At 34.9% G+C, this 144,179-nt stretch overlaps 1 protein-coding gene across 1 annotated transcript; it reads left to right on the forward strand.

The window, feature by feature from the left end:
- The first annotated feature begins 11,232 nt into the window (after positions 1-11,232).
- Positions 11,233-82,052, forward strand: LOC150096012 (uncharacterized). The gene is made up of 6 exons (XM_090409422.1): positions 11,233-12,068; positions 37,775-37,921; positions 53,995-54,094; positions 58,083-58,143; positions 63,767-63,789; positions 81,940-82,052. The coding sequence occupies exons 1-6, from the start codon at positions 11,633-11,635 to the stop codon at positions 81,983-81,985; spliced, it is 813 nt and encodes a 270-aa protein (XP_090265548.1). The 5' UTR covers positions 11,233-11,632; the 3' UTR covers positions 81,986-82,052.
- The last annotated feature ends 62,127 nt before the right edge of the window (positions 82,053-144,179 follow it).

Here is a 144,179-nt window from a genome sequence, read left to right on the forward strand (position 1 = left end):
TTTTTTTATTGTTACAATCATTTGTAAAGGGGCCTGTGTAGCTCAGCGGATGTGGTGTTTTTCCTTGGAGGTGGTGAAAGGTTAGAATGGGGTGCCATAGGTTGTTTTAGGTTTCATCAGTGAATGAGCTTAAGGAGAGGTATGGGCATTGTGTGAATTGCAGGCTTTTTAAACAACGCACCTGGACGTTTTGCCCATATCTTTTGTATCCATAATTTCATTCCTGTTTCGTCCATCCAGCCTTTACCTTGAAAGCGGATATTAACGCCACCAGGAATTTCATCTCTCGGAAACTTTTTTTCTCTTGAAGATTAACATGGGAGGTTGTTTTGTTCCGTCCGCGCAACAAGCTAAAACTACAGTGTAGTGAGTTTTTTCGTGACCTGTTGTTTTGATCACTATTGATTTGGTGTCTTTTGAATCTACTGTCCGATTTGAAGGAACATCAAAAGTTAGATTTTAACGGTATATATTAGAACACAGAATAATAAGTAAATAATTATTTATTAACTTATTGCTGATATTTCGCATCTTCAGAGCACAAAATAACAGTTTGTTACAATACGCGAGACTATAACAGCATGGTGTAATCAACGGACTAGTTAAACAAAATTGTAGCAGCAACACAAAGACTAGACTCCTGATTTTGGCGCCCTCTATCTGAAAAAAAATTGCAGCTATCACATAAGACTAGAATCCTAAACAGAGAAAAAAACCGGTACTAGTTATTTCTTAAGATGACTGTCTCCCAGATTTTAGGCAAATTTATACAGCCATATTTGTTCAGATTTGGAGTGTGCTTCAGGGCTTCTGTTGCTTCTAACAAAAATCTGTCAGACTTGAAAGAGCTTCTGTGCAGTACTTTTGTATTCTTCCAGTTGATCTTGTGTGTAGGGGTAATCAGAGCATGGTCTGCTAGGCCCGACTGGCCATTGTGATAATGCCGGATGTATCTTTTATGTTCACTGATGCGGATGTTCACAGTTCTTCCTCTTTGACCGTAGTAGGCTTGATTACATGAGCAGGGTATTTCGTAAACTCCTGGATGTGATAAAGGGGAATGCTGTCCTTGGGTGAGCGGATAAGGGTTGCTAATTTGCCACATGGTCTGAATGTGGTGCGTAGTTCATGTTTATTGAGAATTCTAGAAATCTTTTCGGATGTGCCTTTAATGTATGAGATGGTGACTGTTTTGTTGTAGTTCTCTGTGGTGGATAGTGGGAGGGATATCTTAGGAGCGTTTAGTATTTTGTTTATCTTATGGAGATTATAGCCATTGGCCAAGAAGGTGTGGCATAAGTGAGACAGTTCAGCAGGAAGACCTTGTCATTGGAACAGATTGCTCTCGCTCTGTGGGTTAGCGTTTATAAAATGCCATACTGTTGAGAAGGGTGATGGTGTGATTGTTTTTGTAAATATCTCCCTGTATGTGTGAGTTTTATAAAAACTGAAAATGATAAGGAACCATCTGGAAGACGTGTGATAAGTGTATCCAGGAAGGGCAGACAGTTAATAGCTTCCAGTTCCATTGCAAAGTAGATTTTTGGATGTTGGCTATTTAAATGCGCTAAGAATGTTTTCAATGTCACTGGGCCATGTGGCCAAATAGCAAGCACATCGTAAACATAGCGTAGCCAAAGTGTTGGTCTGAGAGACAGTCATCTTAAGAAAAAACTAGTGCTGGTGTTTTATTTTCTCGGTTTAGGACTCTAGTCTTATGTGATAGCTGCATTTTTTTTAACTAGTCCCTTGATTACACCATGTTGTTATAGTTTCGCGTATTGTGACAAACTGTGTTTTTGTGCTCTGGAGATGCTGGTTATAACACCAGCAAAATATCATCAATAAGTTAATAAATAATTATTTAGTTATTATTCTGTGTTCTAATATATACCGTTATAAAATAAACAACATGTACGACGAACACATAAGTCTGTCCACACATCAATAGTTAGAGGCACTACATCCATGTTCGAAATTTGATTAAGCTCAAAGTTAAATTTCTTTCTCGCTGATATGACAAATCTATGGAATTCTATAATTTTAGCTTCTTAGTCAGCAGGCATTTTTGGGGCTGCAGTGGTTTTTTGTACGCATGCATAACCCATGTCTTTTCATAAATTTAAAGCACCAATACGATGATTCGGTAAAATCTAAAATTCCATTAGCAGTTGCCCATCGTTTTCGCTTCAAAAATTATCATTTTCGTAGAAACAGATATTCCCATGTTTCGATGATTTGTTACCCAATTTGTCATTTGTACTTCTAATTCTGGCCATTTTTCTAAGTGCGAACGGAATGTTTTCCTATGTTTACATAGCAGTTTTAATTGTTCCTTGTTTTCGCCACTAACGAACCATTTTTTCTGTTGGTGGTGGACCAAAATGTCTTTCTGCTGCTCTGTTTCCATATTGTTTCGCATAATTTATCACATTTAATTTATAACTCACGTTATATGAAAGTCTTTTTTGTTTTTCACTCATTTTTTCTAATTTTAAGATAAAAATTTTAACCACTTATAAAAAATAATTCAAATGAACCATACAAAAGCACATATGTTTACACACTAATGACGCTCTAAATCGGTGATTCACCTACATGCAGCAAGATAACTTAGGTGCCTACCTTCAGTGGCGTACTTACTAATTTTATTAACATATTTGCCAGTAATTGAACTTCACTATCAGCTTCGGTAGAGTGTAAAGATTCATATTTTAATGTTACCTTCGGACCATAAGACGCACCCCAATTTTAAGTCGAATTTTCTATGTAAAAAGGTGCGTCTTATGGTCCGAAAAATACTGTAGCTATCTCTTGATTTGTTGTTACTGTATCTGTTTGTTCATCATATAACTCTAGCAACTGATAAAAATAATCAGAATCAGCTAACTTTTTTTATTCTCGTATAGGAAATAGGCGAGGCCGTTTTAGCCTATCTAACTTTTGAAGACTGAGGGAGAAGTTTCAGTCTCTACCGGTAGCCAATCAGAGTTATCTGGCCCCAAACTATCACTAATTATACATGGCGTCGGTGAAGTGAAGCGACTGACAAGTGCAGCCATCTCATGGTCTCTAATCCTAACACTATGTTCACAGTCTGATTATAGTGTGTGTTCTATGCAGTGGTGAGCTATAATGGGCTCGCCCGAACCCTTTGTTAACTTTTTCTCAAATTTACGAGCCCCTTGTTCTTCTTGTTTACTTTTTCATTTAAAAAAAAAGAACATAATATTTTAAAATATATTAAGCGACAAACTCATACGGTAACCTAACAAAGTGATTTGATTAAATAAAATATTATAGTTACTGTTACCACCATTTTACAAATAAGTATGCATTTTTGGTAATCGCATATAAATTAATAGGACTATAAAATAATGCCACTTGATTGGTACCGTTGATTATCACTTGAAGTATAAAAACAAAAGAGAAATATAACGTGCTTCAATATTATTGTGTTCAGATAATATTTATTTATTCTTTATAGATTGTTTGGCATAAAAACTTCTATCTCAAACAAAAGAAATGTATTTTGTTTATAAAAAATGCGGGCTATTTCATATCTGCGATTATAAAAGATTTTATTCTTATTATATTTTGATAGTTAAATAATGTTTTTCTTATGTAAGATAAATTAACACAGATGATTGTGTGCAAATATTTCATGTTTAGATCATGAAATATTTGTTTAAAAATGAGAGCTTTTACAGGTTGATTGTCCCCTCATACTTTTTGGTTGGCATTTGTACGCAGCTGTATTAATAAACGTTTTTGTGTGAAATACGGTTTTTTTTTTTTTTTTTTGCTCGACGATGCGAGCCCTTTGTTAAAATTTCCATAGCTCACCATTGGTTCTATGGTCGATTTTCTTGAGTTTACCGGACGAAAAAGGCCGCTTGCCAATGCCAGAGATCAATAATTCGGGAACTGGTCGAAAAAATGCTTAGTAAAAGTTCCTCTAGTCGGAGTCTATAATCGAACCTATGATGCTATCTCTTCGGGCAATTTAGCACCGCGGAAGGCACATGGCACTCTTTCAACTCAAGTTGAGTAAATATTTTGCTACAGAAACTGTAATTCTTTTGGTCCATGTCTTGGTTCTGATATCAAATATGATGGGAATTTCTTATTTCCAAACCATTCCATACACATTATAAAACTGTATGTTTCTAGTGTTGATTTGTAAAAATATGTCATAACTTCCCTGTTTTTTTTTCTGCAGTCCGTTTATTGCCTTTGATTCCTTCCAATTACTTTTTCAGCTTACTGCTCAGGTTGCACAACAAGGAGAAATGGGTTCTGTATACCATTTATCCTTTTCTCCTGATGCCTATGATCACAAACATCTGAAGCAGTCCTTGATCAGCAGGACGTCGATTGATATCTCCTATGGATTTCTTCTTTCTTTTAACCATTTATTATTATTATTATTATTATTATTATTATTATTATTATTATTATTATTATTATTATTATTATTATTATTATTATTATACAAGTATCTCCATGTGGTCAGAAGGCTCATCATGGGAAGCGCATTATTCACATGCCAACTGTCATTCACACAATACCCATACCTCTCCTTAAGCTCATTCACTGAAGAAACCTAAAACCACCTATGGCAACCCGTTCTAACCTTTCATCACCCTCCAAGCAAAAAATCTAGATACTAACATCCTGACTAACCACACTCTTATACACACTGAACAGAAGTTTTGTCAGGTGTGTGTGGAACGCTACCTATGAGAATAGAATGACGATCTGTAAGTTAAAAAAATTAGTTGGGAGGCGAAATAGAGGAGACATGATAGAAGCATTTAAGTAATTAATGGGATTTTATAGGAGTGACTCTTAAGACTTTTTTCTTCGGTGCACAACTTCTCTTAGTAACCCTTTGTTCTCCGCCGTTCTTCCCATGTAACTGAAGAAAAAAAAAGTAATAAGCGTCAATCCTATAAAACCCCATTAATTGCTTAAATACTTCTATCATGTCTCCTCTATTTCGCCTCTCAACTCTTTTTTAACTTACAGATCGTCAATCTACACTTAGGTAGCATTCTACACACCTGACACAATCTTTATAGCTCGCCTCTGGATCCTCACCACAAATTCGATCGTCAGCAAAGTTATGGATATGATTTGCAGTGATTCATAGTAGGTGATTGTATAAAAGAAAGAAGGTACCTGATAGAACAGGGCCCTGAGGTGTATTCCTACTCTGGTGTCAAAGCTCGAAGAGAAGGTGCGTCCAGCATGATCTGCAATGATCTATTAGAAAGAAGCTACCTACCAAGTTACAGAGAGTGATAGGTAGACCGACGAAGGGCAGTTTGCAAATCAGGCCTTGATACCAAACACGATAGAAAGTCCTGGAATTATCATGGGCTACAACACACGCTTCTCTGAACCTTTCCCTAGGCCTTGTTCAGTGCTTGGTGATGGTGATGTAGGTAGTAAAGTAGTTAACCATTGATAACTTTCTTCTTTATTCTGGAGAGGATTGTGATGATGAAATTTGGTTGATAGCTGGAGAGTTGGCTTTTCTCAACTTTTTGGAATGGTTAGGATATAGGCCAGCTTTCAGGAGATGGGATAGGGGCCATCTGAGTACTGAAGACCGAAGAAACGAATGTTTTACGTCAGTAAAACATTCAAACATCAGTACACCGTGCCCATTCTTTATGTTATTGAGACGAACTATTACTGAAAGAATTACAACATATTAATTCCACCTTTTCATCTAGTGTTTTAAAGATTCTTTCATTAATAAAGCTTTTAACAGTTATGGTATCTCGACCTCTTTACATATAGAGAAATAACTCTCATTCCTGTCCCTTATATGCATGGTATTAGTGAACGCATAGCAAAAGTTTTAAAACTAAACGTTTTGAATATTTTTCTTGCCTTTCGCTCCCATTAGACAAATCCTCATCTTTCTCACTTTTCCCAAGGACAAGCTTACACCTCTCATGTATTCAGGTGCCTTCCAGAATCTTTGCTGTTATGGATTATCTTATTTCAGGCAAACAGGAAGATCTGCTTTTATTCGGCTAGATAAACACAAGTCTTATATTAAATACCAGGAGAGCCTGAATACTCTGAACATGCACAGCCTGCTGTCAACACTAAACATATAGTTCATTGGAACAACGCAAATGTTCTTCATAAAAGTCGTTTCTTCGTAGAACGGCTTTATAAAGAAATGTGTGAAACTTTACTTCACCATCCTAACCTAAACGGATCCTATTGTTTACTCCTGCCTCTTTGCGGGAGATAGTACTTTTTTAAATAGGCTAATCTGTCCTAAATTTATATTGTTTAAAAATGTATATAATTTAAAAAATGTTGCGAAATTTACTGACCTTTTTAATTATCTTACATTAGCTACTTGGGTGGCACTTTTTAGAATTGTCTGTTAATATTTAATTGCTGTTTTGTGATCTTGTACTGACGATGCCTATTTTATTTGGTCAAAAATTCAATGCTAATAAAGTATTTTACGTGACTTGTCCTCTGGTGTTACATTTATTTTCAATATAACAACTCACAGTATTTTATTATTGAAACAGAAATGTAGTGGAGATTGAACTGCCCACTCAGTCTCCAAAAAGTTACATAGGGCTAAATGGCCTCGCCTACTCCCGTATACGGGAATAAAATGGCGTTAGCTGATTTTTTAAAAGAAAAAAAAAAAAAGAGCCTGTGTAGCTCAGCGGATGTGGCGTTTGCACACCGCCGCGCTTGGCCGCACGAAGGAAGACTTGGTTTTGAGTCTAGTCGGCGACTAGAGGAAATTTTTCTAAGCCTTTTTTCGACCGGTTCCCGAGTTAGTCGATCTCTGGCACGGGCAAGCAGGTTTTTCCTCCCGGAAACTCGGGTTTTTCGTCCTGTAAACTCAAGAAAATCGACCGTAGAACCCACATTATTTTAGACATTAAATATATTGTGTTAGGGTTAGGGACCACGAGATGGCGGCACATTTGAGCCGTCTCTCTTCACTGCGTACCGCTTAATTAGTGATAGCCTTGGGCCATCTGTCTCTGATTGGGTACCAGTGGAGATTGAACTGCCCACTCAGTCTTCAAAAAGTTAGATAGGGCTAAATGGCCTCGCCTACTCCCGTATACGGGAATAAAATGGCGTAGCTGATTTTTTTTTTTTTAACAGAAATGTAATTAAACCGCGGTGATCAAAACAGCATTCCACACAGAACTTTGTCGCATAAAGTGGAGCAAATGGGGATGGATATAAATCCTTGGAGGCTGCATAAGGCAGATGTGATCGGGGGGGGGGGGTATGGAGTAGAATTTTTACATGGAGAGTGGTCGGCAGTTGAATGCATTACCTGAAAATGTAATGGCTATGACAGAGACAGTGAATGCATTCAAGTCAGAATATGATGAACTCTATTTGTGTGATGAAGGACCTCCCGCGATGAGTTATTTAACTCTATATAGGACTGATGATGATTTCGTACACGCTACAGCAAAGGATATCACTCATGCTGAAATCGCTTGCCATTGTACTTCGAATTCGCACCATAACATTCATTATACGATAAAAGTAACAACCCTTAGACCAAACAAAGAACTACTCTGAAAGCATACAAACAAGGAAATATTCATAAAAGTAGCAATCCAGTATGAATCAAATATCACCAATTATTTTCAAAAAATAACTTATCTTATTAGTCAGGAGTAAAAGATGAGGAACACTCTGATTAAATTAGTATGCTATTATTTTGAGTATGTTCTGTTAAGTTTCATCTCCATCCAGCAGGTTAGCTATTATGGATCTCCTACTATTTCTCTTTCAGGATGCTCTCTGCATCGTTCTTTAAATTTTGAACCATGTATGTCGCTGACTTCCTTTATTTCTCTTGTCTAGAATGCTTCCCTCTAATAAATCTTTTTTGAAGACTCTGATCCCTTACAATATGACCCATATATGATTTTTTTTATGTTCTTTATTAGATACAATATACTACCCATGATCTGTAAAACTTCTTCGTTTCTCTTCTTAATCTATGAGATTTTCACTCCTCTTGCATATGTGTGCACATCTCCAAAGCCTCAATCCTTTTACTCTTCCTTGTTTTCTATCCCATAGAGAAAAGTAGACCAATGGAGGGAGAGTACTCTTGTTCCCATCTACAAGGGTAAAGGGGATGCACAAGACTGTAAAAATTACAGAGGAATAAAGTTGATGTTCCACACAATGAAGATCCTAGAAAGGGTTCTTGATGGTAGATTGAGGGAGGAGGTGGAGATTGCAAAGGAACAATTTGGCTTCATGCCTGGTAGATCAACAACAGATGCTATCTTTGGGTTACGACAGATGATGGAAAAATATCGAGAGAAACAAAGGGAGCTACATCTGGTATTTATTGATCTGGAGAAAGCATACGATAGAGTGCCAAGGCAAGAAGTCTGGAGGTGTCTGAGGGAGAAGAAGGTGCCGGAGAAATATGTCAGGTTGGTGCAGGAAATGTACAGAAATGTGAAGACAAGTGTTCGGACCTGTTTGGGACAGACAGAAAGTTTTCAAGTAACAGTTGGCTTGCATCAAGGGTCAGCATTAAGTCCGTTTCTGTTTAATATTGTGATGGAGGTGGTAAAAGAGGAGGTGAGAGAAGATGCACCTTGGACAATGTTGTATGCAGATGACATCTTGCTGTGTGTAGATTCAAGAGAAGAAGCGGAAACTAAACTGGAAAGATGGAGAAAAGTACTGGAAGAGAGAGGTATGAGACTGAGCAGAAGTAAGACAGAGTATATGTGTTGCGCAGTGGGCGGTGGCCAGGAGACAGACCTGGAGCTGGAAGGAAATGTCATCAGGAAGGTGAGAGACTTTAGATACTTAGGTTCGACAGTGGAAGAAGATGGAGGAGGTGAGAAGGAAGTGGGATGCAGGATACAAGCAGGTTGGAGGAACTGGAGGGAGATGGCTGGAGTGTTATGTGATAAGAGGGTGCCGATCAATCTGAAAGGCAAAATTTATAGGACAGTAGTGAGGCCAGCTATGACATATGCTATAGAAACTGTGGCCCTGAGGAAAAATAACATTAGCAGGATGGAAGTAGCAGAGATGAGAATGCTTAGGTGGATGTGCGGTGTGACCAGAAAGGATCATCTGAGAAATGACTATGTCAGGGGAACAGTGAAAGTTACGAACTTAGGAGCGAAAATACAGGAGGCAAGGTTGAGATGGTTTGGTCATGTGATGAGGAGGGAGGACGAATATGTGGGAAGAAGGGTCATGCAGATGGATGTGCAAGGAAGGCGGAAGCGTGGGCGGCCAAAGAAGAGATGGAGGGAGCTGGTAGAAGAGGACTTGAAGATGAAGAACTTGGATGTGGTGACAGCCCAAGACAGGAAGGTGTGGAGGAGACTCATAAGAAACAGTGACCCCCACTTAAGTGGGAGAAGCTGCAGAAGAAGAAGAAGAAGAGAAAAGTAGACCAAATACAGCATTTAATCATTCCTAATCTAATTTATTTTTTATTTTTTCTCTTGATGTTATTATATTCTTCATTCTGTTAAAGGTTGATTTTGCAATTCTATTCTTTTCCTAATCTCTGTTTTACATTCTCTCCTCTGTAATTCGGTGTCCTAAATAAGTACAGCATTATAAGTTAAATGCATAACATTTAACTTCTCATATAATTTGGTTTTCTTCTTTAACTTTTAACTTTTGTGTATGTTTTCTCTGCTTAATAGCATAACATTACGGTTTTTAATTTTAATGTAATGCCATCTTCTTTTTTATTCTGTGCATTTAATTCCTCTATTAACTTCTACCAGTCTTCCTCTTTTTGCAGTAATCAATGCAGTATGATCTCCATAACGAAAATTATTCATGCTTCTTTGTCCTATTTTTACTCCTTCCAGTTCTTTCATACTCTTAAAACTTTCTTTACTATAGAAATTGAAGAAAAGAAGAGGAAGCACATATCCCTGCCTAGCACCTTTTTTCTATTTGAAAAGTTTCTGACACTTCACTGTTGATTTTTATTTTTATTTTTTAGTTTGTTTCCAGTATATCTAGAATATCAGTCTCATGTCATTCATGTCTATTATTTTCTATATGAATGCTTCTAATAATTTTTATGGTGAATATTATCAAATGCTTTATTGTAATCTATAAAACAGAGATAAACATTTGTCTGCATTTCCTGGTTTCTCTCTAGAATCATTCTGATATTGAAGACATTCTGTGTTGTTCCTCTGTTTTGTTATAAATTCACTCTTGGTCATTCTTTATTTCGCTTGTTGTTTTTGATTTTATTCTTTCCAATATAATTCTTAATAATAATTTTATTGTACGACTCATTAGGCTATTTGGTCTGTAATCTTTACATTCTCAGATTAATCTTTACAATCTCAGCCTTTTTTGGGATGTTTACAAAGATTGAATTCCATATAGTTCATTAGAAACATGCCCACTTTCATAAATATGGTTAAACAGCTTCCTTAACTCTTCTATTCCACTTTCTTCAAGGGCCCTTCAGCATTTCTGTATGAATGTCTTCTTGACCCCATGTCTTTCCTATCTTCATTTGCTCTATAGCCCTTAATATTTCTTATGTAGTACTGAAGGACCATCTTAAAGTCTGTTAAACTATGGGATTATTTCTCTCTCCTTATGTCTGAAAAGATCTGAAATACATGCAAGCCATCTCTTCTTAACTTCTGTTTCAAATAACTACACTATTTACTATCATCACTCTTGATTGAAAAGTTGCATGGAACATTCATTTTTTTGTATTCATTTCTTTTATTTTTTAGCATTCTTCTCGAGTTTCTTGTTTGACTTTTAGATCTTCTGTTTCCTTGCATTTATTATTAAGCCATGTTTCTTCGGTCCGCTGAATTCTTTTCTTATTATATTGTTTAATGATTTATATTATGGTTTATTTTTGCTTCTCTTCTTTTGCTGAACAGATTTAATATTTTTTCATTCTCCCAGTTTTCTTCTATTTTAAGGCTTCTTGTCATACAGTCATAGGGAGCATTTTTAACAGTCTCAAAACTTTTCCATTTTTTTTTATCTTCACTTTTATCAGTTTCCATATTATTTTGGGTATACGCAATACAGTTTTATTTATTATATAAATTTATTATGCATTTCTATTTATTTATTATGATATTCTGCTTTGGTTACTAGAGGGCATTGAAGTGTGTTGTTATCCATATGTTTGTGACAATCGGGCACATAATGAGGTGAGAAAAATCAATAACTGGGTTACGGAAGTGTTTGTTTTCGGATAGAAGAGGATCTACATGGTAAAATGATTTGCTTTCAAATGTATGGTAATGATAAAGTGTTTGGTCTAAAGCAGATAAAAAGAGATGTTTGTGTTTTGTATGATAGCCTAACATTGCATTGAAGGATCGAAATAGGAATTGTGTTATTAGAGCTGTTGGTTCGAAATAAATAGGTCAGTGTGTATTGATGTTAAATCTGTTTCCTCTAACAATAAAAAAAAAAAAACATAATAATAACAGTGGTGCATTTATTAAATTATTCAGTAAGCGTTTGGAACTTTTGAATGGAATTTGGTTTTGTATGTAAATAACCAAAGAAGTGTGTTAAGGAGTCGTTCCATTTATGTTATGTCAGTGGAGCCAGCATGGCTTCGGACGATAATGAAGATGATGTCGTTTTCCCAACTGACCAGCCACTGCTACCAAAGGAAACGGAGCATGAGCAAGAAGATGAAAAGGAAATATCATCTCATCCTGCAAACATAGCTTCAACTACTGTATCCACCGAATGTTCGAAAAGTAAACTTCTTCCTTCTGCCACTTCGTGTAAAACCACTACGAATATGAAATTAACAAGTAGTGCTCACATTATGCCAACGTATCCTGAACATACAATGGCAAAATCACAGTCGGAGAGTCAAGTCTGCAATACAAATTCATTGCCAGTTAGTCAGACAAGCAAAGCTAGTCTTATTACATTTTCGAGCTCAGGTACTTTCTATGATCATTCAACAACAAAAGTGAAAACGAAAATGGACTTTCGAATTACACCTAAAAGAGTACCGCGCACAACAGGAAAAGGTCAGTGCTGTTTTATTTTCATTTTATGGAATTCGTTGGTAATAATGGGCTTCATCTCCTTTCTCGACATCTACAGCCCTATGATGTATTATATTTATTATAAGATCTTAACGTTTCATCCACTTTTTTTTTTTTTTTTAGTATAAGGAATGTACATTTTTTAGTGCATTTCTTTGCTTATATTACTATAAAATACGTCTTAAAAATGAACGATGCACACAAAATTGATTTAGTTGATGCATTTAGAAAATGGGAAGCTTTCGCTGCTCTCTCAAGCAAAAGCTTCAAATTCGGATGTAATTTATTAATTTTAAATCGAATGTTTTTTTTTTGTTGTTTTTGTTTTTGTTTTTGTCAAAGTTGGAGGCCACAATTGTTTGGTGCTCGGTGATCATGTTTCTGGCAGTACTGGCTATTTCATATTTGTGGCCCTCTTTATTTCCTCAGGGGTAGTGTTTAAAATCTCAAGTTATCTTTTGGGGACTGCAGAGCAGAGGTAGCATTTCGTTCTTGGTTGTTTCTGTCTTTCTGTATTTTTTTTTTTTTTTCCATATTTGCGGCTTCTCTCTCTCACTCTCCTTTTCCTGTAGGGGTATGCTTCTTGTATGTTAGTCTTACTGACTTGAAGAGGTCAGGTTAGCTTTTGAGGACTGCATGCCAGAGGTGTTTGGTACCGCGTTTGTTGGCTCTTAGTATCAACGTTATTTGATAACTTTTTGGTATCGACTTTGTTTCTGAAAGGCAATATATTTTGATTTCACTGCATTTTAAATGTGAAGGCTGCTTTAAAGAGCCACATCAGAAGTGTTTAGTAGTATAGTTTTGGTTCTTGGTAATAGTGTCTGTGGTCTTTTTTTTTTTTTTTTGATGGGTGTTTAGTATTTTTATGTGTCATTTTTCTTTTGTTGTGGTTGTAACTTCCTGTTATAAATTATGTGCAAGTGATAGTTTTCAATGTTATTCTTTTTACATATGTGAATAACCCAAAATTGCTATGCTCCATTCTCCAAATTCATTTTTCTGGCACTTATCAGTGTTGTAACCATTGCTGGTATTATCGCATTGGCAGATATTTTTCTGTTGTCAGTGTTGTTAATTTTTTCACTTTTTCTCTCTTCACATTTGTGTTGGGACTATTGCTAATGGTGTCATTAGCATTTCTTTATCTGGACCTTTTCCCATTTTTCTTTGGCAGTATTATTATTATTATTATTATTATTATTATTATTATGGGCAATTCCAGGGAGTCATTAGACTCATCGAGGGAGACCCCAAATCATATTCATCACAACATTCATACAGTATCTATCATACCTTGCCTTAAACTCATTCACTGTCACAGCATCCACCACAGACTCTGGCAGCCCATTCCACTCATTCACTACTCTAAAAGTAAGGAACCCAGCTCTAACACCTTTACTAACCACACTTTTGCCCAGTTTCCATGGATGTCCCCTAGTCCTCCCACAACCAGCCCTTTTCTCAAAAATATCTTCTGAATTAATTTTATAGAAACCCTTAAGTAATTTGAATGTCTCAATCATGTCTCCCCTCCTCTGCCTATCAACCAATTTTTGCAACCCACAAATCCTCAACCTGTTCTCATAAGGTTCATTCCACAGACCTGCTATCATCCTGGTCACTTGCCTCTGGATCCTCTCAACCTCCTCCCCAACAAGAAGAAACCTAGGTGACCAAATCTGGGCACAGTAGTCAAGATGGGGTCTTATCAAGGCTCGATACAGAGGAACTATAACCTGCTTGTCGATGTATTCTTCAGCAACCAAGTGATTTGATGAGCTGATGTGCCCCCTAAACTTCAACTCCTTATTCACCAACACTCCTAAATCTCGTGCCTCATCAATTTCCTGGAGTACAGTTCCACCAATGTGATATACTGCTGCTAATCTTTTCACCTCAAAATGCATAACCTTACATTTTGCCGCATTAAATTGACATCCATTCTCCTTAGCCCAGACCTCCAATCTATCCAAATCTTCTTGCAAAATTTTGACATCATCTGCATTCACTATTGCCCTACCCAACTTTACATTATCTGCAAACAAATGAACTGCAGATCCTTTCCTGTATCATTAATGAAAAATTAAATAGCAGTGGTCCAAGAACAAATCCTTCTGGCACACCACTAGTCACAGGCCATCTTGTGGACTCTACTCCTGAATAAACCATTCTCTGATATCTCTCCGTCAACCACCCTCCTATCCATCTCACCAACCCTATATCCATCCCCATATGCTGCAATTTACTGATTAGAATTCCATGTGGTATCCTGTCAAAAGCCTTAGCAAGGTCCAGTAGAATCACTGTAAATCCATTACCCTTATTCAGTTCAGCCGTCACTGTGTTATAATATGTGAGCAAGTTACTGAAGCATGACCTACCCTTCACAAAATCATGCTATCCCTGATACAGTATCCGATTTTCTTCTATCCAAACTTGTATTTTCCTTTTGACTATTTTCTCCAAGACCTTGATAATGATTCCTGCTATGCTGATTGGCCAGTAATTTTCAACATCAGCCTTAGAACCACCTTTATGCAGTGGAACTATTTTCCCCTCTTTCCACCCCCTTGGGACTGACCCAGACCCGAGGCTCAAATTAAACAAAATGGTCAAGGGCACTGACAATTCTTTAGCCGTTTCACGTACGACACGAGCTGGTATACCATCCAATCCCACAGATGTATTGACATTGAGGTTCTGTAATAGACTAGTTACCTCCTTCATTCATCACAATTCCAGTATAAGCTGTTGGTTCTCCCATTCCTGCAATGTCACCACCTGGATGATATACTCTTGCAAAGTGCTCACTCAGTAATTCCACTATATCGACTGGTTCAGTTACCTCCCTACCCTCAGCATTTTTTAAGATCATTCTGCCATGAACATTTTTCCTTTTACTTGCAACATATTGAAAAAACTCTTTGGAATTCTCTTTAGCCTGCATAGCCAATTTTCTTTCGTAATCCGCTTTTGGTTTTCTTACCACCCTTGTTACCATCCTGGCCTGAACTTTATACTGTTCCTGTGCCTGCTGGTCACCTTTCTCCTGAAATTCCCTCCACAGTTGTTTCTTTTTTTGCAGCTCAAGCTTAATAGTGTTATTCATCCATTTAACCCCTACTTGATTTATTATTCGGACTCTTGGTATACAGTCAACCATTGCCTCCCTGCAAACACTTCTTAACCACCTCCCATGCACTATCAACATTCAGCCCTTGCAGTTTTACATGCATTTATATTGTAACATGTATCTTGTAATATTTTATCCTTTTCAGCACACAATAAGTATCTTGAAGTTTTGCTGTGTTAGTTGTCATTTCTTTATCAGTTATATTTGTTCTCCTTGTGTTTGCTTTATGTTATTATTTGTATATTTTGTTTATTATTATTATTGTCTGTTTTGGTTATTGTGTGTTTTGTATCATTATGTACGTGTTTATGTTGTGCATGCATGTGTATATATATATATATATGTTGTTGTTATGTTCCATTGAGTCGTTTTCGACTCCTGGTGATTCTATGAACATATGCTTTCCATTCAGATCTGTCTCTGACCATATCTTTCAGAATTTCCAGGCACATTCCAGTTGCTTTTTTTAATTCCATCCACCCATCTAATTCTTGGTCTTCCTCTTCTCCTGCTTCCATCAACTTTAGCAAGCATCATCATCTTCTTCAGACTGTTATTTGCTTGCATAATATGTCCAAAGTATGACAATATTTGCTTGATGATCATAGCTTTGAGGGAGCAATCTGGCTTTATTCTGTTTATCACTGATTTATTGGTTTGCTTTGAAGTCCATGGTATTCTTAGTAAGTGTCTCCAAATCCATAATTCAATTGCTTCTATCTTCCTTCTTTCACTCTTTCTCAGGGTCCAACTTTCACATCTATACAGTACCACAGGAAATAGCATCACTTTCACAATTCTGATTTTTGTTGCAAAGCTAATATCTTTATCTTTAAAGAACTTGCTTACATTTGTTATTGTTTTCTTTCTGAGTAATAATCTTCAGTACATTGCTCATCTTTATCAATTTTTTGATCGTAGGAGCACAAAATTGTTAACTACTTCCATTTTCTCCCCATCTACTTCAAAATCATTAAGTTCACATGTTGCCATAACTTTTGTCTTTTTGAGGTTAAGTTTAAGGGCATATTTAGCGCTTTCTTCTTTAACTTTCATAATAAGTTCCTTCAAATCTTCTTTGTATTCTGCTAGCAAGGTAGTATCATCTGCATACCTCAAATTATTAATATTTCTTTTACCAATTTTAATTCCAACTGAAGGCTCCTCCAGCCCTGCCATTCTTAAAATGTATTTGCTGTGCAAGTTAAACAGGTATGGAGATAAAATACATCCTTGTTGCATCCCTTTACCTATTATAAAATACTCAGATCTCCAAGCATTACCTATCCGAGCAAATCTTGGAGATCTGCTCGGACAGTAGCTTCTTGTTCATAATAAAGATTCCTCAAAAGGATAATGAAATGCTCTGGTACTCCAATTGTTCTTAACACATTCCACAGTTTCACATGATCTACAGAGTCAAAAGCCTTACTATTGTCAAGGAAGCAAAGGAGGACATTCTTTTGATATTCCTGTGCTTTTTCTATTATCCATCTCACATTGGTAATTCGATCTCTTGTTCCTCTGCCTTTTCAAAATCCTGACTATTCGCCTGGCATTTCTCTCTTCATGAATGGTTCCAATCTTTTCTGAATGATCTTAAGTAAGACTTTACTTGCATGAGAAATCAGTGCTATGGTTCTGTAATTTTCGCACTCTCTTGCATCGCTTTTCTTCAATAAAGGTATATAAAACAAATCGGCTAATGCCTTTTTGTATTCCCGTATAGGGTATAGACAAGGCCGTTTTAGATTTTGGAGACTGAGTGGGCAGTTCAATCTCCACTGGTACCCTCCACTTATATATATGTGTGTGTGTGTGTGTGTGTGTGTTTAAGGCTGATATTATTGTCTTTTCTGTATCACATTATCTTATTCAGTATTATTATTTATTTTTATTTTCTTTTAAAGCTTGATATTGTTTTCTTATCTATATCATTCTTTCTTATCTCAGTAGTGCAATGTCATGTGATTGATATCTCTTCCTGTGACTTGGTTTTGTTGATTTGTGAGCTATTGGAGAGTGAGCAAACCTTTGTAAAGTAATCCATGAAATTATATGAAACCATATCATGCAATGTTTGTTACACAGTGCAGTTGTATTCTTTGGCTATTGTAATTGGTTATATAACAGTAAATTTTGAAGTAAATTGTCATTCTCTAATAATTCTAAGTTTTGGAACAGACATAAGTTGCTTGATTATAAATTAAAGATACCAAGAAATTATCCAAGCAAACAAAGTTTGCACCTAAAATATAATCAGTACTAGGGCAACTCGTATATATAGAAGCCAGTGACTTCACATCACTTGCCCTGGTATCTCACAATGCAAAGCACATCTCCTTACAGGTATGTATAATGCTATGCATTATGGGAAAGGTCACTACCCAGACCGGTTTCGACCTTTGTGTAGGTGAAGTGGGCTCTAAAAATAAGACAATCCCGAAAGATCACCCAACTCAGCGTTGTTCCACTCAGTGACAGGTTCACCCCATCACCAAGAAGAACTTCTCAGCATTGGCTCTACCCAGTGGCAGACTCGCCCCACCACCAAGCAGAGCCATAATTTCAGTGGTGGCCCCACTCAGAAACGGGCAAAAACCTACCTCCAAGCAGAGCCTCCAAGAGCCAGATCTACCCCGCACCAGTTTCAACCCTCAATGGTGTCTCAACAGTGAGCCAGATCCAGACACAACAGACACAATACTAAGGTTGAAGTAATGCATAAGTCATATTTTCATATAAGAGTTGCCAAATTGGTTTAATCCTTTATCCAAGTATAAGCAAACAATGCATTTCATTATACATACCCATAAGGATATGTGCTTTGCATTATGGTATACTAGGGCAAGTGATGTGAAGTCATTGGCTTCTGTATATACGAGTTGCCCTAGTCCGGATTATATTTCAGGCGCAAATGTTGTTTGCTTTGATCTGGTTTAATTCTTTACCCAAAGTTTTCTTGTGGGGTATCTTCACAACTAGGTTACTTGTATCTAGAAACTGTTAATTTCATATCACTTGCCTCAGTATTCCACAATGTGAAACATGCTTTCTTTTGGATATATATATTTATTTAAAATATATATAAAATATATGTCCAAATATACATATTTTTCATATACTAGTAGCAAAACAGGTATGTCATCTTATTAAAAATACTCTGAATTGGAAATAGTTCTAGAAAGTTTTTCATTATTCGCTTATTATTTATTTTTTCAAAGGCATTTTAGTTTTTGTTTCAATGGATTGCCTAGTTTAATGGACTCTAGTTCAAATCCTGTCTATGTGAGGAACCATTACCGGGTATTTTCAATCAAATGATGAGCCTGTCTCATATGGAGGTGGCAGAGTTTTTTCCTCCCAATTTTTTTTTTTATATATAGCCATCATTGCTCAATTGGAAGAACAATGGAACATTGCGCCCTTCGACTGGTCAAGACCTGGGTTAGATTCTCATCATGACGAGGGGAATTCTTATATGAGCTTTTTCAGTTGAAGGTGAGTTAGCTGATCTCTTATGATGGTAGCAAGGTTTTTTCTCTCGGAAACTCTGGTTTTCATCCTGCATACAGATAAATCAGCCTTCAGAACACAATTTACAGACAAAAAATACTGTTGTTGTTAATGATAGTAGTGTCATAGTTGGAGAATTAAGTAGTAGTAGAGCGGATGAGATGTATTTAGTGAAGTAGAGTAGTGTGCCTCCCACAATGAGTCCTTGGACTCCCTGGAGGTGTCATGTAATAATAATAATAATAATTTGATAGAAAAAGTTTGACAAGTTTTCTTGTATAAAGTTGTAGCACATTCACTATTTTAAATCATAAACAGGTATGCCACAGTAAAAAAAAAAAAAAATAATAATAATAATATTATTTAAAACACAAATATTTTATGTATTGTAAAACAACAATAATAGAAATTAAAAATAATACTAAAAAAAAATAATAGAATAACTGAAAGAATACTAAAAAATAAAAAGAAATGTACGAATTGCAATAGGAATTTCCCAAGGAATATAACATACAGGCTTTTAAATAAAATGTAAACGAGTTTCTCCTTTCCCAACCCACTACCCATATATGGTACTAACATACTATAGGTTGACCAGCCAACCTCTCGTATATGGGCCCAACATAAAGAAAAAAAAAAAAAAAGAACCCTTCCAAGAATGCAGTTATGTAGTAGCTAGGATAAAAAAATAATAAAAAACTATTGGGAATATGTATATTAAAAAAATTATTTAATGCATTTGAGATAACAATTTATCTAGGGTTTCTTTAATTAAGCTAATATTTTGCATTGATCAGCAAATCATTTTCCTAGTCATAAAAAATATGCACACATGATCACATGCAAGACAGATACGTATATCTGTTTTGCATGATAGGATTATATCATTTGGTACTGAGTACCAAATGATATAATCCTGTAGATTATGCTATTCTTTAGCCAGTCTGTCCCCATTATCATTCAAAAAAAATCACTGAGCCATGCCTTAAACTTATTGCTATTCTTCCTGCACTTACCACACTCAGGCAATGCATTACATTCACTACCCACTCACCATGCCAAGAACTTACTCTACATCTCCTTGCTGTTCTCTTTATACAGTTTCTGGGAAGACTGCCTCTTGTTCTGCCTCTGTTTACATCCATTCTGTGAATTTAAATACTAACTTTTGATATGAATGCTAAATAGAGCTGTGCTAAGAAAAGTGTTTTAAATAATGTAGTGGGACTTTTTCATATACCTGTGCTTAAATTTTTTCACATTGGATGCAAGTATACTTCAGTAGTGTTTATTTGTGTTTTTGCTAATTGTTTGTTCCTAGTGTTGTGTCGTCCATCTTGTTAATTGATCCATTTATGTTGGTTAGTTGGATCTATTCTCATTTCTTTAAATTCTGTTTTTATTTTGTTAGATGCTGATTGATACTGATCCGAATATAAGGAAATTTATATTATACTGCGCCACCCTATATTCATATTAGTCTATATAATAGAGAGGAATCAATCATCAAGTAACTTTTGCAATCTCATTTTATACAGGCCGAGGTTAATATTATCATTTAAGGCTTCCCCAACGTTTGAATAAATTTATGAGCGGTGCAATGAAGAAAAATCAGGCAAACAACAAATGAATTCAATAAAATAAACATTTAATACAGGGTTATAGAACATGTACATTTAAGCATAATTTTCTAAGCAAGATAATCTAATTGAACAATATTCAAAATATCTTTGAGACACTAGTAGCCTCTCGGTTTGGTTTAAAGATTGGAGTTAAATTTACAGATCTTATTCTCCAACACTTAAATACTATTATCACAACTTGTCTCTATTCAATGAGATAATTCAATTCTTTTATACATCAACTTAGTTGAAATACTCATAACAAACTTAGAACATTAGGCATTAAACATTCAGATGTCAATTCTATATTCTTCTGAATAATTGAAAACGGTTCACACAGTTCAATGTTCAAGAATTTTACAGTAATTATTCTTAAGGTAGAATTCTCTAATTCTCTCTTAGTCAACAAACACTTAATTTAATTATGAGGCAGTTATCATTTCAAGGGGGAAACACTTTAAAGCTCCATACTTCGGCTGTTTTTAGTAGAACGCCACAGTTAATGTTAAGATATATCAGGTGGAGCTAATTCTTATTTCTTCACACTGAAATACAAAAAAAAAACTGCTCTTACCAGGTTACACCTTTTTCACATTGGATTCACTATAGGCACTCTTAAAACTGCAGTTAACTATTGCTTTGAAGTAACACTATTCAAAAGAAATCTTCACTATAATAACCGAAATATTAAACATAGAGCTTCACAAGTCATGACGCACTCGTTTTTGGTAATCTACTTATTCCTTATTTTTTTCTATGCATTAAATTCAGCTTTTCACTATTCTTCCTCAAAACAATTGGAATCCGTCGTAACTTTAGAATTCCGTAGAAATATTCTGAATTGCCTATTAATTTCCCGGTCCTTTCTTAATCTATCTATAGCATTTCCCAAATCCCCGTACTGCCACCCGTTACTTCACTCCTTGCTGTTCTGAACGCTTCTCCTCTCTTTACTTTCGTTTTCCAATTAAAATCGTTCATTCTTCCTGCCAAAGTCCGGTTCTAGCCAGTCCAGCTCATATCAACTCCTCCCTTTGAATACCATAGCTCACGCTCCACGCACACGCTATCTAAAATTAACTCCGTTTCCTTGACAACAGCCAATCAAATCTAATCAGAAGAATTACATAAAATCACTCTTACATACAGAAACAAAATAAAAAAGATATATTACAATTCATATAGGATATATTTACAAGTTACAGGGTGTTCCGGATAAATTTGACAGTTTCGTAAGGAAAAAGAAATCTTCTTTGTATCTATTAAATTTAATGAATTGACAAAAAACATTACAGGCAGAGTTAATTACAATACTATCAACAAGATTTACTCAAAATAACCACCATTAGCATCGATCACAGCTTCAATCCTGCTTCGGAACCTCGAACAAGCTGATGCTACAGTCTCCCTGGGAAGGGCCGCAAAAACTGTTTTAATTTTATCCATTAACTGGGCTTTTGTATTACTGGAAGTGCGATTGGTGTCTTTTTCAACTGCGCCCCATGCAAAATAATCCATGGGGTTAAGGTCTGGGGAATTTGGAGGCCAAACATTTGGACTGGTGAAGTCGTAGAAATTTTCAGACAACCATTTTTGACTTTTCCCAGAGGTGTGGCAAGGGGCCGAATCCTGCTGCCATACATACGGCCTACCATTGGCTACTCTTGTTATCCAGGGCTTGACTGCAGTGTTTAGCAACTCCACGTAGCCGTCTGAAGTCAACCTGAGGCCCTCTTGGAAAAAATGCGGAGGCATCACATTGCCTTCAGAGGATACACATCCGAAAACCATCACAGTTTGGGGAAATTTAGTCTGCATTACACGAGGAATGTCCTTTGTACTGTATGCAAGCCATCTGTTATTCTGCGTGTTGTGTTTTTGATCCTGGCAAAAGTTTTTCTCATCGGAAAAGAACCAGATTGTTTGTGGTTCCGCAGGATGTTTCACTTTGCTTAGAAGTTTCTTCGCGTTTATCAAACGTTTTTCACGGGCCTTTTCTGTAAGCAGCTGACCTTTGCGGCGCTTGTATGAGTAGTAGCGGAGGTCTTCATTGAGTGCAAGCTTCATAGTAGAGGATGCAACATTCATTTCACGTGACAAAGCCCGAATTCCAATGCCAGGGATCTTCAACACCTGTTCCTGCAGATTTGCGAGGAATTCTGCTGTACGAACGCAATCAGATCGTCTGCTAGGGATCTTTCTTCTTGCTACATCCTCGTAGTCACCATTGCAAGTCTCTAGTTCATGCCTGATTGTTTTTACTGTATTCAGGGAGCATTGGGCAGCAGTCGAAATATCCTTATTTTGATGGCCGGCACGAATCATCATGATACAAGTTATTCTCTTCCATGATTCAGGTGGGTTCCAGCTATCCATCCTTTCTGACATCTTGTATATGAATGAAGAAGGGTCCAACCTTTTAAATGAAGAGAAGTGTGTGTTAATACATGTAACTTACGGAAAAATATAATTAATTATAAATATGTCAAATTTATCCCGAACACCCTGTATATAAAGAATTTATACAGAATAAATAACTAAAAAATTAACAATTATTATATCAATAAAATTTTAACAGTACGTGTTTAATTTATAATTTACATAGGATCAAACTTAGCTCAGGAAATACAATGCATGTTAAAACATGAATGAAGTATTAATAAATCATAAAATTGTTCATTCACAATTTAATACTAATGTTTTTGCAGTCTGTAAATGATGTCTATAAAGAAGTGCATGTCTACAGCATAGAAAGCTTTGTCAAAACAATTGAGTTCTGCCCTGGATTTTTCCCATTGGGTGCATTACAAGAAATGTTTCATGTATGCACCAAAAATGTGAAAGATTTATGAACTGATAGTGTACGAAAAAGAAGGAAAGCATTAATATTTGTGAAAAGTCTAATGATATGTTAGGGCATTGCCAAAAATAAACAAAAATCTCATGGAAGTGTTAGCCATGCTACCAAAGGGAACAGAGTTGAAGAGCTTAGGCAAGAGTTAATGAAAAGTTAAATGAAGCATCTGGTAGATGAGATTAAACATCTAAAGAAGAGATTGGTTGATGTGAATGAGAAGAAGGAAGTTATTATTATGAAGAAAGAGTCAAAGGATAATCGTATAGCATTGTATGGGGACTCAATCATTAAAGATGTGATGACTAAATAACGTACACAAAATATACATACCTGGTGAAACATTTTAATAAATAACTGATGCTTTGAAGAGAAGGAAAGAACAGGCATCAGAATTAGTGGTGGTTGTGGGCACAAATGACGTGTGCGGGAGGGTGGAGAAAGGAATGTTGATGGAGATTTGAGGAAGTTGTTGCAGGATGTAAAGGTTAATAGCATTATTGGGTAAATTTGTTAGCATGTTGCCCAGATATGATAATAGTGAGACAAAGGGGTGTGTGTTGGTGGAGGGGGGGGGTTTAGTTTGTGAATCACTGGAGTAAATTTGAAGGGAAGTTGTAATAGTTTAAAGTTGATGGGTTACATTTGAACGAGTTTACTATTGGGCATCTAGAAAAGCTGTTATTTGCTGAGAAGGCACAGAATCAAGACTATAGTTGTAGCTAACTATCAAAGGGTATTTAGAAGCAGAATAACAGCCAAATGGGTTGTTATTCAACCAAAATCAAGACTATAGTTGTAGCTAACTATCAAAGGGTATTTAGAAGCAGAATAACAGCCAAATGGGTTGTACAGCAGAAGGAAGATGTGATTGCAGCAGGACAAGGTGATAGTGCATACAGGTGGATGAGACAAACATGGATGGCAATCGGAGTTAGGATCAGGGAAATGGGAGTGGTCAGATCAAAAAAAAGGTGTGGTATAGCAGTTAGAGTATCGGTGTCAGTAGAATGGCCTCAAAGGGATTGTTATGTTTGTATACAAATGTAAGGAGTTTTCAAAATAAGAGAGCTGAGTTTGTTATATTGATTGAATCGGTATGCCTAGAGATAATCGGCATAAGTGAAACTTGGTTGTCTGAGGATGATGTACTGTTGGGAATAAAAACCAAAGGATATGTAATTTTCCTGAAGGATAGGAAGCTAAAAAAAAGAGCAGGGGTGGGGAGTGCTGTTAATGATTACAGAGGAATTGTGTCCACAAAGTGTGGAAGCTGATAGTACATATGCAGATTTTGAATGTGTGTGATGTGAAGTTGAAATTAACAGACTGGTATATCTGATAAGATGCTCTTATAGGCCAGGGAATGTAGAGAATGCTGATTGTGGAATGTTTAGGCAAATTAGTTGAACATGTAGAAAGATGATCCTCATTGGACAGGAATATAGAATAAGAGGAGGAGATAGTGTATGGTAACAGTGAGAGTGCGTTTTTTTGAGTTTCTGAGGGATAAATATCTTAAGCAGCATGTGACCAAACCAAGTATGATGTTTTAGAGCATTGGATTTGGTTGGCAAGAGTGATCATGAAGTATTTGTTTGGAAAGTGGTGAAACCTAAAAGATTACTCCCAAAAAAAAAAAAAAAAGATATATGTGGAAAATTTAAGGTAGGTGATTATGGGAAGCTCTGTAGTGAATTAGCATCAATATGTTGAGTAGGTAAGATGTGCAAAATGTCGACATTTTGCACATCTTACCTACTCAACATATTGATGTTGAGTAGGTAAGATGTCGACAATGCATGTGAACTGATAAGGCAGTATCTGACACAAGCATTGTATAACTTCATCCAAGAGTTAAACAAGTAAATAGAGTAAGAGTGAAATCAAGCAAGCTAGCTGTGTTGGAAAATAAAATGTTATGGAAAGGGTGGGGGGGGGGTCAAGATAGTTGATGGTGATCAGATTCATGAGGATTGTAAAGTGCAGGCTAGGAAGGTTACAAGCATGGTAAAGAAAGAAAGGGATGGTATGAGAGGAGATTGACTGGTCAGGTCATAGTTAATTCAGGCATTCTTTTTCTTATCATCATCACAAGACTCCATGGAGTCAGACTGATCTAGAAGGTCCTTTTGTCATACACACAGCTCATCATACTGCACCTTAAACATACTCAAATTCTCTGCAGACTCTCATACAAGGCATTCCAATCATTCACAACTCTGCATGTAAAAAACCTGCTTCTTACTCCCCTGCTTACACCTTCCTTATACAGCTTCCAAGGATGACCTCTGGTCTCTGGTTCTCCTCTGATCTCCCACCATTTTCTGTAAAACCTCTCCAATGTTGATCCTATAACAACCCATTACTAACTGGTAGGTCTCTACGATATCACCCCTCTTCCTCCTATCCACTAGATGCTGTAAATTGCATCTTTCTCGACCTTTCCTCATTTTCAACGTTATAGAGATTAGAAACTACTTTAGTTAGTTGGAAAGGATCCAGAGGATCCTTTCCAACATCTCTTCATCCTTTTAAAAACTAGGTGACAAATCTGTGCACTGTAGTCCATGTGCGACTTAATCAAAGCCTTATACAATGGAACAAGAATCTCCTTCTGCAAGTGTCATCTGTATCATTACCAGAATTCTTTTGTGTTGTCCTCACAATTTTGACAGTGTGTCCCCTAAATTTCAGATCCTTATCCACTATCATCCCAAGATCGCTTATTTCCTCCACCTCCAACAATATATCCCCACCAAGCATAAATTCTACATCCCATCTTTGTTTCCCAAATTTTAAAATCTCATGTTTTGCAACATTTAACTTGCATCACCATTCCCATGCCCATTCACTCAATTTATTCAAGTCTTCTTGTAAGGCCACAACATCTTCTCTACTCTTTAGTGGAGAAGATGTTGCATCTGCAAACAACTGAATATCCCCATCCAAATCCTTGCCAATATCATTAACATTATCATTAACAGGTTAAACAGCAATGGCCCTAAAACAGACTCCTGAGTCACACCACTAGTGACTTTCCTCTTCCGGGATATTGCTTCCCCATACACAACTTGCTAATACCTATCAGATAGCCAGTCTCCAATCTAATACCACTAATCTAATACTAAAACCCCATCCGCTCTAGTTTGACTATCAACTTATCATGCAGTAATCTATGAAAAGTCTTTGCAAAATCTAAGTATACTACTATGTATCCCTCTCTTCTGCCCAAGAAAGCCATCACCTTATTGTAATAAGTAAGTAGATTACTAAAACTTGACTTCCTTTAGCAAATTCATGCAGTTCATCAAAGATAATACCATTGTTGTCAGCCCAATTCTGGATCCTAGTTCTCACCAACTTCTCCAACAACTTAACCACAACACCTGACACACAGATAGGCCTATAATTTGATGTTTGAGTTCTATCACCTGCTCTCCTTTGGAACTCGATTCAGTGCAAGACTCATATTAAAAAAAATGTGTCAAGGCAGATGTTAACTCCCTGCCACATTCCTTCAGAATATGTGGTGATATATTATCAAGTCTCACAGCCTTATTAACATCAAGTTTGCTCAACTCCCCATACACCTCTTGCTCACTTACAGTCAGTCTCTCCTCACCATCATCTCTGCTATATGACAAGAAGACAAAGAATAAGTATGTCAGGTTGATACTGGTGGATAGTCATGGCATCAGAGTGACTGTTAAGAAGGATATAGTGGGATTATTGAATGAGCAATTACCATTAATTGAAACCCTTAATTTACTAAATTCACAGTTTCCCCCTGATATATTTCATCTATTTAAATTCACAGCACAGGCAGGTTATTTTACGTGGAAAGGGAAAATATACAAACAATTAGATAGGACATCTATGGGACCCCCCCCCCCCTTAGCCAACTTCTACATAGAACATCTGGAAAAGCTAGCTATCAATACAGCCACTCTCAAACCTAGTCTCTGTTATGCTATGCTCTAGCTCGATGGGTGTTTACTATTTGGCCACATGGCCCAGACACATTGAATACATTTTTAGTGCTTTTAAATTGCCAGCACCCAAAAATCCACTTTACAGTGGAACTAGAAGCCAATGACTGTCTGCCCTTCCTGGACACACTAATCACATCTTCCAGAAGGTTCCTTATCATTTTCAGTTTATAGAAAACCCACACATACAGGGAGATATTTACACAAACAATCATACCATCACCCATCGAGCTAGAGCAATTTGTTCCAATGACATTGCTCTCACTGCTGAACTTTCTCACCTATGTCACACCTTCCTGACTAATGGCTATAATCCCCCATAAGATAGATAAAATACTAAATGCTCCAGAAATCCCCCCCCCACTGTCTACCACAGAAGACTACAACAAAACTGTCACCATCCCATACATTAAAGGCACATCATCACACAAACATCAACTACGCACTGTATTTAAACCTTATGTGAAATTGGCAACTCTCATCCGTTCACCTAAGGACTGATTCTCTCCTTTATCACATCCAGGAATCTATGAAGTGCCCTGTTCATGTCATCAATCCTACCATGGACAGACAGGAAGAACTGGATATGTTCCTCAGTGCAGTGGTTCACCCAGAGAGGGAGGCAGGGAGCCCTGGCCCCCACAAAGAAAAAGGGAAAAAAAAACTGGAAAATTTTCAAAAAATCTTTTCCTAATTAAAATTAATTTTTTTATTTATGTTGTGTCGTGTCTTCTATTTCTATACCACTTATGAATTAGCAATCATTGCATATGCTCAGTCATAGGGTGTATGCGATGTGTAGTGTATTCTCAAATCATCTACTCAACTTTTGCCCCCCCCAAGTTTAAATCCTGAATGCACTACTGCCTCGGTGAATGCAAAATATATATCTGGCACTTTTGCTATGCCAAGTCGCTGTAACCAAAGCATGGTCTTGCCATGCTTTGGTTACAGCCCCCCCCCCCCCCCCCACAGGATCAATTGGGGAAAAAAAAAAAAGTGCTACACATAAGCTTTTACAAGTCAGAGAGGTTGTTCCTGGATCAATAGAAGCTTTCAAACATACTCCAAACCTCAATCAGTATGGCTGTATAAATCTATCAAAGATTTGGGAGACAGTCATCCTAAGACCAAATTAATATCTGCTTTCTCTCTCTCTCTCTTTTTTTTTTTTTCAACTTAGATGGCACCTAATTAGGACTTTAGTCTTTATGTTGCACATTACAATTGTTCATTGTACATGTTGTTACAATTGCTCATATGTTCATTGTACATGTTGATTGGATATTAACAGTATAGATGAGAACATAGATTGATAAGAAAATAAATATTTTTTTACTTACTTGCTAATATTTTGCTGGGATTCTATCCAGCATCTTCAGAGCACACAAACAAAGTTTGTTACAGTGGCGAGACAACCACAATCCAGTATAACAAGGGGACTAGTATATACCGGATTGTGGTTGTCTCGCCACTGTAACAAACTTTGTTTGTGTGCTCTGAAGATGCTGGATAGAATCCCAGCAAAATATTAGCAAGTAAGTCAAAAAATATTTATTTTCTTATCAATCTATGTTCTCATCTATACTGTTAATATCCAATCAACATGTACAATGAACATATGAGCCTTTCCACACGTTATTGAATACGAGCACTTTATCAGTGGATATCATACTGGTCTACATAATGCTGTGCAATATGCAGAATAGAGGTAAGCATTAGGAGAATTAGAAGTGAAAAATTCAGAGATATTGATTGGATTAGATGTTAATGACACTGTATGAATGGATGACACATCACATATTTTTAAGGAATGTGCACAACAATTAGTTATGCCCTTGACCTGGCTTTTTAATGAAAGTCTTGGATAAGTCTCCTAAAGGAGTGGAAGGAAGGCTAAATAGCCACTCCCCAAGTATGGTTCTAGGAAGAAGTTTACAATTATAGCCCAGTCTGTATAACTGCAGTTGTATTCAAGGTGTTGGAGAGATTGGTTAGGAATAGAATACAAGATTATGCTGATAGACATAGTATTCTTTATGATGTTTAGCATGGATTTGTAAAGGATAGGTTTTGTTTTGATCATCATAAAATGACCTTATCATAAAATGAAAGCAGTTTACTTTCATTTTATGATAAGGTAACGAATGTGCTAGATAAGGGAGAATCATATACATTAATATTCTTGGACTTTGCAAAAGCATTTGATAGATTACCACATGATAAGTTGTACTATTAGATGGATTGATGACTGGCTCTCAGAACGATACCAGAAAGTTGTATATGATGGACCAGTGTCTCAAAAAAAGGAGGGCAACCAGTGACCTGCCCCAAGGTTCTGTTCTGTTCTTGTACTCCTACTGTTTAGCTTGTTTGTAAATGATACATCATGACTGGGGATTTTCAGTTATTTGTTGATAATGCAAAGTTGGGGAGAATTATGAGTAGTTGCACTGCAGATGTTAATTCCCTTCAGGAAGACTTGAATAGATTTTTGGTTTGGATAAAGGAATTAACAAATGCAATGTGTTGCATTTTGGAGTGCAGAAATATAAGGCTGTGTACTATATTAATGGCACTACACTGCAGCAAGTGGATATGGGAGTAATGGTTGACAGTAGACTAAAGTTTAGAAAGTATATTGCATGTGTTTCATGGACTCTACATCATAGTGCTACTATGATAACAAGTACACTAACATGTAGGGATGTGGATAGTTGTTCCACTGTATAAGCACTGGTCAGACTATACTTGGACTATTGTGCTTAGATTTGGTCACCTGTCTTTCATTGATATGGAAACATTGGAGAGGGTTCAGAGACGATTGATTAAGACAATATCAGTGCTTTGAATTATTTGCTATGGTTGAAGGAATGTGGATTGCACAGTTTGGTGGGTAGGAGGAAAAGAGGTGATACGATAGAGATGCTTAAGTTAGTAAGGGGATTTTATCGGATTAATCCAGAGGAGATTATTAAAAGAGTAGCATGCAAGAGGGGAAGAACCAGAGGTGATACTTGAAAGTTATGTAAGAGTGTAGTGAAGAAGGGTGTGAAGAGCAGATTTTTTACATGGTGATTTGTGGATCAATGAAACACATTACTGGAATATGTTGTTAATGCAGGGAGTTTTAAGGATTTTAAGTCAGTATGATAAATATGTTGTCTGTTGAAAGAACCTCCCACAATGAATCTGCTGACTCCATGGAGGGTCTAATAATGATAATACATTGAAGTACCATTGAATTAGGGATAGGAGGTGCTGTGCAAATTTTGTACTGCAACTCCTACATTTGCACACATGTGGCCAAAACTGTGATTATACTTAGCTGTCAGCGTTGGCTTCCCCAAGCATTCGTTGGGAGAATCTTAATGGGGAAAAAAATAGGAAAAGCACAGGATTTAGGCACATCTGACAGAGGGTGGATCGCAGGTTCCCAACGCATGAGTCACTCGATCTCCAAAATTGTCAGTGAACTTGGATTTTCTCATATGAGTTTTTTTCAAGAGTGTTCAGGGAATATGAAAATTCTGTCAAAAAAAAAAAAACAAGCACCCAGACAAACTGCAAAGGGCAAACTAGCCTTGAATGATCATGAGCTTCATTGTCTGACTCGCATTGAATGGACCAATAGGGGCCAGGCATTATCTCATATCACCTTCCCATCTGAATGAGGGCTCCAGCTGGAAGTCACTCAAGGACTGTGCAACGTTCACTTCACCGTCTTGGTTTCGGGATCCACCAACCTACAAGAGCCCCACTTCTAATGGCATGACACTGGGCTTGAATGCCTTGCCTGGGATAAAGTACATTGACATTGGACAATTGAAGATTGGTGACATGTAGCCTGGAGTGATGAATCGTGATTTAAACTACATAGCGCTGATGGGAGACTGAGGATATGGTGCCAATCCCATGAAGCCATGGATCCTGCATGTCGGGTCAGAACTGTACAATCTGGTGGTGACTCAGTGATGACTTGGGGTGTCTTCGTTGGACGGCTTTGGAACTTTTGGTATGTGTACCAGTGACTCAATGCATCCCGATATGTGGAACTCATGGCCAACCATTTATGTCCATCATGCATCCCAATTGAGATGGTGTCTACTAGCAAGACAACTGTTCATCTCACAGATCCAGGCTGGTTACTGCTTGGTTCCAGAAGCATTCTGTTGACTTTGTAATAACAAAGTGGCCACCTAGAAGCCCTGATTTAAATTCTATCTAAAATTTGTGGGATACCGCCGAACAGAGTGTTCATGCCTGTGTCCCATCACCGCCAAACTTGAGCAAATTGTGGACAGCTCTAGAGGATACATGGGTTGCCATTCCTGTGAAACATTTTTGCAAGCTTGTGGAGTCCTTGCTTCATCGTGTGGCACTGTTATCAGGGTCAGAGGGGATCCAGCACGTCACCAGTTAGCTGTCTCTAATTCAGTTGCACTTCTGTGTAATAAAAAAAAAAAAATTGTCACATAGGCAAGTATGGCTTGCAGAATCTATATAAAATGCTGTATATGCATAAATGGGATGCCAGCATATTTAGATGGCTTTCACATAACTTCCATAGTTGACATTATAATGCATACAACAGTCGAGAATACAAAAATCGACTTGTTGTATTGCTGACATGATAAATATGTATGAATGAATTATAATATATTCTTTGATGCTTTTCAAAGTATATTTATTTATCACTATTATAAAGTATTGGTATGTTCTTGGGGGGGGGGTGTAAACTCTGTTATTTTGAAGGGTTTAGTAATTATTTATAAATTCAGTTTGTTGAAAATAGGTTGTGAGATGCCCAATCGAAATTGTAGTTTCATGGATGCATTGAAACAAGAATTCCCTTTCCTAACTGAAAGTTATAATGTCAACAGTAAAGTTTTATACACTGTTTGTAGAGCAGAATTTTCTATTGAAGATGATGGTTGTTCAGATATTACACAGCACTCTGCTAAAAAAGAAGCACAAAGAAGAAGAAGAGGAAGTTGCAGCAAAAACGTGCAAGCCGTAAACTAACCTCTTTCATGAAAAAACAACATGTAAAGGAGAATGGAAATGTCTCACTGCACAAGAATTGTCAGCTTTCTTTAGTATCACTCGTAACAATTAGCTTAGATCTCTGGATTGCACATTTACCATCATATGAAACAACGACAATTACTTGCCTTTTTATGCCTTTTTATTCCCTGCAGAGAGCAGGCTAGGCAATTTTAGACTTATCTAATTGGAGACCGAGGCGAAAGTTCAATCTCCACCAGTAGCCAGTCAGATATAGCTGACCCAAGACTATCACTAATTATAAACAGTATACAATGAAGAAAAGCAGATAAATACTGCCATTTTGTGGTCCCTGACACGGTATATTATTTTCCTGGAATAACATGGGTTCTACAGTCAATTTGCTTGACTGTAGAAGCACAAAGCTTCTTTTTTATGAGATAAAAAAAAACAAAGTTTCCAGGAGGAGAAACCCACTATGCCTGACATTGACTAACCCAGGAACCAAGTCGAAGAAAGGGTTAGAAAAGTTCTTCCAGTTGGCAAAACTTAATTTGAACTGAGAATGGCTTTCTTCAGGCTGCCTAGTGCTACGGATGCAAATGTCACTTCCACAGGGTTACACATTTATTCTCAAAACAATTCATATTCTTGTGCAAGAAACAAAATATGAAAGTATAGTTGTGAATGTACTGTCTCCATTGACATTTTGTGAAGCAATGGTGGCTTACATTATCAAATTACACTGGTTTCCAGAAATTAAGGAGCAAAGAGAAAAATCATGGCAATCCGAGGGGGAGGGGAATATAAAAGTTAAGTACGTTGTGTAAAAAGTAATGCTGAGTCTGGTTATTGTATACAAGTGAGTGGAGCCATCATTGGCATGTGCAAATGGTGATAACATAAAAGTGTGCATTTTGAAGCGGTTTTCATTTATGTCTGTAGTAGTGAGAACATGGCATTTCATGATAACAAAATTCTTGGATATGGCTATAAAACATCATTTAACTTGCTACCCAAATTTAATGAATTTTGGTAGCAAACCATTGCAACTACCAGAGGTCGGCCACAGTCAGGTGGAGGTAGCCAGATGGTTATATGAGTTTCCCATGGTTCACAGACTGTGGAATCAATTCCAGCCGTCACTAACAGCATTGCAGAGATGCAGTGAAGGAAGGCCATGACAAGTGTCACCCATTTAATGATCTTTAACCCTAACACAATGTTATTGTCTGAAATAGTGTTGGTTCTATGATAAATTTTTTTGAATTTATGGGAGAAAAATCCCACTTGCCCATGCCAGAGATTGGCTAACTTGGGAACCTGTTGAATAAAGGCTTAGAAAAAGTTCATCTCGTCAGTAACTAGAATTTAACCTAGGTCTTTATTTGGGCAATGTAGTACACAAGATGCTAATGTCACTTCTTCTGTGCTACACAGGCAAACAGTAATGAATAATTTAAAAAAAATAATAATTTAAAAAATCTAATCCTAACAGTTACTCATGATCAGCTTTTATATTACTTCATTGTTTACCAGTGTACCTTTTGACAAGAGACCCTTGACCTCATTGTCAAATTTTTTCTCTGACATGTTTGAATAATTCAGAATCACTATTTATTCTGGTTATTTTTCATGAAAAGGAAAAATATGCAAACTGCTGGATGGGAATGTAATTGGCTCCTTCTCTTTCTACTTCCCCATTAGCCATGTGGAACATTTTGAAAACTACACACTCAGCAGCTACTCATAAACCAATAGGTAGGTGATGTGTTTGCTATTTGGCTGCATTGCATGGAAATATTTTTTAGTGCGCCTAAACAACCAACATCCAAAAACACACTACAGTAGAAAAAAAAAGTAACAATTGTCTCCCCTTTCTAGATATACTTGTGACAACTACCAAATGGTTCATTATCCTGTTTTTGTTTATAGAAAAACACACATACAGGAAGGAATTTGCATAAGTAATCACTCCACCATGTCGAATAGCATGGCAGAACACTTCAACATGGAGCCAGGGCTATTTGTTCAAGTGACACAGCCCTTGAAACTGAGTTCAGATACCTTTATAACACTTATTAGCCAGTGGCCACAATCCTTATAAAATAGATAAAATACTCTCTGCCCCTTCCTTGTTCCTCCTGCAATCAATGCAAAAGATCACACTAAAACTGTTCTCATCTCTTATATATTGAAGATATATTGGAAAATATAGCCAGAGTTCTCCACAAATATCTTTGTACCACTTTCCAACCACTCATTCAGCTAATTACATCCATTCTCCTAAGATCGTCTTCATTTTCCACATTCTGAAGTGTATAGAGTTCCTTGTGCTTGCAGTTTAGCCTCCTTCAGACAGACTTATAGATCTGTTAACATCTGCCTTAAAGAATACAAAAATGATATCTGGCAGACCGTGCTCTTAATATTCCTTCATGCAGGATTACATGGAATCCTAAAAAAACTATTTTTAGAATCAACTTCAGCAATGAAGCATGTTCCCACCCCAACCTTTGCATTACTTTGCCTAAGATCTGGGAGACAATCATTCTAAGATATAGCCTAACTTCTTCAAATCAGTTTATGGTTATCCAGCCTCTAGAACAGTGTTTCTTAACATGGGGCATACGTCCCCACAGGGGGACAATTAGAAAATGTACATGTAGATATTTATATTATACTTTTTCAGAACTTGGCTGACTATTATGCTAGAGGGGGGCATCAAAATCTTTGAGACGTTGAGGTGGGGCATGATCCAAAACAGGTTGAGAAACACTGCTCTAGAAGACGTCTTGTTAGTTCTTTTCAGATGCAGTTTGAATTGTTTATACAGCTGTCTAGTTGAGTGTTGTAGCTTGCCACAGTTGTAATTATGCTCTGATAATGCTGGGTAGAGAACCAGTAAAATATAAGTATTTTCAATAAATTATACATTTTTCCCTCTTGGTGTGGTTTATACTATGAAGCACTGTTATGAATGATCTTTCCATAGCATTTGTTCAAAGATAGATGATATAAGCGCCTTTTAACTTTTAGTATATTCCTTAAAAATAACTTAAATAAGCTGAGAATGTATCAAATGCCCTATTCACTTGTATAAATTAAGAATATTTAAATAATTTTTTCTCTGATATTGAAAAAGAATTACTTATTGTCACTGTGGAGATTACTGGTATGTCTTTTAACTTTAACTTATAGAAAATTTAGTGCAAGGTTATAACACACTGTTATTTAAATATTCGTTCTATCACTAATCCATAATTTTTAATTGGATTTTAAAAGATTCTTGCCTTTCACATTATTATTGTTATTATTATTACGTGACACCTCCAGGGAGTCCAAGGGACTCGTCGAGGGAGGATACCTACTATACAACTCTCTCTCCACCATTCATTCCACCAACTACAATGAACTGCAACTACCATCATCATCTACACCAACGCCATCTCCCTCCCACCACAACCACTGGTATTTTCACAGACAATCACAAACATTCATGCCCACGGCAGGATTCGAACCCGCAGCTGCAGATATGCTAACCACTTAGCCAACCAGGCTGGCTATTATTAAATAAATTAATAATGTGAAATTCTTGCATTTCACATTATTAATTTATTTAATAATCTATAATTTTTGTATCCTGCCGTGGGCATGGATGTTTGTGATTATCTGTGAAAATACCAGTGGTTGTGGTGGGTGGTAGATGATGTTGGTGTTGATGATGATGCGGATACGCTAACTTAGCCAATCAAGCCGGCTATTATTAAATAAATTAATAATGTGAAATGCAAGAATTTCACATTATTGCAGAAATTCAATAAATTAATCGAATTTTTGCATAATAACCTTATGTAAAATTTAAAAAATGCCTTTGATTATTAAAATGGATTTTAAAATGTACTTAAACTTAAAAATATAATTTTAAATGGTTATTATTTCTGGGAAAATTCCCATGTTACTCCTCTAAGTAAATATTATTTTTATGGCTATTTAGCCTATTTCTGTTTAGCAGTACCCCTTTTTTTATAATGTCATTGGCTTTTTACTCAAATTTTAAGGCATTACTTATGTTTTATATGGACAGATATATGAAGATTATATAGGAAGAAAAAACCAGACATACCTTTGTGGGATATTGCTGGCTGCCTTCTTTTTTTTTCGGTGGCATCTTGGCATATGGCGATATACATTCATTGTTGATAGAAGGTAGTATGACTGAACTGAAGAGGGGTCGGAAAAGTGGGGTTTGAGAGATGTGGGAGAATTATTGGTGAGGCAAGTGGTATATGAACTTTTTTTGAAAAACCTGGGTTTTGTTTATAATTTTTAAATTATTAAAGGTGGGAAGAGAATACTTTGGGATGGGGTGAATGTAGAAATTTTTGGGAAAGGAGAAAGATATTATGGGATAAGATCAGTGGTGGGAGCCTTAGACTTATCTCATAAGATCCTTCTCCTTTCCTCACCAAAGTATTCTCTGCCCACCTTTAATAATTTAAAAAATATAAAAAAACCTGGGTTTTTCAAAAAAGTTTACATACCTCTTGCCTCACCAATAATTCTCCCACATCTCTCAAACCCCACTTTTCTGACCCCCCTTCAGTTCATTCATACTTACTTCATTCAACAATGAATGTATATCTCCATACACCGGGATGCCACTGAAAAAGAAGACAGCCAGCAACATCCCACAAAGGTATGTCCAGTTTTTTCTTCCTATATATTCTTCATATATCTGTCCATATAAAACACAAATAATGCCCTAAAATTTGAGTAAAAAGCCAATGACATTATAAAAAAAAGTGGGTACTCCTAAACAAAAATAGACTAGCCATAAAAAAATAATTTAAAATGGATTTTGATTAAAAATGGATTTTAAAATGTAATTAATATATTCAATGTTTAAACTTTAGCTGTACCCACTGCATTTTTATAGCTCAAAAAATATCTGTTCACTGGTATGAAATGGAAAATGTGATATTATTGAAGGACTTATGTTGATTTCCAGGGTAAAGGAGAAAAAAATGTCATTGTACTTGTATTTAATATAAAGCAATAAGTTGACATTCATGTATAACCAAGTGATCTGCTATTTTGTATTTTATGCTTTAACTCAATCCTGTATGCGTTATGCAGTTCGTGTATTTTGTTTGCTCCAGCAAGAAGCAGTGCTTTTTTTTGTGTGTGTTTTGTTTTGTTTTGTTTTTACTGCTAGCATTTATTGCGCTGTTATCATTATCAGTAATATTAAAAAAATTCATTTTAATTTATTCTTTATTTCATTAATTTGTCAGTTTCTTAAATTTGTAGTTGACAAAATTTCAATCATTAGAATTGAGTTGGAAAATGAATTTTACAGTATTATTCATAAAAAATATATCTGATTTATTTATATTTAGTTTGAAAATTTTTTTTTTTTAATAATTTAATTTGTTCTGTATTGTTTAATTTAATTTGATCTAATTTGAAACATTGTATGCTTGCTTTGCTTGGGTCCGAAATTTTTGTTTTGCATGTTTAGGTACATTGCTTTTTTGTGTTCACCTTTTTATATTTAGTACGTCTTCCTCATAAGCCTCAGATACTTAGTAGTAGACCATGTCAACAACCATCCTTCCATGCAGAATCAACTGATTTCCGTCAGATGGAACAAGGGTTATTACAACTTCTGGATGATTTTCACTCGGGAAAACTGGAAGCATTTGGTAAGAAAATGTGTTTTTTTCTCTTTTCTAATGAATTCATTAACAGTATTAATCTTCTTTTTTTTTCTTTTCATAATATGATAATTTATCTAATATCCATTTAAATCATGTGAACCTCATTTGTTGGCTTATAGTACACAACAGCATTTCCTCATTTCATGAGTATGAATAAGCATATTTAAAGTTAAATTCATGTATGCCTTGCGTTATTTATATGATTACATTACTTTGAGTTACAAGTGCACTAGCTGTTTATGCACTTGCACAAAAAGAAGTATTGACTCATCTATTGAGTGTTCAATAGCTCTCCACCCCTAAGATTAATTTAAGGAAAATTCGGTATTTTAATTTAAAATAGAAGTGTGATTTAATGAGTTGGTTTTGTTTTAAATTAATTTTCCTTGCCTGTTTGCTAAAATTTATTCTTTTAAATATCATAATGTTTTACTTTATATTATTTTCATTATTTTTTTCTTTATTCTTTAGTTTGAAATTTTGATTTAATTTTTATGCATATTTATTAAATAATTAAATTCACAAATTCGATTATTTAAAGTACTTTTTTTTTTTTGCAATTAGTTTACTGTTAATGTAAAATATTTGTCCTTGCAGTATGTTTGCTATCATAAATATACCTTGGTTATTGTAACACTTCTGGGGATTCTGTCATGGTTGAATGAACTATGTTAGATCTCTCTATATCACAGGTAGCCTGGTGCAGTCTACTGTCTTTGTTAGAATTATTATTATTTGACACCTCCTGGGAGTCCAAAGACTCATCGAGAGAGGGCACCTCCCTCCCATTCATCCCATTTTTACCCTTGGCAACATTGATTGTAAGTTTCATAAAGTAGAATAGCTAATATATTGTAATCTTTTAAGCTGTAAAAGGTAATCAGCAAAACTCATGATCAATGTACAAGGAACAGGCAAGAAGGGTTACATAAGGTAAGCAAGGCCAAAGCTTATTACAATCAGAGGCCAGCTGATGGACCAAAGGAAATCCCAAAGAATTCTTTCACTACGTAGAGAGTAAAGGCATAACTTGATGAATTAGAACGTAAGACATGATAACTAGTTAAACATAATATTTATGACCATTAGCCATTTATGAGCCATTATGACCCCCCCCCCAAAAAAAAAAAAAAAAAAAAAAACCGGCTGACCTCATACGGCCAGCAAAGGTGGGTCGATTGGTAGAGCCTCTGCTACTAAATAGTTCTTAGAAGGTGCTAGGGAGTGAAAAGAGGACAAAATTTCCACTGCATAAAAGAGGTTCAAAGACAGGGATAGTAAATTTTAGGCCAACAGTGTCTCAGAAGTGGTGGTGGTTCAGATGTTTGAGAAGTTAGTAAAAGACTGAATTCAGAACTGGGTGCATAGGACTAGGATACTTTATATAGAGAGAAAGAGTAATCTGTTGGCTTTTTATAGTAAAGTGACAATTGAATCGGATAAAAGAAATGGTTACTCTGCTGCTTGACTTTTCAAAAGCATTTGACTGGATACCACGTGGAACTCTGTTGCATAAACCTACAAATCTTCATGCACTTTCAGATGAAGAGCTCACAAGCTGTGTACTACCTTGATGGAACTGAACTGCAAGAAATTGAAGCTAGAGATTTGGGGATGATTTTGACAGACTTGAAGTTTAGAAAGCATATTGCAAAGGTGACCAAAATAACATCAGGTTATGTGGTTGTTGAAGAATACACTGAAAGCAGGGATAGAGAAGTTATTATTTTCCTCTTTATACAGCTTTAATAAAGCTACATCTGGACTATTGTTATGCTGATTTTGATTGCTCTGTTCCATGGGAATGAGGAAGTTATGGATAAGATCCAGAGGAAAATCATCCCCACTTGGTGTTGCACTGATTTGATCGTCAGCTTGTCGAGAGCTCCTGAAATGATTAGTAGTATTTTGTGTTTACTCTGGCAATTTTACTAGAATTTTAAGTAGTGTTGTTTGCTTTTTGTTTCTTGGTGTGTCTGTGCAATTTTTGTGCGTTTTCTGTTATTTTAAGTATTATTTTTAAGATAAGATAGCGTACATATGGAACCGATAAAGAAAAAAATGGCAGCCAGGTCACCATGTTTGTTTAAGAGTTTTGATGTAAATGAATTTATGCAGTGTGCTGTCTGTGAGATGTATGCTTTGCGAAGAGCGGTGGGAGTCTGGTTAGAAGGTGATAGTGGAATTAATATGTGCAGAAAGTGTAAGGAGAATGAGGATCTCAAGTGTGTTTTGGGTGGCGAGAGTGATAGTCAGAATGTAGAAAGTCAGAATGTAGAAAATGGCGATGTGATAGAGAATTGCGTGGTAGTGCCAGATAGGTGTGAGAGCGTCGTCGAAAGTGTAAACGAAGGTAGAAATACAGAACGAATGGATGATTTGATTGATAATGAAAATGGTGAGATAAATGCGACTAGTGAAATTGCGCGTTTGAACGGTGCAATACACAGAGCGAAAAGGCAACTGGAGCGTACGGAAAAATGTGTGCTGAACATACCGACTAATAACCGGCATAAGTCTGTGACAACAAATAATAGAATGGTCGTAAACATCAATAAAATGAAGGAGCGGGTGCTGTATGGGGATTCGCTATTAAGAGGTGTTATAGTTGAGAGTTTGACGAAGTCGTACCAGCCGGGTGCGAACATAAAGGACGTCAACGAATCTATTTGAGTGCAAAAACAGAGGGTGAAAGAGATGATAATCGTGGCAGGAACAAATGATTTGAAAGAGGACAAAATGGAAATGATAGAGGATGTGAGGGAATTACTTGAGGTAGCAAAAGAGAAGAGTGAGAGAGTTAGGATAGTGAGTATTTTACCGCGGTATGACAGTGAAGTGTTTAGAAGGAGGGCCATAATTGCCAATGACTTTATGTGTGGATTTTGCATGGAGAGTGGTGTGGAATTTGTGGATGTGTGGAATGAGTTCGATGGGCAAAAGGACTTATATAAAATGGATGGGTTACATTTGAATGGAGTTGGTGTACAGAGGCTTGAAAAAGTGTTGATGAATGATGTGGAAGTGGATGTACAGACTCAGGGAAACTAGATTTATTAAGAGGCGGGGGGAGTGGATATGCAGACTTTAGGGAGGCAGATGAATGTATGAATGAGTATATTATGCCCGAGCGAGTACGAAGGACAACAAATCAGAATGGGATGGTTAGTAAAAGGCATCAAAGTAGGGATGGGACAAATGGGCTTCTGCAATTCAACTAATGCCAGGAGTATTAGGAACAAGAAGGAAGAGTTTTTGGCCTTGATTGGCACTTCCAGGCCACAGGTTGTTGGTATTGGCGAAACATGGCTGACAGAAGATGATAAAGCTAGTGGGATTGAATGCGATGAGTATAGCGTGTTCAGGAGTGACAGGGTGAATAAAAAAGAGGGAGGAGTGTTATTGATGATAGCTGATGAGTTGCAGCCAAGGAGTATAGAAGTTGAACTGCAGGATAGAGAAAAGAGCACAATTGAGGCTGTTTGGTGTGAGATAGAATCTAGCAGAACAAAATATACAATTGGGTGCTACTATAGACCAGGTGATGGAATCGATGGTGGGGATAGTATGCATAGGCAAATAGAAGAAATGAGTGGAAGAAGGGTAATTATTATGGGTGATTTCAATTATGGTAACATTGACTGGAAAGAGGAGAGGGCACATGGGACGAAGGAATAGGATTTTATGCAGTTATTAAGGGACAACTATCTGCGGCAGCATGTAGTGGAAAATACCAGGGGGCAGAGAGTGCTTGACCTAGTAATTGCAACTGAGAATGTGGCTGTAACGAACATGACCATGTTGCCACCAATTGGTGAGAGTGACCATAAGTTCATGACTTGGGAGGTGGCTAAAGGAGTGGAATTTACAATTAAGACAGGGTACGTGTGGAATTATCGGGCTGGTAAGTATGACAAGCTTAGGTGTGTGCTTGGTTCAGTGCCATGGCATGTAAAACTACAAGGGTTGGATGTTGATAGTGCATGGGAGGTGGTTAAGAAGTGTTTGCAGGAGGCAATGGTTGACTGTATACCAAGAGTCCGAATAATAAATTAAGTAGGGGTTAAATGGATGAATAACACTATTAAGCTTGAGCTGCAAAAAAAGAAACAATTGTGGGGGGAATTCAAGGAGAAAGGTGACCAGCAGGCGCAGGAACAGTATAAAGCTAGGGCCAGGATGGTAACAAGGGTGCTAAGAAAACCAAAAGCGGATTACGAAAGGAAATTGGCCATGCAGGCTAAAGAGAATCCCAAACAGTTTTTTCAATATGTTGCAAGTAAAAGGAAAAATGTTCATGGTAGAATGATCTTAAAAAATGCTGAGGGTAAGGAGGTAACCAAATCGGTCGATATAGTGGAATTACTGAGCGAGCACTATGCAAGAGTATATCATCCAGGTGGTGACATTGCAGGAATGGAAGAACCAGCAGCTTATACTGGAATTGTGATGAATGAAGTAGAGGTAACTAGTCTATTATAGAACCTCAATGTCAATACATCTGTGGGATTGGATGGTATACCAGCTCGTGTCATATGTGAAGCGGCTAAAGAATTGTCAGTGCCCTTGACCATTTTGTTTAATTTGAGCATCAGGTCGGGGTCAGTCCCAAGGGGGTGGAAAGAGGGGAAAATAGTTCCGCTGCAATAAGTTGGTTCCAAGGCTGCTGTTGAAAATTACCGGCCAATCAGCATAACAGGAATCATTATCAAGGTCTTGGAGAAAATAGTCAAGAGGAAAATACAAAATTGGATAGAAGAAAATGGGATACTGTATCGGGGACAGCATGGTTTTGTGAAGGGTAGGTCATGCCTCAGTAACTTGCTCACATTATAACACAGTGACGGCTGAACTGGATAAGGGTAATAGGTTTATAGTGATTCTACTGGACCATGCTAAAGCCTTTGACAGGATACCACATGGAATTCTAATCAGTAAATTGCAGCATATGGGGATGGATATAGGGTTGGTGTGATGGATAGGAGGGTGGTTGACAGAGAGATATCAGAGAGTGGTTTATTCAGGAGTAGAATCCACAAGACAGCCTGTGACTAGTGGTGTGCCACAAGGATCTGTTCTTTTACCACTGCTGTTTAATTTGTTCCTTAATGATATAGGAAAGGATCTGAGAGGAACAGTTCATTTGTTTGCAGATGATGCAAAGTTAGGTAGGGCAATAGTGAATGCAGATGACGTCAAAATTTTGTTAGATGATTTGGATAGAATGGAGGTCTGGGCTAAGGTGAATGGATGTCAATTTAATGTGGCAAAATGTAAGGTTATACATTTTGGGGTGAAAAGATTAGCAGCAGATTACTACATTGGTGGAACTGTACTCCAGGAAATTGATGAGGCACGAGATTTAGGAGTGTTGGTGGATAAGGAGTTGAATTTTCGGGGGCACATTGCAAAAGTGGCCAAATCAGCTCATCAAATCACTTGGTTGCTGAAGAATACGTTGACAAGCAGAGACAAGCAGGTTATTGTTCCTCTGTATCAAGCCTTGATAAGACCCCCATCTCGACTACTGTGCCCAGATTTGGTCACCTAGGTTTCTTCTTGATGGGGAGGAGGTAGAGAGGATCCAGAGGTGAGTGACCAAGATGATAGCAGGTCTGTGGAATGAACCTTATGAGAACAGGTTGAGGATTTCTGGGTTGCAAAAATTGGTTGATAGGCGGAGGAGGGGAGATATGATTGAGACATTCAAATTGCTGAAGGGTTTCTATAAAATTAATTCAGAAGATATTTTTGAGAACAGGGCTAGTTGTGGGAGGACTAGGGTACATCCATGGAAACTGGGCAAAAGTGTGGTTAGTAAAGGTGTTAGAGCTGGGTTCTTTACTTGTAGAGTGGTGAATGAGTCGAATGCATTCCCAGAGTCTGTGGTGGATGCTGTGACAGTGAATGAGTTTAAGGCGAGGTATGATAGATACTGTATGAATGTAGAATAGCTGTGATGAATATGATTTGGGGCCTCCCTCGATGAGTCTAATGACTCCCTGGAGTTGCCTGTAATAATAATAATAAAAAATGGCCAGGAATGTTGCCTGTAATAATAAATTGAAGCTTGTGGTCTTCAGAGACAAATTCATAGGTGAAAAAGAGGAGTCAATCTTATAAAAACAGATTTTATAAGATTGACACCAAAGACTTTTTGTAGAAAATTTTTTCACTTGGTTATAAATTAAATTAAAAATGCGAAGAAATTAATTCTTGTTTAATTCTTTATCCAAGTATAAGCAAACAGTTTGCATATGAACTTCATGACTAGGCTACTTGTATGTAGAAACTGATGACTTCACATTAATTGCCTTAATATCCCATAATGCAAAGCACACATCCTTTCAGCTCTGTAAAATGCTATGCATTATGGGATATGCCACTATCCAACTGAGAAAACTTTCTACAACTAGCTCTAATCCAGAATATTTTAATAATAAAATGAAGATGATGTAGAATCAATGATTATTTCTTTTGATTCCAGGATACGACATTGTAATTCATCATAACATTTATGAATGTTTTGGATGTTGAATTCTAATCTATTTGATGTTGGCGGCCTTCATCATTGGAGTTAACTGAGAACAAGATGTGGCTGAAGAGGGTGCTGTTTCTGGTTCTATTGTATATGTCTCTCTCTGGTGTTCTTTGAGACGTAGATAGATAGACTTTTCAGTTTGGCCATAATATGGTTTCCGACTGTCGCATATAATGATTCTGTAGACACCTGGAAACTGAAGATGGTGATGATTTTCTGTAGGGGGTGGCTTAGAATTGGCTGGAGTTTAGGTAGAGTGACGAAACACGTTTTGATATTGAACTTCTTCAAAATTCTTGCTAGTTTAGGGGAGAGAGAACTGATGTAAGCTATGGAATTGGTAGAAGCCTTAGCAGTGTTTTGATGATGGTGGTATAGTAGTTTATTAATACTTTTGGAAGAGTAACTATTATTTGTGAAGGTCTTAAGATGTTTCAGTTTATTTTTGAACTCTTCTTCGTCTGACAATACAGACCTGGCACGATGAGCGAGAGTGGATATGATGCCTAATTTTTGTGCTGGATAGTGGTGAGAGAACGGATGCAGTTATCTATCTGTGTGTGTGGATTTTCTGAAGATTGAGATTTTTAAAGAATCAGACAACCTGATAAGTTTAATGTATAGAAAGGGCAGAGAACCATTTACTTCAAGTTCGGCAGTAACCATGATATCTGGATGAAAGTTGTTCAAATGATTTTGAAAAATGTGAAGGTTGTTTATGCCGTGTCCCAAATCAGGAAAATATCATCTATATAATGGAGCCAAATTTGCAATCAACAGCTGTAGGAGGTTTTGAATGCACTGAAAAAGTCAAGTGTCTTTGAGTGGCATAAAAGATTCAAACGTGGGTGAGAAGATGTGAACAATGACCCCAGAAGCGGGCAGCCAAAAAAAAAAATGACAGATGCAAATGTGAACAGAGTGCAAGATTTGGTGTGGTCTGACAGACAATTAAGTGTGCGATTAATGGCTTATGAATTGCAAATGAATTGAGAAACAGTCAGGATAATTTTAACTGAAGAATTGGATATGAGAAAGATTTCTGCGAAGTTTGTGCCTCGGATCTTGATAGATGAACAGAAGCAGCAGCAGGTTCAAGTTGTGACTGTTCTTTCTGCAAATCTGGTGCTTCCAGTACAATCCCGAAACAAAATGCCAGAGCATGCAGTGGAAAACCCCAGAGTTCAGCACGTTCGAAAAGCACGCATGTCACGTTTGCAGTTCAAGACAATGCTGATGTGTTTCTTTGATCACAAGATCAAAGAAACACATCAGCATTGTCTTGAACTGCATGAATTCATTGAACAGGGACAAACAGTCAATCAACAATGCTATTTAGAGGTGCTGAAAAGATTACAAGATTCTGTTTGGAGAAAAAGACCTGAATTGTGGTCTGACAAGTGGATCATCCATCACGACAATGCACCAAGCCATAGTGTGCTCATCGTGAGAGAGTTCCTTGCCAAAATAAATCATCAATTACCGAATTAGGTCATCCTACTTATTAAACTAACTTAGCTCCCTGTGATTTCTAGCTGTTTCCAGAATTAATGACTGAAATAAATGAATAAGATTTTCTGACATTGCTGATATCCAGCATAATGTGATAAAGGAACTCAAGAATATTCTGGAAAAAGAGTTCCAGGCCTGTTTCCAAAAATGGGAACACCTTCTAAACCAGTGTATAAATGCACAAGGGGATTACTTTGAAGGCAACAGGAGCCACTAATGTATAGCTCCAAACGTAGGTTTTTGACAGGTGCATTCCGGGAATTAAATTGTCATGCCTCTGTGTGTGTGTGGGGGGGGTTCCCACCCATGAAAGGTTATTATAAACAAATAGTACATTTTGTAACATGGGTGACCTCAGAATTTTTTTTTTTTTTGCCATTTTTGTCGATTTTATATATTTTTTGTGATTTATTTATTTATTTTTACATAGTCCAGAAACTCTGCTCTAGAGACGAAACATGGAACTTTTTCAAGCCACTTCAGACTTCTAATAAGCGGAGCGGTGGTCTCACACTGGATGATGAAATTCATGTCCCACCTAAAGACAATTACAAACATCCGTGCCCATGGCAGAATTCGAACCCACGACCTGTTGGTTGGAGAGTGGGTACACTAACCACTTGGCCTGCCATGCTGCTATAGTATTTTAGTTTTGTGAACATTTACCCAATTTACTTACGTTATTAAAACAAATTCACTTCCATTTTTGAGTATGTCTTGCTGACTACTACTATTGTAATTTCCTCTCCGCTCTCTCTCTCTCTCTCAAATTTTGGCTGATAAATTTGTGAATAGGATCTTCAGAAAGACCAGCAGAATGTATTTCTGTCTGTCATAACTACAACATCATAATTGGGGAGGGCAAAGATAGAAGTTTTAGCTGAATGAAAGGTATACTTTAATATAAAGTTCTCATTTATGAGATGGTTGGAATGTGTTGCATTGCAAAGTGGATGGAAAAGTTCTGTCTTGTTTCTGAAGCAGAGTTTCTGGATTATTTAACCCTTAATCTACCCATAGTACTAATACTTGTTTCAGTAATGAAATACTGTGAATGGCATAATGAAAAGAATTATAAAAATGGAGGAAAACTTATGTAAAAATACTTTATTATATAGAATTTTTGCCTAAGTATCACAGACATTGTCAGTACAATATCACAGAATGGCAATTAAACAATAACAGGCAATTCTAAAAAGCTAATTAAGATAACTAAAATAAAAATTCAAATACTTTCCTTATACAGATGGATAAAATAAAGTTACTACTTTTTAAATCTGCTAATCTTTCCTATCTCCACACAAAGAATTTCCTATCAGCAAATTCTCACATTTTAAATTATAATAAAACCATTAATGTGAATGATGTAACTTTGTTTGTGTTTTTAAAATCTTATTAAACTCAGGTTCAAATTTTGAAGTGCTAATTACAAGTAGTGATTTCAAATGTTCATCAGATAAATTTGCCCTGTATTTTGACTTGATATATTTCATTCGGGGAAAAAGTTTGTTCGCAAAGATACGTTGTCCCAAAAATAGAGATAAATTTACAAGCAAATTTCTTCAAATTTAGGAACTGCTCAGAGTTCAAAAATTTATAAAATTCGATCAAGTTTCCTTCCTTGTATTTATCTTTAATATGTTCGTTTGCCTGAAGTTCAATAATTTCCATTTGAAGTTGACTTGGGACATCAGTAATAACACAGTCAAACAGATTTGAAGCAATCTTATTTCCCTAGCATTGCCGTCCAAATCAGCAAATCGCTTCTGAAATTGTTGTTTAAGATCTGAAATAACTAAATTTGCGAAGGAGAAAGGAAATTCGCTTCACCCTTTTTTATGCAATTCAGCACAGCGTGGCATATGAGCAAAGTTATAATTTTTCACCTGGCCTTCCAGAAGTATCAACTTTGCTCTGAATGATTGATATGAGATAATAAATCACAAACTAAGTTATTTTCACCCTGCAACTTTAAATTCAAATTGTTCATGTGGTTCACCAGATCTGCAAAAAATGACAATTTCCAAACTCACTCAGTATCTGATAAAAGTGGTTCGTAATGGTTTTTCTCAGTAAGAAATATATCAATTTCATTCCTGAGATGAAAGAAGCGTGAAAGAACTTTCTACAGCTAAGGCAGCGAACTGCAGTATAATATGTCAAGTCAGCATACTCAGAATCACGTTCCTCAAGAAAAGACCTAAACTAGCGATGATTAAGTGCATGAGAGCGAATGAAGTTTACCATAGAAATAACAGGTTTCAAGACACAGCTCATATCAATGTATTTTCCTCAAAGTGATTGTTGGTGGTTAACACAGTGAAGAAACATTGGTTTTGATATTTCTGCTTCCTCACATGCTTTTGTGATTTGCCCAACCAACCCCATTTTTATACCAGACATGTTTTTTCCTCCATCAACTGTCACGCACCGCAGACGATTCCAGTCCAAATTATATTCTGTTAGTGTTTTTTGAATTTTCTTTGAAGATATCTTCTCCTGTTGTAATGCCATGCATGCTGCGAAGTGACGCTAATTCCTGTGTGACATTAAGTTCATCGTCAATGCCATGTAAAAAAACTACGAGTTGCTAGGTATTACAAACATTGGTTGATTCATCCAGCGTGAGAGAATACCGACTAAAACATTGTGCTTTGCCTACAACTTGCTGGATAATGTTATTTCCCATATTTTCGACCCGATGAGCAATAGTATTTGGTGAAAGACTTGTTATTTTAAAAATATTAAGTTTTTCTGGGCATCACCGGCCACTGCTTCCATCATACATTCTTTGATGATATTGCCATCGATGAATAGTTTTTCCTTTTTTAGCCAACACATAAGCAACCTTGTAGCTTACCAAGGTTAAGGCTTCATTTTCTGAATTTGCTTTCATAAATAAGCCTTGCTGAGAACGCAAACAACGACATAATGATTCAAATTTATCTGAACACTCCTTTTCTCTAAATTGCAAAAACGTCGAAGCGTATTTTGTTTCATAGTGGCGGCGTATATTGTATATTTACAAATGAGACATACAGCTTTATCCTTTGAGTTCAATTGTACGAAGAAGTATTTTATGCCCCATTCTTCATTAAACACACTACATTCATGATCAGCTTTTCTTTCTTTTTCCCATCCATGTTAATCCTATAAAAGAGAATAAATTTATAAATAATTATAAAATTTTTAAAATCACGAGAACGCTGTACTAGCAAATATGTGAATAAGTGAATACGCACCTTTAAATATACATTTATACAATTACAAATTGAGTATTATATTGTACCACTGCAAGTGGTGCAATGTAATAATTTGGATATTTCGGTTAATAACTTACCTGAAATATCCAAAAAAAAATCTTATCACGACAATTTCTGTGATACTTTTTTATTTGAAATAGCCAAATTCATTTTTTTCCGTTCGGGAAACAATTTGTTTAAATTTTTGCTAGTCGTTAGTTTTTCAACCGAATATACACCGACAATTTACATGTAACTTTTTTTTTAATTTCGTATAACTTCAAGATTTTTGTCGATGAATACAGATCGGGAAATTTTGTTTTTATTTCGTTTTTTGCTCATTAGTTCATTTTAACTGTGTTTTTACTGAATTTTTTTAAGTGTTCTTATTTCGTGCGACATAAATTTTTTTTGTTGATAAAAAAGTTTATTTGGATGTAACATTTCATTTTGAATTCTTTTAAATTTTTTTTCTTCGTTAGTCCATTTTAATCGACCTTTTACAGTCAGAAAGACTGAATTACGGTTACTTTTGCTATTCGGGAATATATTTGAACACAATTTTAATTAATGCATTTGAAATCTATCAACACCTCATGTTTTTTTTTTGCGGATTCAATTAGTCCAATTGGCAGGCCTGATAAAATCATATCACGTGCCGTAGTTTGGAGACCCCTGTTCTAGACGAATAAAAACAGATCTTCCTGTTTATTTAAAATAAGATAGCCCACAAGAGCAAGGAATCTGGTAGATGTCTGGATAACCAAGAGGTAGAAGCTAGAAAGGTGGAGATTTTTCTGATGGGGTGAAAGACAACAAAAATATTCAGTGGTTTTTAAAACTTTCATTAAACATTCACTAATACCATACACATAAGAGATAGGAATGCAAGTTATTTCTTCTGTATTTGAAGAAGTAGAGATACCATGACTGTTAAAAGTTTTTTGATGAAAGGATCCTTAAAACCGTTAGATAAATAACTGGAATTAACATAACATAATTCTTTCTGTAAAAGTTCATCTAAAGAACATAAAGAATAGATATGATGTACTAAAATCTTAATAGTTCCAGCCTTTTGACTAGGATGGCGATGAGATTCAGCATGAATATGAAGTGCTTGTATGAGTCTTCTTCCAAAAAAACTGAAAACTGTAGGCTACTATCTGCTTGATGAAGAATTAGAAGATCTGAAACGACTGTAAGCTTGCCATCTTTCATGGGTAGGAATAACATGTAAAAAAATTCATCAAGATATTATCATCATTTTGAATTGTTTCACCTATAAAAAATAGTCCAGTTATAGCAAAACAGAAGTAAATAAAAAAAGAGAAATTTATTTTGCTAATAAAATGGAATTATAACAAGGTTAAATATATCATCATCATTGTCAGTTTCCTGATATGTACCCCTAAGGGGTGTTCAGGTTAATGTGACAGCACTACATGATTAAGTTTACATTATTATTAATCTCCTGTCAACAATTTTCTCCCCCATATCAATCTATTACTTGTGATCACTCCATTATTGTCATATCTTACATTTTGTGCTGTTAAGGCACTTCTGACTGTATCAATCTACCCACCTAGACTCTCATCTTTCTCTGAGTCTCTTTCCTTCCCTGATTTTGCATCAAACCATCTTCCTGTATTTCCTTCCATTCTAACTGCTGACTGACAAATTAAATATAGACTATGTATTGCTCTGTATAATGTTCCATTCATCCAATATGATTGTTGTCTTGAAAAGCTTTTCTCTAGGCACCTTGTCGTATGCCTTTTCCAGATCTACAAAACTTAAGTACAGACCTTTTTCATAGTCCCATGATTTCTCAACTATTTATCTTAAAGTGAAAATCTGATCTTGACAACATCTCTATTTGTTCTGAAAATCTAGCTTGTTCTTCTCCAAATTTCTCTTCCATAATCTTTCTCAGCCTCTTTTCAAGTATGCTTGCATAAATCTTACCTTGGAACACTTAGTAGAGAAATTCCTCTAATGCTCACATTCAGTTTTGTTCCCTTTTTTATAGATGGGTACTATGAGAGCTCTTTGAAATTTGACCTTCTGATCAGGCCCTTTGAATTATGCAGTGTAGAACTTTTATACCTTCATACTTAAGCATTTCTAGTCAAATATCATATACTCCAGCTGCCTTTCCACATTTCAAGTTTTTGATTGCTTTTTCTACCTCAAGTGTTGATATGTACTCCTCTTTGCATTCCTCTCGAAACTTGTCTAGTACGATTCTGTTACTGCTTGGGTTCATTTAACGGTCTTTCGAAGGAATTACTCCAGACATCTAGGATATCCTTATTTTCAGTTTTCATGTCATCTTTGATTCCTTTTACATTACTCTTTCCTCCATTTCTAAGCTTCTTCAATAACCTCCAGAACATTTTGCCACCTTCCTGATTTTATTTTCCATACTCTTACCAAAGTCTTCCCATGACTTTTGTTTAACTGCTTTTACACATAGCTTAGTTCTTTTAGAGCATCTGCTGACTTATTTGCTAGGAATTTTTGGTATGCTTTCTTCTTTTCCAGGACTGCTTCATCTTCTTGTGTCCACCACGGTGTTCTTATTTTTCTATCCTTAGACAACTTCACCACATAGCTCCCTAGCTGAATCAATGTCTTCTTCATAGTTTGCCACTGAGACTCCAAGGTTTGCTTCTCTTTTTCACTGTTACATTTTTTCTTCAGTAACATTTGTTTAGTTGAATGTACAATTTTCCTGTAAAAGCTGCTCAAATTTAATTCTTTTTAAGACTTTCTTAGATATTAGATATTGTAATTTCTTTTCAATGTAATATTCATTTTTATTTTGCTTAGCACTAAGTAATGGTCACTTCCAATTTCAAATGTGCTGTACACTCTTGTATCTTGAGCCAGCATGATGATATCACCATCAACAATGACGTAATCAATGAGGCTTTACTTATTTCTTGTGTCTTCTCTCCATGTGAACTTGTGCACATCTTTATGTTGAAATATGTTTATAGGAATCCTAGTCATTTCCTACTCTGCAGGTCAGATCTCCAACAAGGACCACTTTTTTCTATTTTCTTTGTCAGCTGCTTGTTCTAATGACTCACAAAAAATTTTCCACTTCTTCTTTAGTGGAACCTTCTATGGGACCCAGTGGCACACTCAGGATTTAATCTTGGGGTGGGGGACTGAGTTGAGTAGATGATTTGAGATTACACACTACACATTGCATACGACCTATGACTGAGCATCTGCAGTGATCGCCAATACATGATACCTGTGATCTCCTCTGCCCCGGCTTGGGCAAACAAAGTAGCGCTCGGTCCTCCCGAACAGTACTTCGTTTGCCTTGCATTCACAGTGATTCCCGAGAGCTATAGGGTATTCCCACCTTATGTGACCCCTAATTCATAAGTAGTATAGAAATAAAAGACACGACACAACTTAAATAAAAAAAATGAATTTTAATTAGGAAAAGAATTTTGGAAATTTTCTAGTGTTTTTTTCCCTTTTGGGGGGCCTAATGGACCCCTATCCCTGGGTGCACCACTGGTTGGACCATAGGCAGAAATAAGTTTCATTGTTCATTTTGAAGTTTGTCCACATAACTCTACTTGAAACTGTCTTCTAATCAAGAAGTTTATCTTCATATTTGGTGTTGAATGCTATTGCTATTCCTTCCTATCCTTGATCATTATTGCCTGAAAATAACATCCTATACTTATTATTTAGTAAGATATCACCTGTTTTTGTCTTCTTTGTCTCAGTAATGCCTATTATGTCGATGTGGTACTTTTCCATTTCTTCTGCAAGTTCACTTTCCTTGGTGTTGGATTTATTCTTCTAGATATTGTGTTGTAGCTTGTTCCAATTTAGTTTACTCTCCTGCACTCTGTTGTGTGCTCAGTAGAATTGCAGATTGTTATCTTTCTATTTTCATGAAAAATCCTTATTATGTCTGAGACAAAGTTACATTATCTAAAGAATTCTTTAGAGTAGTAGTGCTTTTTTGTAAAAATCTGACAAATGTGTCAAAAGGTTTTTGTATTATCACCCCATTTTTGGCTTAATCTACTCTAGATATAATTTTATTTTGCCTAATTTTGGCATTGCAAATGGTCTGATTGAAAGCAAAATATGAAATGACTTGACAAATTTTAATGGAAATCCTAAATACCAGATTTCATGCAGTTCCATCCAAGTAATATAGAATTTTTAGAACCAGGTTGAATCACTTTGCCAATAAAAACATGCTGATTGATTGAAATCAAAATTGAACTCCATGGACATATTATATTATGTGCATCCTAAATCCCAGATTTTATTAAAGTCCATTCAGTCTTTGCAGAGTTATTGTAGTATATAATTTTAATATGTTTTTGTCTCTCTACGTTCCCAAATAGTTTGAAACAAAAACTTGAATGGCTTGCAAAAATTTTATACAGATTCCAAATACCAAATTTGAATAAAATCCTTTCAGCCAGTGTACAGACTGTATGTAACTAATACAGAGAAAATAGCCCTTATACAGTAGGCACTTACACATTTTACAAAACATACCTAACAAAATTCAGTTGTTTTCATAATGAATGATGCTGCTATTATAAAATGCACCTTTTTTATGATTGTTTAGTTCAGTAATTAAATACAGCTCGAAATCTCTATAATGATGTTAAAACACAGATAACAAGAAAGAACAAACATAATTATTGTGAGTATGGTATAAAATAACTGTTGTGAGTATGATAGAAATTTATTTTTATTTTAATGTTTAGGGCAAGATTGTACATTTGAAAAGATGGAAAATGTTAGAGAGCAGCAAGAAAGACTTGCACGTCTTCATTTTGATTTAAATGCTCAGCAAGAGCTGTGTGGGTATGTTTTAAACTATTTTATTATTTTATAAATTATTTTACAAAATTGCATTGATATTACTGTAAATTGACTTGAGCATAAAAATAAAGGATTTATATAGTACATTAACTAAAAAAATAAACTGATATGAAATGGTAAACTGTCCTCTTCGGTATACAGGAAACCCACTCACACAGGCAAATTCATTCACAGTTCCTCTGTAAACATATTGTCTGTTGTTCCTTTGTAATATTATGCTATTATTTACTTTATGTTCTCTTTACTCTATTGTTACTCTTTACCTTAAGTTACTACAGGTTATCTAATTTCTAATACCTTGGAATCTTGGAAAATTTGTTTAATGTTACGGCTGCGCACCAACATTCCTCTTTACGGGTATTAAATATAATTAAGATTACTTGCAGAATCTCTCTCTAGATCTATCTTAAGCTTTATGGACAGTCGTGGCTACTCGTAATTATCTTCGCTCACAGGTTCGTATTTATTTAGAAACAGTGCATTGGATTAAGGATCAGTGAATACACATTCTTTAATATAACAAACATATTTATTAAACTATGATGCAATTATACAGTACCTTAAATGAATTGGCTCTTTCTAAAAATCTAAAGCTAAGAATTATAATATCTCAATAATTGTACATACATTAAAACATGCAGCAATACATACAAGAATCTATGTTCTCATCCCAATTCTAATTTGTTCATGCAATATATACTTCAGTTAACAAGTTTCTCATATCTAAATTATACAAATTAATCTTCAGCTTCTTAGTCCGGAACAAACAATTACAATTTAACTTTGTAAGTGTCCCATGGACTATCAGTCTATCTTTCGTAATGTTAAATAAACACATAAAATTCTACTCACAGTTCTTCTCTGACACATATATCTTAACTGGCTTTTTTATCTTTTTAATGGTTCCACTTTTTTCCGTCCTGGCCCTCAACATTCGTGCAGGCTTCTTTCCTTTAGCGGTGTCGCATTGTGGAGGACTCCCGGGGCTTTAGGCATATCACACCGACGCTTTCTAGGCAGCCAAAGATGTTCAACGCTCGATGCACATGGCAGATTATCTTACTGGCAAGAAGACATGCTGGTCTGACTTCTCTTCTCCTTTGATACTTCCCGGCTTCTCTCCAGACTTCTAACGGACCTGTGTCCGCGATGCTGGATTGAGACACCATGAGAGGAGACGGCCTTCTTTCTTCGTTTCTGCATACCCTGGAGTTTTTCCTGATCCTTTCTTATACTTCTCCTGCAGTCTCTGGATAAAGGGTTGAGAACCCCTAATATTCCGGCACAAAAAGGGATGTGACCTTCAAAGTTGTTGATTACTTCTGTTTCTCACAGAACACACAAAAACAATCTTATTTACCCAACGCAGGACATCCTTAGATGTTCGCCGCCTTTTGTTGCACTGTCCTTGAGACTTGCATTTGGTTAAGCTCAAACACAATTGAAAGCACTTTACATTGTACAAAAAGGCTTCTAAAAATTGGAACCACATCAAATGCTGGGCTGCTTTCTAAGGCATTGCCCTTGAAATATACAGTTTAACGTTCGCACAGTTTTAACATATACTTGCATGGTTTTTCAATCACAAAATTATTACAACTACAGAGTTAATGTATTCTTTATATACAATATTTGTGACCTCTGTAAAAATTGATGCAATGTTAAGAGAGAAAAAAATTCTACTGCATCGAATTTTACATCCCCTACTTACATGTATGTGTGCAGGGCCAACCCTAGGAATTTTGCTGCTCCATGCAGTAGCATATTTTGCCACCCCTTCCCCCTAAAAAAACTTTTAATGATGTCTTAAAAGCCATGATGTTAAGTTAGGCTTCAACATGTCTGATCATAAATTCTAAATAGTAGCATTAACTAATGAAAATTCATAAGTTAATGAAAAATGACCTGCACTATATTTTTTACAGAAAGAGAGAGATGATTAACCCTTTAATGGTGGAATTTTCTTCTGAAAATGTACATCTGCATGGGTAATTAAAATCAAGCAAAGACAAGTATACTCATCAAACGCAGAGTAAATGCAATTTTGCCACCCCGTGCAAATGCACGTGTTGCACCATTCGGTAGAGCTGGCCCTGCGTGTGTGTGGGGGGGGGGGGGGTTCCAAATCTCATATTTTCCTCCCTGACAATGTTTCAGTGACTGAGACAAGATATTTGAAGAATTAGGTATCGTTATTAATGCTTTCTACTATCTGTGTCACTCCTTCAAGCCTCTAACATGAGTTTCTCATTACTTAAGCCTTAATAAACTGTCTTTAGGATTTCCTTTGACCTGCTTAGTTAATTTCGTGTTATAATCTAATCCTTCTTACCATGTTATTCACTCCTGTTGCTTGTACTTGTTATTCTGTTAGTAAAGTGTTTTTTTGGTAATTTCTTATACCAGAATGTACAACTTCATCTTTCATAATAACTATATATAAACTGCAAACATTTGTTTACAATTTATATAAAGTAGATTCCAGTTAATTGGTCCACCGATTAATTAGAGCAGCCATTTTATTTTGCCAAGTATGGAAGAACAAAAACAAGATGAGAATATAACAATCTGCTTCATTTATTTGGGTCACAATGCCATTTAATTGGTGTAGCCAGTAACTTCTAACTTGAATCATTAAAGGCAGTTAGTTATTATCAGTGGTGGCTCGTGGCTTGAAATTGTGGGGGTGCTACAACTTTTGAAATATACATACAACTGTAAGTACAGTGTATACGTGCTTGGATAAAATATCAAAATTATGGTAAAAATTTAAATTATGTTAAAAAATTTAATTTCTAAAAAAAAATAAACACGAAAAAATATTGTTTATTATCGATAAAATTATACAGTTTGGTATAATTCAAAATTACTTAAAAATAAAATATATTCTTCTTATTTTGTTTCATGAAAAAATATTGTTTATTATCGATAAAATTATACAGTTTAGTATAATTCAAAATTTTTTTGACATTTCATGTTTTTCAGTTTTTTCTTTCATTTTATTTTTATTTACAAAACCATCCTTTGTCCATTTCGTATTACCTCCAAACAACAAACATGGAAAATAAAATAGTGCACTTTTCACTTCACAACCACATAGCCAACTTTTTTTTTATACCACTCTGTATTAAAACTTCTAAGGCTTCTTATCATTGCTTACTCCTGGCTGAGATATCTGAATGTTGGGTAAAGGACGGCCTCTTATTTTAATAGAAACTTTCTCAGCGAGAGTCAACTGTGAAAATTTAAGTTTTTGTAGTTCACTTACAGTCACTACTGTCACAGAACTTATTTCTTGAGTTGCATTTCTGAGGTCATGATTGTCAATAACTCCAATAATGTTCTAAAATAAAAACTATAACAAATGTTATGTCTTTAATTGTAATGTCCAAATATTTAAAGAGATAGAGTAAACACGATAAGCACTGTGAACACTCTACTACTGGTGCAAACTGCATATAAACAACTGTGGAACTGCATGACAGACAGTGCGCATTACGTTAATAGCTCGCATCTCACTATGACGTGCATATGCTTTCGCGTGTAGCAATATGACACTGTGGTAAACACAGTGCTGCTAGCATCCTTTGCCCTCCTAAGTGCTACACGATGGATTTTTATTATTTTTTATACAAAATAAGAGAATTGTATGGGATTGTTGATGATAAAATTAAATATTACAAGCAAATATAAATAAATTAACAAATATATTTATATATTGAGAAAAATTGGGAGTGCTGCAGTTCCGCAGTGCCTATGCACGAGCCGCCTCTGGTTATTATAATATCGTATGGACAATTCCATTAAAGATCAACAGCAACATATGCTGTTGGTCTTTAATGGAAGTGCATAGAAGATTTTTTACTATTCATAATATTTGCATATTATATTTCCACAAATTATTCTCATTTGGTTCACTTTTAAGAAGATGAAAAAATATAATTATAATTTTTTGTATTTGCTTTGTTAGACCACACTCAGATGAAGGTATAAGGATGGCTAAAGATCATCTAGCTCAATTAATGGAAAATGTAGGTATAATTCAATATGATAAAGTACAGGAATCTCCAAGCTAATGCTTGTAGGCTGTATCTTGGTCATCAAAATTTATACCAATTTTACAAGTCAGGAGGATAATAACTAATTAAGTACAACTGCATTTTTGGTAAATTTAAGATAGTAGATAGTAAAGATATAGAATGGTAGGTATTGCAATTTTTTTCTGTTTTCATTGAGGTAGTTTTACAGATTGAAATAAATTTATATCCTGATTACCATTCAGCCTATCAAAAAAAAAAGTTTGGAGACTCCTGGTATAATAAAATTGTTTAGTATAGATTATACTCTCAACAGTATTCAGATATTTAGTCCTTTTGACATTGAAGCTGATCAGTTGAGTCATATCATATGCTTGGGAAAAGCAAATATGAAACTGTGCAGAAAGGCAGAAGAATATTAGAAGCCAGAATGATGCATGGTCTAACTCAGCGTATTTATGGGAAGATCAGGAAAAAAAAAATCCATTTAATGATCATCTTCTGCTGTAGAGCTAATCAGCATTTTGAATAAGCAAAGTAGTTAATATCTAGTAGGAATTACAACTGTAGAACCCAGTCTGGTCTCTGCAAAATAATCTGGACACTTGATTAGGACTTCTGATCAGTGCTCATTCTTTACTTCTCTGTGATATTTTCTTTATTTGGTGCCCACATAGATTTGTATTTTTCTGAGACCCACACACTGATGTGTATGGGAAAAAGAAAGAAGGAATATGTTGATGTGTTTCTTGAATAGTTGAAAGTTGTAATCTTAGGAGAAGATAGATCAAGGGAGGCCATTTGAAAGAACAAAAGTAAATGGAATGAAAGAGGAGCAAGAGAAGTTGGTTTGATAAGTTTTAAGCTGGACAAAAAATGCACATTGCCCAGCAGCTGCACATGTTTTTAGTCTTGGAAGACAGCGAAGGAATTGATGGTTGCTGGTTCAGTAGAACATTGTGCATAAAAATACCTACAGAAGAGACATAAGCAAAAATAGAACATCTGAGATAGAGGGATTGGAGTGAATCTGTGTGTGTGTGCATGTGGGAGAGAGAGAGGGATCATCTGTTAATTGAATTACTCTTTTCTGGATAATATTAAGAATTTTTAAGAGAGGGATGGGAGTTCGCCATCCCATGTGTGAGCAGTATTGTCATGGTTGGGTGGATTTGATATTATACTGTTAACACTATATGCTCAATATACTTTGTAATTTTGGAAGCTAAAGAAGCTTTGGCTGAGATATGTTTGATCTTGAAAAAGGCTAGAGATGTTAATCTAAGAAAAGAAATCTGATCATGTTTGGAGATCTGAGTATGATTTTAGATATTAGTAAGGGGAAGTGAAGTGAGAACTTTCTTGTGAGAAAGAAGACAGGACAAGAGTTGAATGAACAAGGATGGGTTGGTAATTTGGGACTTAACTGATCAAATTGTGTTCTTTATTGGCTGAATACATGAATATATTATGATGGTGCAACAAAATGTGATACCATGTTGGCTGGAGTATTTGTTGCCTTGATATATAAACCCTCTCCCAAATGAAATTAATGTGGAAATGATAGATATTTAAAAAAAAAAAAAGTGTGATACAGGAGTGCACAATTTCTCCTATATTGTTTCATATATATATATATATATATATATATACATAATAGATTATGAAGAAAGTGAATTTGAAATAATTTGCTACACGCTCATTCACTATAAAAACTATCAAAAAATTCTAAGCCAAAGCCTATAAGCACAATGCCAATCAAAAGGAAGTTTACCATATCAAGTTATCTACTATAACAAACTATTCCTGTGGTGTCTGTACACGTTTGCTATAGTGGGGGTCAACTCTATATGGTGATTTGCAAAATAAATAAATAAATAAAAATACAATTTTAATGTCAGATTGAACTATGATAACAGAAGATGTAACTAAAATCAGGAATTGCAAAGATGATAGAAGCAATTCAGAATAATAAATTATTAATGACACCTGGAATAAATAAGAAGACTAAAATAGGAATGATAAAATCATATGAATCTTACCTATCTAATTTTATCTTATGAATTTTACGAAATCAACAATAAAAAGACAAAAAAAAAACTATAAAAATAGATAGCAACATTGAAAACATCAACTGTAACCTGAATGGGAAAATCTATAAAACAAGTAAAACATTTTAACTATTTAGGCACAATTTTTAGTGAAGATGGCAAGTGGAAGCACTAAACTAGCCATATACAAGATAGCTCAAACCAGTTTTAGCTGATGGCTTTGAGAGGTAGGTTAAAAATCAAATGCTTGATCAAAGATGGAGACCACAGATATAAAAGGTCTGGAAACGATTAGGGGATTGAACACATGGTATCAGTGGTAGCATCATATTAAAAATGAGAATATTAAGAAGGAACTTGATATTATTAGTAGACAGATTGTGAGCAGCTAACCTCAGGTAGTATGGTAACTTAAACAGAATGGGAGAGGAAATGTTAGGAAAATAAGTGTTTTTTTGATTCAGTAAGAAGTGCTTCAGAAGACTTAAATATAAGATCTGATAGTACTGAAGTCCTGGCAGATAACAAGATTAATTTGGAGGAAAATTGTCAACAGGAAGTTTGTAATGTATGAAAAGTACCATTACTACCGTCATAATATCCTATACACCCCACCCTGAGGGTACATATCAGGAATTTGATGATAATAAAATATTAAGTATTATTTATTGAATTATGGGTGTGAGACAGGAAATTATACAAAATCTGTAAGTAATAAAATATAGATCTTTGAGATGTGGTGCTTTTGGGGAGCACCGGAGATTTCTTGAAGGACAAAATAAGAGTATTAAGGTTAATAGGAACTGAAAGAATGTTTTTAAAAGAATGTATAACAAGAAAGTGGAAGATGGCAAGACATGCAGTAATAGTTTGTAGGAAAAATGTACCTTCAGATGCCTGGAAGAAAGATTTCTTTTAAGACCAAGAATGGTTTAGAAAGAAGAATTATGTCGCAGATGAAAAGGATGGTGAAAGATTAGATTAAAAAAGATAAATCTGTAGATGAACCTATTAAATGGAACCTATCAAATTTCAAAATGAAAAACTTAGAGTGAAACTTATTTGTTCCTATGATTCCACAGACTGTTCTAGTAGCAGAAAATAATAGTTTTTTTGGGGGGGGGGGGATCATTAAACAAGGCATGACAAGGAGAGGGAGAGCAACCTGATTGTTGCTGGAAACTTAACCAGCAGAGTATAAAATGAATTCCAAATATATAGAAAGGTTTTGAAAAATTAGCAAAAAGGGATATGTAGAAATACTTTGTGTGGAGATGTTATAAATTATCACATCATCAGTTTCAGCTGTTCAGGTTATTTAAAATATCTGTCAGCTGCACCATTTATGTTATATCTAGTAAAGAGATTGTGTAATTACTTAACACCAAGTGTTAAGTAATTACACAAGAGTTCAATCCGATTGGTGCAGTGACCTATAACTATTTCTTTTTGAATCCAGAAATGATTTTGACTTGAGAACAAATAAAAAAAAGATATATGCATTTAAGAAAACTAAAACACTATATACCTTTTAAATAAAATTAAATAAATAACTACAAAACTAATTGGATCCAAGGCCTTCTAAAATAAGTCTACACTTTAGAGCCTCTGCTTATCTTAAAAGAATAAAATCATTCACTCTTTGACTCATTCTGTAACTGGTTTGTTTAACATATACTTAATCATGTCTGCCAGGCTAAATAACATTTTGTTTTCACAACAACAAAATGTTCATCAGTCAGTTTCTTTGTTGGACCCTTTCTGAAAATATAAAATTATCTCTTCACTTCCATGGGATCCTTTTTTTTTTTTATTTATTTTATTTTATTTTTTTTTATCTATCATCAAACTCCTTATTTAGCATACAGTTTTTCAGTCATTCCTCCTGTTTCACAGGAGTATAATTATTCTTACCTCTTGCAGTCCCATATGATGCACAAATTACCCTTTTTTTTAATAAAAAAAAAAGAGAGAGAGAGAAAGGCCAGTTTTTTAATACTATTTCATAAACAACATGTCTAAGTAAAGCTCTTCATATTAAGCTACTTTACAGTTTTAGATTTTACTAATTCTATTGCTTATTCCAATAGAATAATAGATAAATCTGGCATCCTTTAGACAGCAGATAAAACTTTTCATTAGTGTTTCCTTGAATGTTGAATTAGAATGTCTTCTGAAATGTCTTTTATTTACTGATCACTTTTTGACACTCTCAATTCTTCCAGTTTAAAGATTCACAATGCTATGATTCCTTTTTGGAATCTTCTATTAATATTCTCCTGGCTGTCACATTTTTTAAAAACTTCCTAAAAATTTTCTGGTCTCCTTTCTCAAACTTTCATTCTGTCTTGTCATGTTTTCTTCATTTACCAGGTTCTGAATGCTCTTTCTCTCAGCTGTCAACCATCCATTAATCTCCTCGATGAGCATACACACTTCATGTAAATGGCAAGCGAGAAGTTAGGTAGTAATGGCTGATATGTTGTCTTCATTAGCATAAAGAGAAGTTCATCACAAAGAACAAAAGTTAAAATTGTTAATATCTCAACATTTAACAATCATGAATTACAATAAAGATGATTGAAATTATTACAACTCAGAATCTAGTAAGTATATCAGATGCATTACATTTCATTTTAACATTAATAATATCAAAAATAGGCACATCACAAGTGCCAATCATATGTGTTACAAAACCAAAACTAATAATATACTAACATGGAGAAACAACTATAAAAAGATTCACAATTGTAAATTATGATTATTTTTACACAGAGAACACACACCAAAAAAAGTTCCACCAGCAATAACTGTTGTTGATAGTTATATCTTTAGAATGGTCCAAGATATCAGTTGTCAACAGTTATAGTTATGATGTCTTGGACCATTCTGAAAACATCACTATCAACAATAATGATATCTTCAGAATAGTACAAGATACAAGAGTTTATAAGATGTGAACATCACCTGGTGTTGTGCTGGATAAAAATAAATATCCAATTAAAAAAAAAAGTATGCTAAAGTTTTGAATAAAATTCTAGTCAAATAGACTGAAATGGGCTAATATTATTGTGAGAATTGAATGAGTTTGAAAATAAGAACCAAACTGTAGTGACTGAGTTGCAAATCAGAAAAAAGCAACAACATTGATTGTGCAAGGGAAGCATATGGTAAAATTGTCTGCAAGGATAGAAAAATCAGAACTCTGTGTTGATGCAGGAAGTTAATAAAAAATTCCTGGCTAATAAGTTAGCATATGCTCTTAGAGAATATAGGGAAAATCCAGGCAAGCTAAGTTATATGTAAATGTAGTTAAAACTGTTTAACTGACTAGTTGTCTTCTGTCTAATATTGTACACATAAAACGTGCTTTTTCTTCATTTGTTCTCCCCTCGTTTTCTTCATGTGAGTGTGGATAAATTTTCACGTGCACTTCCTTCAATGTGCTTTCAGCTTGATATTTGCAACAGACATTTATTTTGGACAAGTGCAGTGCAATTTATAAACATTAAATTTTTATTGAGGTTTTTACCTAGATATTTATTATGTTTTTATTTTGTTTACAGCTTCAGCAACTTAGTCTGTCAATGTATCCTTTTATTCTTTGATCCCATAAAATTTGAAAGCAGTGAACTTTTGCTATAGCATATTAATTCAAATTACCGAAAAGTCCTGGCTAGATTTTCATAGCATTTGTGCTATGCTAAAGGAAAGTCACTATCATAAATTATTCCTTTGACTCCTACAAGTTCTGCTATAGTGACAATTGACTGTGACATTATATATATAGAAGTAATCATAGTAATAAAGAAATTATCAGTGATTAAGATTATGTGAAAAAACATCCATTGCTATTTATATAGTCAGTAAAGTAAAAATATATCCTATATGTAAATTAAATTTGATGAATTATGAGGATTCTGTTTCTCTAAAGGGTAAAATTAATAGCTGACATTCAATATTCTATGTTTAGTACAATTACTATATTCATATAACACAAATTTTGTAAGGATATGCTTACATCTTTCCACATCAATGAGTGTAATGAACATGATTTTGTTTTATATTTCCTGGAGGATACACCTTCCTACTGACTGCTCAATCTTTCATGCACTACTTATTTTTCCATTAACCTATTCATTGTTGATTTATATGAAGTTGCCCTCTGCCTAAAGTAAATCTCATGCAGAGCATTTTCCAGCTGTAAAGTATCAGTATCAAAATAATGTCCCTATACATAATTAATTTTCAATTTGATAAAAATGTTTTTAAAATTTCAATTTTTTAAAATTTTCATAAGTATTTTTACAATAAAAGTAGTTTGACTATTCAAATTTTTTAAATAAATATTTTTAATTGTAATGATTGATTACGTTCAACTTTATAGTCCCACCAACAAAAGATTTTTGTAAACCTGTAGTGCACTTGTACCATGGGTGGGCAAAGGATTTTTTCTGTTTTTATTTTGAAGAGAAGCAGACAAGTATTGTCATGTTCCCTAACCTTAAAAATGTGTTCATTCATTACTACATTAATGCAAAGCAGTGCATTCTTGTGGTTTTGCTATCGCTAAGCTGCTGTATTTCAGTATTTCACATTTTCTGTCTGTAGATTTGGTCTGGCAGTCTGATTCAGCAGTAATTATCATTATATATGAATTTAAGCTGTTTATACAGAAATTTTTAATTTGAGATGAGAGATCAAGTGATTGTCAATTTGAAATTTGTATACTTTTAAGTCATTATTAATTTTCTTAACATCAAAAATGGTGTTTGCATCCATAGCACTAGGCAGTGTGAAGAAATGCCATTCTGAGTTTGATTCTGGTCACCAATTAGAGAAAATTTTTCTAAGTCTTTTTTCAGTTATTCTCAAGTTAAGTCTTGGGATCTCTGGCATGGGCAAGCTGGTTTTTCTCCTGGAAACTAAGGTTTTATGTCCCATGAACTCCAGGCATTAATATATTGTTATTTTAATAGCTAATATAGCCTACCTTCGTTTAGGAGTGCTCCTTTTTTTACAATGTCGTTGGCTCTTTACCCAAAATTCTAGGGCATTACTGAAGTGTTATAAAACTAATATAAGCGCCTCCATAGCACAATTTGGAGAACGACAGTAGTTGTGCCCTTCGATTAGAAAAGGCCTAAGTTCGATTCTCGTCATGATGGGAGGAATCTTTATATGGACGGTTTCAATCGAAGGTGAGTTAGCCGATCTCATACGGAGGTAGCAGGGTTTTTTTCTCCTGGAAACTCAGGTTTTTCATCCCACATACAGACAAATCGGCCCTTCAGAACACATGCAATTTACAGATAAGGGTCAAAGCTGTATAACTGAGAGGAGACCTCCACATAGCCTTTAAAGGAATGCGGAGAACCGACCAGGGCTTCTGACCTAATGTCCAATCCTCACCTTCTAGTGGTGCACCCTGTTGGGTATCTACTTTGATACTGAACAAACGAGGATGGGCTAGCAATTTGGGATTTAGCTGACCAAATTGTATTCTTATTGGTTAAACCAAAATAAAAAATGATGGTACAACATGACAAAATTTCATGCCGGCTGGGGCGTTGCCTGGTTAAACAAGACCCCCGTTGTTTTCGCCAGGGAACCAGGGCGAACAGCGAAAAGTCAGCTACTGGAACAAATCTGAAAACAAACCCCAACTCAACATCACCAGAGTTAAAGATCAGTACTATCAATGTAAGAAGCCTGAATGGCAAAGAAATGGAGCTAGCTGAGGAATTAGATAAGTACCAGATCGACATAATAGGGGTGACTGAAACAAAAAAGACAAAAACTGGTTAGATCTTTCTGAGCAATAAATACAAAATGTTATATTCAGGCAATGACAATCAAGGAAAAGAAGGAGTAGCCATAGTATTCAACACAAAATACGAGGCTAATCTTCTTGAATGGCAGTCAGTCTCAAGTAGAGTAATGTGGGCAAATATGAGAATGGGGAACTGGACAATGAGACTTATTTGTGCCTATGGTCCCACAGAAGGTTCTACTAAGGTAGAAGTGGAGGAATTTTTTGAGGCTTTAGAAAAAGCAACTGACACAATGAAAAAGGAAAAGTTGGTTCTTGTTGGTGATCTAAATAGCAGAGTAGGAAATGATTGTGAGACATACAAAAATATTTTGGGAAAATTTGGAGAAAAGAGCAAAGCTAATAATAATGGCAAATATCTGTTGGATTTCTGCTCAGGACATGGGCTGGTTATTACTAACACCATGTTCCAACATAAAAATGTGCACAAATTCACATGGAGAGAAGAGGCTAGGAATAAGAAAAGTCTCATTGACTATGTTATTGTTGATAGTGATGTTTTCTCCCTGGTGCAGGACACCAGAGTGTACAGAGGATTTGAAATTGGAAGTGATCACTATTTAGTCATGAGCAGGATAAAATTGAATTTCATATTGAAAAGAATAACATGTAAGAAAGTTTTAAAGCGAATAAAAGTTGAGCAGCTCTCAGATGTGAACTGTAGAATAAAATACAGAAAGATTATTGAAAAGAAAATGAAAGAGTTTGAGAACGGGAATCAAACCTTGGCGATTCAGTGGCAAACTCTGAAGAAAACATTGATTGATTCTGCCAGAGAGGTGTGTAGTGAGGTTGTGTGCAAGGATAAAAAAAATCAGAACTCCCTAGTGGACACAGGAAGTTAAAGAGGCAGTGAAGGAAAAGAAGAAAGCATATCAAAAGTTCCTGGCAAATAAGTCAGCTTTTACTCTTACAGAATACAGAGACAAATGTAAGAAAGCTAAACAGTGTGTAAAACTAGCTAAACAAAAGTCATGGGAGGACTTTGGCAAGAATATAGAAAATAAATATCAAGAAGGTGGCAAAATATTCTGGAGGTTGTTGAAGAAGCTTAGGAATGAAGAAAAGAGTGCTGTAAAAGGAATTAGAGATGATAAAGGTGACATGAAAACAGGAGAAAAAGATATCCTTGAAGTATGGAGTAATTACTTTGAAAAACTGCTAAATGAAACAAGTAGTGATGACAGCACAGTGATAAAAAACACTGACCAGGCATGCAGTCAGGAATTCATATCCATACTTGAAGTAGAAAAAGCCATCAAAGGCTTGAAATGTGGAAAGGCAGCAGGAGTAGATGATATTCGACCAGAAATGCTGAAGTATGGTGGTATAAGAGTCTTACAGTGGCTGCACTGTATAGTTCAGAAAGCCTGGACAGAGAGACGAATTCCCGATGATTGGAGTAGAGCTCTCATAGTACCCATATATAAAAAGGGAAATAAAACTGAATGTGAGAATTACAGAGGTATTTCCCTACTGAGTGTTCCTGGCAAGATCTATGCAAGTATACTTGAGAAACGATTGAGAAGAATTGTGGAAGAAAAGCTTGGTGAAGAACAAGCTGGATTCAGGCCAAATAGAGGCTGTCAGGATCAGATCTTCACTTTACGACAAATAGTCGAGAAAGCATGGGAATATAACAAAGATCTGTATTTAAGTTTTGTCGATTTGGAAAAGGCATATGACAAGGTGCCAAGAGAGAAGCTATTCAATACGCTGCAGTTATATGGTGTCAATGGGGCATTATATCAAGCAATACTTAGTCTTTATTTGAGTTGTAAGTCAGCAGTTAGAATTGACGGAAGTACAGGAAGATGGTTTAATGTTAAATCTGGTGTGAGACAAGGATGTACATTATCCCCTTTGTTATTCATTATCTATATGGATCACATTATGAAGGAATGTGGTGTTAAACCTGATATCAAAATTGGAGATGTTAATGTCAGCTCTTTGCTTTATGCAGATGATGTTATACTTCTAAATAAATCCGCTACAAGTCTGCAAGATTCTCTGACTAAATTGGATAGCTGTTGTAATAGATATGGTGTGAAGGTCAGCAATAAAAAGACAAAGACAATGAAAATAGGCAGAATCATTGAAAATGTCAACTGTGTTGTGAATGGAGAACCTGTGGAACAAGTAAAACATTTCAGGCTACTTAGGCACGATTTTTACTGAAGATGGTAAATTAAATATAGAAATAGACAACAGAATCAGCAAAGCTGGTATGGTGGGAAGTCAATTGAATAAATTCATATGGAATAAGAAAGAAATTAGTCGGAACACTAAATTAGCTGTATACAAGACAGTGTTCAAACCAGTTTTAACTTATGGATCTGAGAGCTGGGTCAGAAGTAAAACACTTGACCAAAGACTAGAGACCGCATATATGAGAGTCCTGAGAAAGATTAGAGGCGTGAACAGATGGCATCAATGGCAATATCATATTAAAAATGAGGATATTAGGAAAGAACTTGACATTGTCAGCATCCAGGAATGCGTTAGCAGAGCTAATCTCAGGTGGTATGGTCACTTAAATAGAATGGGAGAGGAAAGATTAGCAAAACAAGTGTTCTCTGCCAGGTTGGCAGGAAAATGACCCAGAGGAAGACCAAGATATAGGTGGATTGATACGGTACAAAGTGCCTTAGACGATAGAAATATAAGATCTGATAATGTTGGAGTCTTGACAAGTAACAGACTGATTTGGAGGAAAATTGTAGATAGGAAGTTAGTAATGATGTAATTTTTTCATGTAGTACTGTCATATCCTGTACACCCCTTGAGGGTACATGGCAGTAATTTGATGATGATAATGAAAAATTCTAGCTGTGGTGGTAGTGGTTGTGGGCAGTAGATGGCGTTGATGTAGGTGATTGGTAGTAGAGGTTGTGTGTAGTAATCGAGACAGAGAGTTGTACAGTAGGTGTCTTCCCACAATGATTCTTCAAACTCCTTGGAGGTGTCACGAATAATGATAATATATGAAGAATAAAAAATAGGAGAAATTTTGGACATACCTTTTTTGGATGTTGTTTTCTGTATCCTTAATCCAGCAATGTGCCTTCATTCTGTTAAAGGAAGGGATTTTTTTTGTGGGGGAATTATTTGAAAAAAACCTTGATTTTTTAATATATGTGTAAATATTATTATTATTAAGGTGGATAGAGAGTGTTTTGGGAGGGGAATGAGAGAAGGATCTGAAAAGAGGATTTTTGAAGGGGGGAGAAGAGGAGGGATTTAATGGAAAAAGTTAAGGGTGGGAGTTACGGGATGTGAGCCGTTTCAGCAACCGTCATTCTTTTGGATTTGTGGGAGAAGTGGATGCTATGTCACGTCGGTTAGGTGTTTCTGTCTTTGGTGTACTTGTGTTGTCTCCTATTGGTTGGAGTCATCGCCTAATTTTTATGTTGTGGAGCTTCCTACTCTCAGAGATTATGTAGGGTTGGTGGATGTTTATTGAGTTTTCTTCACATTTTATGGCTATTGTTTCCGATATTCTAAGCATTGTTTTATTGTCTTGTATGTCTAATATTATGGTCTTGTTGATTTGCAGGGTATGTTTTGTTCAAGGGCGTGGACTGCTATCTCAGTTTTTCCTGTACTTTGTATCCTGTTTTTCTTTTGGTTATTGCGTTTTTTATTGTTTAAATGTTCTGGAATAGGGATGTTGCAGTCACGGAAGATGGTAGAACCTGTGTTGGTAACATCACGGTCTTTTTGGCAAGGAAATTTGTAAATAACATTGTGGTGTTCTAATATTTCTTTGAGTGTGTGATGTTTTGTAGGTTTTAGAAGTGATGTCAATTTTTGGTTTGTGGTGAACACCAGTTTATACTCAGTGTGTTTGAAAATATATTTGTAGGCTGTATGTGTTCTGGATGTATGGCAGTTTGATTTTTTTTTTGTTGGGAAGTTTGTTTTGTTGGCGTAATTTATAAGTTGTGTTGGGTAATTCCGATTTTGAAACATTTCTGTTAACTTCTTTATTTCTGTGTGTACGGTTTGTTGAAAACTTGTAAGCATTTACGAATTGTATTAAGTTGACTGAGTTTTTAATCAAATAAGGAGGTATGAGTTAAAATGGAGGTAGTTTCTGATATGTGTGGGTTTGTGGAATATTTTCATAGCTATTTTGTTGTTTGTTCTGACTAATGTCAAGTTTAGGAAATTGATGGATTTGTCTTGCTTTGTTTCTATGGTGAATTTTAGTCTGTTGCTGTAATCGTTAAGGGACGCCTGTAAGGTGGTGATGCGTGTTGGTTCTCCAATGCATAGAATATTGTCCACATATCGGCCATAAAAGATGATGCTGGGAGGGGGGGGGGGTAGGGAGGGAATTGAGTAGGAGTGATTCTGTGTGTGCTGGGAACAATTCAACTAAATGTCCACTGATGTTGTCCCATAGGGAGTCCAAAAATTTGGATGTACATGTTGTTAAAAGCTGAAAAAGTTTGCCGAGATTACTAGTTTGATTAGGTTTATTATATCACAAGGTGTTAATTTTGTTCGTGAATGTAGTGTGTGGTCTTCTGTGAGTAGTGTGTGTGTGTGTATGATGTCTAGTGTTCTGGGGACGTCCACATTGGTGTATAACGAAGTTGTGTCCAGTGAAGTGAGTACGTCTTCGTGGGATAAAGTTAGGTTTTCTATTTTTTGGAAAAGATTGTCTTTGTTTGTTATCATTGATTTTATGTTGTTAGTAACAGTTTGAGTAGTTTCGCTATGAATTTCGATAAGGGTGATGTGGTGGTGTTTTTGTAAGAGACTATTGGCTGTATTCAGTAACCAACTTTGTGGGTTTTGATTTGGCCGAACATACAAGGGGTACGTATGGTGCAGGGTGTTGTGTTCTTCACTGTGATTTTGTCTATCTTGTTCTGATTTTTTAGAGTGTGTAGGTCAGGGTCATTTTGGATTTTTTAGTACATGTGTTGGTCGTTTAAAATAGTTATTTTGTTGTGGTAATCTGCTTGGTTTATGATGACTTCTGTATCACCTTTGTTTGCTTTTGTGATCATTATATTTGGGTTCTTTTTTAATGATATTAGGCTTTGTGTAGGTTGGGAGTAATGTTGGGTTTTACTATTATTTTACTGTTAATGATGTTTATTTTCTGGAATATTATTTCTTTGTTTGGACCAGTCTCTAGTTTTGCTTGGATTTCAATAATAATGTCTTTGTTTTGTACGTATTTTGGTAATATTGCGAAGTTTAACCCCTTGTTCAGGATGGTGATTTCATCAGGGGTGAGGTTGTAATGTGATAGATTTATAATGGAACTGTTTTGTGTGGGCTGTGAGGTGGTAATATCCAAAGGGTTAGAAGCTGTGCATTTGTTGTATTGGGAGACCATTAGGGCATTCCATTTTTTTGCTTGTCGAGCTTCTATTAATTGTGTGTAGTCGTTGATGTGTTACTGGGTACCTTTCTGAAAAAAGTGCCCATTCATTTGGGGTCAGTAGAGTTTTCAATCTGTGTTTTGTTTGGTGAATGTATGAACATGCTTGTTTTTTCTTTTTAAATCTTTCATTTAGAGCCTGTTTTATGAGAGCCCTGGATGCCCAGTAGCAATTTTTTTTGTTTCCAGGAATTGTGCTGTTGCTGCATACTACTGTGAATTTTGGTATGATGTTGTGCTTGAGGCAATTTTGAGGGCATAGTAAAAAAGGGACACTCCTAAACGAAGGTAGGTTATATTAGCCATTAAAATAATAGTTTATTTTTAGAGGAGCGACATGGGAATTTTTCCAGAAATAATACCTATTAATATACTGTATGAAGGTTAGAGAACATGGGATGGCAATACTTGTCTGCCTTTCTTCACCAGGGTACCATCATTTATAATTAGTGATAGTGTTTGATCAGTTTTCTCTGACTGGCTACCAGTGGAGATTGAACTGCTCTGTCTCTAGAGGATAAAACGGCCTCATCTACTCCCTATAGGGAATAATAATATTAATAATAATTGAAGGATGCAGGGGAAAAACGACTTCAGTCCACGATATTGACTTCCGAAAAAAAGGTAATTAAATTTTCCTTGTTGTCAAAATGCAAGTAAACATAGCATAACAAAATAAAAAAATAATAGATATGGTACATTCATGTATATTAAGCACTATTTAATTTTAAGTACTATTTAAATTAATTTAAATAGTACTTAAAAATTAAAAAAACAAATGCAAATAATGACCTGAAGGCCAAATTGGACTGAAGTTGTTTTTCCCCTGTACCCTTCAATTATTATTACACAGATATCTCCATGGAGTCAAGAGACTCATTACAGGAAACCCATGCTGTCCATTAACACAATATCTATTATGCATCTCCTTAAACTGATTCACTGGCGTGGCAATTACAACCACCTCTGCCAACCCATTCCGCTCATTCACCACTCTTCAAGTAAAGAACCTAGTCTATACATCCTTACTAACACACTCTTAGACAACTTCCAAGTGTGACCTCTTGTTTTCCCCTACTTCCTATGTATTAAAAAATTTCTTTTGTACTCTCAACATGCTCTCATATAATTACTTATAGGTATACATAAATTAGAACGAACAAAATGAATGGTGGCCAATAATAGCAGAAATTATTGCTTAAGAGTCCTAAAGTAAGGGTTTGCTGGAAAACATGAATTTGGATGTCACATATTCAGCCCACTTAAGTTCAAGTTTTCCAGCACGTCCTTACTTTAGGACTCTAAGTAATAATTTTAGCTCTTCTTGGACACCATCCATACTATTTCATTTTAATTTATGTGTACTTATATGAGTAATTATGTGAGAGCATGTTGCTCTCTAGATTAATATATCTCTTAATGATTTTTAACCAAATAGATAATAATAACAACAGAACTCTAGCTTTGATATAGTAAGTGGTTTTTTTGTCCATCAGAGGTCAGGCCAGTAGTTTAACAGTTGACCAAAATGTAACTTTAGCATACCATGTGTAGATTGTAATGTAGCTTGTTTCTCTGTGTATACACACACACACACACTCTCTCCAGATGACGATCTTAATGTGAAGGTTGAAATCTCAAGTGATTATTTTGGTTTTTATTCAACTGAAGTTTTACTATAACACAGTATTTGTTTCTATTTTAACAATGAATGCTGATCACCATAACCCTGAAAAAAAGGACTTTCTTTGGGTCTTTTCTGCTGATATTTCTTTAAACACTTGTTCATAGTTTTAATTTATATTATTGATTTAGATAAGGTATTAAATATTACTATTTTCAATAATACATTATGAGTAAGTTTGGAATGGTTTTCATTTGTTTTTTGGTGACAAATATATACACATTGAATTTTCTTATGTCACTGAATTTGTGGTTAAAATTTGGAACTCTTTAACTGAATAAGCAGATAGAACCTTCTGGATTTTTTTTTTTTTTTTTGGTTATTATTATTTCTCTCTCACACTCATGCAAGTGCAATTATAAAACATTTACCATTTATTGTACATTATATACAGTAGGTACACATTTTGGCATTTGAAACAACTTATAATTACAGAATGTTTTAGCAATAAATTCTTAAACCATCCATTTGGCTGTGATGGAAAATACTATACACCAGTGTTTTTCAACCTGTGGTCCGTGATGATGGGACAGGTGGTCCGCAGGCAGACTTAAATTAATTAAATAAATATATATTTTTTAATTATCCAAACAAATTGAAATTGAATAAGTAAAAATTATTGAAATCAAATGCAGACTTAAAATAAAACAACAAATAGCATCAGAATGTTCAAAGGCGGAAGCAATAAACTATACTGTTGTTCACTTAACCCCTCTTTTATTACTCGTTCTTGCACTACAATGATTTGTAGTGGCAGAATGACGAATAATAAGAAGGGGGAGGTGAAAAACAATATAGTTTTATTGCTTCCACCTCTCCTTGCTGTTTTGTCAGATTTCAAGTGAACATGGGATTGTCCACATTTCAACCAATGGCTTGTTGTTTATTGATTTTTATTATTGAAGGTTTCCCTCCTTCAACCAAGACTCAGTATATCTTGAAAAGTGCTAAGTGATACTTGGACAAAGTGTGTATTGAGTTAATCCCAGTATTATATATTTTTCGGAAATGTTTTTTAATAATGGAAAAGGCTTAGAATTAGGACTTTGAAAAGAAGGGCAAATGAAACAGGTGATGCTAACCCTAATTGTGATACAAGTGTTGTAACAGTGAGTAAATCTGATACTATTAAAGAAGAAGAAACAAGCAGTTCAAAGAAAAAATACAGTAGAAAATATAAGTTCATATTTGGAATTCGGGTTTACTTGGTGTGGAGATGAAAGTGAACAGAAACCTCAATGTGTTTTGTGTTATGAAGTTTTGTCGAACACTTCATAACAAGTTTATAAAACCTGTGAAACTCTGACGACATTTAGAAACTAAACATTGTAATGTGAAAAATAAGCTAGCTGAATTTTGTCAGCGATGCTTAGACACTACATTAAATCATGGGAAAGATATAGTTTTGGTCATGGGTTCTATTAATAGCAAGGCACTGGAAGCATCTTAATCTCTTAAGTTTGCGCATAGCGAAAACAAGGAAACTTCATTCTATCGGGGAAAATTTGCTACTTCCAGCTATAAAAGATGTGGTAAAAACAATGTTTGGCAACAAGTTACTAAATGATGTTGATTTGATTCCTCTTTCAAATGACACTGTTGGTCTCAGAATTAATAATATGGCCGGTGACGTAGAATCTCAGTTAATTGAAATAGTTAAGAAGAGCCCTTATTATGCGTTACAAATAGAAGAGACTACTGATGTTACAAGTAATGTTCAGCTAATATGCAACGCAAGATATGCACATGATAACAACATTTGTGATGATATTCTGTTTTGTAGAACTTTACCATCACGAACAACTGGAGAAGAAATATTTCACACTCTCAATAATTACATAATATACAAAGGGATCCATTGGGAAAAATGCATAGGCTTCTGTTCGGATGGAGCTTGTGCCCTTACAGGTAGGCATAGTGGGGTTGTTTCTATGGTCGAGGAAGTAGCTCCAGATATGAATTGGGTGCATTGTTTCATACATAGGGAAGCGTTAGCTTCCAAAGGAATCCCACCAGAATTTAAAACTGTGCTTAACGCTGTAAAGCTAGTTAATTTTATTAAAGCTCGACCGTTAAATAACAGGTTATTTTCAGTACTCTGCGATGAAATGGGCAGTGAATATATACAACTTTTGCTTCATTCTGAAATTCGCTGGCTTTCCAGGGACAAAGTACTAACAAGGTTATTTCAATTAAGGCACGAAGTTTTATTATTTGTAAATTGGTGTCGAGGCTAGCTGGTGAACGGACTTGCTATCGGAGAGCTCCTGAGAGATTTGTGATTTTTGTTGATTTATTGATGTTTTGGATTCAATTTAATGGACTTAAGTGTGTAATTTTGGTATATTATTGGAGCTTTATTAGCGTGGTTAGTGTACTAAAGTGTTTTATAACATAATCTATGTTGGGAAGTCGCCGCTAGATGAATTCGTAATGTGTAGTGTTCATGCAAGCTCCAGATAAGATAAGTATCATTTTCAATTATTGATACAAATTACTTAATATTGTGTAGTTTTGTTTTGTTTGCCTTGCGTATTTTAGTGCTTCTGTTTTTGGTGTGTTATAACGTATAATTTGACAAAACACGTTACAGATAAGTATGGCACCTGTGCGAAGGAAAATGGCGGCCAGTAATGATGGTTCGCCATCCTTATCAAAGAACGGTAGTATAAAAGAAATGAGTCAGTGTACTAGCTGTGAAATGTACGCTTTGCGGAGTGTGGTTAGATGATAATAAAGGATTGAATGTGTGTAGAAAATGTAGGGAGAATGAGGAATTGAAGTGTATTTCGGATCGTGAGTGTGATATTTTTGTCAACCTTCAGAATGAAGGAAATAGGGATATGACAAGAAACGGCAAGGTTGTACATGAAAATTGTGAGAGTGTGAATGTAGAAAGTGTGAATGATAGTATAAATGGTTTCTCAGAGAATAAAAAAGATGAGATAGATGCATTGAGTGAGATCGCATTGTTGAATAGTGCGATAGAAAGAGCAAAACAGCAGCTAGAGTGCATGAACAAAAGTAGACTGAATGAACCAACCAATAATAAAAGGTATGACAGGAAAAATAGACGTATGAATGTGAACATGAACAAAATGAAGGATAGAGTGCTGTATGGAGACTTGTTAGTACGAGGTGTGTTAGTAGAGGATTTGACAAAATCGTACCAACCTGGTGCGACCATAAAGGACGTCACTGAGTCTATTAGAGAGCAAAAGGAAAGGGTGAAAGAAATGATTGTTGTGGCAGGTACGAATGATTTGAAAGGAGATAAAATAGAAATGATAGAAGACCTGAATGAATTGTTTGAGGTAGCAAAAGAAAAGAGTGAGAGAGTTAGAATGATTAGTCTTTTGCCACGGTATGACAGTGAAATGTTTAAAAGGAGGGCCATAATTGCAAATGACTTTATGCGTGGGTTATGTATGACGAGTGGTGTGGAATTTGTGGATGTGTGGAGTGAGTTCGATGGGCGAAAGGATCTATATAAGATTGATGGCTTGCATTTGAATGGATTCGGTGTAAGGAGACTTAAAAACGTGTTGTTGAGTGAAGTGGATGTGCAAATTCAGGGAAACTAGATTTGTTAAGGGGGGGAGTAGATATACAGTCCTTATGGAGGCAGTTGAATGTAAAAATGAATATAATATGCCAGAGCAAATAAGGACAACAAATCTGAGTGGGATAGTTAATATAAGGCATCTAGGTAGGGTTGAGGCTAATGGGGGTCTTAAATTCATGTACACTAATACTAGGAGTATTAGGAACAAGAAGGAAGAGTTTTGGGCCATGGTTGGCACTTCCAGACCACAGGTTATAGGTATTAGTGAAACATGGCTGACTGTAGATGATATAACTAGTGAGATTGAATGTGATGGGTATAGTGTGTTCAGGAATGACAGAGAGAATAAAATGGGGGGGAGGAGTATTGTTGATGATAGCTGATGAGCTCCAGCCAAGGAGAATAGAAGTTGAATTGCAGGATAGAGAAAAGAGCACATTTGAGGCCATTTGGTGTGAGATTGAGGCTAGCAGAACTAAATATATAATTGGGTGCTGCTATAGACCAGGTGATGGAAAAGATGGTGGTGACAGTATGCACAAGCAAATAGAAGAAATGGGTGGAAGGAGGGTGATTATTATGGGAGATTTTAACTATGGTCGCATTAATTGGAGTGAGGAGAGGACACACGGAAGGAAGGAACTGGATTTTATGCGGTTATTAAGGGATAACTATCTGCGACAGCATGTAATGAAAAATACTAGGGGTCAGAGAGTGCTTGACCTAGTAATTACATCTGAGGATTTGGCTGTAACAAATATGACCACATTGCCACCAATCGGTGAGAGTGATCATAGGGTCTTAACTTGGGAGGTGGCTAAAGGTGTAGAATTTTCAATTAAGACAGGGTACATGTGGAATTATCGGGCTGGAAAGTATGACAAGCTTAGGAGTTTGATTGGTTCAGTGCCATGGCATGTACAACTGCAAGGACTAGAAGTTGATAGTGCATGGGAGGTAGTTAAGAAGTGCTTGCATGAAGCAATGGCGGACTGTATCCCTATTGTCCGAATAATAAATCAAGTAGGGGTTAAATGGATGAATAACACCATTAAGCTTGAGCTGCAAAAAAAGAAACAACTATGGAGGGAATTTAAGGAGAAGGGTGACCGGCAGGCACATGAACGGTATAAAGCGCAGGCCAGAAGGGTGACGAGTGTGGTAAGAAAAGCAAAAAAGGATTATGAAAGAACATTGGCCATGCAGGCTAAAGAGAATCCTAAACAGTTTTTGAGATATGTAGCAAGTAAAAGGAAAAATGTACATGGCAGATTAATTTTAAAGAATGTCGATGGTAGGGAGGTAACTGAATCAGTTGAGATAGTTGAGTTACTGAGTGAGCACTTTGCAAGAGTATATCATCCAGGTGGTGACATTGCAGAAACGAATAAACCAGTAGATTATACGGAAATTGTGGTTAATGAAGTGGAGGTGAGTAGTCTATTGCATAACCTCAATGTCAATACATCTGTGGGATTGGATGGTATACCAGCTCGTGTTGTACGAGAAGCAGCTAAAGAATTGTCAGTACCCTTGACCATTTTGCTTAATTTGAGTCTCGGGTCTGGGTTAGTCCCGAGCGGGTGGAAAGAGGGGAAAATAGTTCCACTGCATAAAGGTGGTTCCAAGACTGCTGTTGTAAATTACCGACCGATTAGCATATCAGGAATCATTGTCATGGTCTTAGAGAAATTAGTCAAGAAAAGAATACAGGATTGGATAGATGAAAATGGGATATTGTATGGGGGACAACATGCTTTTGTGAAGGGTAGATCATGCCTCAGTAACTTGCTCACGTTTTATAACACAGTGACGGCTGAACTGGATAGGGGTAATGGGTTTACAGTGATACTACTGGACCTTGCCAAGGCCTTTGATAAGATACCACATGGAACCCTAATCAGTAAACTGGAGCAGATGGGTATAGATATAGGGTTGGTGAGATGGATAGGAGGGTGGTTGAAAGAGAGATATCAAAGAGTGGTTTATTCAGGAGTGGAGTCTAAAAGACGTCTTGTGACTAGTGGAGTGCCACAGGGCTCTGTTCTTGGACCACTGCTTTTCAATTTGTTCATCAATGATATTGGAAAGGATCTGATAGGAAGTGTTCACTTGTTTGCTGATGATGCAAAGTTGGGTAGAGCAATTGTGAGTGCACAGGATGTCAAAATTTTACAGGATGATTTGGATAGTTTGGAGGACTGGGCTAGGAAAAATAGATGTCAATTTAATGTGGCAAAGTGTAAGGTTATGCACTTTGGGGTGAAAAGAATAGCAGCAGTATATCGCATTGGTGGAACCATACTCCAGGGATTTGGGAGTGTTGGTGGATAGGGAGTTGAAGTTTAGGGGGTACATTGCAAAAGTAACTAAAACAGCTCACCAAATCACTTGGCTTCTGAAAAATACTTTAACATGCAGAGACGAACAAGTTGTTGTTCCTCTGTATCGAGCCTTGATAAGACCCCATCTGGACTTCTGTGCCCAGTTATGGGCACCAGGGTTTCTTCGTGATGGGGAGGAAGTGGAGAGGGTCCAGAGACGAGTGACCAAGATGATAGCAGGTCTGTGGAATGAACCTTATGAGAATAGGTTGAAGATTTGTGGGTTGCAGAAATTGGACGATAGGTGAAGGAGGGGTGATATGATTGAGACATTCAAATTACTGAAGGGTTTTTATAAGATTGATCCAGAAGATATTTTTGAAAATATGACTGGTGGTGGGAGGACTAGGGGCCATGCATGGAAGTTGGGCAAGAGCGTGGTTGACAAAGGTGTAAGAGCTAGGTTCTTTACTTGGAGAGTGGTAAATGAGTGGAATAAGCTTCCAGAGTCTGTTGTGGGTGCTACGACCGTGAATGAGTTCAAGGCAAGGTATGATAGATACTGTGTGAATGTTGAATAGTTGTTCTTGACATGATGTTAGGGCCTCCCTCAATGAGTCTGTCGACTCCTTGGAGTTTCCCGGAACAATAATAATAATAAAAATGAACGTAATTCCGATTTTGCATCACTCCTTGTTGATGAAGCATGGTTATCAACACTATCTTATCTTTCAGACGTCTTTTTGAAATTAAATGAACTAAATCTCTCTCTTCAGGGAAATTCTTTAACTGTTCGGGATGCCTATGACAAAATGAAGGCATTGAAGAAAAAATTGGTTTTTATGGATTAGGTATGTAAAAGACCTACCTAAGGTATGTCTTTTACATACCTAATCCATAACACCAATTGACATAAATCCAAAATTGACCAAATTGACCCAAACATAAAACCAATTGACCAAAATCCAAAATTGACATACCTAAGGTATGTCAATTTTGGATCTCACCTTCAGTGAGAAGTGAATTTCCTGAATCATTAAAAATCATCATGCAGTTTTCTACAACATATCTTTGTGAGAAAGGATTTTCATCGCTCCTTCAAATAAAACAAAATACAGAAATCATCTTAGTGTGTGTGTGTGTGCCGATCTTTGACTGAAGTTGACCAATATTGAACCAGATATCCAGCAACTCTGCAAGGGCTGAGAAGCTCATCCATCTCATTAAAAGTAAGTAGTAACATAATTATATCATATTATTTATTTGTTTAATAAAAATTAAAACTTTGTTCAATGATGATATACTTTTAATCGTTTGCTTCCAATTTAATTATGTTTCCATATGTATTCCAAACATGCTTTTAGATTGATTATGTAATAAATGGCACAGTGTTTTTTCCGAAATGTTGGTAATTCCTATAGATTTTTTTAAAAAATCACAAAAAGTCAAAACGTATAAGGAAATAAATTAAAAACACTATGTTTGTTTTTGAAGTAAAACTTTAATTCCAACATTCTAAAATATTGTTTTTCTTGCTTTTCTGTTCGCAAAATCGTCGATGATATTGGCGAAGTCTATTTCATCACTCAGTTGCTGTTTTATAGACAGTATGGCAAGATTTCTTAAACGCCAAAAAAAAGTGCCGCTAGGTCGAATCTCCCCCTAGTAGAAGCTATACCTCTGTAACTTAGTGGTCCTTAGAATTGTTTTAGGCATTTTACTGGTACTTGTGCTTAGAAAGGTTGAGAAACGCTGCCATACGCTATACATCTACTATACACTTTGAATCCATATTTTGGCTAACATATACGTATATATGTCATGGCCAGTGGGGTGGTTAATCTAATTGGTAAAACCCAATAGATATGTTATATTCACTTATACAATTTACATTAAGAAATGTATTAGAAAGTGTATATTCACTTGTAAATTTTTGTTAAGTATTTACCCAAAAGACTTCTGAGTGAATATTTGGGGAAGAAATAAATTTTTTTTTTTTTTAAATATCATTAAGTAACCTTAACCAAAAGTTTCAGTGATCATATTTTATTCAGCAGCAATGTGAAATTAATGGATACATAACATTAATTAATTACACTATGACTACTGCCTCTGGTGAGTAGATAATAAATGCACATTTCAGTAATCCAGCTTAACCTGGCCTATAGGGAAGGGAGAGAACAGGTGAATACTATAGAGAACTGTATAAGTTGAATAGAAATACACTGTATGTAACAAAATCATTAAATGATATATATATATATATATATATATATATATATAAAAATTCCAATAAATTAAAGGAGAAAAAATGTTTTTAGATATCTTGATTTCATTATGATAATAAAATTCAAATGATACATAACAGTAGTTAGTGGCATTTGAATTTCGTTACTGCAGTGATAACTTTAAATTTAAATCTACAGAAATAAGAGTTGTTAGTAAGTGTGTTTATCAATCAGGAATAATGGAAATTTTGTTATTTTATTGTATTTCTTATTTTCTCTTATTTGATTGTGTGAAGTGTGCAGGTTATTAGTGAGATCAGTGCTTATTAAAGAATATAAAGATGTAATCAGACCATTCCTTGACTTGCATTTCTTCTTAGTGCTCTATAGAAAAAGAAAAAAAAAAAAGTGGGCATTGTATAAGCAGAGATCTTAAGAAATAAAAAATAACATGAAAAAATAACTGTGTTAGAAAGATGCAAGATTATGTCAAGATGCAGTTTTGAATTCTCTCTCTCTAATGAAAGAATTATTTTGTTCACAACTGGAATGTGTGAACACTGGTTTCCAGATATAAGCTAAATTTTATCCTTTTTTCCTTTGAAATATCTTTATTCACAGAACTTCTAACAAATTAGTATTAATATATTTTTTGAATTTTTAGTACAGTTTTTTTGTTTAATTTTCTTAATTAAGATTCACAGTGAACAGTTACAGTCAGCTAGTCCAGGAGTGCAGTCAGGAATATGATTTCAAGATTCCAAAACTTGATTTAATACTTAAAAGGACAACCACTTAATTTAAATCAGAAGTTTGTATAAACACATCTTTTGAAATTAAAATAATTTCTTGAATTGAAAGAAGAAGGGAAAAAACTTTAATTATTAGAAATGTCATTGGTATGAATAGATTCTTAGTGCCAAATTTTTGTTATTGAAAAATCTTTATTAGAATGGTGCTATTTTCAATTCTTTATCCACATTTTGTATATAACTCTTAGTCATACAAAAAAAAGCCTACTTTTTATTTTTCCCCCCCTTTCCTGTTATAAGAATAGAAAGGGAGGAAAAAACAATAAATTTTCAGCATTAAGATTTCAGTTACATAATTTGAATTTGATGCTTATTATAATTTTCTTAGTTCATACCTCAGACTATGATAGTTATTAAATTATTAAAGGATTGAATATGCAATCCTTTTATACAGTTCTGTATAAAAACTATTTTCTTAATAATTATAATGCATTTGCAGTTACACTACTCGTAAACAGACTACTTCACCAAAGTAAGAAAGGGATCACACTTAAATGATATCACACTTGGAGATGTGAGAAAGAAAGTAATGTAACATTTTGTATTGGGGGTACATAACTATCATAATAGAATATAAAAGAACAAAGGATTAAATTTTATAGATTATTTACATGCACCTTAATAATTTAAACTTAAAAAATAATCTTCAAAATTTTTAAGTATGAACTGATACTGATTATTGATTTATCTTATGGTTTCAAAATATGATAGTATAACTAATGATATTTCTAGTTTGATTGACCAAGTAGATAGCATATCTGTTCTCACCCAATAGGTTGCGACTTTAGATCCCACTGTGAGCATGGATGTTTATCAATATCATTAGGTGATAGATGATTTTGCTTGCCTGGTGTTAGAACAGGGTTTTCAGCTTATGTAGTCCTTAGAGCCCACTTGGAGTACCAATATAATATATTACGGGTTCACAGCCTGTAATGAGTGGAATTCACTTCAAAAAATGATGTACAATTGACTCTTGAAGAATGCGGGTTTGGACTGTGCAGGTTCACTTGTATGCGGATTTTTTTGAATAAATACATTGGAAAATTGTTTTGGAGATTTGCAACAATTTGGAAAAACTTGCAGACGAACCATGTAGCCTAGAAATATCGAAAACATTAAGAAAAATTAAGTATGTCATGAATGCATAAAATACATGTAGATATTAGTTTATTTTATCGCTTACCACCATAAAATATACACAAATCTATTGTAAAAAGTTAATATTTCAAAACTTGCACACAGAAACACTTGCAGACCTTAAATAGAGCCATTTGCAGTTAAGAGAAATGCAAACTAACGTTAGGGTGCAGTATTAAATCATAACTGCATAAAATCAACTGTTATTAATTAATTAGCATAAAATAAAAATTTTATAACAATTCATTCATTAGTGTTATAGACTAGGCTACTGCGAAGCAATCGTATCAATTGCACTAAGCTACCATAAAGCAATCATACTGCTTCTTTTTTGTTATCAGTACATGATATACCCGTTATACCTGTAAATAAATATGAATAATTTCCTTTTCACGTTGTCTTTTTATTTTTGATATCTAGTGTTAGTAATACATATAACATCTAGTGTTTTGTATCATATAAGACAATATTGATGTAGGTACTGACAGACATATGATTCATCTTGTAAGCAGACAACATAAACTTACAGCATTGATAAATACAGTACATTTCTGTAAATGTATTTTCACTTCCTTATTATTTTCTTAATAACGTTTTCTTTTCTCTAGCTTACTTTATTGTAAGAATACAGTATATAATACATGTAAGATACAAAACGTGTTAATCGGCTGTTTATGCTATCGGTAAGGCTTCAGGCCGACAGTGAGCTATTAGTAGTTAAGTTTTTGGGGAGTCAAAAGTTATATGCAGATTTTCAAACAATGCGGGGGGGGGGGGATCATGTCCCTTACTCTCACATTGTTCAAGGGTCAACTGTGTGTGTGTGTTTAAGATATAAAAACTTACCTAGATATTTTAAAAGCAAAATTTCATGTATTTGCATGAAATGTTTGTGTTTAAAAATTGTGACATGGTTTGGAGGTGGAGGTAACAAAACCCTGAAGAAAGTGTGATATCATTTAAAGATTTTGATAATTGACACACTATGCAGCCACTCAATAAGAACTTAATATCCAGCATATACAAAAAATCATACACAATTTAAAGGATCGGTGCTTTGCATTATGGGATACTAAGGCAATTAATGTGAGGTCATTAGCCTCTATACACAAGTAGCCTAGTCATACCTCGGACTCTCAGGTTCATCAGATGACCAGTTTGTAGTATAGTCCGACCACAGAAGCGAGAGCTGTCATTGGCAGACTGCCAAGAAGAGTCGATTCATGTTGAAGGGGAGAAAGAAATAAGGCGATGTACGAATTGGTCACCAACACGCGAAATCATGTGCTTTATACGTAAAATTTTCCAACTGTTATACAGGCTAAAATAGTTACCACTTTAAAAACTACAATGATTATAAAAGAGAAGTTAATTTTAGACTATTCATATTTGGTCTTTATATACTTAAATAAACATAAAAACTTATTCTGATTGTAAGACCATCAGTTTAATACACATATGTACAAGAACGTCGACTAGTTTCGCTAGCATACTGTCTAGCTTTGTCAAGACCAAAAAGGAAAGAAAATAATAAATGCAAAAAAAACGAAAGAATACAGTAAACTGTTAACAATGGTTAGGCAAACAAATTTGACAGCTCGCGCGACAGTGTATGCATGAAGCGAGATGCTTCAGTCATTATTGTGAATATGCGTTACATAGTAATGCATATTCACAATATTACATTGTATGCATATATTGTGACAATGTATGCATATTGTGAATATGCGTTACATAGTAACGCATATTTACAACGTGCATACATTTTCATTGTTGTTAATGGTTTACTGTATTCTTTCGTTTTTTTGCATTTATTATTTTCTTTCACCTTTTTAGTCTTGACAAAGCTAGACAGTATGCTAGTGAAACTAGTCGATGTTCTTGTACATATGTGTATTAAACCGATGGTCTTACAATCAGAATAAGTTTTTATATTTATTTAAGAAGTTAATTTTCTGACATATAATAATAAACACTCATCCCACAATACGGATTGATTACTCTATTATTGGAATAAATTCTCCTTCTTTTGACATGCGCAGAAGTGTCAAAGGGTCTTGTATCTGTGGGCGTACTATATAAACTGAGTAAGTATTGAGCAGACAGATATGTTATTTGCTGTATCCCAGTTACCTTCAAGCCATAATGTGTATTGTGTACTGATTTCATCATACACAAGTTGTAGAATCATACCTTTTACATATGTTTTGCATAATCTAACAACATTTATTATTCAAGTTATGACTATGAATTAAGCAAAGCTTTATGTAAAGGCATAACTTTTTTTTTTTTTTTTTTTGAGGATATTTGTGTGTATTGTCACTTGTGAAATCATTATGGTTACTTGCTCTGTGTGTGTTGAGCAAGAATGTATGTTATTATATGTGATAATTAAGTAACCACATACTATTATGATAAACAGTATAATATATCTTTAAACATAACATTAATACAATAGTTCACTGCAAAGCATAATATATTCTTAGTGTTTGTACTGTATAGCATAATACAGCTCAAGATACATTTTACTTTCATTAGAAGCATTTCGGTGTAATTTATAGGACCATGTGTTTATTACTAAACTCATCACTGTACCTCAGCAAAATGTAGTCATCATACACAGCATTCCTACAACTATGTTTAATTTAGTACTTAAATTTTATTACCCACTGTCCTTTCATAATTTAGAAATGTATGGAATTTCTATCTCTTGTAGACAGACATCAGAAGTTTCATGTTTCAAAACGGAAACAGTGTCAGTCCTATATGATACTAGAATTTTTGCTGTTTCTCAATATATATGCTATTAAAGAAATAAAATCTTCATTTCTATATGAAGAATATATTCTTATGGAGTAGAGAATCATTGACTTATTTACTTAATAATTTGACAATTTCTATTCTAGAATTCTTGAATAGTTCATAAATAATCCTTCATAGTATAAACAATACCAAGAGAGCAAAAAATACATTTAAAGTTTACTAAGATTTTGCTGGTTTTCCACCCAACATTGTCTGAAATAACTGTGACAGTCACACAGCACTGAACTGAGTAATTGTGGAAAACAAAATTGTAACTAAAACAGAAGAAATGCACCCTCTACATGGTGTCTTCTATGAACTGTATAACCATGAAGTTCATTTGGAGAAGTCAGGTTATCAGCTCTCAAAATTACAGTCTCTCAGATCTTTGGTAAATTAATGCAACTATTCTTGTTGATGGTGCTGCAACTAGCTTTTCATGGGCCCTATGCAAGATTTTATTTTTGCCCCCCCCCCCCATTTTTTTTTTTTTTTTTTTTTTTTGGAAAAAAAATTTAAAAAACATACGATCGATAGAGATAAGCTTTAAGTTTAACCAAAAACATTACGGAATCAGTGCTAAAGTTTAAAATTTGAAAATGAAAATATAATACTGATTATTTTTTTGATACCCCATTTCAGGCCCCTTTCGTCCTGGGTCCTGTGCCAGCACATCCCCATTGTACCTGTCTAGTTATGGCACTGCTTGTTGAGGTTAGGAGAGTGCTTCATAACTGATACTGATTCTAAAAAATAGTCTCTCAGACCTATAACAACTTCTGTGTAATATAAATGTTTTCCTCCTTCTAATTCTGTGTGAAGAAATATCCAGAGCATGGTCTGTCAATCCTGAAATGTTATACAGATGATCACAGATGTAATTTTTATATTCTTCAAAATGGATAGTAACTGATCTACCAGTCTGTTTAAAGTCAGCTAAACTGCAGGCACAAAGAACTTTATACACTAGGATGTTCAAGAGGATGTAGTTGATCTTTTGGAGAACAAGTGAATGTGGCTGGAAGAATGATAGGTTTGAAAATAGCATCAAGATCATGTTTGCAGAGAATTTTGGCTATTTTTTCTAATGTACCTTCAATATATGGGATGGAAATGGTTTTGCTGTATTCCTGTGTGTTAGGTGTAGAAGAAATAGGGGATGCATACAGTATTTTATCTGTTTTATATGTGCTGTCGCCACTGGCATGAAAAGGTTTTGCAAAGGTCCCTGAGCTCAGTTTCAAGAGCTGTCATTTGGACAAATATCCTTGGCTCAGCAAGTGTTTTGAGGATGCCTTACTGTTGGAAAGGGTGGTGGTGTGATTATAAATGGAAAAGGATAATGAGCTGAGCCATTAGGAAGTCTTGTCATTAGTGTATCTAGAAAGATCAGACAATTCTTACTTTTTTTTTTATGGTGAAGTTTAATTTAGAATGGTGGCTGTTAAGATGCACTGAAAACGTGTCCACTATGTCTGGACCCAGAGGCCAAACAACAAACACATCATGAACATAGCACAGCTGAACTGTTGGTTTAAGTGTGACTGTGTTGAATGCTTGTTTTTCAAAATGCTCCATATAAAGTTAGCTGGGGGGGGGGGGCATTGCAATCCCATCCAGCTGTTTATATATTTTTCCTTTCCATAAGAAATAACCTGCATACATGATAAATCTGAGTAAGTCAGTTATGTTGGGGGGAGTGTGACCTAATCAAGGTCAAAGGCCTTTGTCAATGGTATGTTAGAGAATACTTAAGTAATATCAGAACTGACTATGATGTGTCAGAATCTGTCAAGGTTAGATTTTTTATTAATATATTAAAGTATAGAGAGTTGCCTGTAAGTGGAGAAAGCAACTTGGATAAATGTTTGACCAGAGTGTAGGTTGGGCTGTCAATGCTGTCTGTTATTGGACGAAGGAGTGGGGGGAGGTATTAGGTTTGTAAATCTTAGGGACCTTGTATATCCTGAGTGGTTTGACATGATAAGGTTTAAGCTTTTTCATAATTTCTTTGGGACAAGATCTAACCTGTTTTTGAAGTAACAATTTTTTTGAAGAATTTATGCACTTTTTTTCTTTTGGGATTTTTTAGAATTCCAGTCTATAATGTGATAAGTAGAGGAGTCTTTAAGGAGATGATTCATTTTTTCCCTCTCGTGGTGTTGTTTATACTATGAAGCATTATTATGAATGATGCCTAAACTTTTCAATAGGTAATTCTCAAGTAGGTTTTCCTGTTTTTAAATTTGGGATGATACCATTAAAAACCATAAAGACTTGATTTTGTTAAAAAAGAGAGATATTATTATTCCTTCTCTCACTTGACTACTTCCACTACCATGATAAATATTCATTTTTGGCTGTATGCTTTTTTATAGATATTTTTCCAGATTGTTGAACTGAATCATCACCACTAATGCTGCCCCCCCCCAAAAAAAAAAACCTCTTTGAATAGCAATCGGCCAACCTCTGTGTTTCACACATTCAATTTTCTCTTTATTCATCTCTACTTTCATATTTTGCAGTTTCCTTCTTTCACAAATATTTCTTGAAATAATAACATGCTGTTATCCAAATTCAGTGTTATTTGTATTACTCTACTATATTAAAAAAAATTATTATTATTACTGATATCAAGAGGACACCGCACGCAAATGTACTTCAAAGTAATGCTTACTGTAATTTTGATAGTTAAGATGTATTTGTAGTAGAGTTATTTTGTGATACTGTATGCAATTGCTTACATATCCTGATTTTAGTTTTCCCTCTTGTTATTTAATTTAAATAAGTCCTGTGAGAAACTGTGTAGGCAAGTAAGATATTAGGAAGTTTGCTGTTCATCAAAAATGGTATTTTTACAAAACTGAAGTTGTTTCACTTTCTTGGTGCAACTGTTATCTGTAATGTAATATCGTTTAAGCTTTATTCCTTCTGTATATTAAAAAAAAAAAAAAAAAAAAAAACTAAATATTTTTGATATATTCACTGTTAATAGTAATTCCTAACAGATTTTTGAAGTTCAAATATAGCTAATATGCGTCTCATTCAAAGTTGATAATAAAAGTATAATACTTACAGATATTTAGAGCATACTGTTGATAGTGTGTATATATAATAGTTAAAGTGAAAATTTCTTTTCTTTTAAAGACAGCAACTGCTATGAGAACATTAATGAGAAAAATCACATGAAATATATAATGTAGTTAGTTCGTTATGGAACAGTTATCTAGTCATAATTCTATACTGTACTTTGGGTGCAGTGGAAGAAAAAGCAGGAAATATTCTGCAAGCAGCTAGTCATTAAAAGTTATGTAGAATGATTGAATCAATTAAAAATGAAACGCTGATTTGAACTTTTGCTCTTATTTAGTTTGTAAGGTATGTCAATAATGGTGATGTCATCTTTTCCCACGTAGTTTGTCTTTACATTTATAGCTGAATACATGGTTTCTTTCGATACAAAAAAAGACTTGACAGAATATTTGTTCCTGAACTAATACCTAATAAGTGAAGTTCAGTTATACCTTGTTCCCCCTTTTTTTAATTTAATTTTTATATATTTACAGTATATAACAACCATTCTGATGATAGTCAGTTGATATTCAGTGTATTCTTCTTAAAATTAGATCATATATATTCATTTCAGTTAAATAGCCATATAGATAATCAAATACTGATGTGATTAGAGTTATAAATTAACATACTGTATATATATGTAATTACATGTCAGTGATTGTAATTAAAAATATATATATATAAGAATATTTTATACAATATTTAGATTTAAAAAAGTTTATAAAAAGAAAAGCTACCACAAATTTGGTAATTTGAATCTGTGATATAGCAAATTTTTATGATGAGGGGTATATCATTAAGGTAATTCATTTGTTGCATATTTTTGTGATAAATTTGTATTTCTGTCTAAAGACGCGAATGCAAATTGATAAACAGTAAAATTTAAGTTGGTTATAAATTTTAGTATCGCATATCAGGGGAGAAAAAAATTTTTTTACAGTAGTATAGAATTTGAAAAATTAAAGCAAAATGTATTTTTATTCATTTCTATGAGTAAATGTAATATTTTGTGCCCTCTTTTCCCTGTTTTCAACTGAATATTTTATAATTTTGCATAGTCCAAAGATTTATGTTAAATTACCATTTTAGGTTGTTTACTGAGTTGTTTTCGCCAATCAAGTTACTTGACTGTACTTGTTCCCACTGGCATACCACTATAAATAAACAGTAAAAAATAGAATAGAAAATACAGTGCCACATCTGAAATTTACTTTAAAATGAATTTGAATGATAATAAAAAGTTGGGATTGGTTATTTTTCATATGTATAATTTAATAAAATGAAGGGTCCTCCTCTCCCTTTTTTTCTGTTTATTTTTTCTTGTATAACCTTGCAATGACATCATTAATTGCAAAACTTTGCTTATTGTTGCAAGGTTATAAATACTTTTACTTGAGATACACTTTTAAAATTGCTACATGAACTCTTAATTGAATGTTTTTAATACATATGCTCTAATTTATAAGAGATTCATAGGTAACAATATTTCTGAAATTCCTTTGTTCAAGGTAGAAATAACAATATTCCAGTGTTAATCTTAGTTATAGTTGGGCATTCCATTTGTAGGTGATGAACTGTCATTAATAGGATCGGAAATCTTTAGATAATAAAGTATAATGTATATAAAATTATACTTTATTATTCTGTTAATAAAGTATAATGTGAAATAGAATTTTATACTAATTGCCAAAATGTATAGTTCATTAGGTGTAAAATTGAAGTAGATTATCAAAATTACCTAAATACCCTCCATGATAAGCTTTCATAGAAATTTTAGTATCACTTCCAAGCCTCCATGGAGTCCAAAGACTCATCACATGGGATTAAGCTTAAAAAATATGTTTTATGAATTAATATTTGTTCCCTGAGTTCACATATAGTTTTCCACTGTTGCTTCATTCTTTAATGAAATTATTTTTGGCTATTTATTTTAAATGCAGGCTGTTATATAGTTAAATACTTTAAAGATTGATGATGTTAAGGGTAATTGAAAATTAATCATCGAACTGGCCTTGTTGTGTATACACATCAGTAATTACATGTATGCAAAGTGTCCATTTGAAGTTAATATAACATTTGGATGCTATTGAAGTAACATGGATACGAAGCATATATTTTATCCGTGTGGGTGGTTAAAATAAGATACATCTTAAATATATTTAGTGCCATCCACGTATTGGAAATGCAGCTGCACTCTAGACACATCTAAGAGAGAGAGAAAACCATTCTTTCAAATCTGAATTTCAGACTAAATTCACCTTGGAAAAAAAAAAGTAAAACTAAATTTCTCTACTTAGCTTGATGAACTGTGGGTGGAAAAAAAAAAATCATTCTCTGTAATACTAAGTACATATGTGGACACTGGCAACAATAAAAGTTATCAATACCTAATGAAGAATGTGGCCCAAGAAGAAAATTAATCATCACTTAGGTTTAATCTGTTGAAAAAGCTAAAAATCAAAATACTTCTAATTGTCTCTAAAAATTATTCTTGGTTTGCCAGAGAAATTTTGTGATTAACAATTTTTTTTTTCCTAATTATAGTAATTGTTCTAATTGTTTTTTCTAATTGTAGTTCTTTATTACAGGAGGGGGTTCCAAAATGCAGCCAGTTCATCTTTTCAATCGTTATGCATTATCACTCCTCCGTGTAGTTTGACTGCTCAATCTTTCTTATTCAACCATAAACTTCATCAAAATTTGCTAAGGCTTTTATTGTCAATTTTCACTATAGCAAATTCACTCTCTCTCTCTAACAAACTACCAAAAAAGCCTTACCAGAGCCCCATAGCTATTCTAAAGAAAATCCACTAGAGCAAACCATTCACTATAACAAAATATTTCTGTCGTCCCTATGAGTTTGCTACAGTGAAAGTTGACTGTATTTTACTAAAATTTATGATAAATTAAGTTTACATAACTAACAACATCACTCTCTTTCTTTACTTTTTTTCTGTTAAATGTCACAAAAATGTGATATATTTCTTCAACACTAACCACATAGCAGTTATCTTAGTTGTGTGAAACCACAATAAACTACAGTTGGTTTGCACAAGCAGTTTTTTTGTGGTCCATTTTTGTTTCAAGCCAAAGCTTATTTTTCTGTATCAGTGATGGTGTTCTATAAATGAAAAATAATGGCTGCAAGTTATTATACCTTGTGAATTCCAAGATCACAACATTTTGTTGAGAGAGAGAGAGAGGACCCACTATCGTTCATACAAAACAACTACGTGCTTGTTTCAGACAAGAGGCCATTTCGATCATAAAATCTGCATTTGCTCAATCTTTGGACTTTAATTGCATTTGTGTGTGCATGCGGACATACTGGGCCTACAAAAAAAAAAAAGTGATGTGATAAGTGAGTGCAAAAGAGCTCATAAAAATTATAGCTTGAATTGAAATTTACATGAATTAAGAGAGAGAGCTGAATCTATGTTTTCTTTTGTAACAACTTTTACTTTTCTAATGACCGAAATCTTTTACCCTCACAACTAAAATTCATGTCCAATAAGCTGGGTTGCAGAAAATGTCAGATGACTACCGTGTAAGTCTAAACCATATGAGCTAATTTAATTTCATATTTTTGAAATATTAAATTATGATATATTTGGTTGAGAATGCCTCCATTATGAGATGGAACCCCATGGGAAAACCTTTCCCAAGGTTCTACAACCTTTTCCAGTATTCAACTGGAAATGAATTCCAATTGAATATTGAGTGCTCCATTATTATATTTCTGTAATGTAAATTTTCACATGCCATATATGCTGCAATATTTTGAGCAATATAGTTTGATCATTGAATCTTATTAGTATTCATATTTATTTAACAATAACAGTGACCTAAGAGATTTTATTCAATTTTTTAAAGTTAAGTAGTTAAGTTGATGGAATTAGATATATTTATAAAGCTAAATCAAGTAAACTATAAACTTAACAGTTTATAATTTACATGATTTATCATTTTCAAAAGACTTAGATTTGATATTTCCAGGCAAGCGATTGAGCCTAATATGATGAGGGAAAATAGAAAGTGTGTGTTAATCATTAAATTCTTCACCAAGTTTAAGGTGTTTAAAAGTGTAAATAAAATCTAATAGACACAGTAAAGTTAGGGTTGCTACATATGCCAAACTACAGTAAAAACTTAATCCTTTTTTTTGTTATTTTGCTTATTAATTCATTATTTTGGAATCTCTAAAATCATTAATAACACCCCATAATTAAAAGCAGTGGGGTGCTCTTTAATTGAAGGGTGGAGATAATTAGCATTTTTTTTTTTTTCTGAGTGTAAAATTACCTGGTTATTGCACTATTTTCAGTTAAAATTCGAAAATGTGTTTAAGTAATGAATTTCATTACAGTATATTATGATATACATATTACAGCATATTTTAAATTAAAAAAAAAGTTTCATCATATTAGTAACTTCAAGACTGTTCTGTTTATAATATAGTCTTGTTTCGGAATACAAAGCTAATAATTTCAGAGCAGAGCACTTGTCTAAACACTATGCTTCATATTTGGTAGGAGATATTGACTTTGTTGTAGTGCATGTTATGATTAGATAAAGAATAAATAACAGAAATAGAAAAAAGAAGACAGAAACTGGATGGAAATGATATTAGAGAGATGACTCTATTAGAAGATATTATGAAGTATTGTAATATATAAATGGAGATAGGTAGGCCATATTAGCAGACTGACAGATGAAAGGTAGATCAAATTAAGCTGAGTGGATACCAAGAGAAGGGAAAAGAAGTAAGGTTCTCAAAGAACAAGATGAAAAGATGATCTATAAAGGTTTCACATGAGATGGTGGACATTGGCTAATGACATAAGGAACTGTAAGGTAGGGAGAAGTCTGTTTCTTTCCATCCAGCAGTGGATGGAAAGAAACAGGCTAGAGAAGAAAAAGACGCATAATGTGCAAATAATGAAACATTTAAAAAAATTTACATTACAGAATGATGTTCTGTTTACTTATACATACTCATGTCACTTGTTTTTACTTCTCAATTAAGTGACATGAGTATGTATAAAATGATATTTGACCAGAAATGCTTAAATATGGAGGGGGGGGGGTCTTACAGTGGCTGCACTGCATAGTTCAGAAGGTCTGGACAGAGGGACGAATTCCAGATGATTAGAGTAGAGCTCTCATAGTACCCATATATAAAAAGGGAAATAAAACTGAATGTGAGAATTACAGAGGCATTTCTTGACTGAGTGTTCCTTATAAGATTTATGCCAGTATACATGAAAATTGGTTGAGAAGGATTGTGGGAGAGAAGCTGGATTCAGACCAAACAGAGGTTGTCAGGATCAGATTTTCACTTTAAGACAATTAGTTGAAAAGTCATGAGAATATAGCAAAGATCTGTATTTAAGGTTCATAGATTCTGGAAAAAGCATATGACAGGGTGCCAAGAGAGAGAAGCTATTCAAAATGCTACATAGTTGTATGACATTAGTGGGGCATTATATCAAGCAATACTTAGGCTTTATTTGAGTTGTAAGTCAGCAGTTAGGATTGAAGGAAGAACAGGAGGATGGTTTAATGTTCAATCTGGTGTCAGACAAGGATTTATATTATCCCCTCTGTTATTCATTATCTATATGAATCACATTATGAAGGAAAGTGGAATTAAACCTGATATGAAAATTGGAGTTGTTAATGTCAGCTCTTTGCTTTATGCAGATGATGTTATACTTCTATAAATCCACTTCAAGTCTGCAAGATTATTATTATTCAGGCCTCCATGGAGTCAAAAGACTCATCGTGGGAGATCCTTCCTAAGAAACACAAAGTCTATCATACCACTCCTTGAACTCATTGACCGTTCTCGCTCTCACCACTCCATCAGGCAATGCATTCCATGGTTCAACCCCCCCCCCCATGCAAAGAAACCACTCCTCACCCTCTTGCTCACAGTTTCCTTTCGTAACTTCCAGGGATGGCCCTCTTGTCATCACTCCTTCCCGCTGTTCAACCAAGCGAAAGAACTCCCCAGTGTCAACCCTGTAACCACCTCTCAACAGTGTTTAAAAGTCTCAATCATATCACCTCTCCTTCTATCCACCAAACTGCAGTCCACATTCCCTTAGCCAATCCTAATAACTATCATTGTACAGTCCTGAAACCATCTTTGTTATCCGCCTTTGTACCCTTTCCACAGTTAATTTATCCCCTTCAAATCCTGGGGACCAAATCTGAGAACAGTAGTCCAAGTGTGGTCTGATCAGGGTCTTATACAACGGAATGATAACTTTTTTGTAATAGATTTCACGGTTTGATATGAACACAGATGATTAAGAAAATAACTATCTAGGATGCTTAAAAAACACCAACTACACACAGTATTTAAACCTTATGTAAAATTAGCAACTCTCATCCATTCACCTAAGGACCAGTGCACTCCTTTATCACACCCAGGAGTCTATGAAGTGTCCTGTTCTTGCCATCAAGCCTACTACGGACAGACAGGAAGAACTGTGGATATCCGCCTCAGTGAACACAAAAAATATATCTGACACTTTCGCTATGGCAAGTCGGGTTTGGCAGATCATGCTTTGGATACCCCTGCACACAGGATCAATTGGAAAGAAACAAAAGTAATGCACAGAAGCTTCTACAAGTCAGAGAGGTTATTCCTGGAATCAACAGAAGCCTTAAAACATACTCCAAACCTTAACAAGTATGGCTGTATAAATCTACCCCAAGATTTGGGAGACAGTCATTTTGAGACCAAATTAATATTTATTACTTTTATTTTATTTCATTTTTTCAAACTTTCTAAGACTATCATTTGGACTACTATTTCAAAACTTTTTTTTTTTTTTTAACCTAGATGGTGCCATATTAGGACTTCAGTCTTGTGTTGCACGCTGCAATTACTTTGACTAGCCCCACTGTTACACCGGATTGTGGTTGTTTTGCATTTGTAACAAACTTTGTGTTGTGTGCTCTGAAGATGATGGGTATAATACCAGCGAAATATTAGCTTTTAAGTTAATAAATAGTTATTTTCTTAATCATCTGTGTTCATATCAAACTGTGAAATCTATTACAAAAAAGGAATGATAACTGTTTTATCTCTGCAGGTCAGTGTCCTTCTCATTATTGCAGCAATCCTCTGTGTTACCTTTGCAATATGTCCCCTAAATTTCAGGTTGCTATCAATCATCAACCCCAGATCTCTTGTCCCCCCTACTTCCTCTAGTATAACTCCTCCATAGAGTATGCAGTGTCCCATCGATGTTTCCCAAACCTCAAGACCTTACATTTTGCTACATTCATTTGCCCATCTATCTAGCTTATTCAAATCCTCTTGCAGGGCTGCTGCATCTGCACTATTACTAATAATCCTTCCCAGCTTCGCATCATCTGCAAACAACTGAATATCCCCTTGCAATTCACTGACAATGTCATTGATATAAAGGTTAAACAATATATAGGTCCCAGTACTGGTCCCTGTGGGACCCCACTTGTAACCCTCTGTTTCCTTGAAACTGCCCCACCATACACAACTCTCTGATACCTATCGGACAGCCAATCCTGAATCCAGTTGACCAATCTGACATCCAGACCCATGTGCTGCAACTTAAATATCAGCTTATCATGTGGCACCCTGTCAAATGCCTTCGCTAAGTCTAAGAAAATGGCAGTATATACCTTTCCCTCATCTGATGCTCATGTAACTTTATCATAAAAGGCTAGCATATTGCTAAAACAAGAGCGCCCCTTCACAAATCCATGTTGACTTTCACAGATAGCATTACCCTCATCTGCCCAATGTTGTATACGGTCCTTCATTACTTTCTCCAAGATCTTACTAACTACTGTTGATACACAAACTGATCTATAATTAGACACTTCCAGTCTGCTGCCACCCTTATGAATGGCACTATCTTACCTTCCTTCCATGGACACCTTTCCAGCAGCCACACTTTCATTGAAAAAGCCAGGTCAAAGGCACTGTCAGTTCCCTAGCACATTCTCTCAAAACTCATGGTGAAATACCATCCAGTCCCACAGCTTTACTGACATCCAGAGTACTCAGTATTTGAAACACACTCTCCTCCTGTACCTCTAAACCTTGAACCTGCCCTATCCCTCTAGCATTAAAACTGACTCCTCCAGGATGAAATACTCCAATAAAGTGTTCATTGAACAATTCTACTGTGTGTGCTGCATCAATCACTCTATTCCATTTTTATCCCACAATATTCTTCCACAGTCATTTCTCCTCCTACTGGCCACATATCTAAAAAAATTCCCTACGATTTTCTTTGGATCTTAGGGCTAATCTGCTTTCATATTCCAGTTTCGTTTTCCTTACCATACTAGTCACTCTTCTGGCCTGTGTCTTATACTCTTCATGCATCTTCTCTTCTCCTGTCTCCTTATATCTCTTCCACAGCCTCTTTTTCGCATGCAATTCCTGTTTATTATTGTTTGTCATCTACTTTACTCCAAATTGTATCCTGTTGTTCACTCGTGGCATACAACTTACCATTGCTGCTAAAAAAAATTTTTCTTTCATAATTTCCCATGCGCTAATGATATCCCGGCCTTCCAATTTCTCCCTCCATGAAACTTCCCCAAGTTCACGTCTAAGACTATTATAATCACCTGCCTTATAATTCCACATACTTTCCCGTCTCTTTGATACTCCTGCATGTCTATTCATTTTCCAAGTCAAAACCATATGATCACTCTCTCCAACTGGTGGGAGAGATGTCATCTCAGTTATTATCAACTCTTCTGATGCTATAACCAAATCCAAAACTCTTGAACCTCTTGTTCCCTCTGTTACATGTTGCCTAAGACATTTGTCCCTCAAGAATTCTAGAAATTCCATTCCCTTATTGCTACATGCATCTTCCTCTCCCCAGTTTATACTACTGTAGTTAAAATCTCCCATAACAATCATTCTTCTTGCACTTGCCAAACTCAACTGTCTAAACATTTCCTGGTCCCCACCCTCTGTACTCCTGGGTCTGTAGCAACACCTCCACTAAATATCCTGTCTTGCCCACCTCTACCTCACACCATATGCTTTCACAATCATTAGTGTCCCTGCCTTCCAAAGTCTCCACTCAGGACATAGGTCGTCACTTATTATAAGCAATACCCCACCACCACGCTTTCCCTTCCTATCCTGCTGAAAAATGCTGTACCCAGCAACTTCTATTCCTGTTATTATATCCTCTTCTGTCAACCACGTCTCAGTGATCCCAATAATTTTTGGCCAGGCTGATGCTATCTGCACCACCAATTCCTCTCCCTTATTCCTGGCATTAGTATATAGCATATAAATGCCATTGTTTCTATACCCAGCATTATCCCCTCTAAACTCCACTGAATTCAGTGTTACCTGATGTTGTCTCCCAAGTACCCATTCCCACAAGAGGCTACTCCTGCTACCATCCTCCCTGGGACACACTGACTTTTTCAGAACAGCAATCTCTCCAGATGCATACGTCCTTCCTCATTCAAATGTAAGTGGTCTCTTGCATACAATTCCTCTCTGTCCTCAAACACACTCCAAGCATCCACGTATTCCAGTCCTCTCTTGTCGCACATTCTAGCTATTATGTCATTCAATATTACCGCTCTTTTGCTCAGTTCGTCATTATCATACCTAGGCAACACACACAATATCTTTCCTCTCTGTGTCTTCTTTTATACCACCTCAAGCAAGAATCTCATATCTCTCGCTGCCCTGTTTACACCACCACTCAAGTCCCACCATCACAATCATGTCATCCACCCTTTTACCTCTCTTAACTGCCAAAGCCACCCTTTCTATCATTCCTCCTGGCAAACACTCCTCATGCATCCTATCTTGAACACCACGGATCATTGAGTCCCCATACATTATACCTCTTACCATTCTCTCTCTCTCTCCTACTGTTTCCATTTTCTCCTCTTCTAGCACTCCTATACCTCTCTCTCATTCCACTTTCTCCTCTTCTAGCACTGCCATGTCTCTCTCTCATTCCGTCTCTCCTACTGTTTCCATTCTCTCAAATTGCCCATTTAGTCAGATTCCCTGACTAAATTGAATAACTGTTGTAATAGATATGGTATGAAGGTCAGCAATAACAAGACAAAGAATAAAAATAGGCAGAAGCATTGAAAATATCAACTGCATTATGAATGGAGAACCTATAGAACAAATAAAACATTTCAGCTACTTAGGCACACAATTTTTAGTGAAGGGAAATTAAATATGGAAATAGACAACAAAATCAACAAAGTTGGTAAGGTAGGAAGTCAACTGAATAAATTTATATGAAATAAAAGAGAAATTAGCCAAAATACTAAATTAGCTGTATACAAGACAGTGTTAACCAGTTTTAATTTATGGATTTGAGAGCTGGGTTAGAAGTAAAACACTTGACCAAAGATGTTGAATTGGATTTTAATGGTATTGATGCGAACACAGGTTGATAAGAAAATAACTATTTATTAACTTAAAAGCTAATATTTTGCGGATATTATATCCAGCATCTTCAGATCACACACAAACAAAGTTTGTTACGATAGCAGTACAACCACAATGCAGTGTAATAGTGGAACTAGTATAAGTAATTGTAGCGTGCAACACAAGACTAAAGTCCTAATTAGGTGCATTGCAATTACTTATACTAGTCCCACTGTTATACCGCATTGTGCTTGTCTCACTAATGTAACAAACTTTGTTTGTGTGCATCTGAAGATGCTGGATATAATATCAACAAAATATTAGCTTTGAAGTTAATAAATAGTTATTTTCTTATCAATACCGTTACAATCCAATTCAACATGTGTGACGAACACATAAGCCTTTCCACACTTGATCAAGGCCTAGAGACCGTAGATATGAGAGTCCCGAGAAAGATCAGGGGCATGAACAGATGACATCAATGGTAATATCATATTAAAAACGAGGATATTAGGAAAGAACTTGACATTGTTAGCATCCAGGAATGTGTACATGCAGAGCTAATCTCAGGTGGTATGATTACTTGAACAGAATGGGAGAGGAAAAATTACAAAAGAAGTGTTCTCTACCATGTTGGCAGGAAAAAGAACCAAGATATGGGAGGATTGATATGGTAAAAAGTGCCTTAAAAGATAGAAATATAAGGCCTGATAATATTGGAGTCTTTACAGGTAACAGACTGATTTGGAGGAAAATTGTAGATAGGAAGTTAGTAATGGTGTAAATTTTTCATGTAGTACTATAATATCCTATACACCCTTAGGGTACATGTCAGGAATTTGATATTTGTTTTTTCACAAATGTTAAATTTTTCTCTTATATATATATATATAAAGTAAATACTTTTATGTAAATATAAAAACAGCTGAACCTTTTAAGACTTCATAAACTATGTAGGCCTATATTATTTTAATTGCATGCATTCTAGATACAGATTCCACATGGAAATCCTTGCAGTGTGATTTGAGCACAACAGCATAAACATCCAGTGCTGTATAATCTCCATGTGGGAAACCTATAGCTGGGGTTTCAAAATTTTGTCTTAGCAGATCAGCCATAAACTATTCCCTCGTCTCCTTTTTATTCCCAATCAGTACCCACATATGCACATCTAATAAGAATTCCCCTTATTTTTACTCAAATAACATCCTCATCTTCTAGTATCTTTCTTCTGTCCTTCCATTTTTAACCTTTTACCTCTGCCTCTCTCTCTCTCTCTCCATACAAACAAACCCTGAATTTCTATCTTCCTTTTCTCCCACTCCCTAACTGGAATAAGGGATCCACATTATACAATAAAATGAAGTCCTCCAAGGTAAGCTTCCTAAACCTAGAATATAAAGCATTTTATACTTTGATAACCATTCTGGCAGATGTTCTGAAATTATTAACTTTTGTTCCTAAGGTCAATAGAACATATAATACAATATAAAAGGATCTCAAATGCAAAATATGTAACTCGATTAAGAATGTTGCCGTTTCTTTTATGCTGAATAATAGTCATTCCACAATTAGTAATATATTTCTCAAAAAACACTCTGAAGAATGTAACTGTGAGTAAGAATGTTACCATTTTTTGTATCTTGAATAATAGTCATTCCACGATTAGCAGTAATATATTTATGGTTCATTCCTGCTTTTTAAAACCAGTACTTAACTAGTGTTCTTTCTTCCATGGCTGTGTACAAATGCTTTTGATTTCTTTGTGTTTTTATACCATGTTTTTATATTTTACATTTGGAATTGTGATGTAAGTGTATAACTAACATATTAATGCAATTTTTTCTCAGATTGTATAAAGTATTGTAGTACATTGCCATGACATGTTTTGAAAACCAGGTTCAAAATTGAGTGACATCATTGTTATTTGATGCATTATTAAAAATACTAGCCAAAATGTGCATAATTTATAATTTAATTTGCTTAAATTTTGGATTATGTAGTTTTACTTGCATAATGAAGATGTTTTTTTATTGAACTTATCTGCATGGTGGTGGTGTATTAATTTATAGACATTGTGTTTAAGAATATCTTTATAATCTATTACTAGTCATTTCTTTCAAGTTAAATTTTGTATTGTACAAACTATTTGGTAAATAAAATGTATCAGATATTTAAAAAGATATATTCACTTGCACTCGTAAAATACTTCTTTTTTTTCAGTAATATGAAATCACATGCAGTTGTCAGAGTGGTTAGTGTATCCATTTTTTTTTTTTTTTTTTTTTTTTTTTTTGTGGATGTCTTTTGCTGGGAGATGAATTTTGCTGCCTAGTGTGAGACTTCTACCCTACTTGTTGACTGCCTGAAGTGGCATGGAGAAATTCTATGTTTAGTGTGTCTGGGTTTCTGGATTATCTAACTTTTATTCCACCCATGGCACTATATATTGGCTTTTGCAGCCTTTCATGGGCGAGTGTCATAAAAAAATATCCATAACAGATAAATAGATGATATAAATTCAGGATTTACTTGGTAGGTGGATAGATTATTTATTATGTAGGTGGATAGATTTTTATAACTCAGATAATGAATTTTCCATTTTGAAGTGGCATCAGAGTGAGTGTGCATTATAGCATTCCTTGATCTAAGTAGGTTTGGACATGTTCCAACCATACAGTAATTTTCTTTAAAAAACACTGAATGTCTCAACTTCATTAAAATTTCTTGAATTTCAGTTACCACAAAAAAAAGTTTTAATTTGTAACAGTATTATTGGAATCCTTAAGTGATTTGCAAAAGTTTTTATGTTTGAACTCTTATAATAGCACGGCTGTTAAATTATGATGGAAAAGAACAATTGTTTACCTTTCCTAGACACCTTAGTTACACGCCTTCCCAATGGTACGCTTTCCTTCACTGTATATAGAAAACTCATGCACACAGGCAGATACATTCACACACTCTCCCACCACCACCCCGCTCAACAATATGGCATTATTAAAACTCTTATCAAGAGAGCCCACAATCTTTGTTCCAATGGAACTGCCCTTACAACTGAGCTTGATCACATACACAACACTTTCTTCTCCAATGGCTACAACAATCAACAATCACAGTATTAAAAAAAAATAATCAGGTCCCCCCCATTCCCCGGTCTTCTCTTCAGAAAGAGTTTAGGAATGCCGTCACCATACCCTACAACTGTGGCACATCCGAAAAACTAGCCAAGATTTTAAAAAAGTACAACCCACACAGCATTTAAGCCCCACCTCAAAGTTGCTACCCTTATCTGCTCTACAAAAGATCATCTCCCTCCTCTCTCAGTGCCTGGAGTCTATAAAGTACCCTGTTCCTGTAAACTGGTGTACTTTTGGAGAGACAGGCAGATCAGCTACTATTTGCCTGAAGGAACATAAGTCATACATCTGCAACCAACTATGGTCAGTCAGGCCTGGCTGACCATGTCTTGGATACAACCAACAGGATCTCATGGAAAAAAACCACTATGCTAAGAACACAACAGCAAATTCAAAAAAGAGCGACTATTCTTAGAATCAGCAGCAGCTCTCAGGAATCAACCAAATCTTAACAAATATGGTTGCATTAAGCTTCCTAAGATTTGGGAAACGCTTATCACTAGAGGTCCCACTTTACATTCCAGGCCACCTACAACTGCCCTTAGAGGGTGCTCCACCTAGGTAGGACTTTTGTGTCACTCACGTGGTTGGGCTTAGTATTATTTGTATATATAACATTAGTTTTTTGTAATCCCGGAAGATGTCTCATTGACTGAGACGAAATATAGGAAGAATTAAATTCTGTTTTAATCCTTTCTGAGTGCTGTATATACAATCCATTAAGCCCCCAACATGAATTTATAGTTCTTTTAAAGTCAGTGACATTTTGAGGGTTTGATACACTAAAACCACTAATGTAATATTTCTTACATTAATATAATCCTTTTTTTCGTGTAGCTATAACCTGTAAAATTGCCAGCACTAAATTAATTTACTTAAATCTTCATAGCTACAAAAATTCATCACCATTTGCACAAGTTCAAGTGACTTTACCGTCTGTACAGTAGACACAAAATAAATATGCCTCTGCAAATTGCTGACATCAGAATCAGTTCACCCACGTGGCATAGGCTAAAAGTAACTAATTAGAGTGTATTAATAAGTTGGAATGGGTTAGAACAGCAATTTTCAACTGGTGTGCCATGAGATTTGTGAACACAAATTAATCGAAAGAAATAATGGCTCAGTTTGCGCATTTATTTATTAGTGTCTGGTCTTCCATCTGCACTTGAAGTTCCCTTATTTATATTTTACGAAATTTACGGTTGGTGAATCGGTTTAAAATTGTGTTAATTAGCTTTAATCTTTTGATAAGTGTGTTCACAAATAACTTCATCAAAAAAATTAAAAGAATATATTTTTAGTGTGCCGCAAAATTTTAATAATTAGTCTAGGTGTGCCATATTATGAAAAAGGTTGAAAATCAGAATGGAGACATTGAAGAAATTACTAAATAAAATAGGTGACAAGTATGATTTATCATATAATTTATACTATCTTCAAAAATTGACTAAATTAAAAATTCTGAAAGCAAAAATGTTGTGCATGCAGTTACTAGATGTACATCCTCACTTTTTGACCAGTGTGCACATGCACACAGAGAACATTGTCCATAATCCCTTAAAGTATGAAATGTATTGTAAGTCATGAAACTTCCATGGATGGGATTGACAAACAAGTGAACATAATTTGTTAATAAGCATTGTTCACAGATCATGAATGCATTTCCTTAATGTAGATTTACATCCATGTGTTTGGCATTAGGTACCTTCTCAAGGAATGCACACTAAATAAGAAACTTTTTTTTAAGGTTTTAAATGTCTCTTAGTTCAGCTGTTGCTTATTCCATTTGTTGCGCATTTATTGCTTATCTTTTCTGATAGCCTCACAAATTTTAAATTGTTCTGATGGTCAGATTAAATGGAAGAATTGTCTGTGCATTTGCAAAAATATGCTGGAAAATTATATTATTATTACCCCAAGACCTCATGGAGTCGTAGACTCATCTGGGAGGTCCTTTTATCACACACACTCATCATACCGTGTCTTAAACACTCGAACTCCTTGCAGACACCACTCTCAGGCAAGGCATTCCAATCATTCACAACTCTGCATGAAAAAAAAAACCCATCTCTCACTCCCCTACTCACACCCTCTTTATACAATTTCCAGGGATGACCTCTGGTTCTCCCACTATTTTCTGTAAAACTTCTCCAGCATTGATCTTATTACAACCCCTTACCAACTTGTAGGTCTCTATCATATCTCCCCTCTTCTTCCTCTCCATCAACTCTGCCAATTACATCTTCTCAATCTTTCCTCATACTCGACATTCCAGAGGTTAGAAACTACCTTAGTCAGTCGCCTTTGGACCCTTTCCAACGTCTCTTAATCCATCTGAAAACCAAGTGACCAAATCTGGGCACAATAGTCCATATGTGGCATAATCAAAGCCTTATACAATGGAACAAGAATCTCCCTACTTCTACACGTCAGTGTCCGCATCATTCCCAGAAGCCTTTGTGTTGTCTTCACAATTTTGGCTATGTGTCCCCTAAATTTCAGATCCTTATCTACTATCATCCCGAGGTATCTTATTTCCTCCACCTCCAACAATATATCCTCACTAAGCATAAATTCTGTATCTCATCTTTGTTTTCCAAATTTTAAAACCTTACATTTTGCAACATTGAACTCACATCCCCATTTCCGTGCCCAATCACTCAGTTTTTTCAAGCCTTCTTGTAAGGCCACAACATCTTCACTACTCTTCATGGTTTGTCCCAACTTTGCATCATCTGCAAAGAACTGAATATCTCCATCCAAATCTTCACCTATATCGTTAATATACAAGTTAAACAGTAATGGCCCTAAAACAGACCCCTGAGGCACTCCACTAGTGACTTTCCTTTTCCTGGATATCGCTCCCCCATACACAACTTGCTGATACCCATCAGACAGTCAGTCTCCAATCAAATGCACTAATCTAATATCCAACCCCATCTGCTCTATTTTGTCAACTTATCATGAGGTACTCTATCAAAAGCCTTTGCAAAATCCAAGTATATTACTGTATCCTTCTACTCTGTCCAAGGAAGTAGTCACTTTATTGTAATATGTAAGTAGATTACTAAAACATGAGCCTTTAGCAAATCCATGCAGTCCATCAAAGAGAATACCATCGTTGTCAACCCAACTCTGGATCCTAGTTCTCACCTATAAATGTGTTTTGAGAAGAAAGAGAGAACTTCAACAAAGGTGAGAATTTTAAGAGGCAATCAAGAAAATCTTACCTTTTGAGTTGGAGCTATGATTTATTCTAATAATATGGGTAATAACATTAATTGGGGGGGGGGGGAGATAGTCACATGTGACATAGAACTGACAACTGCAAGATAATCAGAGCACTAAATTTGCTGAATAATATACTTCATGACTGGTGGCTCGTGCATAGGAACTGCAGCTCCCCCAATTTTTCTCGATATATAAATATGTATTAATTGATTTATATTTGCTTGTAGCAACCCTATACAATTCTCATTTTGTATAAAAAATAAAAATCCATCTTGTAACACTTAGGAAGGCCTAAGGACGTTTGCAGCACTGTTTACCACAGTCATATTGCTATGCGCGCAAGCATCTGCACATCATAGTGAGATGCGAGCTATTGGTGTAATGCGACACTGTCCGTCGCGCAGTTCCACTGTTTATATACAGTTTGTGCTAGTAGAGTGTTCGTAGTGCTTATCGTGTTTACTCCGTCTCTTTAAATATTTGGACATTACAATTAAAGAGTAACATTTGTTATAGTTTTTATTTTAGAACATTATTGGGGTTATTGACAATTATGACCTCAGAAATGCAACCTCAAGAAATAAAAAGTTGACCTTTTCACTTGAAACAACAAGAAGAATGGATTTTATTTTTAAGTAATTTTGAATTATACCAAACTAATTTTATCGATAATAAACAATATTTTTTCATGAAACAATACAAGACTATATTTTATTCTTAAGTAATTTTGAATTATACCAAATTATAATTTTATCGATAATAAACAATATTTTTTCATGTTTCATTTTTTTTTATAATTTTTACCAAAAAAAATCAGCTAATGCCTTTTTATTCCCCATATATAGGGAGTAGACGCCGTTTATTGTGCAAGTCAATCTCCACTGGCAGCCAATCAGAGATAGCTGGCCCAAGGCTATCACTGATTAAGTGGCACACAGTGAAGAGGGACGGCTCAACAAATGCCGCCATCTAGTGGTCCTTAACAATATAATGTGGGGTTCTACGGTCGATTTTCTTGAGTTTATGGGACGAAAAATCCCAGTTTCCGGGAGAAAGAAACCCGCTTGCCCGTGCCAGAGATCGACTAACTCGGGAACCGGTCGAAAAAAGGCTTAGAAAAATTTCCACTAGTTGACTAGATTCGAAACAAAATCTTCCTTCGTGCTGTCAAGGGCCGTGGTGTGCAAACGCCACATCCACTGAGCTACACAGGTGCTTATTTTGCCATAATTTTGATAATTTATCAAAATTATACAAACTGTGTATGTGTATTTCGAAATTTGCAGAACCCCCACGATTTTAAGTTATGAGATATTTCAAATAAGATAGAAAAGGAAAAATTCTGAACAGTGAAACTACTGTTGTTGAACTTTCTTTTCAGCTGCAGTCTCCTGCATACTGCTTCTTTACCTTGCCTGTGAAAATCATATATGTTTGCAGAGTCAACATCTTGCACAGCAATATTTTTACTTCCCCCAGCAAACAGATTTTAATCCTACAGGAAATTTGGCTGGAGTTAGCTGTCCATTCACTTTTCTCAAGTTAATTATATCTGCAGGTCAGGTCTCTGATCAAGTGTTTGTTTTTAACACTCAGATTCATGCGCTAAATTGATTTGAACATGATCTAGTATACTGCTAGTGTCTTTTTTTATATATATTTATTTCTCTTATTTTATAGATTTATTCAAGTGACCCTTTATAGGCATGAGCAGTTTGATTTGTATTGTGTACAGACTTGTTTAATGCAGACAAATGAATATTCCTACTTAAATCTTCTGCTGTCTTTAATATACAAATTAAAAAGTAGTGGTCCCAGTACAGAAGATCGCTGGGGCACTCCGCTAGTTGCCCTCATGCCTTGATTGCACTCCACCATACACCTCTGATGTCTGTCAGCCACCCCCCCCCTGCCATATCACCAGCCTCATTTCCATTTGCTCCAGCTTATGTAATAGTTTTCCATGTGGTATTCTGTAAAATCCTTAGCAAAGTTTAGCAGTATCGTGGTGTAACCGTTTCCTTTATCCAATGCCACTGTCACTTTATTATAAAATGGGAATAAATTACCAAGTCAGGAATTAAAGCTATTCAATGCAAAAAAACAAAAACAAAATCCATACAAAGTCCTATAGAGTATCATATTCTTGTCCACCCATTCTTGAATTTTATCTTTTACTAACTTTCTAGTACTTGAACCACCACTCCACTACTTCTGTCTCAGAGCCACCTTTAGGAAATGGAACTATCTTACCCTCTTTCCACTGAGGGTAAGAGCTGAGGTATATTTGAGGTAACCTTTGCCAGAGCTGAGGTTTAAAGTAAATAACTTTATCAGATACACTGCCTACTCTTGCACATTCTTGTACCACATGAATGGATATACCATCCAGTCCCACTGCTGTATTCACATTGATATTTTTCAGTATGTTGAGTACATCCAATTTACCTCAATTCTCATATCAGTGTGTTACATCATCAATGATACTGCCTTGCAAAGTGATTACTTAGTAATTCGACTATTTCCTCTGTCTCTGATGCCCATAGAATATGCTGGAAAAAGCTAGTTTACTCCATCTCAGCATATATAAATAAGTAATCCTAATTCTTATCTTCCAAATTCTCATCTCTTGCAGGTCTACAAATCTTGGATAGCAATGAACTCAACTATTGGAGAGTATTGGAGAGTGGAAACTGGCTAATATAATTTCTCAAAGTTATGATTAAAGGTTTCTGCTTTCTTTGGAGAATAAAAAGGATTCTTATTTATTTTTAGTGTTCTCTCAAAGATAATCATTGTGAATTGTCAAGTGGTTAGTGTATCTACTCTCCGACTTATAGACTTCAGGTTCAAATCCTATTATGGCATTGATGTTTGTAATTTTCTTTGGGTGGGAGATGATTTTCGTTATACAAAGAGACCATTTCTCTGTTTATTAGAGACTTGAAGTGTCAAAGTTCCATGTTTGATCTGTAGAGTATCGTTTTTGTATGTAAAAAATAAAATAAAAATATTCTTAGTTCACCTACATTACTAATATACTACAAGTTTGCAATCTTTTGTGGCAGGGAGGGGGAGATCACAAAATAAGTGCTATTAAAGGTGAACTTTAAAAAATGATTGATAGTTATTGTTGGCATTTCTTTCATGAATATTTATTTGGACCATTTCGCTAATGATTGCTATCAAAGCATCATGGTAAACCACAATGTTAAACTCGACTTTTTCTTGGTGAAGTGCCAATGGAGGTTTTATGAAGAGTAGTATTGGTTTAAAGGGGATGGATGCACAATATATGATCCATCTCTCACCTCCATGTGATGAACCCTGGAATACCTGAGCAACCAAGTGGAAGATTGTGTGTCATAAATACAGAAACCATGTTCTAGGTGTGATGATAATATACCTGAAGTTGCTAACTATATATTCGGTTTTATCCTTTATCTAAGTGTTAGAACAAAGTTTGCACTTTCCACCTTCACTATGAGTTGCCCCAGTCAGGACTGGGGCAACTCATAGTGAAGGTGGTATAAGTTCTCATCATTTGCCTTAGTATCTCCCATAATGCAAAGTACATCTCCTTGAGGGCATGTATAATGCTATGCATTAAGGGAAGGGCCACCACCCAGACCGGTTTCGACCTTTATTGAGGTCTCATCAGTGGGAGCCAGATGTGGTGATACTAAGGTGGAAGTAATGGATAAGTTATATTTACCTATACGAGTTGCCAAAGGGTGTCACACCCTATTATTAAAATTCTCTGGATTAGACTCCCACTAATGAGACCTCAATAAAGGTCGAAAAGTCTGGGTAGTGACCCTTCCCTTAATGCATAGCATTATACATGTCCTCAAGGAGATGTGCTTTGCATTATGGGAGATACCTGAAAGTACTGTTGCCCCAGTACTTTCAGGACTGGGGCAACTTATACGAGTTGCCCCAGTCCTGAAAGTACTTCAGGTGCAAACTTTGTTTGCTAACATTTGGATAAAGGATAAAACCCAATATATAATTAGTAGCATAGCCAAGTGAAAAAACTTCCAGATCTGAAGTTGGTTAGCAAATAGAGACAGTAAAAAAACTAATGTTCATGCAAATGATAATTGCTTTTTAGAAAGATGGATTAGATTATCACCGTGATTGACATGAAAACCATGGAGTGACTGCAGAAATGAGTAATTGAATCATATTAGTAATATAATATATATGAACACAATAGATGGAAAAGAAAAGAGCATAAAATCATAGTGGACAAAAAAAGACTATATGATTGTTACTGAAGAAAAACTTCATTGCAATCAGAGAGCACAGAGATTTCTAGGTCAACTAGAAATTTCTGTAAGAATGCTTGAACCACAAAAGCAGAGCCATGTGGAAATAGTGTTTAGAATCATAGCGCTAGGCCCAAAGAAAGACTGTTTTGAGTTCGATTCTAGTCACTGACTACTACAGGTGTTTTTTCTAAGCCTTTTTTCAACTGGTTGCTGAGTTAATTGATCTCTGACACTAGCAAGCGAGTTTTTCCTCTTGGAAACTTGGCTTTTTCATTCCGTTAACTCAAGAAAATCTCCCATAGAGCTCTCGCTTTTTCACACAAAATATTAGGATTAGAAACTACAAGATATCGGCAGTTGTCTGCCATACGTTCCTCACTGGGTGCTAATTAAAATCATCAATAATGTTGGGTCAGCTATTTTTTGATTGGCTAAATGAGCAGTCTTCAAAAGTTCTTTAGAGCCTGAATGGCCACACCTACTCCCTTTAAGAAATAAAAGGGATTAACATATTGGTTTATTTTATTTGATCTACAAGAGAGTGAGAAAGATAGTTTTTTTTTTTTTTGTTTCTTCCTTGATGAATGGAATAGATTTCCTTAAAGTTACGTATGTATTATTTGGCAATGAATATAAAGGCAGGTCGATAAGCACATGCAAGCTTCAGGAGCTTACATAGTGCTTATCATATTCCGTATTGTCTACTGGAAGTTCGAGTTTTTCCTCCAGTCAGAACATGAATTGGAAGACCATAATACAGTACATCTCTCATTGCATTAATTGCTTAGCATAACATAACTTTCTTTTGCTTACTTGGGAAAAGGATTAAAACCAAGTATATAAACAATTTCTTGGTATCTTTAACATAACATTAGAATTAATAATATAAAATTTCTGGCTAAGTTTACAGTTCAGCCAAAATTAGTATGAGAATGCAATTATTTTCCATTCTTAAACTAATTTTTGCTCAATTTTAAACTTATTGAAATCATATCTACCTCCACGTTATCTAGCTATTTTCAAATTTGTTCTCTTTACAATACAATTAAAATCTAAGGTAACAACAATTTAATTAGCAAATAAAATCATCAATGTGTAGCCTACTGTTGTATTAAGGCAGTTCCATTCTATTTATAAGCTTGTTAATCGTACTTCTCTAAGTAACTATTCCTGACTACATTCCCAGTCGAGAATAAATCGCAAGGGGATTAACCAAGTTAAGACTACTTCAAAGTAAGAGCTACATAAATATAACCTTAGTGAATAGACAGTATGAAAGTGTCAAATATGCAGAAACTAGCTGAGTTATTAAGCAAGCACTTCAGTGAGGTATGCATTCCTGTCAGACCCATGAGCTCTCTTGAAGTTAAGGTGTAACAGCACAAGAATTTTAGAGATAGAAAGGGTAGATGTATTAAAGTTATTGCAAGAGCTGGTTGCAAACGCAGCCATGAATTTGGATAAGATTTCGCCATGGTTCCTAATGGAATGTGCAAGTGAATTAGCAGTGTGCCTAACGATTTTTTACATTTTTTATTATCATGTGGAGTATTTACATAGGCAAACCATTATTATTATCATTAAACATATTCTATTACATTTTATTGTTTGGTGTACTGCACTAAATACATTCGTTTTGGATAATATTAACTTGTTGGTTGCAGTATTAACTTGTTAACTGATATGCTGTTCTCGTTATTCTCTGGTTAGGAATGAAGCAGAGGTTTAGCTTGACTATGCAGTGCATACATCAAAAAAAAAAAAATCAGCTAACGCCTATGTTTTTCCCGTATAGGGAGTAGGCGGGGCCGTTTACCCTATCTAACTATTGGAGACTGAGTGGGCAGTTCAATCTCCACTGGTAGCCAATCAGAGAGATAGCTGGCCAAGGGCTATCACTGATTCATCGGTACGCAGTGAAGAAGGCGGCAAGCTAGTGCCGCCATCTCGTGGTCTCTAACCCTAACACAATATTTTTAATGTCTGAAAATAGTGTGGATTCGACAGCCGATTTTCTTGAGTTTACGGGACGAAAAACCCGCTAGCCCGTGCCAAAGATCGACTAAGTCGAGAACTGACCGAAAAAAGGCTTAGAAAAATTTCCTCTAGTCGGTGACTAGATTTGAACCACCAAATCCTTTCTTCGTGCGGTCAAGCGCCATAGAGTACAAATGCCACTTCTACTGAGCTACACATGTGCACCCTTGTTTCCCGAAAATTGGTTACATTTTATATTGCAGTAATTGTAATCTGCTTAGTTTGGCCCGCTCAAAACGCATATGTTGTTGTTATTACATATCTTAAGACATTTAAAATTCATATAAAGCCTTATATAGATTAGCGTTTTATGTCGAAGCCGTTTTTTAGTTTGCTTGCTGTTGTTTGAAGTATGTTGCGCAGGTAGTTTATATTGCTATTCCACTTTAGATCAACAGCGAAGTAAGATTCTAAGATGATGTATTGACCTGTGTGACGGTTGTTGGTATCTCTTGAATAGAATAACAATTGTGGGGATAGCGAGATGCTTAGTTTCTGTGATGCTGAATCTTAGTTTTAGTGCTGAATCTTTTTGAATATCATTGACTTTTTTTTAAATATATTTTTTAGAGTTTATGTGGTTATCCAGTTAGTGACCAGATTAATGTCGTGTGGATGTTTGTGCAGGTTGTGTTTGCATCTTTATGGATCGACATCATGGTCCTGTCGTCTGCATATTTGAAGATTTTCCTTTTTAATAGGATTCAATAAAGTTATGCATGCATACATTAAACAGAATTTGAGAGAGAACTCTTGAAATACCGGTTAACTCTCTACTGTGGATTGATCGTTTACGTGTGATGCTTATCTTCTATGTAGGTTTAAAACCACAAGAGTAGAGCTTCTCCAATTCCAACGTGTGTTAGATTAATAATAATAATGCATTTATTGTGGGCAGCAAAAGTCACTTGGAAGTTTTAATTACAAAAAATGAAATTAAGAGTGAGGCTTAAACATTCGAGTTTAAGCCTCACTCTTAATGTAATCGAAAAACAAGAATGTTTATCGATTACAGAAAACGTTATTCCATCTGCTGGTACATTTCAGAATAAATATATCGTTTTATAGCAGACGAGCACACTATGTGCTCGTCTGCTTAGCTCTGATTCTTTTTAATAGTCTTAAATTTATATTGTATTATTTTAATATTCGGTAAGTGATTTTATACTTTATTTTTATATTATTTTCTATTGCCGTAATTTATCTTATGCACTTTCATGATGAAGTAATAAACTGTATACATAAAAATAAATAAATCAGATGCATATACTGTATATATGTGTGTGTGTGTGTACGCGTGTGAGTGCATATGAATTTAATTTAATTCAATCCTAATTTAATTTAGGATTAGTGCATGTATAATTTAACCGAAGTTTTATTTTATGAAATTGATTCATTGCAGGGTGAAAAAACATAGGCCAGTTCAAGATGTGAACATTGTTTTGTTTTATTAAGACATTCCCTCAGAACTTTAGAAAATTAATATTCTGCTTTGAAAATTTACAATAGAATTCATTACTGAAGATCCAGCTTTTAGCAAATACAATATATGCACACAACTAATTAAATCAATAAATTACAGCATTAAGTCACAACAATCAGTTGTATGCTTCTGACTTTATATTTACAGATAAATTCACAGTGTGACTAAAAAAACTCTTGGTTACAGTATTTACAAAGGAGAAAACATTTTTGGAAATATGACGGGTTTTCCAACGGTGGTACATAACTCAGTCGATCGAGATGCCCTGTGTGTACCAAGATTAATGATGGATTCAACTTTTGTTGTAAATTTTAATAATTTTCTTATTAATCTGTACAGTTTTCATATACAAAAAAAAAAAGAAAAGAAAAAAAAGTGACTTATCATAATATTCACTTAATGGGCAGTATTCTTACAGTTTTATCCTGTACAAAACAATATTCGAATTCATTATAATTCAGAATCACAAGCCATGTCAATTTATGGGAATTAAAAATACATTTTCATTTGAACTGTAGACTGATATTCATGCATACAAAATATCGCTACATTTTTGTAATCCAGAAACTGGTAAAATGTAATATTAGGAATTGTTGAACATAAAGCATTTAAACAGTAATATAAAAATAAACTTTTAAAAAATAAAACTCAGAATTATATGGTTTTTATGCCGAAACTCTCAAGAAGTGATAGAAAAGTTCTTTATACAAAAATATAGAGAGCTTTGGGAAATCTATATCACATCTACACCTGGGTTTTCAAGATTACAGGGATGAAAAAGACAGCACATATTTTGGTAACCCAGAACATTTAAATAAACACAAATTGATAATATAAAATCAGAAATTAAACTAATATCAGCAGTGAAAAATGAAACTGAAAGCAAATTGTGTTTACTTTATATATGTAAACAGATAATTGTATATTAATTTTACTTGATAATAAATTTAAGCTTATTATTCCAATGCGTAAATAATAAAGAGAATAATATATATATACATATATTTTTTCATTAATTAATCATCACTGGAAAACTAGAAAAATTTCGTTATGTTATAATTTTGAAATTTAAATTTATAATTGAAATTTCGTAAATAGGTTTGCAATTTCCTAAAGATTTTTGGATTCAAGATAGCATATTTTGATTTATACATACTGTATATTATGAAGTATATAAAAGCATTAATAATTTACAAACTTTGAAATAAACACAGTTTATCTTCTAGATGTTTCTATTAAAGTTTTTTTTTTAATAGATGCTCAAGTGAAGTAAAATTTTATACACAAACAAATGTCTATGAAACTGGAAAGAAATGAAAGTGGTAATGAGGCCCCCCCCCCTCTTTAGTGCTCAATGAAAGGCACATAAACGGGCTGGGGTTCACTGTTTTCGGGTCTCATGAATTTCGGATCTGGTTGAAATTTCTGTGGAACTGGAAAGATCCTAAGTTGCTGTTGTACAATTTCCACGACTCTACTTGGTCTGGCTGTCTTTGGTGAAAAGAAAGGTGCGCCTGGTCCTGGTAATGGCATACGCCTGGACAAAAGGAGATCTCTTAACATCTTCATCTTCTGAAGAGCTAGAGGAACAATTGGAGGTCTCACGTGTGTAGGATTTGGGGGAAATGGCGTGGAGATAGGTAATATTCTGTTTGTTTGCTCTGATTCTTCTCCAGGATAAACAAGAAGAACTTCCTCCTCATCGTTATCATCATCGTCATCTCGCTGTTGAGCCATAGGTGTTGGGCGGATGTACACTACTCTTTCTTCATCATGTGTGGCTGCTGGTTCTGGTACATGGATTGGTACAGGCACTGGTATCGGCTTGTGATGAGGGACTGGAAATGGAACTGGCATTGGAATAGGAACTGGAGCTATAAGTACCAGAACAGGATGCAAAGGAGACAGCGGAGGTCTAATAGGTCGGACTAGCTTAGACATGGCGACAGGTCTTGGTGGTGCCACAATTGGAATTGGCCTTGGAGCCATCATTGGATGAATCATATTTGTAGGTAATACTAATCGATGAATAACCGAGGTTGGACCTGCTGGTTGTGGTGGCAATGGATGAACTGTGGGAACAGGATGGTGCATTAAAGGATGAGCCGCTACACGATGTGCCATTGGATGAGGCATAGGAACTGACATTCGTTGACCAACTGGAGATGGTGGTGGGGGAGGTGGAGGATGCATTTGTGGTATAAATGGTGCAAAGAGTGGAGCATGAACAGGAAAGTGCATTTGAGGTACAGGAAGCAATGGAGGAGGTGGTGGATGAACTGGTCTTGGTAGGAAAGATGGAATAGGATGATGAGCCAATGGCATAAATATAGCGACTGGAGTAATGGGAGGAAAAGGAATGACTGGTCGTGGTCTATATACTGGACGAGGTATGGGGATAGGAATTGGAATAGGAACTCGTCGAATTAGTGGTGTGCTGTGTCTTTGAGACTTAGAATCACCTACTGGCACTGGCAGGGCGAACATCATATTTTCATCATCCTCTTCATCTTCCTCATCATCTTCATTCTCATTATCTAACTTTCCAGATTTTTCTTCATCTTCTTCGTCTTTATATTCATCTTTGTCGTCTTTACTAATATCTTGGAGTTCATTTTCGTCTGTAAAAGCTCTTCGAATGAGAGCAGAGGCTGCGTGCACTAAATCTGGTAAGCCGAATGGTCTGTTCCCATCTTCTGATCTCCTTAAGGGTAATGAGAATGGAAGACTACCGAAAGGAGGCTGCCATTTTGGTTTTGGTTTAGTGAAGGAATTTTGAATAATCTTCGGCTTCTCTGTAGGAATGGGTTTTGGTTTAATGTTCGAAAACGCAGAGGGAATCCCAAGGATCTTTCTCAGTTCATCAATCTTTGGGCGTCTGAAAATAGAGAACGGTTTTGGTTCTTCATCCTTCTTTTCTTCTTCTTCTTCTTCCTCACCAGAAAAAGGATAGATAACAGCTTTGACTTCTTGTGAGTTCTGATATTCTGTGGGTTCAGATTTTTCGGATTCGTCCTTTTCATCATCATCTTCATCGTTCACCATGATCACAACGTCGTCGTTCTGTTCATCACCTGAAGGCGCTGGCGTTGATGGGGAACTCTCTCCTGAAGTTGGAACCTCGGTGGAAGCAGGCATCGCATCCTTGTTAGAATAATCTTGCTGTTTCCCCGAACCAGGAGGCTCATCGTCATCGTTTAACGGAAGGGCCAGCATGTACCCTGAACCCTGGGGGTCAGGCAAGAAGGTAGAGAGAATGCCGGATTGTTGAGCATGCTTTACCTATAGTGATTCCAAAAGTGACAATAAACAATGCCCCACCATAACAATAATAAAAGGCACGATAAAAGTTACTTGAAATTTCTATTTTATTTCACACGGAAAACAAATACGAAATAAATGCTATGAAGCTTTTATTGTGTAGATTTAAAAAAAAAAGAAGAAAGAAAGAAAGATAGAAACCACAAGAATGGTTGCACTAGAGTTATTTCAATGTCAATAGCGAAAAGCTGTTGAGATTCTATGCTTAATCGCAACTGGTTTTGAATTATGTGAATCACATCATAATTTCTCCCTTAATGTACCAGCCACTAAAACCAGCACTGTACAATAAAAGTATCTTCATATAGATACTGATCAACAGATTCCCACCGCACGTAGTTCCTTCTATATTGAATGAATCAGAATCATCTGCTCCCAATAATAATTAACATGTATCAAAACTGATGACGAAGTTAAAGGATAGAAACGAAATGGAAGAAAAATATAAAACCATTATTTAAAATAGACTGTCGGAACTGCACTTTGCAGATGACTCAATAATCATAACAAGAATTGATAGTAAATTCCAGCGGTTTGTATTTTCCTAAAACATAAAACCAAGCTATTTGTGAGGAAACATCAACAGATAACGAAAAATCGTGGCTTTGAAAGGATCATATTCAATCCGAAGAAAAATTAGGATTAAAAATGAAATCTTAGAGCGAATCAACGGCTTCGAATACTTTCGATGTTCTTAATATAAACGAAACTGATATTGATACATTGCATTTTTTAATAATATTTTAAAACCTAACCAAGGTCAAAACCATGCGAGTATAAGGATTTATAATGCTCTGGTAGGACTGTATGAAAGTAAAGTGTGGTCCACGAAACCTGAGAAAGAAAAAAGAATTGGAACCGAAGCAGTTCTTACGAAGGATAGTAGGCTTTGCTCTCTGGGACAAGAAAATAAACCCAGAAATAGGCATAAAAACTGAAAATGGATCTATTACTAAATAAATCTATAAAAAATAATAATGGATCAAGCACATTGAAAAAAATAGACAGTCAAAAAGATACTGTAATATCACCCAACTGGAGGACGGTGATTAAAGGAAATATGGAACCCGACTGGAACAGGCCACTGTACCTAACATTCTTGATATTTTATCCTTTATATGAAATCCTTAACATTTTAGAAGCACCAAATGCTGAAATGCTTCGTAGATATTTCTAAAGTATTTACAAACTGAAACTGAAAAATGGCCTAAATAAGACATTTTAGCATCCTTTAATAATGAATTGTGAATATATGACTTGTTCATTGGATAATGCTACGATAAGAGATGATTAAAAACAGAAGACTACATATTTATAATACAGTCAAGAGAAACTAGTCCCAATAGTAATTAAATAGGCGTAATGACATTTGTTGAACAAACAGAAATCATAAGCTCATGTGTTAATTAAGCTCGGAGGTTAATTAACAAAACATGAAGATGTGATTGAGGGAGGATTGCAAATCAGAAGCTGTGATTTCGAGAAATTCGATGTAGCGTTGATTAGCTTTTGTTATTAGTAATTTACTATAAATTGTATCATTGTTTAAAGTCAGAGTAACAATAACCCCGTTTAAGAAATAATAAATTTCTTTGATTATTTTTCTGTTCGAATTTCGCGAAAGCGACAAATCATTAAAATGGTATTAAAATGGGTATGTAATCATTCAGGAGAAAAATAGCGGATTCAGAGGGACGGAGAATTTCTTCTCCTCTTAAGAAATCAGAATAAAAAAATATTGTGAGTTTTTCATTTAAAAAATGAAAAATCAAACTATATATAATGATGATAAAAATAAAAATTGAAACAGATATATGTTTGTTAGTGAAGAAGTGAAGTAATAAACAAGAAATGCTAAAACACCAAAAAAAAAAAAAATCTCGTTTTGTTCTTTCCAGTATTTCAATAATTTCTCCAATATTTTTAAATTCGCTCCCCACCTCCTGTTTTGTCATTTTTGATGCATAAAATGCTTAATCACTACCGAAAAAAATAATAATGTTGGACTTAATGGCGAAACATTTATTCCATATTCGTCATTACAATTCATTTTGCACTTTCTGTATATATTTCAAGTAACTTCCCAGTGATCCTTTAGAATTACTTTGATGTCATTTATTCAACATTTTTTTTATAAACAGAGAGAGAGAGAGAGAGAGAGAGAGAAAGAGAGAGAGAGATTATAGAAGCAACATATGATATGCAAATATTAAAATGTATGAAATTCGATAGGCATTCATAATCTGTTATGAATGTCTATCAAAAAAAAAAAAAATATATATATATATATATATATAAATAAATAAAAATTGCAGGGGAAAAATTCTCAACCACCGATATAGTTACTTTCAAAAGAATTCTCTTCAGACTTTCACAAATTATTTTCCAATCCAAACAGAATATTTCGGTGCAGTTTTGGCTGTCACTTTTGCTACTTCTTAAATGTCATCATCTCTTAACAATGATGATAGTTCCTTGATGCCTAGTCATTTATCACCGTACAAATCCCTATGTTTCGAAACATTGACTTTCTTTCGAAGACCATCCTTTCCTAATATCTTCCAGGACTCTTCGACATTTTAAAATCGATCAAAGAGATCTCTTGGAAACAAAAGCATTAACTAATTCAATTTGCCATTTTTTTCCCCACATCGTAACATTTTCACGGTCTTGAGAATACACACAGTTGAGAGACGCAGGTAAAATTACCTACTCTATCAGGACATTAATTAGGTATATGTGAAGTCAAGTTACTTCGAGCTGTGGCAGGCCATTGAGCCCAACACGTTAATGGGAAGATGGAGGTGATATTTTCTTTTAAAGACATATTCAGTTTGAGCAACTGATTTGCGTGCAGCTGATTATTTGCAGTTGCGATGACGTCACAAGATTTCATAGACTGTAGAACAGCATCTTTGATATTCATGAGAGTTTCTTCTTAAGTGTTTGCAAGCTGTTCGGGAAACAGATTTTGTTCGGTAATAGAAACAACTATAGCTATGAAGCTAGTATATTCACTCAGTTATTCACTAGCTTCATATACTAGCTATGAAGCTAGTGAATAACTGAGGTTTTTAGCTGGATTAAAAACTCGTTCAAGGAGAAAAAATAACTTTCGTATGAGACCGGTCAGTAGACAGTTATTTCTAATTTTGGAAATAAAAGAAAAGAAAAGAAAACAGAGCTAAAAGGATTTTTAGATTTTATTTTATTTTTATTTTTTTGATAGACTTTCATAGATTATAAAGTGAATAATTTACAGGTGCATATAAAATACACTATTCACAATCACTCTGTAAAAATCACCAGAGTAACGCTAGCGGAAACGAAGTCGATACGTGATAGCAGAAGCTTCTAGGAATCACACCCCATTAACTAGATCAAAGTAAGTGTAGGAAGATCCTATTTGATCCGGGGTATCTCCAAAAATTGATCCACACTAGATCTCAGTGGAACATCTAGCAATTGTAATCCAACTTAAGTAATGTACACCTTTCAGATTTTTAGGCATGCAGACATGATAAGTCCCTTTCTCCTGAAAGTATCTTATCACGCTTTTATCATATTAAGAAATTAGTTTGTGAAATAAACTGAGCGTTTACGTAATCGTGAACGCTCAGTTTATTCAAAGCATGTTATGAACACTAAAATCTTTCAGGCAGCACAAAGGTGGCATAGTATAATGATCTATTAAGATCTAATAAATGTTCCCAGTATTAGGAATATTAATTGGCCAGTTAGTAGATCATAGTAAATCATAACCATGATTATATATGGAGCAAATCGGAGAACCGTTGGACTGGAAAATCATATGCACCTTCAACTCAGACAGTGAGATCGGTAACAGATGTTGATTTGAAATAAATAACATATTAATAAACGATTGGGTAGGCATATATTTTGCCGTTTCACCCTCTCATACTTCACTTCTGTAATGTAACCTGCATTTTCTAGCCAATGGATGGATGCTTCCTCTTTCAGATTCATTACATAGGTCATGGGTGATATGACAATGCATTATATTATTCTAAATGAATATGATAAGTTAGAATGGAATGACTAAGATTCATTTTCTGCATTGACATTGGTGATTTTTATGCAGATCATTGTTGTGATCAATTTGGGATAACGAGACTTCGTACACACCTAGCATAAATGTTTAATTAAGAACTGTGATATTTTAAAGCGGACCCTCATTTAGGAGAGTATTTTAATAGTTTCATGTTTGTATTCGAAGATCGAAACACAGCGTTCATAAATTTAACTGAAAACCATACAGTACAAAGATGAACATGGAAAATGAAGTAGAAAAGCATTGGAAATAAATGATAATACAATTTATATTGAACTGCTTTTATGTATAATTTATACATTTTACATTGTTGATGCTTTTTATAAATGTTACGTGCATTTTATATATTATTATATTATAGTGTTCATATTTATATTATATTATTATAAGTGTATAAAAGAAATGCTTTGCCACTACACTTAAAGTATTATCTTTACATTTAGAAGAATTACCTTTTATAGATCTGCTAAAAAATGTTAATCTCTGTTGTCAATCTTTTTTTTTTCGTCCAAAGAATCCTTGATAGCATTTTAAACAGAAACGAATGAGAGCAGAAACTGTTTTGCTTTATCGTTGTTGACAATTTAAATAGCAGCAGACGAAAAAAATTTACAATCTAACAAGCTATAAAAAGCAAACGAACCACCTATTATGCAATAACAGATGGCTTGTTTCTGTTACGTAAATAATAATAATAATAATAAAAAGTCATGGATATTAGACACGCATCGCATATTATATCAACCGAGAGTAATTTAACGCACGTTATTCTATTCTTAAAATTTTTCGATAGATGTTATCACATAATTCATGTTAGTAATTCGACTATTACAGTGATAATAGCCAGATATTCACTTGATTTAATCATTTATCGTTTCGATGAAGTTAGGAGAGAAAAAAAGGGCAGGTTTTATGTTTTTGCTATGGGGTATAAAATGCAAACTGAAACCGTGAGCGTGCAAGTGTAACAAAGAGATGGTGTGGAGAACATATTTAGCAGAATTTTGATTTACTTTATTTAACCGAAAACCTCAAAAAGTGCAATATTTAAGAACCAGATAGTAAGCCAAACTGAAGTGCAATATAATCATATTTTTATCGTTTTAAGTAAATGGTATATGTAGAGGACGCCCTCTGTTGCTAAGTAAGTTCATCGCTACAACCGACCATTTAGATTTACGCGCTTGTGTTGAACTCATTGCAAGGTTTAATGGAATGAATATAGCACATATAAATAATTATAATACAATTTATATTGAATTGCTTTTGTGCATAATTTATACGTTTTATATTGTTTAATTACTTATATGTACTGTATTCATTCCATTAAACCTTACAGTGAGTTCATCTCTCCTAAGAAGATATCTGGATAGAAATATCATCTTTGCAGAGAGGAATTTTCTAGGACAAGAATGCGAGAGAGATTTCTAGCTATTTTTAAATGGAACTTAATTAGCCGCTCTCAGTTGGTAGTGTGAAGTTTTTTCCCTTCCGGAAGGTCATTTTTTTTTTTTTTTCCCCCTCCTGCAAAACGGACCAGCTGATAGATGAACACATTCAGCTCTACAGACATAATCCACTTGCCACATGGCCTGAGCTGCCTCCGCATTAATTCTAAATAACCAATCAGTGAACACAATATTTGGGTTTCCATTAATCGGTTGACTGATATAAAAGCATGACCTCTTGTGTGTTTTCCTTCCACTTGTGAAGTTGATAAACAAAAATCTTACCAACTTCAGCACATCGTTCAGTTCATTCATACAAACTTCAAGAAACATGTCCTCAAGAAAACATTTTCTTTCCAACAATTTTTTCCATAAAGCTCTAGCACTTTCTTATCAGGTTCCTTACAGTTCCAGTTACATCTCATATTTTTGTCCTTTGTATCTTTTATTTAATAAAGTACCGTGTTGTATGGAGAACTCCTTGTGTGATCCCAGTGCAGAATATTATGAAAAAAAAATCTGTCATAACGTTTGTAGACCAACTTAATTATTAGCAACAAGGAATAGTTTACATCCATAGCATAATTATCATTTATGTACTTCGTTATTCATTTTCACCTGGATAATTTCAATTTAGACAGAAAACACAGAACGAATTTGAATGCAACTTTATCACTACCTCTCGAATGATTATTTCTAGTTATGCAAATATAACGAAATCTAGCTTGTGTGAGTCGAGCCCCTTTAAACTGACATAAAAAAAAAATTGCCTTCCCATCCAGTCGTCGTAGTTGCCTGTATATATTCCGTTGATGGAAAAACGTCTATCAAGAAAATTTTCTTAAGTACGAAGGACACTGAAAATTGTAACTTGAAGTTGACCTGGTACGATTGACACAATGGTACGCCTGACTCCCATTTACGGTAGTGGCTCCTTTGTTGACTGGAACAGTCATATCAGCATTCTTTTGTATCTTCCTAGAATATGTATGTATTCTATACATATCATTTAATTTTTTTCAGAATATAAATCATTTGAAATCAACTGTATGGACCACTTGCGATATGGTTATAAAATACTGAGTACCAAAAGTTGTCAGTGAAGTATAAAATAATGTCCGATATTCAGTTAATTTTTCGTTCTCTTTAGAAATTCAAAAATGTATAAATATTTAGTACCATTGAAAGTAGTGAAGTGCTGTAGATCTTTCACTCAACAATAATTTGAACATTATCAAATCTATCAAGTTAGCTACCGGCTATAATATTGTTTCTGGTATCTAGGTTAACGAGCAGTTGCCATTATTATTACAGAAGGCAAGCATATGATTTCTAAGGAATCTGGACCATCACAATAACCCTTCGAGTAAGATCATCATTGAGAGGGTAACGACTTTGAGATAACCTGTCTACTGATCATACGAAACGATACACTCCACGTACAGAGCGATGGGAGATGCTCTATTAAGTAACATGCACTCTATTTATTAAATTATCGCAATTGTCCCATAATTTACTTGGTTTTACTATTTTTACGACCTCAGTACTAATAATCGAGGTTTGTAGGAAAGATGCATCGTTACACTTTGTTGAACTTCCAGAACATCTTTACTCGTTTTAAGAGTCAAACAAAAGAATCGCTACTTCATGATATTCTCTTGAAAACCAACTGTAGTGGAACACTAAGAGTCGGTCACTGGATTGAAACTGTAACGCTTAAGGCGTGATGTAAATATTTTGCTCCATTGAGCATGGTGGCAGAACCTTAAAACCTACATACAATAAAAAGTCGGTAACGGATGAAATGACACATGTTTAGCGTAAGGAATGTGTGTCGGGAAAAAACTGAACTTTGGAGAACGACAAACAGAAATAAAGTATGGTAAACGACTGTGTGAAAAAAAGTTAAACGAAATAGTAGGATGTATTAAAATAGGGTCTCATTTATGGAATGCAATTTATGAAATAAATGAATACATCACTTGAATGCATAAGTGTGTGGATGGATTGTATCATGATAGTTATGAGAATCGGTTGGTCATTTGTAATATGATGAATTTATCTAAAAGGAGACGGATAGATTTATCTAATTTTATCAAATAATTTAGCATATCTAGGAAAGATAACAGAAGTTTGCTGCATTTTTGGTTGAATCAGGCTCTAATGAGAGAGCTTAATAAAAAGATAATGAAAAGGAAAGGCAAAGCAATGGGTTATTGGCAGTTAATTATGTAACTTTAAGAAAGGATTTAGACTATAAATATGAATTTGGATAATTCGTGGACTTCGTGCCGTTGGTACGTTGGTACGAGAGATGGACTTGTCTCTCGGTGGAAGATAGTGAAAAAAAAAACAACCATAACAACAATAATAATAACTATATAATAATATTTATATCACTGCAGTTTGAGATGTAGTATTGTCGTGTATACATTGCTAAGAGTTTCATATCAACTCATCTTAATTTACGGGCTGAGATTTTAATCTGTAACGTTTTAGCAATAAAATGTTGACTTTTTTTGTAAAACTAAAAATTAATTACAAGAAAACTAAACTACTAATCATAAGTAAAGGGAGTCCCATAAAAATAAATTTGGAAATAAATAACAACCCAATACAACAGGTAACTTCCTTAAAATACCTTGGGAGTCTCATTATAGAAGATGGAAAACGCCAATCAAATTTATATCTGAAAGCTTAGCCAAAAAAAGGCATTCTACAATATAATAAATATTTTTACCAGAAAAGACTCAGCATTCAACTAAAAAAGAGACTAGTGAATCGGAGCATATGATTACATGGTTGTGAGGCTTGGACTTTAACAAAACACGACACTAAAAAATTGAAGGCATTCGAACTTGGGTGTGCTGGAGAAGGATGATGAGAATTAGTTGGATAGAAAGAAAGTCGTCTGATGAAGAAGTGCTGAACATGGTTCAAGAAGAGCGGTTACTATTAAACCACATCAATAAGAGGAGGAAAAAACCTAATTGGACACCACTGAGGCATGGAGGACTTCCCTTCATTATTACAGAAATAATGAAGGGAATGATAGAAAGAATGCAGACCAAAAATCTCCTATGTCAACAACTTAATAACTGGGGTTAAAAGCTACGAAGAAATAAAAGAGGAGCACAGGAAAGCACATATGTGCGTATGACGTGTTGCTGAAGAAGTTAGTTTTTATTTTTCATTATTCTCTCGCATTCAATTCATTTTCGTAATGTGATTTCAAATTCTGAACCATACACAAGTATGACCGTTTGTCAGGTTCACTACCATTTTCTGCCATACCAAAGGATAATTCTTTCATCCGTTTTTTCCACCAAAGATTTTTCTTATCCTGTTATTACGTTTCAAGTTTCTGACTTCTTTCGTTAAATACTGATGATGGCAGAAATTTAAAAAAAAAAAAAAAAAAGCAATTTCATTCAAACATTTTTATATGCACCTTTCTCTAGGAATCTGTTATCAACTAGGAATTACAACGACAATCATCATGATATACACTGATTGGGTATTGGTATCTAAAAAGTACCAAATTATCCACTTATCATATATCGCTCGTCTTCAAGCTCAATTATTTCTTTTTTCCATTTCTGTTTTATATTGTTTTCACATTTCTGTCACTTTTTTTGTAAGATGTTTTTATGACTATATGAGCCACTTTTAAATGCTTTATCCGAATTTATATTAAATGGGTTGGGTTACAAGGTGACATAAATTATATTCTAGTTGGCCAACAAAGTTCGTGTATCTCCAGAGAAATGCATTAAGATACTTATACTATTGTCCTCTAGCTAATTGCATAAGATGTCTAGTATAGTCACCAATACCATGATTCATTATGGCTCAGTTACCACTTGGAGGAAATTATAATCTCTGATTATAATTTCCAATAATCAGTAAAAAGTTAACAGAAATACCAAATGATAATTCGCTAGGATCCAAAATATTTAAAAATAAATAAATAAAATATACTACCATTGTAGTTTTATGTTTTCCTATTTTAACGATGATTAGGGCATGGAGCTTTCATATTTTATAAAAATCGGAATTTTACTTTTAATTTAGATAAACTACATAATATCACAATGCTTATAAGAAAGTCGCATATACTTTTATATACGGGTATGTAAATATTATTATAAAATAATTAATGCATTTGTTAAATTGTATATAATTCAGTCTCTTTTGTAGTGATTTTAAAAATTACTTCATAGCCTTTTAGAATTCAGTATAATAAATAATAAAGACATCTGAAAGGTGCCGTAATATTTTTTTTCTACTAGAGAGCATAATAAAAAGACAGTAAAAAAGAGAGTTTGAACAAATATTTAGTTTCACTTTAGTAACACAAGGCGCCTGCATGTCTATACTGAAAAGATCTGTCTTTAAATGAATCGTTATACACATCAACAATCTTTTAGGTCTTTATATATATATATATATATATATATATATATTTATTTATTTATTTATTTATTTAAACAAAATTGAGCAAAATATTCATACAGATGTTTAGTAGATTTCATCTCTGGCACCCACCCCTCCCCTCAGCGACAGAAAACCGTTTTCAGTAAATACTCAATTCACAGATATAATTACATTTTCCGTTTTTACTTAATTTATATTTTATATAAATTAAGTTCAATTGGAATTAAACCGGATTCAATTATAGACATATTTACGAAGAAGAGTGACGATGAATTAGGATTTAAAACTTGACATCGACTATCCAATTCTTATATTTCACTATTATTATTACGTGATGTCTTCAAGGACTAATTGTGGGAGGCCACTCCACACCACACCACACATACTTAATCCTCCATTCCCATACTATGTTACTATCTGCCATCTACACACTATGCTATCTATCGTCCACTGATAATATTTTTGACTGCGCTACGGAGGTCCTAATTTTATTTCGAAACAACTCCATTTTACACAGCTGTGCAAAATATGCGTTTCATCAGCCAATAGCAATAAAAAAATATTTTTAAATGGTATATTTATGCAGAATCTCATCTTCTTTTCCCCTCTTTTACCTTGCGGTGTTGAGGATTTATTAATTATAGGACCTCAAACCTTTCACAGGACAAGGTGATGAGCCCCCCCCCCCCCCCCCCCCCCCGCGGTGTATCCTATGTCCGCCGTGTTGAGTTCTCAAGGCCGGTTTGCCTGCTTTGCGAGATAAAAAACCCTACTGTCCACGCCCAAGACCGGCTAACTTGGCTATGGCTGAGGAAGATCCTTCAGCTCCCCACGTCACCGACGGGAATCGAACCTAGGACACTCCATCCCGCTGCCTGTGGTTGCGAAGCGCACAGCCACTAGGCTAACCGTGCTGACATTTATGTAAAATAAAAACGAGAAATCGGAAACATTATATGTACTGTACAAGTAGAGGCATATTCCATATTATTTAACAACAAGCAATCAAAGACCGAAATAAAAAAATAAAGAAAATAAAGAAATAAAAATATACAAACTTACCAGCCCAGCTTCAGCAGTTTTTCTTTCTTCAGCAGGAGATGCTCTTGCGAATGTTCCTACTAAGCAAAAATATTATAATATGTGGAATACCAAAATTTACATTTTATTATCAAATGTGTGTATAACGATCAATGCAGTTTTGATCATTTAGAAATATCACTAACCATGGTAATTTTGTTGAGACTGAATTTTTTTGTTAGAGAGGATGCTACTAATTGGAAAACTTTGTTCTGTATCTAATTATATATCTGTACCGATTGTTGGCATATCGCTTATATGAAACTAGTAAAACGCATAAGGGTAAGAACTTTTTTCCCCCTATAATCACACAGTTTGCTTATCTAATTTAGTTGTCTACATATCAAACGAAAATTGGATAAAACGCAATCACCTGACATGATTCTAAAATGATACAAGTTCTGTAAACTAGCTTACTACAAGCTTTGTATACTAGCTTATTAGCTTCCAACTATTCGCCAAGCAACCCAGATCAGGTGGAGATTCATTGTTTTGGTTAACACTTTCATTTTAGACGATTGGGCACAGAGAGTCAGAAATGTAATGGATGAGTTAGAAAGAACTATGCATTGCTATTTTCACCAGATAGTGCAACACTTTCTGCGAATATGAAATGAAATTAAAAAAAAAAGATTCAAAATAGGAACAGAAGGTCGAAACCATCATTTATGTGGGATTGGACTTCGTGTCCCATATCGCTTTAATACTGCTATTCTAATATGGAAAAAAAAAAGATAATGTACCTCCACTTTTTCCCCCTTAATGTAAACGATATCACAATTACACATTTAGACATTTATACTCCATTTTATTTAATTAATTTCAATTTTAGAGGTATCAGAATTTTTTTTCCCCAGTAAACATTACTAATTGCAATGAGAAATATTTAAGGTTTCTTTAACAATTAAATCACTAGCATTTATTTGATTACTTAATATAAGAGTAACCAATCAGTAAATAAATAAGCCATATAAACAGAACACAAAAGTCAATTTAAAATCTTAATGCTATGTCACAATGACACGCGTGCCATCTTTTGGCCATCATTTTCTACGTTTAAAAATCACTTTGATCTGTATGTTACATGAATACAAATTATGTCCTTGAATCAGCAAGATTGGAGAAGTAAGACGGAATATCAAGTAAATAAATAAATAAGTGGTACATCATAAGGAAATCAAAGAAAATAAGAATCGGTATAATGGAGGAAATAGAAATACTGTGATGTACAATACAGTGCAATACAAAACAATCATAAACATAAACCCTCTTCCTCTATATATGATACGTTTATAAGTATATTTTTTCCAAGAATTCGAAGAAATAAATATTTTTTTTAAAAAAAACTAAAGTTATGGTCTGCTGCTATCAGTACCATGAAATTATTTTGCCTTTTCACGTTTAGTATTCTCTCGCTAGAGAAAAATGATCTGTTAAACTAACGATACTTTGCAACTTTTCATTTCAATTGGCTATCAGATTATCAGAATATTTTCCTCTACTCGAAAAAAATAGCGTAAATTTCCCCTTTTAAGCGAGGGTACGTTTAAAGGTCTTGTTAACGGTAAACCCAGTTATGATAATATTAAATTAAATGGTGCTTAAACACAACCACTGCCTTTTAGGGAATGTACGCCGGCCATCAATCCAGTGATTCTGATTAACTCATAATAAATTTGTTCTTCCCTTTTTACAGCACAAATAAATTATGATACATCAAATATGTCGGAAATGATAACTTTATATTATTATATTTATAACTTATGATTATATCGTATCGTTTATACTTTTGACATCAGTTTATTGTGTAATCATTTATCAGTAATTAGTCAAAAAAGTTTGGCTTTTCAAAGTTAGCTTTATAAAAACTTTATAAGAAATTTATCTATTTGCAAAAAATAAATAATAAATAAAATAGAAAATAAATAAATAAATGAAAGGAAAAAATAAAAAGTGCAGAATTAATTGATGTTCTAGATGCTAGAAAACTTGACACGACCCTCTTCATACGGTAAAGTCATAATGTATTATGCTCCGAGTTTCATAATGAGACTGATAATGAATGAAATAAATACTTAATTTTTCTACTCGAATAAGGAGAGGTAAAAGCTTGTTTCTTATCCATTGGGTATGGTAGTCTATAAAATAAAGATGTGAGCTCTTTTTTTTTTAATTACTGATGTCTTCCTTGGGCGGTTGGATGATTATTGATTGGAAAGAGACCTGGACTCAAATGCGAAAATGCTTAGCAATCTCAAATGAGACCGTTGAGCATTATTCTAGGAACTTTCCTCTCAAAGAAAGGTTGAATATCATTGCGTGTTGTTATGTTGTGATGAAGCTGCATGAGACAAGCTTAATTGTGCATGCTAACGGTCTGTTTGTCTTCTTAACCCACTTTGTCTGTTAAGAAAAAGAAATAAAAGTTGTCCTAAGAGAGAAACTATTTGAGACTGGTTAATTCAGTCTCTCCTGGGTAACTGCAGTTTAATGTCCTTCATTCATCTACTAATTAGACCAGTAATTTCCAAGATGAGTACTGTTGCACCCAAATATCTGGTCATAATCTGATGAAACAAATGAAGACTGGCGATTGGCCAGCCATTCTCTCTCCAAAGTCCAAATTCACTCGTGGATATCGAAATCTAGAATCTATTAATATCTTGTGATAAACAATATCTGTCTTCATGGTGAAGGTCTGGACACGTAATCATAACTTCCAAGTCATAGCGTCAGCATGCTACTATGTACGATGGCTAACTACTAATTTCCAGTGCCTTTAGCTAGAAATCATTACAACTATAAAATTTCTTATCATAAATTAAAGATTTTTATATACTCTAAGAACGTAATATGATCTTCGTTGAGTTCATCAGTTTTTAAAAAAAAAAAACAAAAAAAAACGTTAAACCCCATTTTCCTATAAATGTAGTAAGAATTCATTTTAACTATGAAAACAGCCTAAAATTCTAGGTGATAACAGTGCTATTATGTCTTCCAAAGAATCTGAATGTTTTTATTTCTACCACGTCGTATTTCTAATGCAAGAGAATGCAAGTAATAAGAAAAAACGGAAACTAATTGGATAATCACATAACTGGTCGTGGTCATAAGTTACTGATTTTATCAGCTAAAGAAAGGTGGAAGGAGAACAACAGGTGTGAGGCACGTGGAGGCAAATCTTATTTCCTTGTGTGAGTATGACGAAGGTATATGACCCTCAAGTATGTCAGTGCTCCGAGAGCAAGTACACTGTCTTATAGGATGGCGAATGACTTGATAATACTTTCTCGAACAGGTCAATATTCTACATCTTTTTCACTCTTTGGTGAACAGGAATGCGGTCAGAAGGAAACAGGAAAGCTAATAAGGATGGAGAGAAACAAGAAAAAGAAAGATAGTAAAGGAGGTATGAAACAGAAAATTGAGAACGGGACATATTTCCTTCGTTTTTTTTTCTTTGAACAAAACATAAAGCTGATAAATACATCAATGATAATTTATTTTTAAGATGTTTTTTCCTTCATAAACGATAAAGGATTACTACAAATTTTCAGCTACTGGAAGTTTTCTAATTAATAATATCCAGTTTGTAATTTTGATATATATAAATGGGAGGAAATGACAAATAATGTTAGAATATTTTTGTCTTGAATTAATATCGAAGCAGGCAATAAGTGAAACAGCAAAACATAATTTTGAATTAAAATAAGATAGCCCTTTTCACTCTAATGAATATTAAATTTTGATTTTTAAAAACAATGTAACGGTCCTAACTGAAAGAACAGATAACATTTAGTCATTTATCATTATGTGATATCTTCAAGGAGAGTGCAAGGACACTACTGTGCAATCCACTGTCTTCACCATCTGCATACAACACTTTGTTTAACTTGTTTTTGATGACTTTTTTTGTCCTTCGCATCCTGATACTCTAATCTTATATTTCGCTTATTTCGATTTTTTATGAGATTAAAATTTTCTCTTATTAACTGCCTGGATGTCCATAATCAATTAATTTGATCACTTTAATCATAACTAAATTCACAAGCTACAAAAAATCCTGAAGCAATTTTATCATTAGCAAAAACTTTTTTTTATTCCAATTAGATATTATTTTCATTCTGCCATCAAAATAAATTATAATTTAAAATGAGTTTCTTGTTTCAAATTATATTCTTTCTCATATGGTGATTTTAAGTGAAAAATTATAGCTTCACTATTCCAATAATAGGTTACAAGAAAAAGTCATAAACACTGCATATAATCAAGCAAGAAAAATTATAATAATGTATAATATACTATACTACATTGTACATTTAACATATTATATACTGTACTTTGATTTACAATATACTAAATGTACATTTAATATACAAAAGGCTTCATTTATTCTGCATATTTGATTTTGATGAGTAATCTATAATTTCATTTCATTCGTAGATTCAATTCCAAATGGATCATAAAACTTATAATACGATTCTTATAGTTTCTTTCTGAGTCAATGCAATTTTCAACATATATAACATGCAAACTGACACAATTACGGTTAGCGGATCAGATTATTCTATTACACAATTCAGCTCACGAAGTGATTAGATTCAACCCCAACCTTTCCGATATATCAAATAAGCCATTAAATGGTGGATGTGGTTTTCGACTTATGAAATTAATTTTATGTGTAATCAATCTACATCATTAACTAAACTTAAAATGAGGATTCCTAATAGTCACTTTAATTTCATAGAAGAGTTTTGTTCTGATTTTCCAATTTCTCCAATTTCGCTCCTTTCCCTGTTTACCTTGTCAAATTTCTGTTTTAAAGCTATATTTAAAGATGCAATTTTGTAACTGCTAAATGTGTTATAGGTTTCCAACTTTTCTTGAGTGGAATTATTATTATTATTATTATTAATATATACCTATACTACACACTGCTAGTCTAGCTCGTATTACCACTCCACACTGCAATAATACTGCCTCTTCACACTACTTTACTTTGCAAATGTATTTTTGCCTCACAAGTAATTAACTGTGCTGTCTCGCCCGTTTGCTTTTTTTTTTTTTTTTTTTTTTTTTTGCGGGAGGAAAAACTCGAAAGAAAAGAAAATCAAATCCTGCTCTTTCCAATGTAGGAGATCAGTTCAACTGAAAAGTTCTTATATTTTAACAGGATCAGAAATAATGTTATTCCAATAAAATGGCAGCATCTCCGTTACCGACTGAGCTCTTACAAAGTTTTTAAAACTTTTATGACATTACTCTAGTTTAATTATGCATGCAATCTTTCTCCTTTGTCCATATTGTTTTAATAAAATAGAGCAGTGAGAAACCTTGTTTGACCATTATATGAAGTATTATCAGCGGTAAATATTAAATATTAAAAAATCACCAAAAATTAACATATATTTTTATATCGTATCATAAATGAACATTCGCCGATTTTATTTTCAATCTTAAGGAAGTCTCTTTTTTCGGTTTTCATGTTTATTATTTTTGTGTAATAAAATAGAAAGAATAAATAATAAACAATTACTTTTTAGAATAACGTCTAACATTAAAGAGGGCGTTAACTGCTATTTCCGCAAAAGTTGAGTTGTAAACCGTAAAGTGTTTGTTTTGTAAGCTGCTGCATTTTTGTCGTGTGCCCATGATTTAACTGTGGTTATTTTATTGTCCATTGGTGATATCAGAGGTATGTTTTAATGAATTTTGATTTAGATTAGAAGATGAGTCGTTACTCATCCGATGACTAATACAGGACATAATAAGATATTATTTTATGGAAGTTTCTTCATTGACACTCAACCATGTTTTGTATTATTAGATATATTTCCTGTTTAAATGGTCTTTTTATTATCTCTTACGAAATATTGTAATTATATTAATTCCAAGTTACGTTTCGCTTTTGCGATTTTTCAAAAATGTTAGGCTATATCTAAAATATAGTTACACAGGAAGAAATATCAGCAAACTTATTTAAATGAAGAATACTAGCAGGGCTTTCAATATATTACTATACTACTACTGCATGACACCTTCATGACGTGAGGGAATCTCACTGAGATCCCCTACTTCCATTGTCATATTTGTTAGACCGAGGTAGGGGAAGATAACAGTGACAATTACAATTTCCTTGCTGTATGTAAGAGTTCTGTTTCTATTAAGTAGCTAAAATAGAAAAGCAAAGTATGATAATACTTCTACATACTTGTATGAAAATGTTCCAAAGTCCTGCGGTGCTTGAAGTTAGAGGGTCCACTAAAAGTTTTTGAGAAACCTGATAAAATCTAAAATATTAATTTTCATGGGCCTAACGAAAGCTAATTGCCGGAGGTGTCTAAAATTAATCCCGGTATGTTTATTAGAATTTCTAGGAATCATTACGGATTTTGGGTAGCCACTAGTGTAGGAAAGGGGTATAAATAATGTTAACATACGAATATTATTAGTAATAATGATTCTGAGCTTCTATTTTATTTATTTAATTCTGATTGCCTTAAGAAATTATATTGCCCATTTGAAAAAGAACAGTCAGATAAGTAAATATTCACTTTATGTTTTTTTTTTTTTTTTAACAAAAATCATCTTTCTTATATCATATGGAATGTTGACGATTATTGACTTCAATTGGTATTGGCCAAATGAAAGTTTAAATTAAATTATAATAAATGTATAATAAATGGCATGTAGGGGTTCGCACTGCAAAAAGCATAAATAATCAAATCAAATCCTGATTTCATTTGATTTGAAAGCATAAATAATCAAATCAAACAATTCAAATACATAATTTATGTATTTGAATTGTTTTTGAGTGATTGCGTGCCAGTTCCAACAAAATAATTTTGACGCTTAAACATTATTGAATATCATTTTTATATTTTATCGCAATCATTTCATGAATGACAAATATTATATATAATTAATTTCATAACTATATTTTAATTAAAAATGAAAAGTCAAGTGTCGTTAAGTTACCAACACGATGCCACAATTACGGATGATTAAATAGAGATTGGAACTGACGAGTGAGAGGTATATATTGCCCCACAAACAAATATTTATCGCCACACAAACAAATAACGAATTGGCATTTTTGATAAAGAACATGTTTATTCATATATGTTAGTTATATAGCCTAAATAACACAATATAAGTAATCTTTCTTTAGTTACTCTAGCAGTGCTATCATATATAATGTGTATACCTACCTGCCAAAAGAAGACAACATATCCACGTTAATTTCATGATTCTTCAGTCAGTGTGTCATATATATCTGAAAATTAAAAATACATTTAAAAATAAATTATAAACAAACAGATGAGATATATATTACGTTTACACTTGGATATAATACATTTGTGTATATAAATGATAAATTTAATTTAATTCTGAGTAGCAATTCTTTACACACTATGGTAATTCGTGAACAATTTAATTAATTTATTAATAAACACAGTAATACTACGTGAACCTATGTTTATGGTATTCCGCCAAGTTAATATCTCAATTTATCATACACTTTTTGGATCGTTCTAAATGGGTGTATACTTTACAAATATTTTATTTTTAGCAGTTAAGTTATCACATATATATTTTTTGAAGAACAAGAATGGACAAAATTAAAGGAAATGTTTGAATTATTCAATTTATTAGTCCTGATTATTATTATAGTCATCTGCAAAAATGACTATTAATAGAATCACTATATACTGTAAAAGACTGTTTCAAAGAAAATTTTAACGTATCACAGAATTGTCTATGATATATGTTGATTTTTAATACTAATAATGATAATAACAGTTATAAAGGAAGGAATTTAAAATATGCATATGCTACAATATCGATAAATATATGGTTAAATGCGAAATAAATGAACTCTTATTATATATAATTACGTAACAATTAAAATCATGATTTGAACGAAGAAAAAAAAACTAATAATAATAATAATAATAATCTACTACAGCACTTATTTCAGAACTCGGATAATGTGCTAAAATATACATTCCGAAAATGTTTTATTACGAAGCAAATTTGACTTTCATATTAATTTTTCTCTGTGCATGAACTTTCAGCACATCGGTACTTTTTATCCTCTCTCTCTTTCTCTCTCCATTTTTGATCGGTTTCATTGATTATTTACTTTACAGTTACATAAGATTTTCTTGAGTGATAAATATTTCAACTTTCCTTATTAAATAGGATCAAACATAAAATAGTTTAGAAATATCGTTGCCTTATTTTTTTAAACTGTCTGTTTAAAAAAATAAGGCAACGATATTTCTAAACTATTTTATCATTTGATTCTCATTACATGCATTATTCTGCCACATTTATATATTCAAATTAGATTGTTTTGAAACTTTTAAAAAATTCACTGCACTTGATAACACAGAGTATATGCTTGCATTTAATTCAGTCAAATAAGATACTTTTAAAGAGTTATTACATTTATAAACTTTTTTATCCGTAAATGTAATAACTACATCTATCAAATAAAATGCACGTTTAGGATACTTAGTCCTATTAGAGATATTAAGATCAAACCATGTGAATGCTGCCTATTTTAAGAAATAGTTCTAACCTAAAACACATTCCAGGAAATTTCGGAAGGCTATTGTTCATAGAAACTAGTGTTTAATAAGTAAGACATGAAATGTGCCTTGTTTTTGTACCTGTTAATTTACATTACCAAATTATTTCTGTGCAACAAATTTTTGTCATCTAATATTAAGGAAATACGAAGAACAAAAATGAAAGTATGACGTTGTAGTTTGATAATTTTCGCCTGGAGTAAAGAGTAACACTAATTTAAAAAATCCATTAAGGTTTCAGCATTCAATTCTCGCGTCTATAACTTAATCCCAACAAGTCAGTATCCAGTGGGTAGACACATACCTCCAAGTATCTTTTGCTCGGCCGTAGCCGTAGCCCCTGGATATCTGCTTCTCTGTGTGACAATACTCCACAACGCACCGTTATAAACCGTCCCCTGTCTCTTAGTACCTTCGTTGCTTGTATACTTCGCACTGCACAGATATAACGACCCGAAGTGGACCGGTGGACAGCCTTTATATCTGAGGGGGGATGTAGGTGTGCTGGAATACTCCATCAACCAAAAATAGGCTTACCTGTATTGGAACGCGCATGACGCTTTTGGTACAGGGTTATTGTCAGGCCGACGGGTCATTCACTTGAGGGAGCCGTTCACTACCCTACTTCGGTGACCGTGTTTGTCCCTGCCTTGCCGGGGGGGAATGAGGGGGGAAGGCTTGTTGATGCAAGCAACGATGCGAATCCTTCCTGCTTTGTACCTATGTTCACCCTACTTCGTCAGAGGGCTCTGAAGACCTAGTTTTTCCTTGGCAGACTTGTACTAAAAATATCGTTGAACAAGAAAATCAGGTCAACGTTAAAGATTCGACTAACTCAGGTGGGACCGCCGTGATTTAGAGATTTCTAGAGAAGAAAAGTGGCGATGAAACCGAGAGAGCGGAGGAAAGCAGACGAAAGAAAAAAAAAGTTCCGTGGCAAGTTCTTCTCTTCATGGGATGGTATAAAGTGGGTATTGGTGTGGCATTGAGATTAGCTGGATCTGCACGGCATTTCGCTGTGCATCTTAATGAGTGTTTTTTTTTTAATAGATTTCTTGACTATGTTACAACAACCGGTTTGTTTCACTGAGAGAAAGGGAGAGCAAGTTGCATAAGAAGGACAGCCATAATTGCCAACTAATTCATTGTATTTTTTATTCTACCTATAGGGTGTTACTTAAGATCAACGAAACGATGAACTTGGCATTGTGTAATGTAAGCATGTGTACAGTTAGGAGAGAGAGAGAGAGAGAGAGAGAGAGAGAATAGGTAATTGCAGCTCTCCTGATTCTATGACAGTTCTCATGAAACTTGATGAATTAGAGTTATTGGCGAAAATGAGCAGCAGCAACTGAAAAATGTCAGTTGTTTTGCTGCTATTGAGACATCCCAGAGCAACTAGTTCAGAATATGATGAACCTCCTTTTTTTCTTTTCTTTTTTTTTTTTTCCTTGTACACAGCAAATAAGTTTTGCTATCAACGTGCGTGTTCGCGTACTATGGCTACCGAATCAAGTAAAAATATCTTTCACAAATATTATTACCGACCATTTATTGTAACTTTTCAAGTCTGAGTGATGCCGATTGTAACAGTAGTATAAAGAGTTATTAAGAAAAAAAACCTCTTGGATTCAATTAACAACAACAAAAGATGGCAATTAATATCAAGCTAATTTCAGAAATATCAGGTTAATCAGGTTAAGAGAAAACCCTCTTGGATTAAATTAACAATAATAATAATAATAATAATAATAATAATAATAATAATAATAATAATAATAATAATAATAATAACGACAGCAGTTAATATCAAGCTAATTGCAGAAATATCTGGTGTTAATCGTTTCTTTATTATTAACTCGGAAATTATAGTTGGTAACGATAATATCCTTTCGTTGAAAGACTTGGGTTCGAATCCCATCCAAGACACCAAGAACTTCATAAGGGCTTTTCAGCGGACGGTCAACTGACCTGTCTCATACGGAGATGGCAGAATTTTTTATCCCGCAAATAGGCAAACTGTCGAGAACAACACATGCAATATCAGACATGCTACAGCAGCGTCATATCCCTAGTTGTTTTGGCTGAAAATTCCAAATAGCCAGATCAGTCAACTTATTAGAGAGACACCTCTCTCTCTCTCTCTCTATATATATATATATATATATATAGAGAGAGAGAGAGAGAGAGAGATAATATTATATATATATATATATATATATATATATATAGAGAGAGAGAGAGAGAGAGAGAGAGAGAGAGAGAGAGAGAGAGAGAGATAATATTTTATATATATATATATATATATATATATACTGTATATATATATATATATACAGGGTGTATATATATATATATATGTATATATATGTATGTATATATATGTATATATATATATATATGTATATATATATATACAGGGTGTTCGGGATAAATTTGACAGTTTCGTAAGGAAAAAGAAAATCTTCTTTGTATCTATTAAATTTAATGAATTGACAAAAAAACATTACAGGCAGAGTTAATTACAATACTATCAACAAGATTTACTCAAAATAACCACCATTAGCATCGATCACAGCTTCAATTCTGCTTCGGAACCTCGAACAAGCTGATGCTACAGTCTCCCTGAGAAGGGCCGCAAAAACTGTTTTAATTTTATCCATTAACTGGGCTTTTGTATTACTGGAAGTGCGATTGGTGTCTTTTTCAACTGCGCCCCATACAAAATAATCCATGGGGTTAAGGCCTGGGGAGTTTGGAGGCCAAACATTTGGACTGGTGAAGTCGTAGAAATTTTCAGACAACCATTTTTGACTTTTCCCAGAGGTGTGGCAAGGGGCCGAATCCTGCTGCCATACATACGGCCTACCATTGGCTACCCTTGTTATCCAGGCTTGACTACAGTTAGCAACTCCACGAACAAAGCCCGAATTCCAATGCCAGGGTTCTTCAACACCTGTTCCTGCAGATTTGCGAGGAATTCTGCTGTACGAACGCAATCAGATCGTCTGCTAGGGATCTTTCTTCTTGCTACATCCTCGTAGTCACCATTGCAAGTCTCTAGTTCATGCCTGATTGTTTTTACTGTATTCAGGGAGCATTGGGCAGCAGTCGTAATATCCTTATTTTGATGGCGGGCACGAATCATCATGATACAAGTTATTCTCTTCCATGATTCAGGTGGGTTCCAGCTATCCATCCTTTCTGACATCTTGTATATGAATGAAAAAGGGTCCAAACTTTTAAATGAAGAGAAGTGTGTGTTAATACATGTAACTTACGGAAAAATATAATTAATTATAAATATGTCAAATTTATCCCGAACACCCTGTATATATATATATATATATGTAATATTATCATTATTATTATATTTGTTTGTTTATAGGATGAAAGCCCCTACACCTCAGTATGAATATTTATAAACCCTTATAAACGTTTTGTGTACTAGAGAGTATTTCAGTCCTAAGGTTTCCAAGGAAAGAGCGTCATCTCTACAAGGGATGCTATGGAGTGCTTCTTTTCAGGAACACACGGATGTGACGTCATGTTTCACTGACAACAATCAATTTCGCTTTTAGCAGCTCAGTGATATGATGAGCGCTACTGCCCCAAGGCGTTCTGCCATCAAGTGTAACAACTTACATCACAAATATTCGTTTGAATTGTGGGAGGGATAAAATGGACACTAACGTAAGAAAAACGAAACTATTTTATATGCTAGAATAATTTCATCTGTGTATTTAAAACGGGTATGACGTTATGGCTCTGTTTATACAAGGTAACAGAAGATATTATGTATATTGTCACTGAACGTTAAAAAATAAGAAATATATATATATACATATATCTCCATCTTTTCGTCCTTCACCTGTGTGTGTGTGTGTGTGTGTGTGTGTGTGTGTGTGTGTGTGTGTGTGTGTGTGTGTGTGTGTGTGTGTGTGTGTGTGTGTGTGTGTGTGTGTGTGTGTGTGTGTGTGTGTGTGTGTTTCCATCAGCCTAGTGGTTGCGGGGCAATGCTGCTTTGCAAGGAACTTATTATAGAACAAGGTGGTTTCCCGTTGCCTTCTTTGTCCAATAGCATTGTATATTTGTAGATACGTGTATTCATGTGGAGTGGTTTGCCTGTTTTGAGAGAGAAAAACCCGAGTTTCCAGGAAAAAAAACCTCTACCTCCGTATAAGACCGGTGAACTCATCTTTGATTGAAAAGCCGTAATGAAAGTTCTTGGCGTCATAGACAGGAGTTCAAGCCCGATCTTTCCAACCAAAGGGCTCTGTTAAAACCTACTGAGCTCGGAGGCTCAGGTGGTTTTAATAAACTGAGTTTCAGTTTATGAATTTAATGTAGGCAGGACTAATTTCATCCTTATTACAAGATACTTCAGGTGTACGATGCAACAAACATAAAAGTATTAACAATGGTAACCTTACAAACTTTACAAAGACGGCATTATGTATAATTCTCGTTGGATTCTCATTATTCAAAATAGTTATGTGCAATAAACACGTGTATAGAATAGGTAGATCAAAGATCATAGTGAGGTTAATGCTAGAAGTTATATTCAAATGCAGTCTAGCATAATCTCATTAGATTCCCAGGTTTTTTATTTATTTTAGTGGCAGTATAAAATTTTAGGTGCATTCCAAACAACTTAGTGTCTTTTTGTTAGATCATTATGCGCGTTAACTGAGGATAACATATAGTATGTTTTTAAAATTCTGTGGCCTCGCTTCTCTGATGTTCTATGTCTTTGACATGTTTTACAATGAGTTGTTCAATAGATTTTTGAACAGTTTCCCTCAACCTAGGTTGGCAGGGTAGCAGCGCTACTTTACAAGAAAATTATTATTGAACGAGGTGGTTTCCCGTTGCTTTCCATGTCCAGTAGTATTCTAGGCCTGAGTGCGATATCCATCTGTTTACGATATGGATATTGCAGTCATACCATGAGCGATAAAACTCATGGGTATTTTAGAGGACGTTTTGGCATAACATAAGGATTGTATTCTAATGAAGGGAATGAATAAAGGTTTGATTTTATATTCCCTAAGAATTCTTGATAGTTTGATCGAAATGGAGCCAATTCAGGAAGAGAAATATATATCCTTTGACTTCCTCATTATTAGGAGTGCGTTGAGTTTGATGGTTGGAAAGAAGTCTGGAGATAGTTTTGTCATAACCATTTTGTAGGAAGGCTTTAGCCAGTAATTACAGTTCTTTGCCTAACTCATCCTAACCATTAATTAGAAAACGAGATCGCGCTCCCAGTGTTGAAGCAGTGTGAAGTCTTATAATAATGTGAAGAAGCATATGGGTATACTGTTTGACAAAATTAACAAAATTGTTAGAAATTGCGGGTTAATTCGTGCGGTGAAGAAGGACCCAAATTTGTTAGTATATCAATGAAATGAGAGAGTGAGACACTCTGGACAAGTTTAAGGTACATTACTTAGGAGTGTATAAGAATTACCAAAAAAGATCACATTACAGAAGGCGGCACGATATGCTTGAAAATATGGTTACGTAATATTAGTACCCTCTAGCGGCTAAATAGACCAGATAACGGTGGACCATGGTCAATTCTGTGGCAACAATTTCATTACTTCCACCATAACAGACTAGCTCACCCAGTGACGAGACGGTAGCTGTCAGCATGCAATGCGAGCTCAACAACGTGCATCCCACACATATTCGGTTGGATTTACGTCTGGTGATTATGCTGGCCACGGCAGTCGTTGGATATCTTTCAATTTCAAGATACTTCTTCATCACTTGAGCTCTATGAGCAGTGGCATTCTCATTGTCATTGTCATGCATGGAACGAAATTCTGAATCAACACACGTGCAAAGTATCATATAAGGTTCAACGATCTGTTCTCGGTACCTCTGCGCAGTTATGGTATGCCTATGAAAACATAAAGGGGATGCGGCCTTTGATTATTATTCCGCCTCACATTAGAACATGTCCATTTCTCTAATGTTTGAAGGATGGTACCGAATTCCTCGTTCTCTCCAGATCAGGCAACGCCTAGAATCCATTTTTCGGCTAAATCAGGACTCATCAGAGAAACTGTACCGCCATTTGTCAGTGTTCCAATGTCACATGTTCATGGTACCAGTTTAGACGAGTTCTTTGATGTGTGTAGTTAATAAGGTACAAATTACTGGATTCCTTGCACAAAGTTCATGGAAGTTCATCGAATTGAAACTGTATTTGGAAATATTTTCACCTGTGGCTACAGCTAGTGACAGAACATTGTAGGGTTCCGTCTTTGCAGTTAGAGCCAGATAGGGTTTGTTCTTGTTGACATGGCCTCGAGCGACCTTGTTAAGCTCTTCACAAGAAGAGCTTGACAAGGCTCCTGATGTGGTGAGATAGGAGCCAATGATTCCTGTCTCACCGCATCTGTAGAGCCGAGACAATTCCACGTGACACATTACGCCATCCTGTCGCCTTCGACCCAACTGCTCAATTTCAACTCGTCAAGCGGCCCGCCATCTAGACAATAATGACTTGCTATCGTGAAGGCACTAGATATGTAGATAAAAAACGGGAATGAAGTCATGTGGTCGCAACCTGTGTTTTTACGAGTTTAGGCACTAGTAATCTAATTGTTTGGAGACCTTTTGAGTAGCAGATCAATTCTGTTGGATACTCGGATTCTGCATGCAAGAATTTGGTCGAGCACTACATCTGCATTGCTGGAAAGAAGTCAACGGACACCATAGTGTGAGAAACAAACAGCCATGATCCCCACCTTAATAAAATATAGAACCTCCTTTCGCTGTGATGACTGCAGCAATCCTACGGGGCATTCTTTCCGCAAGCGTACGATAGCGATCAATGGAAATTTTGGACCATTCTTCTTGTAGGCATGTAATAAGGTCCTGGACTGTTGTTGGTCAGACGTTCCTTGACCTCACCCTACGCTCTAGTTCATCCCACAGATGTTCAGTAGAGTTAAGTCAAGTGTAGTGACGTTCATGTCCACAAAGTCTGCAGTTAAGTTACGACAGCAGCCCTATGACACGATGCATTATCTTGCTGAAAGCGACAATGGTCAGTTCTGTAGAAACTCCAAAAAGTAGGAAACATTGCATTGTTCAGAATGTTTCAGATATTTCTCGGAGTTCATTGTTCGTGGCACTACAAACAGAAGTCCTAAGCTAAACGAGGAAAAATAGCACCATACCATCCCATCGCCACCTCCGAATTTCACCGTTAGGATTATGCACTGTGTGGTAAGAGACACACTCTCCGGACACCCGCCACACCCATACCTGTCTATCTGCTCGTAGAGGAGGGGGGGGGGGCTAGTGATTCGTCGCTCTATAACACAGCTTTCCAAGCTTCCTCTTCCCATTGTACGCGCTCTTTTGCACTACTGAAGACGACGCTTCATGTTGTTTTGGGTAATGTGGGGCTTGCATATTGTGGTCCTACTATGGAAACCCATGTTGTGAGTCTCGGTTCTGAATGTTTTGTGCAGATTCGTGTTCCAATCGATGCCACGAACTCCACATTCAACGTTTCTGCCGACAAATGACAGTTTT

Source organism: Typopeltis vanoorti, chromosome 19 (assembly GCF_054136105.1).
Source record: "Typopeltis vanoorti isolate ZY-2024b chromosome 19, IOZ_Tvanoo_1.0, whole genome shotgun sequence".
NCBI classification, from domain to species: domain Eukaryota; kingdom Metazoa; phylum Arthropoda; class Arachnida; order Uropygi; family Thelyphonidae; genus Typopeltis; species Typopeltis vanoorti.

What these genes read in the sequence shown, in the direction of transcription:
- LOC150096012 (XM_090409422.1), top strand. Translation starts at nt 11,633, where the DNA reads ATGGCTTCGGACGATAATGAAGATGATGTCGTTTTCCCAACTGACCAG. An exon ending in ACCGCGCACAACAGGAAAAG is followed by an intron (nt 12,069 to 37,774) that starts GTCAGTGCTGTT and finishes TTTTATATTTAG; the next exon opens with TACGTCTTCCTCATAAGCCT. An exon ending in GCTCAGCAAGAGCTGTGTGG is followed by an intron (nt 54,095 to 58,082) that starts GTATGTTTTAAA and finishes TTGCTTTGTTAG; the next exon opens with ACCACACTCAGATGAAGGTA.